This window comes from Microtus pennsylvanicus, chromosome 1 (genome assembly GCF_037038515.1).
Source record: "Microtus pennsylvanicus isolate mMicPen1 chromosome 1, mMicPen1.hap1, whole genome shotgun sequence".
Classification (NCBI taxonomy): domain Eukaryota; kingdom Metazoa; phylum Chordata; class Mammalia; order Rodentia; family Cricetidae; genus Microtus; species Microtus pennsylvanicus.
In genome coordinates this window covers 153,649,481-153,776,935 of record NC_134579.1, presented here as the reverse complement: position 1 = coordinate 153,776,935, position 127,455 = coordinate 153,649,481, and the positions used below count along the sequence as shown (strand labels likewise).

The 127,455-nt window shown below is 37.4% G+C and overlaps 1 protein-coding gene and 1 pseudogene across 1 annotated transcript; both read left to right on the top strand.

The window, feature by feature from the left end:
• The first annotated feature begins 17,312 nt into the window (after positions 1-17,312).
• On the top strand, positions 17,313-52,641 carry LOC142858926 (vomeronasal type-2 receptor 116-like). The gene is made up of 7 exons (XM_075988994.1): positions 17,313-17,509; positions 31,690-31,698; positions 35,754-36,042; positions 36,317-37,129; positions 38,495-38,722; positions 45,203-45,326; positions 51,716-52,641. Exons 1-7 carry the CDS (start codon positions 17,313-17,315, stop codon positions 52,639-52,641), a joined length of 2,586 nt encoding a protein of 861 aa, XP_075845109.1.
• A 9,993-nt stretch (positions 52,642-62,634) lies between these two features.
• On the top strand, positions 62,635-109,707 carry LOC142832611 (vomeronasal type-2 receptor 116-like; annotated as a pseudogene).
• The last annotated feature ends 17,748 nt before the right edge of the window (positions 109,708-127,455 follow it).

The window sequence follows — 127,455 nt, the reverse complement described above, 5'->3', positions numbered from 1 at the left end:
CTTTGGGTTCACCTTTTTATTTAGCTTTTCTAGGATCACGAATTATAGGCTCAATGTTCTTTATTTTTGGCTAGAAACTGGTAATGAGTGAGTACATCCCATGTTCGTCTTTTTAGGTCTAGGTTACCTCACTCAGGATAAAGTGGATGGAGATAATGTTCTTCTTAAAATTGAATTTTGCAAAACACTGAAATGGAACACTGGTGTTCTTTTTTCTTCATTGCAAATATTTTTCCACATAATATCTCCTGATTATGGCTTCTTCTGCCTTTATTCCATTATTCTTCCATACCCCTCCCCAAAACCACATTAGGTTATCTTATCCACTCCTTTCTATCTTTCATTGAAAAACACACAGTTTTCCTTCTGTACTTGTGTCAGCTTCTCTAGCGAGCCAGCAGTCAAGATTCCTTCGGGTGGCTGTTCCAACATCCCAAACCATCCATGTGACCATGAATGGTACAAGTCCCACTACACCCCCAAACCTTCTTATCGCCCAACCACGATCTCAGTGGAACTCTGAAACACAGCCTGCTATTACACAGAGAGGATGGATAGAGGAAATGTGAAGCACAAACTGTGATTGCACAGAGTGGAATAAGAGAGCAGGGCCCAGAGAGAACTCCCTGTCTACCTGAGACACAGAGAGCAATAGTACAGAGCAGAACAGAAAAGTTCCCAAAGACACAGACAGCTACACCAAGGATTGAACAATATACAAAGATACTGCTGGGACCAATACAAGAATTTCTCCAAATAACTAAAAAACAACATAGTAACAACAAAACTCAGTGTTACAGCAAGACTTCATCATGCTAACCCAGAACAAGAGAAGAAAATGATTTCAAATATAACTTTATGAGGATGATAGATAAAAGGCACGAAGCTACCAGAGATAAAAGCTAATGACTTTACCAATAAGATACAGCCAGGTGGTGATATACTTATAAATAGAATGAGTTAAATTAATATGAGTTAGTCAATAAGAAGATAGAGCTAATGGGCCAAGCATTGATTTGATTAATAAAGTTTCTGTTTGATTATTTTGAGTTTAAGCTAACGGGCAGCCTGGAACCAAAAAGTAGCCTCCCTCTTCTCCCAACACTTTTTTCTATTGTATAATTTTAGCTTCTTGGTCAAAAATTAGGTGTTCATAGGTGTGTGGAATAATGTCAGGATCTTTGTTTCAATTCCATTGGTCTACCTGTCCAATTTTATGCAAATACCAAGCAGTTTTTATTACTGTAGCTCTAGAATAAAGCTTGGTTTCAGGGATGGGAATGCCTGCAGAAGTTCCTTTATTATAGAAGACTGTTTTGATTATTATTGGTTTTTGTTTTCTCATATGAAGTTGAATAATGTTCTCCAAGTTCTGTGAATATTTGTGCTAGGATTATGATGGGGATTGCATTGAATTTGTTGAGTGTTTTTGGTAGGATTTCCATTTTTACTATTTTGTCCTTACCTATCCAACTGCATGGGAATTTTTTGCTTATATCTTTGACAAATTTCTTCTTCAAAGAATTAAAGTCCTTGTCATACACATCTTTTACTTGTTTGGTTAGTTTTACCCTAAGATATTTTGTTATTTGTGTTTATTGTAAATGGTGATGTTGTTTTCATTTATTTCTCAGCCATTTTATGATTTGAATATAGAAGGAGTACTAATTTTTTTGAGGTGATTTTGTATCCTGGCACATTCTTTTTTTTTCTTTTTTTTAATTGATAAAAGGAGAATAAAAAAAACAAAAAAATAAACAAATTTCTACCTCCACCCAGGGTCCCATTTCCCTCCCCCTCCTCCCACTCTTCTCCCCCTCCTCCCACCCTTCTCCCCCTTCCCCCACCCCTCTCCCCCTCCCTCTCCAATCCAAAGAGCAGTCAGGGTTCCCTGTCCTGTGGTAAGTCCTAGGTCCTCCCCCCTCCGTCCATATCTAGGAAGGTGAATATCAAAACTGGCTGTGCTCCCACCAAGCCAGCACATTGCATAGGATCAAAACCCCTTGCCATTGTCCTTGGCGTCTCATCAGCCCTCATTGTTCGCCATGTTCAGAGAGTCCAGTTTTATCCCATGCTTTTTCGGTAACAGTCCAGCTGGTCTTGATGAGCTCCCAGTAGATCAGCTCCACTGTCTCAGTGGGTGGGTGCACCCCTCATGGTCCCGAATTCTTTGCTCATGTTCTCCCTCCTTCTGCTCCTCATTGGGACCTTGGGAGCTCAGTCCAGTGCTCCAGTGTGGGTCTCTGTCTCTATCTCCATCCATCACCAGATGAAGGTTCTATGATGATATGCAAGATATTCGTCAGTATTGCTCTAGGATAGGGTCATTTCAGGTTCCCTATCCTCAGCTGCCCAAGAAACTAACTGGGGACCTCGGCTTGGGCACCTGGGAGCCCCTCTAGGGTCAAGTCTCTTGCCCACCCTAAAGTGGCTCCCTTAACTAAGAATTGTGGTTCCATGCTCCCCTATCCAACCTTCCTTTATCACAATCCTCCTGTTTCCCCAAGTACCCCCCTCCTTCCTTTCTAACTTTTCTCTCCCCATCTCCCCTTACCCCCATCCCACACAACCCCCAAGATCCCAATTTTCTCCCCGGCAATTTTGTCTACTTCCCTTAGCCAAGAGGATAACTATATGTTTTTCGTTGGGTTCACCTTCTTACTTAGCTTCTTTAGGCTCATCTATTGTAGACTCCGTGACCCCTATTTATGGCTAGAAAGCAATTATGAGTGAGTACATCCAATGTTCATCTTTTTGGGTCTGGGATACCGCACTCAGGATAGTGTTTTCTATTTCCATCCATTTGCATGCAAAATTCGAGAAGTCATTGTTTTTTACCGCAGCATAGTATTCTAGTGTGTGTATATTCCACACTTTCTTCATCCATTCTTCCATTGAAGGGCACCTAGGTTGTTTCCAGGTTCTGGCTATTACAAATAATACTGCTATGAACATAGTTCAACAAATGCTTTTGTCATATGATAGAGCATCTCTTGGGTATATTCCCAAGAGTGGTATTGCTAGGTCCAGGGGTAGGTTGATCCCAACTTTCCTGGAAAACAAAACACTGACTTCCACAGTGGTTAGACAAGATTGCATTCCCACCAGCAATGGACGAGGGTACCCCTTCCTCCACAGCCTCTCCAGCAAAGGCTATCCTTGGTGTTTCTGACTTTAGCCATTCTGACAGGTGTAAGATGATATCTCAAAGTTGTTTTGATTTGCATTTCCCTGATTGCTAAGGAAGTTGAGCATGACCTTAAGTGTCTTTTGGCCATTTGAACTTCTTCTGTTGAGAACTCTCTGTTCAGTTCAGTGCCCCATTTTTTAATTGGGTTAATTAGCATTTTAAAGTCTAGTTTCTTATGTTCTCTATGTATTTTGGAGATCAGACCTTTGTCAGTTGAGGGGTTGGTGAAGATCTTCTCCCAGTCAGTAGGTTGCCTTTGTGTCTTAGTGACAGTGTCCTTTGCTTTACAGAAGCTTCTCAGTTTAAGTAGGTCCCATTTATTCAATGTTGCCCTTAATGTCTGTGCTTCTGCGGTTATACCTAAGAAGCGATCACCTGTGCCCTACTGTTGTAGGGTATTTCCCACTTTCTCTTCTATCATGTTCAGTGTTTTCGGGCTGATATTGAGGTCTTTAATCCATTTGGACTTGAGTTTTGTGCACGGTGATAGATATGGGTCTATTTTCATTCTTCTACAGGTTGACCTCCAGTTGTGCCAGCACCATTTGTTGAAGATGCTTTCTTTCGTCCATTGTATATTTTTATCGAAAATGAGGTGTTCATATGTTTGTGGGATAAAATCTGGGTCTTCTATACGATTCCATTGGTCGACTTCTCTGTTTTTATGCCAGTACCACCCTGTTTTCATTACTGTAGCTCTGTAATAGAGTTTGAAGTCAGGGACGGTAATGCCTCCAGAAGATCCTTTATTGTACAGGATTGTTTTGGCTATCCTGGGTTTTTTGTTTTTCCATATAAAGTTGATTATTGTCCTCTCCAGATGTGTGAAGAATTTTGATGGGATCTTTATGGGGATTGCATTGAATCTATAAATTGCCTTTGGTAGAATTGCCATTTTTACTATGTTGATCCTCCCAATCCAAGAGCAAGGGAGGTCCATCCATTTTTTTGGTATCCTCTTCAATTCCTTTCTTCAATGCCTTAAAGTTCTTGTCAAATAGATCTTTCACTTCCTTGGTTAGATTTACCCCAAGATATTTTATGCTGTTTGTGGCTATCGTGAATGGAGAAGCTTCTCTGATTTCCCTCTCTGCTTCCATATCCTTTGTGTATAAGAGGGCGAATGATTTTTTGGAGTTGATCTTGTATCCTGCCACATTACTAAAGCTGTTTATCAGCTGTAAAAGTTCTTTGGTGGAGTTTTGGGGGTCGCTTATGTACACTATCATATCATCTGCAAATAACGAAAGGTTAACTTCTTCCTTTCAATTTGAATCCACTTGATCCCATTATGTTGTCTTATTGCTATTGCTAGAACTTCAAGCACTATATTGAAGAGGTATGGAGAGAGTGCACAGCCTTGTCGTGTTCCTGAGTTAAGCTGGATGGCTTTGAGTTTCTCTCCGGTTAATTTGATGTTAGCTGTCGGCTTGCTGTATATAGCTTTTATTATATTTAGGTGTGACCTTTGTATCCCTAATCTCTCCAAGACTTTTAACATAAATGGATGTTGAATTTTGTCAAATTCTTTTTTAGCATCTAATGAAATGATCATATGGTTTGTTTCTTTCAGTTTATTTATATGCTGGATTACATAAATTTATGGCAATATTGGCTATATATGGCCTTAGTCTTCCTATTTCCCCTTCGGGCCCTATGCATTCAACCCATCTTGTGCTTTGTTTTACACGAGATAGGGTTCCAATTCCCAGGAACTGAACATCTACCTCTTGAAGAGGCCAATTCGGATGCCAAGATTCTGGCGTAATGATACTTATATCCGCACCTGTGTCTAATAAGCCTTCAATAAAAGTGCCATTTATACAGACTCTTAGCTTTGGTCTTTGATCATTAATAGAAGTCTGCCAAAATATACGTTTACTCTGTCCAACTGGGTTTTTTGACTCATCCTCCACACGGATTTCATCATTTAGACCAGTATTACTTTTTACAGCAGAAATTGGAGCTTTTAATTTTCTTGGTGAGGCACGTTCTCCACTGTGACTGGGAATGACTGGGCCACTGTTGGCTTGGGGGCCTGCGAGAGGCCCCTCAAGGAGTTTCCCGATGGTATCGGGTTGCCTTGTTTGTCTGTTGTTGACCTGCATTCCTTGGACCAATGTCGGCCTTTACCGCATCTCCTACATATACCTGAAGGCCTAGGCCTCCTACTTTTGTCATTCCCAGAGGAGATAATATTCCTAGAAATTCTGTGCCTGCAATCCCTTTTCAGATGTCCTAATTTACCACAATTAAAACACCTGGCAGTTTGATGTCTCCTCATTGCTGTGGAAATCGCTTCTCCTACCCAAGATTCATCATTATAGCTAAACGTCTCAACATTCATCGTATGCTGAATCCATTCATCATAGGTGCTGATCTAGACTTTAAAGGCCCAATTATCTTTTTGCATTCTATGTTTGCATTCTCAAAAGGTAGAGATTCAAGAAGTATTCGTCTAGCTTCTGGGTCTGTTACCCCTATGTCCAGAGCCTTAATTAATCTTTGCAAAAAGTCAATAAAGGGTTCTCTCTGTCCCTGCCTAATTCTGGTATATGATTCAACCCTTTTTGCTGGATCTTGTATCCTATTCCAAGCATTTAAAGCTGCTTGGTGACATAGACACAGTACTTCATCATCATAAAGAGCTTGGACCTGTGGATCAGCATATTCTCCTGCACCAAGAATTTGATCTTGGGAAACCTCAATACCTTTTGCTCTTCCTTGCTGTTCCATATGTTTGGATTCTTCTCTGAAATAAATTCCAAACATCAAGGAAGGTCCATTATCTAAAACTGCAGACACTAACTGATGGAAATCATGGGGGGTAGCTCTAGCATTAGAAGCCCAAGTCCTTATCATTTCCTTTACGTATGCAGAGTGCAAGCCAAAATTAACAATAGCTTGCTTAATTTCTTTTAGATCATTCATTGCTATTGGCATCCTTCTAGCTTCTCTGACTCCCTTTGAGCCTTTAGAAGTTGATGCTTTGTCAGAATTAAGTATAGGGTATGCCGCTAAAACCTTGGGTAAGCCAGTTCTAATAGCTGGTGTTGGCATTGTATCCTGTCCTTGTGCCTTATTACTCTGTTCACCAGCTCCAATCATTTCTTCAATCATTTCAAGTCTTCTTATTATTGTCTTTATTATTGTCTCTTTTGAATCCTGAATCTCCTGACCTGCATGAGTTTCTAGTAAAGATTGTATGGTTCTTAGGAGTGCCATGATCTTCCTAAATGATAGAATATTCAAAAGAATACTGAAACCTAGTAACCAGTAAATTAAGTTATCCCCATAGTCATATAAACCTTGCATGATATAACCCATTGTATTGGTAACCAGAACAGTAAAATTCAGTTGGGAACGAAAACTGCCATATTACCTATTATCCAGCAGGTGGCGCTGTTGCCAAGTCTCGACGAAAACAGGGTCCTGTTTCAGAGTCTGCCTAGTATTTGTTAAAAACTGGAAAATGTAAGTTGCTCAACAAAGTAAATGTAATTAAATCAATTCCAGAGATGGAACCAGAAACCAGAATCCAGGGGTAGAGAAGAGCAACCTGGAAGCCGCTTATGCCTCCACGTGACAGAGTCACCCTGAGGGGTTGCAGCTTTCAGCAACCTCGTGCTCTGGTTTGTGCCACTTAAGAGCTGTGCTTGCAAGGGAGATTTAAAAACGACTCAGAAAAGAGCAAACCACGCGGGCAGAGACTACGCGGGCCTGTGGAGTTTAATCCACGTGGGGAGGCCAAAGCCACCTCTAAAAGGCACAGGCAGCAGCTGAGGAAGGGAGGGCACCCAGCAAGCCGCGACCAGCAGCCGAGCGGGGAAAGGAGAGGTTCTAAAACCAAATGTTGGGTGCCAATTGAAGACGTAAGTCATAAACAATGCCACACCAGTTTGGAATTATGATTAATAGGGTGGTATTTATTTAAAGGGGAAAAAACTTACAGATCACTGTCAGCCCTCTGCATAACCAGGAAGGAAGTCTAGTCGCCTGCGGTGCAGGAAGTGAAGAGAGAGAGGAGAGGGAAGTGGCCACTTTTTTAAAGGGAGAGAGACCACCCCCCAATGGGCTGGTATCTCAGCGGTGATAGGCTGGAGGAGTGGGAGGACCTCCCGTAACATATGTTGAACCAGCCCTGCATCTCAGGAATGAAGCCTACTTGATCATAACGGAAGATTTTTCGGATGTGTTCTTGGATTCGGTTTGCCAGTATTTTGTTGAGGATTTTTGCGTCAATATTCATGAGTGAGATTGGCCTGTAATTCTTTTTCCTGGTTGAGTCTTTGTGTGGTTTTGGTATCAGAGTAACTGTAGCTTCATAAAAGGAATTTGGTAATGACTCTTCTGTTTCTATATTGTGGAATACATTGAGGAGTATAGGTATTAGGTCATCTTGGAAGTTCTGGTAGAATTTCGCATTGAAAACATCTGGCCCCGGGCTTTTTTTGGTAGGGAGGTTTTTGATAACAGCTTCTAATTCTTCATGACTAACAGGTCTGTTTAGATTGTTCACCTGGTCCTGGTTTAATTTTGGTAAATGGTATTTATCTAAAAAACTGTCCATTTCTTTTACATTTTCCAATTTTGTGGCATACAGGCTTTTGTAATAAGATCTAATGACTCTGAATTTCCTCTGGTTTGTGGCTATGTCCCCCTTTTCATTTCTGATCTTATTAATTTGCAAATTTTCTCTCTGCCGTTTGACTAGTTTGGATAGGGGTTTGTCAATCTTGTTGATTTTCTTCAGGAACCAGCTTTTTGATTCATTGATTCTTTGGATTGTTTTCTGTGTTTCTATTTTGTTGATTTCTGCCCACAGTTTGATTATTTCTAGTCTTCTACTCCTCCTAGGTGAGTCTGCTTCTTTTTTTTCTAGAGTTTTAAGGTGGGCTGTTAAGTCTCCGATATGTGCTTTCTCTGTTTTGTTTAAGTGGGCACTTAGTGCTATGAACTTTCCTCTTAGGACTGCTTTCATAGTGTCCCATAAGTTCGAGTATGTGGTTTCTTTATTTTCATTGAATTCAAGGAAGACTTTAATTTCTTTCTTTATTTCTTCCTTAATCCAGGTATGGTTCAGTAGTTGACTGTTCAGTTTCCATGAGTTTGTAGGCTTTCTGGGGGTAGCATTGTTGTTGAATTCTAACTTTAATCCATGGTGATCTGATAAGACACAGGTGGTTACTAATATTTTTTTGTAACTGTGGATGTCTGCTTTGTTACCAACTATGTGGTCGATTTTTGAGAAGGTTCCATGAGCTGCAGAGAAGAAGGTATATTCTCTCCTATTTGGGTGGAATAATCTATAGATGTCTGTTAAGTCCATTTGCTTCATTACCTCCATTAATTCTCTAATTTCTCTGTTAGGTTTCTGTCTGGTTGACCTGTCCATTGGTGAGAGAGGAGTGTTGAAGTCTCCTACTATTAGTGTGTGCGGTTTAATGGCTGCCTTGAATTTTAGCAATGTTTCTTTTACGTACGTGGGTGCTTTTATATCAGGGGCATAGATATTCAGGATTGAGACTTCTTCCTGATGAATTGTTCCTGTGATGAGTATAAAATGCCCCTCTCCATCTCTTCTGATTGATTTAAGTTTGAAGTCAACTTTCTTAGAGATTAGTATGGCCACACCTGCTTGTTTCTTAGGTCCATTTGCTTGATAGGCCTTTTCCCAGCCCTTTACTCTGAGTAGGTGCCTGTCTTTGTGGTTGAGGTGTGTTTCTTGTAGACAGCAGAATGTTGGATCCTGTTTTTGTATCCAATCTCTTAGCCTGTGCCTTTTTATAGGTGAGTTGAGCCCATTAACATTAAGTGATATTAATGACCAGTGGTTGTTAACTCTGGTCACTTTTTCAGTAGTAGGGTTTGTGTGTTTCCCTTCTTTGAGTTGCGCTGGTGAAGGGTCTCTAGATGTCTGAGTTATTGTGGTCATTGTTGGACTCCTTGGTTAGTGATTTTCCTTCTATTATTTTCTGTAAGGCTGGATTTGTGGCTATGTATTGTTTAAATTTGTTTTTATCCTGGAAAATTTTGTTTTCTCCATTTATAGTGAACAAAAGCTTGGCTGGATATAGTAGTCTGGGCTTGCATCCATGGTCTTTTAGTTTTTGAAGTACATCTATCCAGGACCTTCTGGCTTTCATGGTTTCCATAGAGAAGTCAGGTGTAAGTCTGATAGGTTTACCTTTATGAGTAACTTGGCCTTTTTTTTTTTGTGGCTCTTAATATTCTTTCTTTATTCTGTATATTTTGTGTTTTGATTATTATATGGCAAGGGGATGGGTTTTTTTTTGATCCAGCCTATTTGGTGTTCTGTATGCTTCTTGAACCTTCATAGGTACATCCTTCTTCAGGTTGGGAAAGTTTTCTTCTATAATTTTATTAAGTATATTTTCTGGACCGTTGAGCTGCACTTCTTCTCCTTCTTCTCCAATTATTCTTAGGTTTGGTCTTTTTATTGTGTCCGATATTTCCTGAATGTTTTGTGATGAGAGTTTGTTGGACTTGCTGTTTTCTTTGATCAGTGCGTTTATTTTCTCTATGTTATCCTCAGAATCTGAGATTCTTTCTTCTATCTCTTGTATTCTGCTGGTTATGCTTGTTTCTGTAGTCTCTATTCCTTTACCTAGATTTTCCATGTACAGCCGGCCCTCTGTTTGTGTTTTCTTCTTTGCCTCCATTTCAGTTTTCAAGTCATGAACTGTTTCCATTATCTGCTTGATTGTTTTTCCTTGGTTTCCTAGGGTATCATTCACTGATTTACTCAATTCCTCGAACTTTCTGTTATACTTCTCATCCATATCTATAAGGGCGTTTTTTATATGCTGTTTAAAGGTGTCAATCACTTTCATGATTTCTACTTATTCTTGGTTAAGGTGTTCATGTCCTCCTGTTGTGAGGTCGCTGGCTTCTGATGGTTTCATGCTGTTTTTCAGAATGTTGGATGAATTCTTGCATTGGCATCTCCCCATCTCTTCCTCCCAATACTCTCCTATGGATCTTCTTTTACAGGATCAGGTCTTCTTGCCAACTGATGTATCTTCCCAGTCATGTCACTCCCCAGTGATGTTTCTGCTGGTGTCCAGATCGGATCTCCTTGCTGCTTGTTTAGCTCGCAAACAAAGGGCCCACTCTGCTTGCTGCAGGCAGGCTATGGAGACAAAGGAGCTACAGCCCTCTCCTTTGCCCTCCTCTTCGGGTTCGGTCCCAGCTCCCAAGCAGGCTGAGCTGGGAGGCGCTCTGCCGCCAAAGAGGGGAGGGAGGGAGACAGGAGGTGGGGGTATCTGGATGTAAGCTGGATGGAATATGAAGAGAGAGGAGGTACAGGGCAGTATAGCCCCTGTAGGATGACCAGGAAGTGCAGGCAGGCTGTTCCCGGGTGCCTCAGCACTCACTCACCACAATGATGTTACACTAGGTGCCCAGATTGAAACTCCGTGCTGCTTCCTTAGCCTGCGAACAAAGGGCCCACCCTGCTCGCTGCAGGAAGGCTATGGGGACAAAGGAGCTACCGCCCTCCACTTTGCCCTCCGCTTCAGGATAGGTCCCAGCGCCCAAGCAGGCTGGGCTGGGAGGCGCTCTGCTACCAAAGAAGGGAGGGAGGGAGGGAGGGAGACAGGGGCTGGGGGGATCTGGATGTCTCCTGGCACATTCTTTAACATGTTTACCATCTGTAGGAATTCCGTGGTAGAGATTTTGGAATCACTTATGTATACTACCATATCATTTGCAAATAGTGAGAGTTTGACTTTTTCCTTTCCAATGTGAATCCCTTTAATCTTTTGTTGTCTTATTGCTTTTGCTAGAAATTTGAGTACTATGTTGGATAGATATAGAGAATGGAAAGCCTAGTCTTGTTCCTGATTTTAGTGGAATTGCTTTAAGTTTTCTTCCAGTGGTTTGATTTTAGCTCTTAGATTCCTCTATCTTGTTTTTTAATGTTTATATATATATATTCATTTATCCCTTATCTCTCCAAAACCTTTGTCCTTAAAGGATGTTCAATTTTGTTGAATGCTATTTCAACATCTAATGAGATGATGATTTGGTTTTTATTGTTTTAATTTGTTTATATTTTAGATTGCGCCAAAGATTTTTTTTGTATGTTGAACAATACCTGCATCCTTTGGATGAATCCAACTTGATTATGGGGATGATTTTCTGATGGGCTAATGGATTTGGTTGCAAGTATTTTACTGAGTATTTCTACATCTATGTTCATTAGTAAGCAACTTTCAGAATTCTAGAATTGACAGAGACATCTCACTGCCTGGACGGTCTCCCAAAGTTCTTCTTTACAGTTGGGGCACTCATCTTCAGCCTACAGACCCATAGTATCCAGCAGATTTTTCCATGAAGCAGGAAATTTCAAAGACAGTTCTGCCTATATCAGCAGTTTTTCAGTCAGATTTTTATGTGTCCTGCAGAATGTCTAGCAGACTCTTTCATGAAGTAGGAACCATGAGGGGTTATCTCATTTTAGGCAAGCTCAGCAGTCATTTCGCTGTGGCTTCTGCATGTCCAGTTTGCAGTCAAGGCAAAATCACTTTCTTGCATAAATGACTAACAGATTTTATAAGGAGCCTCTTCAATGCCCATCTTCCTCTTGAAGTAGATTGGTGTTGCCATGAGCAGATGTGTCTCATGCCATGAAAAGTCCTAAGTTATTAAAACATTTAAATGCCATTTTCTAAAGTCCTCTAGAGATTTGAAGAATACTTATATACCTGAAATTTGTCTCTATAGACCTAGAAAATCTAACTAATATGACTACAAGCTTGACTATTATAGATGATTATCTATTAACCTATATTTTTAAATCATACATTACATTTTTAAATGAGCTACACACACTTAATACCTTAATCAAGAGCATAAATATACATAAAACAAAACTGGCCCTAAATTTGTATCAATAAATATAGTATGTACTCACTCATTAGTAAATTCTAGCCATAAATAAAGGATATTGAGCCTATAATTCATGATCCTAAAGAAGCTAAATTGGAAGGTGAACCCAAAGAAAAACATGTAATATACAAGATTGCCAGGCACAAATTGAGAGCTTGGGGGTGGGCGGGTTGGAGTAAGGGGAGATGGGGAGAAAGAAGGGAGAAAATGAGGATGGGGAGAACTTGGGGGAAAGGGATGGTTGGGATGGAGAAAGAGTGGATATGTGATGGAGGAAGGTCATTGGTTAAGTAATAAAGAAACTGCTTGGCCTCATAGGTTAAAACATAGGTAGGAGGAGTAAACAGAACAAAATGCTGGGAAAAGAAGCTGTGTCGAGGAGTCGCCATGATTGCCCCACTCCAGACAGATGCAGGTTAAGATCTTTCCTGCTAAGCTACCTTGTGGGCTACACAGATTATTAGAAATGGGTTATCTCAATATGTAAGCGCTAGCCAATAAGAGGCTGGAACTAATGGGCCAGGCAGTGTTTAAATGAATACAATTTGTGTGTTGTTATTTAGGGGCATAAGCTAGCCATGTGGGCGGCCGGGTGCCAGGAGGCAGCCCCGCCGCTCCTATTACAACAGTTATGGGAGCAGGGACGTATATATCTTAATTAAGAGAGCAATTTTAGGTTGGGAAAGAGACTAGACTCTAGAGGAGTTCCCAGGTGTCCAGGGAGATGTCCCCAACTTGTTTCTTGAGCAGCTGAGGAGAGGGTGCCTGAACTGGCCCTATCCCACAGCCACACTGATAAATATTTTGCGTATCACCATAGAACCTTCATCTGGCAGTGGATGGAGATAGAGACACAGACTTACATTGGAGCACTGGACTGAGCTCCCAAGGTCCAAAAATGAGGAGCAGAAGTAGGGAAAACATGGAAGTCTGGACCACGAGGAGTGCACCCACGCACTGAGATGTTGGGGCTGATCTAATGGGAGCTCACTAATGCCAGGTGAACTGGCACTGATGGAGCATGTGATCAAACCATACTCTCTGAACATGGCGGACAATGAGGGCTGACTGAAAAGCCAAGGACAATGGCACTGGGTTTTGATCCTACTGCCTGTACTGGCTTTGTAAGAACCTAGTCTGTTTGGATGCTCACCATCCGAGACCTGGATGGAGCGGGGAGATCTTGGACTTCCCATAGGGCAGGAAACCCAGACTGCTCTTTGGACTGGAGAGGGAGGGGAAGAGGGAATGGGGTAAAGGGAGGGAAATAGGAGGGGAAGGGGATGGTAATTTGTAATAAAATGACTAATAATTTTTTTAAAATAATTGTATCAAAAAATCAAGATACATACAAACGCAAATTATTCATATATATTTATAGACAGTATTTGAGAATATATAAAAACAAAAACTCAATAAACTAGACATCAAATTATAAAATAATCTACCAAAATGGGGTAGAGATCTAAAGAGAGAATAATCAGCAGAAGATTTGCAAATAGCCAAAGCACAATAAAGGAATTGCTCTGCATCTTCAGCATTCAGGAAAATGCAAAACAAAGTGACTCTGAGATAACATCTTATGCAAGTCAGAATGGCTAAGATCAAAAACACCAAAGACAGCTTATGTTGGAGAGGATTCAGAGTAAGGGGAATACTCCACCATTACCTGTGGGAGTACAATCTAAGAAAAAGACTTTGGAAAACATTGCTGTGGATTGGGAAAATCTGGAAGTCAGTCTTCTTCAAGACCCAAAAATATCACACTTGGAAATATACCCAAAAGATGCATACTCATACCAAAAGAACATTTGCTCAGATGTGTTCATAGCAGCACTATTTGTAATACCCAGAACCTGCAAACAACCTAGGTGCTCCCAAACTGAAGAATAGATTTAAAAATTATGGTATATTTACAAAAGGAGTATTACTGATCCCTAAAAAGAATAAAATCTTGAAATTGCATTCAAATAGATGGAATTAGAAAATAAACATTCTGAATGACTTAACCTAGATCCAGATATATAACCATGGTATATACTCACTCATGAGTGAATATTACATATAAATCAAAGAATAACCAGTCTATAGCCCATGCTCCCAAAGAAGCTAGGTAGCAAGGAGAACCCTAAGAGATATATATGGATCCTCATGGGATTAGAAAACAGACAAGATCTTCTGAAAATCTTGGAAGTATGGAAGAGGGGTTCAAAGGGTGGGGGAAGAGAGAAAGAGAGGGAAGAGGAAATATGTGGGAACAGGTTGCTAAAGAAAGGGAAACAGTAGTGAGGGAGAACAAGAAAAGTGATATCTTCATTGAGGGAGCAAGCAAAGGGCTAGGGAGAAACAGCGCACCAGGGAAATTCTCATGAATTTACAAGAATAAGCCCAGTTAAGGTTCTAAACCATAGTGCCTTCCTCTTTAATCAGATTGGTGACATCCATTATTGTCATCATAGAACATTCATCCAAAACCCAAAAGAAGCAGATACAGAGATCTACAATAAATCACTGGGCCTAGCTTTTGAAGACCAATCCATGAGAGGGAGGAGTGATGATAGAGCAAAGAAGTATGGTCGTGATGTTGATATTAAAATAATAGTAATAATCACACATAAAATGAAACTGGGTATAATGATAAACCTTTACTGATGTAAATTTCATTTGCACTTTTGAATGGTGAATTTCTGAGTTTTGAGTTAGAACAATATTCAATTTTCTGAAAAGGGGGCTGTCTCAAACTTCTTTGCAGGATTTGGGATTTTACTCCTCATACTGCATAACCTTGACCATCTTTAATACAATGCAAGGTGATTATTTTTACTACAAATTGGAATCCGATGTCACAATGATATCCATGGGAGGGTTGATATATTCTGAACTGAAACAGAAGAGGTGATTGGGGTTAGAGGCAGATGGGAGGTCGAGGAGGACTGAAAAAAGAGGAGGGAGATGAAACTGTAGTTGGGACCTGGATGGAGAGGGGAAGACCTTGGACTTCACAAAGGGCAGGGAACACTGACTGCTCTTTAGAATGGAGTTGGAGAGGGAGAGTAGTGGGGAGAGGTGGAGAAATGTGGGAGGGGAGGGAAATGGGAGGCTGGGTGGAGGCAGAAATTTGTTCAATTAAAAAAAATCTAAAAAAATAAATAAATAAACATATAAATATATCAATAAGACCCTTCCAATGAGAGACTCTTCCTGTCATATACTTCTCTGTCACATCTTAACCCCCCAGGACAGGTCATTACAGAATCAGGGCTCATGTCATTTTACATGTCGATCTTTAAATGTATTAAGTTCAAAAGTAGAACAGTAGTCCTGTTTGCCTCATCAAATGCTAAGTAAATCTTACAACCAAGCAGAGAAAGTCTTAATACTTTCTGTTACTTAATGTATTTTAAAATAATAAACCATAGAATAGTACTGGGATGGAGTTTCTATAAATACTGAAACTGGCCACATGTAATTTCCAATTGCTCGAAATTCTTCTGGCTCCAAAAAGTAGGAGTAAGATAAAAAAAAACAGCATTAGCATGATAAAAGAAAATGAATAGACAAGGTGAAGTTCCTGGGCTACATCCATAGTTCAACATTCTGTTGATAGAACAAAACAAGTCATGCTCACAACTTAGATCAAAACATCCTATAGGCAAACTACTCCCTGAGTGTAATCCAATGTTACCTCCTTAAAAGAAATGGAACCTTAGTTGAACACTTTTGTTTGAGGTAGTAACATGTCTATCTCTATTCCTGAAATACAAAGTCTGGGAATTAGTTGACAATAACTTTGAAGAAAGCAGAACTCTTTGACCTAAATCTAGGTGATCCGTTTGTTTAAGATAGAAACACAGTAACCCTGAAGGAATAGAGGTGTGCTCCAACTTTCTGACTTTGGTCAATGTGGAAACAAGCTCATATTTTTGTGCGTTCATGCCCTATTTTTGTTCTGCTTTAACTGCAGTCCATATCCATCCACTGAAAGAGACTCATCAGCTCACACTCATCAATGCACCCTCACAGTGGCAATGCACAGTCTAGAAGGCAAGCAAAAAGACATGAGTTGGAAAATGGTATGAGAAGAATTAATGAGTAACTAACCTGGAATGTTTTCAGATGTTGGTCTTGAGCAAATTTCATCTTTGTCAATATGTAAATTTTAATAAAAGCTTGCTTAAATTCAGCCAAAAAAAGAAAAAAAAATATGCATTGAGCCCATGGTAACTTCGCGTTATTTATTGCTTTTGAAGAATCTCAACAAAACATATTCACAATGACTACAAGAATCTAAAATGAGTAAAACACTGTAGGAAATCACAGATAAGGCAGAAGAATTTGATCAGAGGACTAATTGTTCGATGAGAACTTAGGCTCATGGAGGGAGATCATTTTTGGACATAAAACATTTGCCTTGTCTTCTATTTAATATTTGTGTTTGGCGAAAGAGTGAGAGATATTGTTGAGAGTTTGAAATGTAGGACACATAATAGGAAGGGATCATGTTGAATATTCATAAAAAAATTGTAATGCTATAAATGGAATTGATTCTGTGGTGATTTATATAATGGAAGAACAGCAGGATTCAGAAAAAATAGAATTGAGGCTGATTATTGTTCTCAAGACAATGGGAGCACAGTATTTTGTGAGATAATCTGTTACTGTCAGTCATGTAGTATAAGCCCCACTTGCAAGTTGTGTGAAACTCAATTTCTCTAACTATGGAACTGTTGTTCCATGACAGAGACTTGTGAAAGAATTCCCAGTGTGCAACTAGGAATTTTGACTTTGTGTGTCCTCCATGTGGATCATCTAACAAAGTACACTGACATCATTTCTGAAGGCATTAACATAAAAAGATAATTCTGGCTGTCCTAGAACCAAATATTTCTCAAAATAACATCACCCAAGGAGCCTTAATTTCCACAAAAACAAATGATGTCATAAAACTACCCGAATTATCTCCATATATATTTCTGAACCAAATTGTGATCACATGCATATCAGGTGCACAGCCTCAGGGGAAGAAAGTTTCCAAGATTCTTCCAGAGCTGAGGAATCAACTGGGAAATAAAGGAACCATGAAAACACAAATAGCCTCTCCTTTGGCTGCAGAAATAAAAGCAATTGGGAATATATGGGTGCCCATATAATGTGCAGATCTGAAGAGCACTTCACAACACACACTGACCAGGCTTCAAGGAAGACAAAGATGTTTTCTTTGATTTTACTCTTCTTTATCCTGAACATTCCATTTCTTGTGTCCAGGTTCACTCAACCCAGGTGCTTTTGGAGAATGAGGCAGAATAAAGACAAGGGCGAAGACTTGGAGACAGGTTATATCTTCTTCCTTAAAATAGTGCAGCAACCTGTGGAGAAAGATTATTTCAACAACATTCTGAATATGCAGTAAGTTTCTTTGAATTTTCAATGTAAATGTCAACATAAATATTTCATAGGGGGTCAGAAAATGAGAATCAGAACAATGTTTAAAATCTTTTGTCCTCTTATTTCAATTTTCACACCTAAACACCTAAAAAAATAACCCCGTGTTCTTTGAGACCCATTGCTTTTTTGTTTTTTTTACTTTTAGTTTGTCAAGGTGGTGTAATATTATTTTCCTAGTTACCCTCCTATTTATAAGGCTGGAAACTGTGGGGAAAAAGGGACTGTATAACTTTGTTCATCATGTGTATCTGTGCTTTTGACTGTTTCCAAAACTGAGTAGCCAGTAATATCTTATCGAAAGCAACCCATACTGGGCAATAAATATCATAATAAATGGGTGCAACTAAACTGATGCGGATTAGATACTGTGACGACCATGCAGCTTCAAATGCATGTCCCAAAGCAAGTAATATGTGTGACACCCTTGGATCCAAAGACTTTTTACATAGATATTCAGTAATCTCTCAAATGCTCTGCATGTGGACACACTGTGCCTTCTAAAGCTGCATAAAGAATAAAAACAGGAGACTTGCCCACTGTTACACTCTTATATGATTCTGTTTCTCAATACTTCACTTACGTATAACCATAGGCCTTTGTTTCCACAGTATACTTCTTCACTGTCTCTTTAAACTAGAGAAAGAATATTTGTAGTATAAATGATATATTTGCATTCTTTGTAATAGGAATTGTCACTAATAGCGGTGACTGCGTACTTTCCTAGCACTTGGCTAACTGGCAGCTGCTGCATACGATCCTTGAAAACACTTGAGAATAGTGATCTCCCAGCTCTTTGCTATTCTCTAAGAAGGACATGTCTCTTCTCTATAACTCCAGACTGTTTACTCACTGTCAATTATATCTCATTTACACCTTATTTTACTCTTCAATGATTTTACTAGTTATAGCGTTGTCTTTTACCAGTTTAGGCATATGCACTTTTGATTTTCGGGTATTCTTGATAGCTCTTTTCAAATATAGCACTTTAGGTCACTATGCATAGACGTATTTTTTTTACCAAATTAGTTATTCATTCTGAATTAAACAACTAAAGATTTTATTAAATGATATTTTTAAATGACATTAAGGTGCATGGATGGACATTCTTTTAGTAAAATATACAAAATGAAAAATAGCTCTGTGATTTATAGTGAGGCAAACAGAAATCTCCTATCTTTTCCTATTGAAGGAATGTGAGAAACCAATAAAACATTTTCTCTGCTTCTAAATCTTCATGTTATTTTGTTAGTTTTCTTCCCCTAATGTTGAAGATGACGTTATCTTGGATATTTCTTAACAGATTTGGGTAATCTAGTAGATGACCTAAAATGCACATTACTTACAGACCTATAACAACAATAACACAGTTTAGCTGTGCATTTCCTTACACAATTTATAGAGGGAAAAAAACTACTCTAAGGTACTAGTTCAATTACATTGTATTGAATGCTCTAATTCAAAAGTATCCTTTTTAGCTACTGATGGATTTTTCAGGAGTGCATTGATCTATTTTGTTGTTCAGTGTGCAGAAGTTAGTGTTTCACTTCCATAAGTTCTTATCTCAAATATAGACAAGAAAATGTATGTTGTTCAGATATACTTGGTATTATTATCTTTAATCTCTACATTTGTAAATGGTGTAGGTGCATCATTGCACACTCAAGGCCAGTGGCAACTAAGAAAGATATTAATGAAAACAATGAATTCCATTCCCTTTTTATGGTCTATATGAGTATTTCTCATGTCCATACACACAGATGATCTATTTACCCACTGTATTCAGCTATTTAAATTTATTAAAAATTAAGTATTTAAAGAATTTTTTGCCAATAATCAATAAAGAAGAAAAATACAAGATGGTGATGATAGACATGAGGGAATATGTTAACTATATTGTCCACTAAATATGAAGGAATTATTAGTACAGGAGCCAAAGGTTGCCCCAGAAGACTACTGTGCAGTCACCATCATTCCTTGAATGCCTTTACCCAGTTAAGTTTGTTTTACAAAAATTACCAGAATCTTGGCTAATGCATCACGTGTACATTTAATCTTGCTCAATAATTTCAAACTGAATATATGATCAGGTTCTCTGTTTCATCAAAGCCTGTAACCTTTATTTATCTTCTATGCAAGCACTAAAAACTAGAGAAGGGCAGCCCTTTCTGTGAAAGCTCCAAATGGCTCATCTTATTTATGGGAGATTTACTTTCATGAACTTTTAAAGCTTTTGCAAACTTCCAGCAACTGATGTCATTCCAACCTCACAACACAGGGCATTTGTTGCAATTATTGAGGGATGTTGGGAATACTGTCCAGTATTTTCCAATCCTTCTTTTTACTACAAATATCATATGTAGATCTCTGTGTATAATAAACACAGTTGCCTTTTATAGAACACAAAATGAAAACTGTCAGTTTGCTCTGATCTTGACTGTTTGCATTGGTGATGTCAGCAAGAAACCTGATCTTTTAGCATATATGTAACAAGTATTTCAATTACCAGCAAGGATGGTGTAATAATGTGCCACAATTACACAGTCTCATTCATTTTCTCAGAACAAAATAAAGAAACTTCCCTAATTATGTCTGTAATGACAAGTTCATGTATACTATGGAGTTTAGAGGACCATATTGAACATCTGTCATAATAGGACTAGTCACATACCTCTCTATATCTCAGCAAGTGAGTATTTTTGGATATTTGAAAGAAATCCTTGTCTTTATTTGTACCATCCCAGAGGCTAAGAAAAGTGTGAGGAAGATGAAGGCCACATATGTATGTCAAAATGTGTAGTTAAAGGCTACTATTCAGAGACTTGATGAGGCTTTAGCATTTCCTTGTGAAAAACAGAGATGAGAACAGTTTAAAAAGTGAGGTGGGTTTCTAGATCTCTTGGAAGAACAGTGTTTTTTCGTTCTCGGGAGTGCAAGCTACTTCATGCAGGTCCATTCAGCTTACTTATGCACCTTGCGTGATTCATTCAGCGTATCTATGCACCTGCCTATCCTATCCTAAGTGATCAGGTGGCCAACAAAGATACATCTCTAGCTCAGGCCATGATTTCTTTTGTGCTTCACTTAAACTGAAACTGGGCTGGGCTGCACATCTCAAACAATGAAGACGGTGCTCAATTTCCCTCAAAATTGAGAAAAGACATGGAAAATATACAGTCTGCTATGACTTATGTGTATGATCGCAGTCAACTTTACTTGTCAAGACCTGAAGTATATTATAACCAAATAATGACATCACCCACAATTTATTTTTCATTTATGGTGACACAGACAATACTCACACTGTGTGCTTTAGAATGTGGGAATCACAAGGTACATAAAGAACATGGGTCTCCCCTCACAGTAGGTAGAATGTATCTATAAGAAATAGAAACTTCACACTTGACTCATACCATTGGGATGTGAACTTGTACAAATCTGCCTGTTGAGATTTATGCTTTTTAAATTTTGACCTTACTTTAGACCAATTCCTAAAATTCAGATGAAAACGTGACAAGACTAAGTGGATGAGGTTTAGATGTATCAGTTTCTAGTTTAGACACTGAAAAATTTCTCATTCAATGCCTCATTGGAATGGCTAATGGTACAGACTTTTGACATGGCTTTTAGTAAGAGCACATATGATGTATACAGAGCTATGCATGCTCTGTCCCAAGCAGTGCATGAGATTCTTCAATAAGATGAACAGTCACTGGATGATAGGAAAAAAATCTGATATTACATGCTTGAAGGGAGAGCTTCTTTTATTGGATTATATTTGGTGTCATCAATGCCATAGTGCTTAGAGGATCTCAGATGCTCAAATCTAGTATTTTAAGAAATATTCACCAAATACAAAGATTTCTGAACATGTTTCTGCTGTGGAAATAAATCTAGACTTTGATATAAATTTCTAATACAGACTATGAAGGGGAAGAAACTAATTATCAGTGAAAATCAGTGACTGCTACAAAGCACATGAATATATTCATCCCATCCTAATACTGAAAACATATCAGTCTTTAATTATTAATGCTCTCCCTGTTGATAAGAAGAACCCTCCTTTGTTAATTGTCACATATGTATTAATTACTGAGGGTTATGTTTTCCGTAAGTTTTCCTAAATGATTCTGCCCCCTTTTACACTCTGGGGACCGCAAATATAACTCTGAGAGTAATTACAGAAGAAATTGCATTGTGATTCAATTTAATGGGTGCATGCATATTCATTTATGTGAATGGAGATTTCTCACTTTGTATGCATGTATGTTTGTGTATTTCTTTATATCTGTGTTTATGTTTGTGTTGATATAATATGTGTGTGTGTTTGATGTATGCTTCTCTATAGCTGCATCTCTGTTTTTAGAAATGAGCATATATTTTCCTTATGTCAATTTCTTTCTTTTGAGAGTTTTTTTTATGTATAACTTCCTGTGCTTGTTTGTGAATACATGTCTCTTCGTGTGCCTATGTGTATGTTCTTCATATTTCTTTGTATGTGCTTGCACATATGTATATCTGTGTTGCTGTGTGTGTTGTTATGTCTTTGTTTATGTGCATAAATTTGTCTATGTCATTGTCTCATTGTTTGGTTATTTATATCTGTGTATTTCTCCCTGTGTGTATTTGTCTGAGAATATGCATGCATATGTGTTTATGTCTCTTTTTGCATAATTTCGTTCTGTGTTTCTTTGGATTTTATATGTCTCTATGACCACATATGCCACTGTGCTTATCTGTGTGTCATTGCAGAAATGAGTGACTTTGTATAAATGAGTATGTGGCTGTAATATGCATTTATTTCTCTATGGATGTATCTCTGTGTCACCAGTTTCTCTGTTATGTGTGTGTGTGTGCAGTTCATATCTATGCTGAAGAAGCTCAACCAGTGTAGAAGCAACTGGAATATGGGGTCCGAGGAAAGCCTGCAAACCATGGAAATAGAGAAAAAGTCACTAAAGTAGACATGGAGATGTGTAAAAGAGGAAACTGTTTCAAGATGTGAGGGATTGGGGCTGCCTGTAGGAAGAGCTTGTCTGTTGTCAGCCAGCCAACTATAGTTACATTAGGACTTCCTTTGCCCGTGAACTTTAAGGCCTGTGGCTTTTGGGATCAGCAAATGGGCAATAGCTAGGGACTCTTGTAAGAGACTGAAAAAGGAAGATGACAGACTTATTTTGAGCACTGGCTGCAAGGGAAGAAAAGCCAGCATTGGTGGCAGTCACTAAAGTAGCTGCAGAGCCCAGGGTAACTGGCTAACTCTTGATTTTCAGCCCGGAGTTGAATGCCAGATGATGATTTTATCTACTTATTTTTTATCAATAAAAACTCAGGAGTCAGCTATCACTGTAAGAGCCTGAATGGTCCTAGTAGTAGTGGAGAAGCAACAACTGCCCACTATCTCTTTTTTCCCCATCCAAAAGAGTCAAGTCCCTCTCTAGAGGCCCACTATTACTTCCTGTTAATTTTCGTCAACGAGTAGCTAGGTACAACATCCAAGTCAACACAAACTTTATTATCACCCTTGGGAACATTGAATGTTATATGATAGTTAACAAGGTAATCTAAATATACAATATAAAAATCTTTCACTTACTTTGTAGAGAAACATAGGGATATTTTACATCATTTCTGGTTATCATGAAGGGTGTTGTTTATTTTTTTGTAGTCTCTTGTCATTATTAAATAGAAGAGCTACATTTTTTTTTTACTTTCTATTGTATCCCACCACTTTAGCAATGATTCAGTTGTAGGGATTCTGTGCTAGAATTTTCTGAATCACTTATATATGCTGTCATATATTATGCAAATACCTATATTTAAAATCTTACTTTTCAATTTGTAGACTTTTGATGTTCTTTTACAGTGTTACTGCTCTTACTAAAAGTTCAAATAAACATCTAGAGCATAGACCCCCTTGACTTGGTCCTGATTTTAATAGAAATCTTTTTCACTTTTTTCATTTATAGTTATATTGGGCATAGGAGAGCTGTAAAGAGCTTTATATGTTTGGGTATGTTCTTTGAATTCATACATTCCCAAAGACTATTTTCATGAAAGTCTGTTAGAATTTGTCAAAGGAATTTTAGCATCAAATGTGATTATGATGTCGTATTTTTCTTCAATTTGCTTATATGGTGAATTATATTGACTGATTTTCGTGTGCTGGATCATCCTCCAAACTCTGGGATAAAGCCTGGTTTTTCATAATCTTTGTGATGTATTCTTGGATTCCATTTGCAAGTATTTTATTGAGTATTTTACACTGATATTCAAAAGGGAAAGCATTGGTATTTTTGTTCACATTTGAATTACTTGTATATTGTGTATCAGGTGACTGTTGTCTCATAAAGTGAAGCTGGCAATTTAGCTTCTTTTTTATTTTGTGGAATAACTGGAAGTAACCTGGTGTTTGCTCTTACTGAAATGTCAGGTAATCTTTTGTGGTAAAATTATCTGTCTTTGGGCCTTCTTTAATGGTGAGACTCTTAAAAATGGTTTAAATTTCCTGAGGAATTGCTGGAGTATTTCTATTGCTTCTCTGTTATTCAATGGATTTGACAGTTCTACTGAGAAACAATCCTTTTTTTTTAGATTTTCAGATTTTGTTATTGTAAGTTTTTTAAGTGAGACCTAGTGATTATCTAGATTTCCTTGATGTATATTTTAATTCTCCCGTTTTATTTATGATTTTCTTAATTTAGATAGTCAATCTTTAAGTTAGTTTGGAAACATATTTAGCTTTCTTGTTGGCTTTCTCAAAGAATCAATTCTTAGTTTCATTGTCTTTTATTGTTCTCTTTTATCTAATTTATTCAATACATAATTCAGTTTGTTTATGTCCTGTGTCTAATCCTCTTGCCTGCCCATATTTCTTTTTGTTCTAGAGCATTTAGGTGTTTAAATTGATAGTATATACAATATATTGAGTATACAGTCTCGCCTATTTTTTTGTCAAATGCTAGATGTAAGACATTTTCTTTTATTTAATACTTGGTTTTTTATTTTTTATTGCTTTATAAATAATACCATTCAAAATTTCCACTTCCTCCCCTTCTACAATTTCCCTTTCACCCCCCACTTATCCTCTACCCTCTTCCTCCAGCACTAAGAAAAGGCAGGGTACCCTACCCTATGCGAAGTCCAAGGCCCTCCCCAACTATATCCATGCTTAAAAAGGTATGCATCCAAATATACTAGGATCCCCAAAAGCCAGTACCTGCAATAGACACAAATCCCAGTGCCATTATCATTGGCTTGTCACTCTGCCACAATTGTGAGCCACAAACAGAGTGTCCAGTTTGATTCCATGCTCGTTCAGTCCCAGTCTAGCTCGCTTTGGTGATCTCCCATTAGTTCAGGCACACTGTCTCAGTGGGTGGACCAACCCCTCATAGTCCTGATCTCCTTACTCATATTCTCCCTCCTTCTGCCCTTCAGCTGGACCTTGGGAGCACAGTCCAGTGCTCCGATGTGGGTCTCTGTCTCTGTCTCCATCTGTCTCCAGATGAAGGTTCTATGGTGATATTTAAGATAGTCATCAATCTGAATAAGGAAAGTTCAGGCACCCTCTCCTACACTGCCAGGTTCCTAGCTGGGGACAAACCCGTGTTCACCTGAGAAACCCTCTAAACCCAAGCCTCCTTTCAACCCCAAAATGGCTCCCTTAATTAAGATACCTTCTTCCCAGCTCCCATATTTGTCCTTCCTCTATCTCAACAATCCCACTCCCTCAAGCTGTCCTGAACCCTCCCCTTCTCCCTTCTCTCTCCCCCTCTCCCCTTCCCTCACTCCATCCTCACCACCACTTTCCTAACTTATGCCTAACAAAGTTGTCTACTTCCAATTTCCAGGAGGATATATATGTGTGTGTTTTTTTTTAGATTCACCTAATTACTTAGCTTTTCTAGCATCACGAATTATTGGCTCAATGGCCTTATTATGTCTAGAATCCACTAAAGAGTGAGTACATACCATATTTGCACTTTTGGGCCTGGGTTATCTCACTCAAATTAGTGTTTTCTATTTCCATCCATAGGCATGCAAAATTCAAAATGTCATTTTTTTCTTACCACTGCGTAATACTCTAATGTGTAGATGTGCCAAAATTTCTTTATCCATTCTTTCATTGAGGAACACCTAGGTTGTTTCCAGGTTTTGGCTATTACAAATAGTGCTGCTATGAAAATAGTTGAAAAAAAAATGCTTTTGTAGTATAATTGGGCATCTCTTGGGTATATTCCCAAGAGTGGAATCACTGGATCCTGAGGTAGGCTGACTCTCAATTTTCTGAGAAACTGCCACACTGATTTCCAAAGTGGTTGAACAAGTTCACATTCTCACCAGCAATGGATAAGTGTTCCCCTTATTCCACATCCTCTCTAGCATAGGTTATTATTGGTATTTTTGATCTTAGCCATTCTGAAAAGTGTCAGATCGTATCTCAAGGTTGTTTTGATCTGCATTTCACTAATAGCTAAGGAAGTTGAACATTTCCTTAAGTGTCTTTTGGCTATCTAAAATTCTCCTGTTAAGAATTCTCTGTTGAGTTCAGTACCCCATTTTTTAATTGTGTTCTTTAGAATTTTAATGTCTAGTTTCTTACGTTCTTTATATAGTTTGGAGATCAGACCTTTGTCTGATGTGGTGTTGGTGAAGATCTTCTCCCATAGAGTAGGTTGCCTTTTTGTCTTGATGATTGTGTCCTTTGCTTTACAGAAGCTTCTCAGTTTCATGTGATCCCATTTATTCATGGTTGCTACTGAAGTTATACATAGAAAGTGGTCTCCTGTTTCCATGTATTACAGGTTACTTCCCACTTTTTCTACTATCAGGTTAAGTGTGGTTGGATTTATATTGAGGTCTTTATTCTATTTGGACTTGACTTTTGTGCATGGTGATAGACATGAATCTATTTTCATTCTTCTACAATTTGTTAAAGATGCCTTTTTTCTCCCATTGTATAGTTTTAAATTCTTTGTCAAAAATCAGGTGTTCATAGTTTTGTGGATTAATATCAGGGTCTTCGATTTGATTCCATTTGTCAACATCTCTGTTTTTATGCCAATACCAAGCTGCTTTCTTTACTGTGAGATTATAATAGAGTTTGATGTCAGGGATGTTAAAGCCGCCGGAATTTTCTGTATTATATAGGTTTGTTTTGACTATTTTGGGTTTTTTGTTTTTCCATATGAAGATGATTATTGTTTTTTCAAGGTCTGTGAAGAATTTTGTTGGGATTTTGATGAGAATTGCATTGAATATATATATATATATATATATATATATATATATATATTCAATATATATATTTGGTAGAATTGCCATTTTTATTATGTTGATCCTAGCAATCCAAGACCATTGAAGATTCTTCCATTTTTTGGTAGCCTCTTCAATTTCTTTCTTCAAAGTCTTAAAGTTCTTGTCAAATAGATCTTTCACTTCCTTGGTTATTGTTATCCCAAGATATTTTTACGTTATTTGTGGCTTTTGTGAAAGTCGATGTTTTTTTCTGATTTCCCTCTCTGCTTCTTTATCCTTTGTGTGTAGGACAGCTACTGATTTTTTTTGAGTTGATCTTGTATCCTGCTACATTACTGAAGGTAGGAGTTTTTGGTAGAGTTTTTGTGGTCACTTATGTGCACTATCATACCAGCGGCAAATAACAAAAGTTTGACTTTTTCCTTACCAAGTCGAATCCCCTTGACCTCTTTATGATGACTTACTGCTATTGCTAGAACTTGAACACTAAATGGAAGAGATATAGAGAGAGTGGACAGCCTTTTATTGTTCCTGCTTTTAGTGGAATCGCTTTGAGTTTCTCTCCATTTAATTTAATGTTAATTTAATTTTTAGCTGTTGGCTTGTTGTATATTGCTTTTAATATATTTGTGTATGATTCTTGTATCACTAATCTCTCCAAGACATTTATCCTAAAGGGGTGTTGAATTTGTCAAAAGCTTTTTCAGCTTCTAATGAAATGATCATATAGTTTTTTTCTGTTTATTTATATGATAGATTACATTGATAGATTTTTCATATGTTGAACCAGCCCTGCATCTCTGGGATGAAGCCTACTTGATCGTAATGGATTTTTTTTATGTGTTCTTGAATTCAGTTTGCCAGTATTTTATTGAGAATTTTTGCATCCATGTTCATGAGTGAGATTGGTCTGAAATCCTCTTTCTTGGTTAAATCTTTGTGTGGTTTTGGTATCAGGGAAAATATAGCTTCATAAAAAGTGTTTTGCAATGAAACTTTTGTTTCTATTATGTGGAATACTTTAAGGAGTATAGGTATTAGGTCTTCTTGGAAGTTCTGGAAGAATTCCACATTGAAACCATCTGATACTGATGTTTTTTTGGTTGGGAGGTTTTTGATGACAACTTCTATTTCCTCACAACTTAAAGGTCTATTTATATTGTTAACCTGGTCTTGAGTTAATTTTGGTATAAGATATTTATCTTTAAAAAATATCCATTTCTTTTACAGTTTACAATTTTGTGGCATATACACTTTTGTAGTAAGACCTAATGATTGTCTGAATTTTCTCAGTGTCTGTTATTATGTTCCACTTTTCATTTCTGATCTTGTTAATATGTGCGTTCTCTCTCTACCTTTTGATTAGTTTGGATAGGGGTTTGTCAATCTTGTTCATTTTCTCAAAGAACCAACTCTTTTTTTATTGATACTTTGGATTGTTTTCTGTGTTTCTATTTTGTTGATTTTAGCCCTCAGTTTGATTATTTCTAGTCTTCTACTCCTCCTGGTTGAGTCTGTTTCTTTTTTTTTTCTAGAGCTTTCAGTTTTGCTGTTAAGTCTCTAATGTGAGCTTCTCTGTTATGTTTTTTTTAATGTGGGCACTTAGTGCAATCACCTTTGCTCTTAGCACTACTCTTAAAGTGTCCCATAGGTTTGGCTATGTTGTGTCGTCAATTTTGTTTAATTCATGGAAGACTTTAGTTTCTTTCTTCCTTGACCCAGGGGTGGTTCAGTAGTTGACTGTTCAGTTTCCATGAGTTTGTATGCTTTCTGAGGTAGAATTGTTGATAAATTCTAACTTAACTCCATGTTGATCCAATAAGACACAGGTGGTTACTCCATTTTTCTTTTATTTTTGGCTGCTTGTTTTGTTACCGAGTATGTAAAGAATTTTAGAGAAGGTTCCATGAGATACTGAGAAGAAGGTATATTCTTTTTTTGTTTAGGTGGAATGTTTCATAGATGTCTGTTAAGTCCATTTGCTTCATTACATCTGTTAGTTCGCTTATTTCTCTGTTAAGTTTCTGTCTAGTTGTCTTGTCCATTGGTGAGAGGGGGATGATTAAACCTCCTATTATTAGTGTGTGGGGTTTGGTGTGTGATTTGAGTTCTAGTAATATTTGTTTTACCTATGTGGGTGCTTTTATATTAGGGATATAGATATTCAGGATTGAGACTTGTTCTTGATGAATTGTTCCTGTTATGAGTATAAAAGATCTTTCTCCATCTCTTCTGATTGATTTTAGTTTGAAATCAATTTTGAAAGGTATTAGGCTAGCCACACCAGCTTGTTTCTTAGGTCTGTTTGATTGGAAAATCTTTTCCTCACAATTTACTCTGAGATAGCATCTGTCTTTGGGGTTGAAGTGTGTTTCTTATAAACAGCAGAATGTTGGATCCTGTTTTCATATCCATTTTCCTAGCCTGTGCCTTTTTATAGGTGAATTGAGTCCATTGATATTGAGCGAAAATAATGACAAGTGGTTGTTAACTCTGGTTATTTTCTTTGTGGTAGTGCTTGTGTGTTTCACTTCTTTGTGTTGTGTTGAGGGTGGGTTGTCAGATGTCTGTGATATTGTGGGTATTGTTGGCTTCCTTTTGGTTGAAGTGTTCCTTCTAGTACTTTCTGTAAGGCTGGATTTCTGGATACATATTGTTTAAATCTGTTTTTGTCACAGAATGTCTTATTTTGTCCATCAATGGTGAAAGAAAGCTTTGCTGGGTATAGGAGTCTGGGCTTGCATCCGTGGTCTCCTAGTATCTGCAGAACATCTATCCAAGACTTTCTGGCTTTCATTGTTTCCATTGAGAAGTCAGGTGTAATTCTGGTAGGTTTACCTTTATATGTTACTTGACCTTTTTCTTTTGCAGCTCTAAATATTCTTTCTTTATTCTGAATGTTTCTTGTTTTGATTATTATATGGCAAGGGTATTTTTTTTGATCCAGTCTATTTGGTGTTTAGGGAGCTTCTTGTACCTTCATAAGAATATCCTTTTAGGTTGGGAAATTTTCTTCTATAATTTTCTTGAATATATTTTCTGGGCCTTTGAGCTGTAATTCTTTTCCTTTTCTACCCTTATTATTCTTAGGTTTGGTCTTTCCATAGTGTCCCAGATTTCCTGGATGTTTTGTGTTTAAAAGTTGTTGGATTTTTTGTTTTCTTTAATCAATAAGTCTATTTTCTCTATAGTATCTTCAGTGCCTGAGATTCTTTCTTCTATCTCTTGTGTTAGTTGGTTATACTTGTCTCTGTAGTTCCTGTTCATTTAGCCAGATTTTCCATTTCCAGACATCCTTTAGTTTGTGTTTTCTTTATTACATCCATTTCAGACTTCGAGTCTCGAACTCCTTCCTTTACCTGTTTGATTGCTTTTTCTTGGGTTTCTTGGATATCTTTGAGGGATTTATTAGTATTTTCTAACTTTTTGTTTGTCTTCTTTTCTATTTTTTGAGAGAGTTTTTCACTTCCTGTTTAAGGGTTTCCACCATTTTCATGGGGTTACTTTTAAGGTTGACTTATTTTACTTCTTCTGGGTTAGGATGCTCAAGTCTTCCTGTTGTGTCTGTCTGCTGTGTTCTGGTGGTAGCATGTTGCTTTTTAGGATGTTGGAGGAATTCTTGATTGCTGCCTACACATCTTATCTCTTCCTCTCCAGATTCCCCAGCATGGGAGCAGAGCCTCTTGATGGGTTCCAAGCACCTTACAGACAAAAAGGCAGGCTCTCCATATACCCCCAACATGGTAATAGGTTTTCTTACTGGGTTCCAAGTACCGAGAAGACAAAAAGGAGGGTTCTTTGGATTACCCTCAACATGCGAGCAGGGCCTCTTGCCTGGCTTCAAGGACATCTCTAAATCCCCCCAGCACAGAAGCAGGTTTTCTGACCCTAAATGACATTTTCTTTCACCACTGCTCTCACTTTGTCAATAAGTTTGGTTATATGTAGTATTCATATTTAATTATGTCTAAAAAGTCTTTAATTTCATTATTGTTACCTTGATTCCCTCATCGTTCATTTGAAAGTTGTTTGTTTTCAGTGTGAAAGTTTTCTGTTTTTCTCTTAAAGCTGATATTCAAGTTTAACCTCTGTTTATTTGATAGGGGGCAGAGGGTTATTTTACTTTTCTTGCATCATTTGAGATTTGCTATATGACCAAGTATGTGGTCAATTTTGGGGAAAATTCCATGAGATCCTAAAAAGATGAAATACTAGTTTGTGTTTGTATCCAGCATTCTGGAGATATTTGAGAGGTTCTTTTGTTATAATATCTGTTACTAGGAGTATTTCTTTGCCTTGCTTTGTTCGGATGACCTGTTTTTTGGAGAAAGTAGGATGGTGAAATATCTGAAAGACAGTGTGTCATGTAAGCTTTAGTTATATTTCTTTTACAAATATGAGTCCAGATGCATTAAACTATAGAAATTAAGAAGTAAATGTAATCTTTGGGTTGTATACTATAAAAAAAATGAAGTACCTGTACTATTAGAAGCAGCAAGCCACTTCCCGCTGCCTGGCTCCTGGCCTTCCAGCTAGCTTATATCCCGAAATAACAACACACAAATTGTATTTATTTAAACACTGCCTGGCCCATGAGTTCTAACCTCTTATTGGCTAACTCTCACATAATTTCTTTAACCCTTTCCTAATAATCTGTATTGCCTCTTGACTATGTGTTACCAGCATGAGTCTAACCAGCAGAACAGACATCATCAAGATGGATGCAGTCTAGAGATAGCCTATAGCCAACATGATAATTTAGTAGTGCTATTTTCTTTACAACTAATAAGTTTTACTTCTTTTTTTAATTATAAAGACAATGTGAGTTTGAAAATACATGCAAATATTTTAGCTCTAATAATGGAAACTTTTTGTTAAGATAGGATTCCCACGTCGTAATATGGGAGTCCCCTCTGTATGCTGTGATTACCATTAATGAATAAAAAAACTGCCTTGCCTGTTGATAGGTCCGAACTTAGGTAGGTGAGGAAAACTAAACAAAATGCTGGGAGGAAGAAGGTAGAGTTGGAGAGACACTGTGGCTCCACTGCCGCCAGAAACAGAGGTGCCCAGTACAAACAAGTGTCTTCTCCCAAATCCCATTTTCAGTGCAGGATTTTGAGAGCAAACTAAATACACGAATAGAGAAATGGTATAAGAATGCCACTTCCTAGTTTCTACTTGCTTCTAAGATAATCAACAAAAGACTTCTTTGCAACCACTACTAGGTTGTAAACTGAGCAAAAAAAAATGAATAAAAAGAAAATGAAAGATAAAGCAGAAAAAAATCAGTCAACAGATGTTCTTGATCTGTGAGAATAGAGGGTCATGGAGGGATATATTGCTAGATATTAAATATTCGGTTTGCCTTCTCATTATTCATGATTGTTTAAGAGGAAGAGTGATAGGTCTCATGTAGTGGACGAAAGGAATCACAAAGGTCTGCTGTTCTCTCTGGATTTTGTTGAGTATTTAAAAATCAGCATTTAACAAGAAAATGACCTGTGGTTGTTTGATGAGCTGGATAGTTTTGGAATATTAGAATATAGAAATTTTCAGGATATAGTTTGATTGTTAGTTCTCAAAAGAATGGAAGGACAAGATTTTGGTTAAAATGGCTTTAATGCCTTCAAGGAAGAGGAATGTCATTAAACTACCTGAATTTGTCTCATATGCATTCATCACATGAACTACAGACTTCAGATGCAGTACCTTGAAAAGTGTGTTGAAGATCTCTACATATTCCTTAATATATATATCCATCCACTTCACAGTTTCTATAGCATTATAGCAAGAGATGACTTATTAAATAAAACCCCATTCTATTTCAATTAGTATCATCCTATATGGGCCAAAGAAAATGGTCATAGAATATAATCAACTGATGGAATTCATCAATGTATATGTCCTAAAGCATGTGCTAGCATGTCCTAAAGCCTAACTGGCTGTCAACCTATAGAAGAATGAAAATATATTCGTAGCCATCACCATGCAAGTCCAAATGGATGAAAGACCTCAATATAAATCTGACCATACTAAACCTGATAGAAGAGAAAGTGGGAAGTAGAAACTTTGAAAATCAGGGTGGTGATTTCTCAGAAAACTAGGAAACACACTACCTTAGGACCCAGCAATACCACTCTTGACATTACACACAAGAGATGTCCAATCATACAACAAAAGCTTTTGTTCAACTACGTTCATAGCAGCATTATTTGTAATAGTAAGAACCTGGAGAAAACATAGATGCCCTCAATGGAAGAATGGATAAAGAATGCGTAGTACATCTATACATTAGAGTACTCTTCATTGGTAAAATAAAAAAAAGCAATGAAACTTGAATTTTGCATGAAAATGGATGGAAGTGGAAAACACTATCCTAAGTGAGATAACACAGACCCACAAATATGAATATGGTATGTACTCACTCATAAGTGGATTACAGCCATAAATAAAAAACATTGAGCCTATAGTTCATGATCCTAGAGAAGCTAAATTATAAGGTGAACAAAAGAAAATCATGTGTAGATCAACATGGAAATTGGAAACAGACAAGATTGCCAGGCAAATTGGGAACATGGAGGAGAAGGAGTAGAGGGAAAAGAGTGAGAGAGAGGGAAGAAGGAGAGGTTTGGGGAGAGCTAGTGTTAGTGGGATGGTTGAGATGGAGAAAGGATGTATAAGGGAGGGGAAGGAGATATCTTATTTGAGGGAGCCATTTTGGGGTTGGCAAAAGGCTTGGCTCTGGGGTGGTTTTCAGGAGTCCATGGGGATGACCACAGCTAGGACCCTGGGCAGTGGAGGCGAGGGTGCCTGAACTGGCCTTGTCCCATAGACTGATGAGTATCTTGAATGTCACCATAGAAACTTCATCTGGCAACAGATGGAGACAGAGACAGAGGCCAACATCAGAGCACTGGACTGAGCTCCCAAGGTCCAGTTGAAGAGTAGAAGAAGGGAGAATATAAGCAAGGAAGTCAGGACTATGAGGGCTTCACCCACTGAGACTGTGTACCTGATTTAATGGGAGCTCACAAAGTACAGTTGGACTAGGAATTAATGAGCATGGGATCAAACTGTTTTCTCTGAATGTGGTTGACAGTTGGGCAGACTGGGGTGCCAATGACAATGGCATTGGATTTGTATCTATTGCATGTACTGGCTTTTTAAGATCCTACTCTCTTTGGATGCATACCTTCCTCAGCCTGGATGTAGTGGTGAGGGCCTTGGACTTCCGCCAGGGCAGGGTGCCTTGCCCTCTTTTTGGACTGGAGAGGGTGGAAGGAGAAGGTGAAAGGTAGGAGGAGGGAAGAAAGTGGGAATGTTTTTTGTATTATTTTTAAAGTTAAAAAAATAAAAACAAACAAACAAAAAATGTTGTTAACAAACATAGAAATTTAGTCCACTGGGACACTCTAACTGTTCAATGGATTTATGTTTCTTAATGTTTGGGGAAAGAAATTAGTGTTTTGGCTTCACAAGATCTAGTCTCAGATTCCTGTTGTGATTACTCAATTTTCAATGACACTTTTTCTGTGTGATAATAAAAATATTCAAAGTTTATTTTTAATTTTAAAATGTATAGGTAAATACATAAAGACATCATAGCAGTACAATATCTAAGTGGGAAATAGATTCATTTTACTCTGAGTGAATTATTTAGCATGAAGAGGTATTATAAGAGGACATTGGGTGCCATTCTGTAACATTTGGGGCTTCTTGTTGGGGTTTCTGTCCTGGCAGGTCCCTCACACCCAGTAAGCCCCAAAGAAAATCACACAGAGAGTCTACATTAGATATAAACTGATTGGCCCATTAGCTCAGGCTTCTTGTTAGCTTTTATAACTTATATTAACCCATTATTCTTATCTCTGTTAACCACATGGCTTGGTACCTTTTTCAGTGGGGTAGTCACATCCCGCTTCTTCGGTGATCTGGGCTGGACTGCAGAAATAGCTTCCTTCTTCCTAGAATACTCCTGTTCTCTCCGACCCTCCTCGACTTCCTGTCTGGTTTTCCTGCCTATACTTCCTGCCTGGCTATCTGCCAATCAGTGTTTATTTAGAACATGATTGACAGAATACAGACAATTCTCCCGCACCAAGGAATAATTGATGTTTATCAGTCAGATGATATGAAATGACTAGGAAGAGACAGAAGTTAAAGCTCTTCCCAAAAATATAAACACAAATTGGTATTATTCACTTTCAACATTGTTGTTACCCAATTTTATTACCAAAAATGCCTCATAAACATTTTCCTCACATTTTATACTTAATCATGTTCTGTTTTACAAAGATGTTAACTGGCATATACAAATTTATGTAGGATACTATTGTTGTGTTACTGTAACTGGAAAGGTAGTAAAAGAAGTTTGTTAGTATAAAAAATATATTCGTCAGATATATCCAGTGTGAATATATGACATTCTTTGTAAACATTAAACAGGTGAAGAGTACTTACAAGGTAGTACATGGCCTTAATTTCTGCACCAAGAACCTGGAGCTGGCATGCTGGCGTATCTCTGTACATTTGAGGACAGTCTCATCTGTAGAAATTATGATAAACTTATTGGTTCACATGTCTCTTTAATTTTTCACATTGCTCTGTGATTTAAAAATAAATACATGAATAGGTATATTGATTAGTTAAAACTTTTGCCATTGTCTTTTTCTTTAGAGTAAGCACTCAAAAACCAGAAGTTGAAAACAAACTCATTGAAAGATGCTGATTGCTCATCTTTTTTATAGAAGATGAACTCTGATTAACTTTTAAAGCTTATTACAAGCTTCCAGCTACTTATATTATTCCAATCTCAAAGCATAGGCCATCGTTTCAGCATTGGCAGTGGTTGGGAATACACTACACCTCAGAATAGTACATCTACTGACTACACAGGATCATCTGTAGATCTTTGTACATATTAATAACCATATTTATTTTACAGAACATATAAAAACATCCAGTTTGCACTGGCCTTAGCTTTTGCCACGGATGAAGTCAACAGGAACCCTGATCTTTTGCCAAATTCATCATTTGTATTTGGATGCCCCCAAGGTGATTGTGCATTTGATATTAATTTTTTTACTCACTTGAAATTTTCTGAAGAAATGCATCATTTACCCCCTAATTATATCTGCAATAAACAGACTATGTGTGAAATGGTGCTTACAGGACCAAATTTGGCAATATCTGTGATGATTGGGACCATGTTTAACCTCTTCATACCTCAACAGGTGGGATTTTGTGATGTGTTTGCCACAAATTCTCATTCTCCCGTTATAAGTCCTAGATGCTAAGTAGATTGTGAGGAGGATAGTACCTTCAAATTTGTGTTAAACTGTGTAGTTCATGGTTATTATTCAGGCTTGATGGGGCTTCATTTCCTGTTTTGAAATTGAGATGAGGGAAAAAGTAACATATAAGTTGTTTTTAAGGAACTCTTGACCAAAAGTGTGTTTACAAGTTCTTCTGAGTGTGTGCCACCTCATGCTGCTTCCTGTGTTGTAGTTCCTTCAGATTACCTACGGACCTTTCCATCCCGTCCTGAGCAATCATGAACAGTTTCCCTCTCTGTATCAGATGGCTGCCAAGGACACATCTTTAGCTCTGGCCATGATCTCTTTGATGCTTAACTTCAACTGGAACTGGATTGGCCTGGTCATCTCAGACAATGATCAGGGTACTCAATTTCTCACACAATTAAGAGGAGAGATGGAAAAAATTACAGTCTGCTTCGCCTTTGTGAGTGTGATCCCAGTCAAGATGGATTTGTTCTTGCAAAGAGCTGAAGTGTATTATAACCAAATAGTGACATCATCCACAAATGTAGTTATCATTTATGGTGACCCAGACAGTATCCTAGCTGTGGGCGTTAGAAGATGGGAATCTCTAGGTTTACAGAGAATATGGGTCACCACCTCACAGTGGGATGGTACTACAAGTAAGCATGACTACCCATTTAATTCATTCAATTGGAAAATAACTTTTGCACACAAGCATTCTGAGATTTCTAGCTTTAAAACTTTTGTACAGACAATGAACCCTCTCAAATACACTGATGAATTCCTGGCTAAGCTGGAGTGGATGAGCATGAACTGCAAAGTCTCAACTTCTATGTTTAAGACCCTAAAAAATTGTTTGTCCAATGCCTCATTGCAATTGCTAAAAGCACAGACCTTTGGCATGGCCTTTAGTGAAGAGAATTATGACATATATAATGTAGTGTATAGTGTGGCCCATGCCTTCCATGAAATGATTCTACACCATGTATATAATCAACCAATGGATAATGGAAAAAGATACTTTAATCCATGCTTCAAGGTAGTGTTTCATCTTTTAGATGAAATTTGATATAATCAAATCAAAGTCTTTAAGTGTCTGTCAAATATCCCAATTTACTAAATTAGGGAATATTTCATAAAATAGAAACATTTCTGGAATTTTTTCAGAAGCAATGTAAATCTAGAATCTGGTATAAATCTTATTGCAAAAGCAATGGTGTGGAAGATACAATTTGTAAAGGAAGATTACTGATTTTGTTACAGAGTACCTGACTATAACCACAACTATTCTAAAATTGCAAGCCTAAGTCCTTTCTCCTTAATTCTCTTACTCATGAGAAAATTACTCCTTGTGAATTTATTGTCAAATATGTGATAATCAGCTTCTGAGATCATGTTCCACAAGTGTTCAAAACTGATTCTGCTCACACTGTAGGCTCTAGGGACATTATTTCACATCCTGAGTGAAAGCAATTACACAGTAAACAGTGTCATTTTTCACTTAAGGAAATAGATTTGCATCCATATGTATGCATGCATGGTTCTTCTTGTATACGGTAGTATGATTGTGTGTCTTGTTTAACTCTCTTTGTATCAGTATATATGTATATATATATATATATATTTGTTTCTGTATATCTACATATCTATCTGTATGTGGAACTGAACATAAATTTGTCTTATATCAACGTCTTTTTGCATAGGAGTTTGTTTCTGTAAATATTTTTCTGTGTATTTTTTCAGTGCATGTGTTTATATGTGTTGATCTCACTGTTGTATACTGCTTACACATATGTATATTTTTATTTCTGTGTGCCTGTCTGCTTGCCTCTCAGAATCTTTCTTTGTATTTGAGCAGAAATCTAACTATATCAATATCTCTCTGTGTAGGTGTTTTTGTCTGTAACTGTCCCCATGTGTGTAATGTAAATTATTGTGTGCATGTATTTGTGGGCCTGTTTATGTGTTTTGTAGTTTTCTGTTTTTGTGTGTCTGTTTTTGTACATATATCTCACTGTATTTAGCTTTGTTTTCATGTGTGAGTGTTGGCATTTATGAGTATATCTGTATAAAATGTAAGTAGCTGCATTATGTATGTCTGAATGGAAGTGAACTTCTATCGCTTTCTCTGTCTGTCTCTATCTCTTTCATGCTGTGTGTGTGTGTACATGTGTTTTCATGTTAGTGTTTGGTATTTGCATGTAAGTATGTGTTTCTGTTTGGGAGGTTTTTTTCTGAAAGAACTTAAATTCTAGAAACATTATGATAGTATTAATAGTCCACTGGATTCATGGTTAGTGCACCCCTGGACATCTTCAATATTAATGCCATTAAGATGAAATAAAATGCATTTTATGAATTCAAAGAAGGGCACACACACTATAGAATGGTGTGTCTCTTTCAGCTGCACTTCTTTCTGAGGAAAACACGCTTCACTAATCCACTTGGAGACAGAGTGATTATGAACCAGAAAGACAAACTTCAGGAAGAGTATAGCATTTTTCATATTTGGAATTTCCCATACGGTCTTGGACTAAAGGTGAAAATAGGAGAGTTTAGCTCATATTTTCCATATGGACAACAGCTGCATTTATATGAAGACATGATAGAGCATGCAACAGGAAGTAGACAGGTGGGTCTGATTGAACTGTATTCTTTTGCAATACACAGCAGTAACGTGCACAATGGGATAGATTTGTGCTGTCTTGTAACAAACTACAAATAAATAATCACATTACAGAACATTTTCTCACCTCCTATTTTAGGTTTCTACATTTCTCTTTTTGAGACATTTTATTAATACTTTGAGGAGTTCAGATATGCATACAATGAATTTTTATCATTCCAGAATTTCTTCTTCGTTTTTAATATACAATGTATAATGTATGCATTGTACTCCTATGCTATACTGTGTCCAGTAAGAGAGCCACTTATCTTGGTACTATTCTGATAGCTAGACCGTTATTGTCCTCATTTTTGCAGAACAATGGACACAGGTGTGAAAGATTGAGGTTAAATCTAATGGAAGAGAGAAGTAAACACATACAAATCATTAATTTTTATTAGATAATTTTTATTTAATCTCTTTACCAACAGTTCCTAAATTGCCAACATCTTGAAAAACATATTAACGCAATATATTCATAATCCAATGAATTTTAATTTTATTCATTTTTCTTTCTTTTTGGTTAAAATTGACATGGGTGCTTTGTTTGTGTATATGTCTCTGCAACACTGCTATGTGTGGTGACAATGGATGCAGAGCTGTTAGAGTAATTGCTATCTAGAAGAACATTGCTTGATACTGTAAATATTTTCACATTTCACTCAAACCAAAGACTGTGTGTCTAGTTACCTTATCTGTGTGGGGAGGAAGTATTAGTAATAAAAGAAATTACTTTGGACATTTATAAATGATGAATTACATATGGGTCTAAAGTAAGCTATAAGTGTGAATTCTGCTGTGAATGATTTTCAGTATCATGTGGCTTGAAATTTAAAGGAGTTAATTTCAAGAAACTTGTCGAGCTAATTTTGAAATTAAATTAGATATACCAACAGTATAAAATGTTCAAGAAATATTCTTTCATACAGTGATGTAGGGAGTTACTGTCAGGGGAAAAAAACATACAAACTGAAGTATAGCCACTGACCAACACATCCATTCAGGGAGCAGCAAGAATTTTTCAAGTATGCTCTTTCCAAGCCAAATTGAGCATTGCAAAAATATCCACTGGAGAATACAGAAGATTATAAACCCTGCAACCAGTGCTCATCTCCAATATAGGCAACTTTCATGCAAAAACAAATGAACAAAATATAAGTCTTCAAGCCAACACAACTACAAATATTATAGTCATAGGATAAAAAAGAGTATGTTCAAAGACATACTAGAAAAATTCAAAGAATGTTAATAACAAAATCCGAGGACAGCAAACAGGACACAAATCACTTTTATCAGAAGGCAATGAAACCATAAAATATTGCTTACCGTAAAGAACTGAGTGAGCATGTGACAGATACTTTCAAATGGTATAAAATGATAAAAAATTCAAACTAAAACATGTAAAGGAAACAAAAAAGCAATTGTATAAATATCTCAAAAAATTTCTCAGAAGGGAAAACTTCAAGTTGATAACAGGATGGCTGTGTTCAAAGACAAGCAGACGAATTAGAAAACTGAAACTATGACAGTTATAAGTAAGGACAATTGAAATATATATCAGACAAAGGGGATGAGATTCAATAATCAAAGTTACAAAAACTGGACAGAAGATAAGAAGAAAAAGGACTGATGAAGTCTTAAGCAATATGTTCAATTAAATGTAGTAGTAATTTCCACAAATGCATTGAGATATGTGGCCATCTGGAGACTGGAAGAATTTAAATACTAAACACATAATATTAGAGAGAAAAGCTTCCTATGAAGTATTTTACTTTAAATTTGCATTATCTTGGTAAAAAAATGAAAGTTGAAGGCAGCATGTGAAAAAACCTATTCGTAGAAAGACCCCTTATATACAGAAGGTTCCTTCATGATTTCACTTAAAAGGGCAGAGTACCAGTCATGCAATTAAAGGAGTTAGAGATATATGTGCACAATCTTGTTACTTTACCCAACAAATATATCCTTTATAAACAAAAGAGGCTGTGAGGGCACTTCAAGATTATAATTTTGATGGCATCTGGAATTTATTAGAACCCAAAAATGGAGAGCACACTTGTGAGTTATTTTTGCTTAACTTGAAGCAAGAAGATACACTTGAGACCCAGATCTTTGAGCTAGAAAGACATGCCTTACATTAGGTTGTGGTAATATATGTCTTTAATCCCAGAATTCAGAGGGCAGAGGAAGGTGGATCTTTTGGTTAGAGGGAACCTCTTCTACATAGCAAGTTCTAAGACAACCAGGGATAGAAAGAGAAATTTGACTCTAAAATAAAACCAAAAAAATTAAAGAAAGAGAGAGAGAGAGAAGGTGGAAGGAAGAAAGGAAGGAAGGAAGGAAGGAAGGAAGGAAGGAAGGAAGGAAGGAAGGAAGAAAGGAAGTCATGCCTTTACATCGCATCTTCTAATCTAATTTGGGGAAAAAGCATTAATTTTCTAAATCTTAAATTAGGAAGACAAACTTTAAGCATTTAGTTCATTTGATTTGGAAAATCTTCCTATAATCTGTGCTACACCCTGTGCTGGACGGGCATTTAGACAATTTGATCTTGAAAATTCCCTACAGTATGTGCTACACACTTTGCTGGATACCTCTACAAGAGCAAAGAGAAAGAAACTTGTACTCTGTCTGCTGGCTCTCACCTTGCTAGAAAGTCTATTCCTTCATTGGAATTATAATGAACCAACATGCTTGGGATTCAAGTGTTTACTGAAGATTGAGATATCATGAACTGAGTAAGATCTTTATTCTTAGCCATTTTTTACCTAGCAATTGTTGGATTAGCTAGGCCACAACCAAATAACATCATATTTATAGAGTCAGAGAAACAGAGAGAGAGGCAGGATAATACTTTAAATTTTATTTCTTTAGGAAACCATAACTAATACAGAAATGGATGAATATTCATTGATGCATATAATTTATAGGAATTTATGACCACAATAGAAGACACTTGAAGTACTCCTACAAACTGAAAAATAAGATGAATATGTGGTCCAGCAAGACATTGACAGCATTGAACAAAAGACAGAACAACAACCATTAGAAAAGTATTATATATAGCTATAAAAATTTTAAAAAAATAGAAAATTATTCTCAAAACTAAATATTAATTTTCATATTCTTTTATCATTATACACAAACAAAGATTTTGGTTTGTAAAACCTACATGTATTTGTGCTTCCAAAAACAAGCCCCAGTTACCAACAGAAAAAGATCCTTTCTATAAATATGGAGGAAAGGAATCTTATGGAAATGAGACATAATAAAGAACATCAGACAGTACACATTTTCATGGCTTGAATGGAAAATTCTCAATTAAACATTGAGTACTATAAGTCAACAACAAAATAGGAGGATCTGTCCCTGTGACAGACATGACTTTATTCCAAGATTACAAAGATTGGTCGACATATGCAAATCAGTTAAGTAAATGTAGCCCAGAAATAGTCGCAAGCAGAGGCCTACATGATTATTCAAATATGTGCAGAAATGGCTCTTAATAAAATTTAGCATTCATTGAGAGTTAAAATTTAAACCAAACACAATTCTTTTTGTTTGTTTTTGTTTTATTTGTATTTATTTATTTATTTATTAAAAATTTCCATCTCTTCCCATATTCGCATTTCCCTCCTACTTCCCCAATCCCCCTCCCCCTTCCTATCCAGGGCTAAGAGAAGTCAGTGTGCCCTGCCCTATGGGAAGTCCTCACAATCAAAGAACCCATCTTGACTTAAAAAGAGTTAAAACATTATTTACTCAATGTTTTAGGGTCTGATCATATTAAAAAGTTTTCTATGACAATCATATTGACAACATTGTACTACAGGAAAATAAACTCAAAGAATTTCCAATGAAATCCTAAGTGAGGTCATTTGTATGTGTTGGTGAGTATGCTTAATCAAAACTCTTGGGTGGCAGAGGATGAAAAAACCCCTACTGTTTATGGCCAGTCTGGACTGCTTAGCAAGTCCTAGTGACTAGGGTTGCATAAAAAGACCTTGGCTCAAATAAACAAACAGTGATTGGACAAGGATGAGTATTTTCTCCACTCTTCTTGAAATAGGTCCTTAATACCTTAGCAAAAAAAAAAGAAATAGTAAAAAATAAAGAAAGAAAAGAAGAGAAGAAATAAAAGCACTGATAGCTTACATATTTAATCCCAGTATTCAGAAGGCAGGAGACTGAGATTTCTGTGTGATCTAAGTACACATACTCTAAATAAGGAGTTGAAGTCTACCAATACTACAATTTGAGTCTCTGTTTCAAGAAAACCACAAGAAAAAAAATGGTTTGTATTTAATCATCTTGTGGAGAACATGAAAAAACCAATGTAGAGGAGACACTGTGATGATGACACATAACTCAGTTCTGAACAGTGGATGCAGAGTGAGCACACAACAATAGCAGATGTCTAAAAGAGTGTATAGAAACCAATCAAGAGCTTTTTCTTTATACAAAGTTCCTTTAATTTAAATTTTAAGAAACACTTCAGTGTAAGTTTTACAAAATCAAACTTTTATATTTTATTATATTTTATGTGAATAGATGTGGTTTATATTTTTATTGATTTTTATTTTTCTCTACTTCACTCCCTGCTTTTCCCCTCCCCTTCAATCCTCCCACAAGCATTATTTCTGAATTTACTCAGGAGATTTTGCCGTTTTCTACTTACCATGTAGATTAGATCTATGTATGTTTTTTTTTGTCTGTTCTGTGTTGTCAAATTTACTCAGGATATGTCTCTCTTAGTGTCCTCTTTGTTGTCTAAGTTCTCTGTGATTGTGATTTGCAAGCTGGTTTTCTTTGATTTATGTTTAAAAACCACTTATGTGAGACTACATGTGATAATTGTTTTTCTGTGTCTGGGTTAACTCACTCAAAGTTATGTTTTCAAGCTCCATCCATTTTCCTGCAAAATTCAAGATGTCATCATTTTTTTCTGCTGTGTAATATTACATTCTGTAAATGTACCGTATTTTCCTTATCCATTCTTCAGCTGAGGAGCATTTCGGTGTTCTCCAGGTTCTGGTATTACAAACAATGCTGCTATAAACATGGTTGAGCACATGTCCTTGTGGCACAATTGAGTGTCCTTTGGATATATATCCAAAAGTGATATTACTGGGTTTTGAGAAATGTTGTTTCCTAATTTTCTGAGAAATGAACAAACTGCCATTCCAAGTGTCTGTACCAACTTGCATACCCCCAATCAATGCAAACGTATTCCCTTTACCCCACAACCTTTACAGCATACATGGATCAAGACCTCAACATAAAGCTAGCCACAGCAAAACGTATAGAAGAGAAAGTAGACGTAAATTTAAATGTATTTGCACAGGGGACCACTTCCTAAATATAATCCTAACAGCACAGAAACTGAGAGAAACAATTAAAATGGGAGCTCTTGAAACTGTAAAACTTCGGTAAAGCAAATGACAAGGCCAACAAGACAAAATGACAGCCTACAGAATGGGAAAAGATCTTCACTGATATCACATCATACAGAGTTCTGATCTCCAAAATATACTAGAAATTCATGAAATTTGTCTTCAAAAGAACAGATAATCCAAATCAAACTTTTATTCAGATTCCCCAAATATTTGCAGGCTTTGTAAAGCATTTAAACCTCTGGAAACACCATTTCTACCTGCTACATACATATCAATTATGCCCTTACTCTGCCTATTTAGCTGTTTTTTCTTTATAATATGTCATTCTTTCTAATGATGTTTTTGTAGTTCCTTTGTGTTATCTGACATTTAAAGAGATATTCCACCTATTTCAGACATTCTTTCAGCTTAGCCTTCTGTGATGTTGCTGTGATTAAATACTGACCCAATTCATATGGAGGAGGAGTTTTGATTGGGATCATAAATTACAGCAAAGGGGGAGGAGGCAAAAAAAAAGAAATAACAAGGCAGGCAGGCATATGGAGACAACAATTCATCGTAGATTCTGAAGGAAAATAGCTTAATGGCTTTCTCTGAATTCTCACACAGCCCTGACTAGAAACAGCACCGCCCTAAGTGGGCAGGGCAGTCCTACATCAATTGCCCATTCAAAAAATGATTAAATGATTTGACAGTAGGCTAATTTGATGGAGAGAAATATTTTAGTTATGGTTCCCTCTAACTTATTATGTACGTTATGTCAAGGTGATGAAAATTAAATAGAAAAACCACTTTGTAAGCTCTATAGTATTTGTCCATATCAACTAACCCATTCTTTCTCCTAAATTTCTAGATTTGGGAAGCTACTCAAATTTACATCAGTTTGTGTCCATACATTTGTATGCCTGGTATTATAAAATATATTAAGTTTAATCTGATCACTCCTTTGATGTTTATAAAATTGACTTATCGGTATATCAACATAATAATAAAATATATTCATAGGAGTAGCTAAAATTCTTGACACCAGCTTGTGTCTGATTCTTCACAGATGCCGCCCTCTGTGTGCAGTTCGGATTGTGGTCCTGGATTCAGAAAGTTCTCACAGGAGGGAATGGCAGACTGCTGTTTTGTTTGCAGTCCCTGCAGACAAAATGAAATTTCTAATGAGACAAGTAAGTTTTGTTATTAAGATGAATCCTTCACACCACATAGTTCATCTCCTCTCAGTTATACTGGGATTATCTAATGGTCCAAAAGTCAACTGAAGAAATGAAATATATTACATTCCTATCTTAGTTTTTATAGAACTATGATTATTAACAAGGCCACTTTAAGTAAATTGTCATACCATTGAAGTGGCATTGCAATTGTATTTTAATACATAAAAACTGCCTGCATATCTGAGAGTAAAACAGTCCCATTGGTAAGCCTTACAGACTTCAATGTGATAACATACACCTTTAAACCCAGTAGCCACAATACCATGCACATTTAATCCCAGGAACTACCCTAGGCTGATATGGAATTCGGTTGCTGCATACCTTTAAGCCCAGTGGTACATGCCTTTAGTCCCAGCCCTAGAGAGGAATATGTGACAGATCTCAGACACAGTCTCTTTTTGAGATTCCGAGAGGCAGGATAGCCATTTCAAACTGAGGATAAGTAAGAGTTTGTGGCTCTTTTGCTTTTTAGATCATCAGGTTGAACCCTAGTTGCTGACCCTGAATATTTATTAATCATGCTTCATTTGGTACCCAACCTTTTGTGATACAAATTCAAGAAAATGGTATTTGTTTGAGGCTTTTTATCCACCGGCCAAGCCACAGATGGGATTGGAATTCTAGTTCTAGGAGCTGGAATAAAAACTAGCCACCTGGTTCTGTAGATAAACTAAGGCTCCCAGCTCCCATCTTCCCTGTCTTAGCTTCCATGTAAAGATCCAAAATACACAGAGAATCTGGATACTGTATGCTAATGTGGTGTCTTTGAATTGTTTGACTTCTGGGAAAGAAACAAGGGCTGCTAAAAGATATTTGTTTATTAGTGCTGCTGGATTGATGTAACCTATATATTTTGAAAATGCTTTTACTTCAAAATTTAAATCAAAAGATATGTTGCTTTGGTAAAGAGATTTTACTTTTGTTTCCAAAGGAAGTAAGAGGCTGTGGATTCTGGGTCAAGAAAGATAAGGTTTCATTGGCCAAGGCTCCCTGAAAAATCTCCAGTGAGAATGGATGACCCAGATGATCCAATAATTTAGAGTACGTTTGTTACATTTTCTTCTGAGTTCTGCATTCAGAACAGCTTTAAGACTACTGACTGAAATGATCCAGCCTTAAACAATACTCCAATAAGGACTTGACTATAATTATAAATTTTCTTTGTGTCACCAACACATATCAGCACCCACAATCAGCAGGATATAGCCTAGATAACTATGCACTCATCCCCCCTCATTGAATTATGGATATGTTTTGCTTGAAATGTTCATTACTAGTTGTTATGGCTTATATTCACGAAAAAGGGCTAAGCAAAGAAATTAGATGCAAGATTTATGTTTTGAAAAAAAAGTCATGCTGTGGTGATGCATAATTTTAATCACAGCACTTGGGAGGCAGAAGCAGGTAGACTCTGTGAGTTCAAGGTCAGCCTGGACTGCAGACTGATTTGCAGGACAGGCTCCATAGCTACTGAGAAATGCTGTCTCAAAAGAAAGAAAAAAAAAGAGAGAAAGAAATAAAAATTGAGATAAGGAAACAAGAAATGGAAAGAAAAAGGGATATAAATAGTATAAAATAGAAATGTAGATTATTGAATCTACTCTGAAAAGATAAAAGGAGGATACAGATATGACAAGGTAAAAAAGTAGATTTTTGAATTGACTTCTTCAAAGCAAATGTTAGTTTTAAATATTTCCCATTGGTTTTACTTTTGTATATTGTAAACAAATTTTGTATATTCATAGAAACTTGAGATTAATTTTCTTAAAACAGATTGTACAAATATTTTGAATATTATTCAAGGTGTAGTATCTATACAGCTCATTTAACAATGTAATGCCAATTTCTAGTCCTTGAAACTAGCATATCAACTGTATAGGGAAAATAGAGCAGACCAATCTAGTTCAGAGAAGATAGGGGACACTGAAGAATCTCTTCATAAAGTTTACTTTGTGGAAAAAGTCAAGGATAGGAACTAAATTAAGTATAAGCCTTTGGGCTCAACAAGATAACATATATATAAACTATTTTCTCTGAATTTGTCAAATGCAAATTAACGAAATAATGTGGGTATATTTCTTCCCTGTATATATTATATATAGTCATTATACTTATTGTGTATAGTTTTCTTATATTAATATAGCCTTCTTTTTATTATTTTTTGACAAAAAGGAGAAATGTAGAGGCATTTTAATTGTATTTAATAAATAAAGACTACCTGAAGTTCTGAGAGTAAAGCAGTTTCATTGGTCAGCCTTATAGAGAAGATTTTGGGAAAAAAAAAACTTTAATCCCAGTAGCCACCATAGTTAATATAGAAATTGGGTAGTGCATGCCTTTATCCCAGTGATGCAAGCCTTTAATCCCAGCAATAAAGGGGAATAAAAAATGGGGGGAGACAGCTCTCAGACAAAGTCTCTTTCTGTGATTCCAGGAGACAGGATAGCCATTTCAGTCGGAGGTTGAGTTAAAAGGCAGTGGCTGGCTGTTTTGATTTTTAGATCTTCAGGTTGAACCCCAATTTCTGACCCTGAGTTGTTCTTAAAAGTGCTTCATACCATGACATACCTCTTTGATTCATTGAAAGTCTATACTAGGTGGCCTTTTCTCAAAGAAACAGTTTTCACAATAACACAACAGTGTGACCAAGTTCTACATAAGGTTTTTATTAGTGATTAATATCTTCTGTAACTACACATAGATTGTATTCCAGTCATGAATCTTCACTAATATTTACTTTCTTTCAATTTTCATATCTCTATATTTCACTATATTTTTATAGCCACCATATATTTGCAAAATCGATGCTGAATAGAAGTCAGAGTAATTAAATTCTATTTTGTATATCTTGGGAGCCAAATTCAAATATACTATAAGATGAATAAAGAGGTGAAATCATTACTTGTAAATTTTTCAACTACTGTTCTTTATTGAACAAAAGACTTCAAGCACTAACCAAAGATCCTTTTTTCAAAGATCAATGTGATTGGCAATCTTTGGAAGTTAATAAGTTTGAGCACATGATGTAGAAAATGTGGAGTCTTATAATCGCCATTTTTACATAAAGCACACAGATAGTAATATCAAGGAGTAGAGGATTAAAATCATTTTCTGTGAAAGCAACTAGCCACAATTACCCAAATGGTGCTATCTCCTACACAGCTCCTATTAGTTAAATGGTTGTTTAGAGTTGCTTACATAAAATGGCAAATAGTTTTCTCCCGTATTGCCTGACGTTCTAGAAAATTAAGGTTTATAAAGAATATTTATGAGTGGTAAGATGACTCACAAGATAAATCTTTTGCCACTAAATCTGATAGTGATCTCAGCCCTGGCCCCATGTGGTACGAAGTGGTTGCCAACTCATTGAGATTGTGCTCAGATCTCTTTGGACCTGCACATAGATCATACTCCAAATTAATCAAACTGCAATGAAATTGCCTTATAAATAAAAATATATAAGAATGAAGGGTATTTACAACAAAAGTTAAACAAAAATAATTTATTAACTCTTTAAATATGTGTATATATGTGAGATGGTTGGTTATGCATACACAATTGCAGGTGCATGTGAGAGGCATCCAATGCCCCTGTAGTTAGAATTACAAACAATTGTGAGACAGATAACATGGATGCTGTGAATTAAACTCAGGTATTGTGCAAGGATAGTATATTCTCTTGATAACTGGAATAAATTTCCAGCACTTAAACAAATTAAATAATTACATGTGTCCATAAATTCATCTTTCTAAATAAAATATGCTTAAAACCTGGGACACCTCATTACTCTTTGCAATTATCCAATAGATAAAAACAATTTGAATCATATTTCCTTAATTATCCAGGTAGGAAATTACATCTTATGAATACAGTACTATTCTTCAAAGGAAACCTTTTGTACATGCCTTAATAACCTCTCTTCATAATCATGGTGTTATATCAATATCTAATTGATACCAGACTACATTTACACAATCTTGGTCTTGAATAAAATGTAATAAGGCATTAAGGTATTTGTTCCCAAAAGTGATAGAATAAATATGGAGGGCTTTTTAATGCTCAGTATGCACAGAGGTATCTACCTTTAGATTAGCATCTCTACTGCCTGATGAGGACATACGTGAACACATTATTTTCTTTAAATATATTTTCCTTTGAAAATTAAAAATTACATTTATAAACCTTTCTTCTCTTTTGCTCACTTTCCTATATTCCCCATGTAAATTAATAACTCTGATATTCAAGCTCTATTGTTATTTTACATGTATACAAACATGTAGATATACAAACACGTATAACTTACTGATTCTAAAGGGACTTTTGCCAACCTGAGAATATAAAGCATTACTCTAGAAAGTCTTTTTCTTCTTCCCATTCCCTTCGCTTTGGTTACAATATTATATTAGAGTAATAGTGAACAGTGATAGTAATTGGCCATTTCGGAGATGTTGCCTTCTTGGAATAGGTGTCGTCATTTGGTGGAAACTTGTCATAGAAGAGGGAGATTTTGAGGTTTCATATGCTTAGGCCATTACCAGTTAGACCATTTACTTCCTTTTGCCTATGGATCAAAGATATAGAATACTCAGCTCCTCTTCAAGCATCATGTCTGCCTTCATACCAACATGTCCCAGGATGATAATAATGGATTTGGCCTCCAAACTTCATGACACCCAAGTAAATGCTTTTCTTTGTAAAAGTAACTATGGTCTTATTTTCTCTTCACATCCTCAGAAACACTAACATGACTAGTATATTCCTAAAATAGGCCACAAGCTCTCTCTATCAAGGTCCAGCTATCAGAGTATTGAACTCCAACTAGCAAAAAGTGTTTTTTTTGTTATTTTTATATTTATTTTTGTTATTTATTTTCTTTTTTATATATTTTTTCCATTTAAAAATTTCCACTTCCCCCTCCTCCCATTTCCTTCCCACTCCTCTAATCTACATCCTCCATCCCCCTCCACCTTAACAGAGGGCAAGGTACCCTTTGTTGTGGTAAGTCCAAGGCCTTTCCATCTTCATCCAAGCCTAGGAAGCTGTGCATCCAAATAGACTATGGTAAGAAAAGGGCAGTACAAGTTTCAACTACTTGTTTCTATAGCAAAAAGTGTTTTATGGCAGTCCTAATTGACCTATCCAATCAAAAATAAATTATTTGTCCTATCAGGGGTTCCCCTTCTACCTTTATAAATTGTTATTTCCCGCCCGCCATGGCTGACTCCTCTAACCAGAGGCAGAACAATGTTCTCCTTTACCAAAACGCATTCTCTCCTCTCTTATTGAATACTCTTATCCATTCTCTGTCTCTTGTCTTTGACTCTCACTCCCTATCCATTGTCCTCTTGGAAAAACCAATCTCTTTTTAGTTGAGAACTTGATCTTAGCCTGTTGTATGCAGACTCCATGGGTCTCTACAGATTCTGTTTCATGTTTCTTCTATGTCAGTGTGTTTTGGCTGGTGAATTCATACTAGATAATATATCACATAACTTGTAGCAATAGAAGACACATCTATTTCAGGGAAAGCATTAATAAAACAGACAGAAAGGAATCAGACATCTGGGTAACCATGACATCTGAAATATTAAAATACACTCTGTGCGATACTATGATTAATTATTTAATCTCTAAACTCCTAGTTTCTCTGAATTCATTATAGCATTCAGAAAGTACTGAAAATATCTGTATTTTCTGATAACATAAAAAATGGTATCATCAACACAAAGAGTTAAATAGACAACATATTGTTTTATTTAATTCTTCATAATAATAATGAGTGAGTATTCTGAAATGAAAGTATTGCTATGCAACAGTGTCTCTCAACTATATCAGTAAAGAAGGCAGATATCACAATGTTTATTTATTTGTTTATTTTGTTGTTCTTGTTGTTGTCTGTTTTTGTTTTTTTTAATTCATTTATTTATTAAGTATTTCTGCCTCCTCCCTGCCACCGCTTCCCATTTTCCTCCCCCTCCCCCGATCAAGTCACCTTACCTCATCTTCTTGAAGAGCAATCAGCTTTCCCTGACCTGTGCGAAGCCCCACACTGAGACAATGGGGATGTTTTATTGGGAACTCACCAAGGCCAGCTGTCCTGGGTCTGAAAAAGCATGGAATAAATTTGGACTAGCTGAACATAGCGGACAATGAGGAAGAATGGGAACTCAAGAACAATCGTAGTGGGTTTTTTATCCTAGTGCACGTACTGGCTTTGGGGGAGCCTAGGCAGTTTGGATGCTCACCTCACAATGTTTATTTAACACACTTAATTTAAATAGTCTCTCAGTAAATGGCAGAAGTTGTGCATTGTACTAAGCATGCTTTTCTGTCTCCAGCAGATGTGGAAAAATGTGTGAGGTGTCCAGAGGATGAGTATGCTAACAGAGAGCAGAATCGGTGTATTAAAAAAGCTGTGGTCTTTCTGAACTATATAGACACCTTAGGGATGGTTCTGACCTTAATGGCCTTGTTCTTCTCTGCATTCACAACTGTGGTTCTTGGGATATTTGTGAAACATCACAACACTCCCATTGTCAAGGCCAATAACCAGAATCTCAGCTACATCTTGCTGATTTCACTCATCTTTTGTTTTCTCTGTCCCTTGCTTTTCATTGGGCATCCCAACACAGCTACCTGTGTTCTGCAACAAATCACATTTGGAATTGTATTCACTGTGGCTGTTTCCACTGTGTTGGCCAAAACTGTGACTGTGCTGCTTGCTTTCAAAGTCACAGACCCTGGAACAAGGATGAGGTATTTTCTGGTTTCTGGTGTTCCCAACTACATCATTGCCATCTGTACGCTCATCCAAATTATTCTCTGTACAATCTGGCTGCAATTTTCTCCTCCTTTTATTGACAAAGATGTGCATTCTGAGCACGGCCAAATCATCATTGTGTGCAACAAGGGCTCAGTTACTGCATTCTACTGTGTCCTGGGATACCATGGCTCCCTTGCATTAGCGAGCTTCATTGTGGCTTTCTTGGCCAGGAATCTCCCTGACACATTCAATGAAGCCAAGTTGCTGACCTTCAGCATGCTGTTGTTTTGCAGTGTCTGGATAACATTCCTTCCTGTCTACCACAGCACCAAGGGCAAGATAATGGTGGCTGTGGAGGTCTTGTCCATCTTGGCTTCCAGTGCAGGCCTACTGGGATGCATTTTTATCCCCAAGTGTTACATAATTTTGTTAAGACCAGAGAGAAATTCTCTTCAAAAGTTAAGGGAGAAACATCTTCCTGAACACACATTTCATAAAATGTAACTGACAATTACTGTATTGGTACAGAACCGCCTAATAAAATACAATGTAAACTGTATAAATGGCTACTGATTATCATCATTTCTTCTAATGAGGAGGCACAGCAGTGTCATTTACACTACTTTTCTGTACACTGTGATCCATTATCATCCGCACAGCCACTTTCTTTATAAGATCCATTTCTTGAACATTAGCACATAGTCCCCTCTGTTTTCCTTTCTTTCACAATTTCAGAGTAAGATTTGAAATAAACTCAAGTAACTTTATTGATATCTGAGTGGATGAGGGACTTTGAATGCAAATGAAACCAGGGAAATCTTATAGTAGAGAGAAATACAGCTTTCAGATGGTAAAACAATTTTGCCCACTCTTATGGAAATAAAAGAGAATCTTTTGGCATCCTGAGAGTAAGAAGAGTAGAATTTAGGAGAGGGAGAGAAAAATATTTCATAAATAAATATAAAAGATATTAAGAAAGTTGGAAAGTTGTCTCAGCATTTAAAGTCATGTATGTTTTTTTTCCTTATTATTTGTGGTTTTTTGAGACAGGGTTTTTTTTTTTTTGTAGCTTTGGAGCCAGTCCTGGAACTAGCTCCTGTGGCCCCGGCTGGCCTCGATCTCATAGAGATCTGAATGCCTCTTTTTTCGAAGTGCAGGGATTAAAGGCATTCGCCCCCACTGCTGGCATCATGTATGTTTTTTCCAAGGAGATGAGTTCACTTCCCATTCCCCAGAACTTGTAGTTTACACTTTCCAATAATAATAGCTCCAATGAAAGCATTGCTCTCTCTTGCTCCCAGAACACCTCCATACAGATGTGCACATAATAACATACTCAAAAAGCACACATATACCTAATTGAAATTAAATTAATTTTTTAATTTTATGAGTTTTTTATTTACAGATAAGAAAATACCAATAAAAATTAACATGAGAATTTAAGTATGATGCAATTTAACAATACATGCTCATATTGTACATTATATAGTATAGAACAATGTATAAAATATCCACACAATTATTTTCTTTTGATTACATTATGTTAATAGAGAATTTTATAATGTATATTTCTCATTTCTTGTTTTGAATGAAAAAATATAAAACTTAATATTGTATATCTTTGATTAAATATACTGAATTCATTGCTGTACTATCTTCCTTTTTGAAACACAGAAGAAAATATGAAAAATATATATTTATCTAGATATACTTAAACAAATGGATAGATATCTTTCAGTGGTTAGCTTTAGACTTTGACAAACTTAATTCATGAAACTGAAATACTTTAATAGAGGTTCTGTGAAGATATAAAGTTAGTGTGGTGACCATATGCTTTTGTCTATTACATGAGGTTGTTTTCTCATTTGTCAGTCTTATTGTGATCTTTGAGCATAGAGACACAGACCACAGACTCTCCTATAATGTGCTTTGTTAGCTCTACAAAATAAAACACCTTCCTCATTGAGAGTACAGATTGTATTAAAAGATAATGTTCTTTGTATGTGTGTGTCTCTCATTTATTTATTTATTATTAAAAATTTCTGTCTACTCCCTGACTCCCATTTCCCTCCTCCTCCCCCCACACCTCTACCCCTCCCTCTCAGTAAGAACTACACTCAGGGTTCCCTGTCCTGTAGTAAGTCCAAGGTCCCCACCCTCCAACCAGGTCTAGGGAGGTGAGCATCCAAACAGGCTAGGCTCCCACAAAGCCAGTTCACGCAATAGGATCAAAACCCAGTACCATTGTCCGTGGCTTCTGAGTCAGCACTCATTGTCTGCCATGTTCAGAGAGTCCGTTTTCATCCCACGCTTTTCAGTCCCAGTCAAGCTGGCCTTGGTGAGCTCCCAATAGATCAGCCCCACTGTCTCAAAGGGTGGGTACACCTTCTGTACTTGTTTCAGCTTCTCTAGCGAGCCAGCAGTCAAGATTCCTGCAGGTAGGCTGTTCCAACACCCCAAACCATCCATCGGACCATGAATGCTACAAGTCCCACTACACCCCCAAACCTTCTTATCACCCAACCACGATCTCAGTGGAACTCTGAAACACAGCCTGCTATTACACAGAGAGGATGGATAGAGGAAATGTGAAGCACAAACTGTGATTGCACAGAGTGGAATAAGAGAGCAGGGCCCAGAGAGAACTCACTGTCTACCTGAGACACAGAGAGCAATAGTACAGAGCAGAACAGAAACGTTCCCCAAGACACAGACAGCTACACCAAGGATTGAACAATATACAAAGATACTGCTGGGACCAATACAAGAATTTCTCCAAATACCTAAAAAAAACATAGTAACAACAAAACTCAGTATTACAGCAAGACTTCATCATGCTAACCCAGAACAAGAGAAGAAAATGATTTCAAATATAACTTTATGAGGATGATAGATAAAAGGCACGGAGCTACCAGAGATAAAAGCTAGTGACTTTACCAATAAGATACAGCCAGGTGGTGATATACTTATAAATAGAATGAGTTAAATTAATATGAGTTAGTCAATAAGAAGATAGAGCTAATGGGCCAGGCATTGATTTGATTAATAAAGTTTATGTGTGATTACTTTGAGTTTAAGCTAACCGGGCATCCTGGAACCAATAAGTAGCCTCCTTCTTCTTCTAACACTTTTTTCCATTGTATAATTTTAGCTTCTTGGTCAAAAATTTGGTGTTCATAGGTGTGTGGAATAATGTCAGGATCTTTGTTTCAATTCCATTGGTCTACCTGTCCGATTTTATGCCAATACCAAGCAGTTTTTATTACTGTAGCTCTAGAATAAAGCTTGATGTCAGGGATGGGAATGCCTGCAGAAGTTCTTTATTATAGAAGACTGTTTTGGTTATTAATGGGTTTTGTTTTCTCATATGAAGTTGAATATTGTTCTCCAAGTTCTGTGATTTGTGCTAGGATTTTATTGGGGATTGCATTGAATTTATTGAGTGTTTTTGGTAGGATTGCCATTTTTACTATAGTGTCCTTACATATCCAAGTATTGGGAATTTTTTTGCTTATATCTTTGACGAATTTCTTCTTCAAAGAATTAAAGTCCTTGTCATACACTTCTTTCATTTGTTTGGTTAATTTTACACGAAGGTATTTTTTGTTATTTGTGGGTATTGTAAATGGTGATGTTGTTTTCATTTATTTTTCAGCCGATTTATTATTTGAATATCGAAGGGGTACTAATTTTTTTTGAGGTGATTTTGTATCCTGGCACATTCTTTAAGGTGTTTACCATTTGTAGGAATTCCGTGGTAGAGATTTTGGCATCACTTATGATACTACCATATCATTTGCAAAGAGTGAGAGTTTGACTTTTTCCTTTCCAATGAGAATCCCTTTATTCATTTGTTGTCTTATTGCTCTTGCTAGCAATTTGAGTACTATGTTGGATAGATATAGAAAATGGAAAGCCTACTCTTGTTCCTGATTTTAGTGGAATTGCTTTAAGTTTTCTTCCAGTGGTTTGATTTTAGCTCTTGGATTCCTCTATCTTGTTTTTTAATGTTTATATATGTTCATTTATCCCTTATCTCTCCAAAAGCTTTATCCTTAATGGATGTTCAATTTTGTTGAATGCTATTTCAACATCTAATGAGATGATGATTTGGTTTTTATTGTTTAGCTTTTTTATATTGTAGATTATGCCAAAGACTATTTTTTGTATGTTGAACAATACCTGCATCCCTTTGATGAATCCAACTTGATTATGGGGATCATTTTCTGATGGGCTAATGGATTTGGTGTGCAAGTATTTTACTGAGTATTTTTACATCTATGTTCATTGGTAAGCAACTTTCAAAATTCTAGAATTGACAGAGACCTCTCACTGCCTGGACAGTCTCCCAAAGTTCTTCTTTACATTTAGGGCACTCATCTTCAGCCTACAGGCCCATAATATCCAGCAGATTTTTCCATGAAGCAGGAAATTTCAAAGACAGTTCTACCTATATCAGCAGTTTTTCAGTCATATTTTTATGTGTCCTGCAGAATGTCTAGCAGACTCTTTCATGAAGCAGGAACCATGAGGGATTATCTCATTTTAGGCAAGCTCAGCAGTCATTTCTCTGTGGGTTCTGCATGTCCAGTTTGCAGTCAAGGCAAAATCAAATTCTTGCATAAATGACTAACAGACTTTATAAGGAGCCTCTTCAATGCCCATCTTCCTCTTGAAGTAGATTGGTGTTGCCATGAGCAGATGTGTCTCATGCCATGAAAAGTCCTAAGTTATTAAAACATTTAAATGCCATATTCTAAAGTCCACTAGAGATTTGAAGAATACTTATCTAACTGAAATTTGTCTCTATAGACCTAGAAAATCTAACTAACATGACTACAAGCTTGACTATTATAGATGATTATCTATTAACCTATATTTTTAAATCATAAATTACATTTTTAGGTGAACTACGCATGCCTAATACTTTAATCAAGAGCATAAATATACATATAACAAAATTGGCCTTAAATTTGTATCAATAAATATAGTATGTACTCACTCATTAGTGAATTTAGCCATAAATAAAGGTTATTGAGCCTATAATTCATGATCCTAAAGAAGCTAAATTGGAAGGTGAACCCCAAGAAAAAACATGTAGTAGACAAGATTGCCAGGCAAAAATTGAGAGCTTGGGGGTGGGCCGGTTGGATTAAGGGGAGATGGGGAGAGAGAAGGGAGAAAATGAGGATGGGGAGAACTTGGGGGAAAGGGATGGTTGAGATGGAGAAAGAGTGGATATGTGATGAGGAAGGTCATTGGTAAAGTAATAAAGAAACTGCTTGGACTAATAGGTTAAAACATATGTGGGAGGAGTAAACAGAACAAAATGCTGGGAGAAAGAAGCTGAGTCGAGGAGAAGCCATGATTCTCCCACTCCAGACAGATGCAGGTTAAGATCTTTCTTGGTAAGCCACCTCATGGGCTACACAGATTATTAGAAATGGGTTATCTCAATATGTAAGCGCTAGCCAATAATAGCCTGGAACTAATGGGCCAGGCAGTGTTTAAATGAATACAATTTGTGTGTTGTTATTTAGGGGCATAAGCTAGCCATGTGGGCGGCCGGGTGCCAGGAATGCACCCCACCGCTCCTATTACAACAGATATGGGAACAGTGAAGTATATATCGTAATTAAGGGAGGCATTTTAGGGTGGGAAAGAGACTAGACTCTAGATGGGTTCCCAGGTGTCCAGGGAGATGTCCCCAACTTTTTTCTTGAACAGCTCAGGAGAGGGTGCCTGAACAGCCCCTATCCCACAGCCACACTGATAAATATTTTGCATATCACCATAGAACCTTCATCTGGCAGTGGATGGAGATAGAGTCACAGACTTACATTGGAGCACTGGACTGAGCTCCCAAGGTCCAAAAATGAGGAGCAGAAGGAGGGAAACCATGGAATGTGGACCACGAGGAGTGCACCCACCTACTGAGATGTTGGGGCTGATCTAATGGGAGCTCACTGATGCCAGCTGAACTGGCACTGATGGAGCATGTGATCAAACCATACTCTCTGAACATGGCGGACAATGAGGACTGACTGATAAGCCAAGGACAATGGCACTGGGCTTTGATCCTAATGCCTGTACTGGATTGGTGAGAACCTAGTCTTTTTGGATGCTCACCTTCCTAGACCTGGATGGAGCGGGGAGACCTTGGACTTCTCACAGGGCAGGGAACCCTGACTGCTATTTGGACTTGAGAGGGAGGGGAAGAAGGGATGGGGAGAAAGGGAGGGAAATGGGAGGAGGAGAAGGGGATGGTAATTTGTAATAATAATAATAATAATAATTTTTTAAATAATTGTATCAAAAAATCAAGATAAATACAAACGCAAATTATTCATATACATTTATAGACAATATTTGAGAATATGGGCATAGTTTTCTCCATATAGCTCCTGCTGATTGGGTGTGCTGTTAATTAGGTCTTCCATGGTATATCCTGTGTATTATGTTTTCTCAGTCACCAGTTAGGCAAAGTAATTTTGATGGTGACTTTTCAGGGGTTGTGCTGTATGAAGCCCTCTTTGTCTGTAAGAAATCCACAGGTTCTTATCCTATGTGGAAACAAAAGAAGAACCTCTTTCCAAAGCATCATATTCTTATAAACTCAAGATATCTTTACTTTGGTTTTGCTTAGCACCCTGTACAATAAAATATCTATTTGTGTTTAGCTCCTTTACAGTCAAAAATTTTAAAGAAAACATATTAATATATATAATCTAGGCTTTCTCTGTATAGTCACATTTTACATGGTTTATTTTTATTCTATTAATTCTTAATATTTATTTTATTATATTTACTCCTTTATTCTATGATTGTCTTACTCTATCTCTTTAAAGACCTCATGTTTTTTTAAAAAAAATCCTTCTTTTTGTAACTCTCTGTACTCTTTTTCTTCTTTTTAACAAGCCTATGTACATTTATCAAACCCTATTACACATTTAGAGCTCTTTTATGTCTGATTTTGTCTCTTGTGTATCTGTAAATCTTTACTAGCAAGGAGTGCTTCTTAAAATGATAAAGCCTTCTGAAAAACTTAAGAGGTGACATTGCTAGGGTAAATATAGTACTGCTTGCTTGCCTCACCCAGTACGGCATGGCAGAACTGCACTCCTCCTCTGAGAGCCACGTGCAATGCCCAATCTCTAGGTACACAGCCTACAGTGAGACATATCCATGAACTTATGGGCACAGGAGACCACTTCCTAAATATAACCTCAGTAGCATAGACATTGAGAGCAACAATTAATAAATAGGACTGCCTGAAACTATCGGCAAGGCACAATCACTAAGACAAAATGGTAGTGTATTGAATGGGAAAATATCTTTACCAGATCCATATTGGAGAGGATTGATCTCCAAAATATATTTTAAAAAAACTCAATAAACTAGACATCAATTATAAAATAATCTACTAAAAAGTGGTAGAGATCTAAAGAGAGAATAATCAGCGGAAGATTTGCAAATAGCCAAAGCACATAAAGGAATTGCTCAGCATCTTCAGCCATCAAAAAAATGCAAAACAAAGTGACTCTGAGATAACATCTTATGCAATTCAGAATGGCTAAAATGAAAAACACCAAAGACAGCTTATGTTGGAGATGATTCAGAGTAAGGGGAATACTCCACCATAACCTGTGGAATACAATATAGGATAAAGACTTTGGAAAACATTGTTGTGGTTTGGGAAAATCTGGGAGTCAGTCTTCCTCAAGACCCAGCAATATCACACTTGGAAATATACCCAAAAGATGCATACTCATACCAAAAGAACATTTGCTCGGATGTGTTCATAGCAGCACTATTTGTAATACCCAGAACCTGCAAACAACCTAGGTGCTCCCAAAATGAAGAATAGATTTAAAAAATATGGTATATTTACAAAAGGAGTATTACTGATCCCTAAAAAGAATAAAATCTTGAAATTGCATTCAAATAGATGGAATTAGAAAATAAACATTCTGAATGACTTAACCTAATCCAGATAGATAACCATGGTATATACTCACTCTTGAGTGAATATTACATGTAAATCAAAGAATATTCCCAGAGAAGCTAGTTAGCAAGGAGAACCCTAAGAGATATACATGGATCCTCATGGGATTAGAAAAAGACAAGATCTTCTGAAAATCTTGGAAATATGGAAAAAGGGTTCAAAGGGTGGGGTTAAGGCAGATGGGAGGTCGAGGAGGACTAAGAAAAGAGGAGGGAGATGAAACTGTAGTTGGGACCTGAATGGAGAGGGGAGGACCTTGGACTTCACACTGGGCTGGGACCCTGACTGCTCTTTGGAATGGAGAGGGAGAAGGAGAGAAGTGGAGGGAGGGGGAGAAATGTGGGAGGGGAGGGAAATGGGAGGCTGAGAGGAGGCAGAAATTTGTTCAATTAAAAAAATCTAAAAAAAAAATAAATAAATAAACATATAAATATATAAATAAGACCCTTCCAATGAGAGATTCTTCCTGTCATATACTTCTCTGTCACCTCTTTGCCCCCAGAACAGCTCATTACAGAATCAGAGGTCATGTCCTTTTATATGTTGATCTTAAATGTATTAATTTCAAAAGGAGAACACTAGTCCTGTTTGCCTCATCAAATGCTAAGTAAATCTTACAACCAAGCAGAGAAAGTCTTAATATTTTCTCTTACTTAAAGTATTTTAAAAGTAATAAAACATAGAATAGTACTGGACTGGAGTTTCTATAAATACTGAAATTGCCCACATATAATTTCCAATTGCTTGAAATACTGCTGGCCCCAAAAAGTAGGAGTAAGATTAAAAAAAAACCTGTATTAGCATGATACAAGAAAATGAATAGACAAGGTGAAGTTTGTCGGTTACATCCATAGTTCAACATTCTGTTGATAGAACAAAACAAGTCATGCTCACACATTAGATCAAAACATCCTATAGGCAAACTACTCCCTGAGTGTAATCCAATGTTACCTCCTAAAAAGAAATGGAACCTTAGTTGAACCCTTACACTTTGTTTGAGGTAGAAACATGTCTATCTCTATTCCTGAAATACAAAGTCTGGCTTTGTATTGTCTGGTTGACAATAACCTTGAAGAAAGCAGAACTCTTTGACCTAAATCTAGGTGATCCGTTTGTTTAAGATAGAAACACAGTAACCCTGAAGGAATAGAGGTGTGCTCCAACTTTCTGACTTTTGGTCAATGTGGAAACAAGCTCATATTTTTGTGACTTCATGCCCTATTTTTGTTCTGCTTTAACTGAAGTCCATATCCATCAACTGAAAGGGACTCATCAGCTCACACTCATCAATGCACCCTCACAATGGCAATGCACAGTCTATAAGGCAAGCAAAAAGACATGAGTTGGAAAATGGTATAAGAAGAATTCATGAGTAACTAACCTGGAATGTTTTCAGATGTTGGTCTTAAGCAAATTTCATCTTTGTCAATATGTAAATGTTAATAAAAACTTGCTTAAATTCAGCCAAAAAAGAAAAAAAATTATGCAGTGAGCCCATGGTAACTTCACGGTATTTATTGCTTTGGAAGATTCTCAACAAAACATATTCACAATGACTACAAGAATCTAAAATGAGTAAAACACTATAGGAAATCACAGATAATGCAGAAGAATTTGATCAGAGGACTAATAGTTCTATGAGAACTTAGGCTCATGGAGGGAGATCCTTTTTATAAAAGACATAAAACATTTGCCTTGTCTTCTATTTAATATTTGTGTTTGGCAAAAGAGTGAGAGATATTATTGAGAGTTTGAAATGTAGGACACATAATATGAAGGGATCTTGTTGAATATTCATAAAAAAATTGTAATGATATAAATGGAATTGATTCTGTGGTGATTTATATAATGGTAGAACAGCAGGATTCAGAAAAAATAGAATTGAGGCTGATTATTGTTCTCAAGACAATGGGAGCACAGTATTTGGTGAGATAATCTGTTACTGTCAGTCATGTAGTATAAACCCCACGTGCAAGTTGTGTGAAACTCAATTTCTCTAACTATGGAACTGTTGTTCCTTGACAGAGACTTGTGAAAGAATTCCCAGTGTGCAACTAGGAATTTTGACTTTGTGTGTCCTCATGTGGATCATCTAACAAAGTACACTGACATCATTTCTGAAGGCATTAACATAAAAAGATAATTCTGGCTGTCCTAGAACCAAATTTTTCTCAAAATAACATCACCCAAGGAGCCATAATTTCCACAAAAACAAATGATGTCACAAAACTACCCAAATTATCCCCATGCAGATTTCTGAAGCAAATTGTGATCACGTTCATATATGGTGCACAGCCTCAGGGGAAGAAAGTGTCCAAGATTCTTCCAGAGCTGAGGAATCAACTGGGAAATAAAGGAACCAAGAATACACAAATAGTCTCTCCTTTGGCTGCATAAATAAAAGCAATGGGGAATATATGGGTGCCCATATAATGTGCTGATCTGAAGAGTACTTCACAACACACACTGACCAGGCTTCAAGGAGGACAAAGATGTTTCCTTTGATTTTCCTCTTCTTTAACCTGAACATTCCATTTCTTGTGTCCAGGTTCACTCAACCCAGGTGCTTTTGGAGAACGAGGCAGATAAGGAAAAGAGCGAAGACTTGATGAAAGTTTATATCTTCTACCTTAATATAGTGCAGCAGCCTGTGGAGAATGATTATTTCAACAACATTCTGAATATGCAGTAAGTTTCTTTGAATTTTCAATGTAAATGTCAACATAAATATTTCATAGGGGGTCAGAAAATGAGAACAATGTTTAAAATCTTTTGTCCTGTTATTTCAATTTTCATACCTAAACACCTAAAAAAATAACCCCATGTTCTTTGAGGCCCATTGCTTTTTTGTTTTTTTACTTTTAGTTTGTCTAGGTGGTGTAATATTATTTTCCCAGTTACTCTCCTATTTATAAGGCTGGAAACTGTGGGGGAAAAGGGACTGTATAACTTTGTTCATCAAGTGTATCTGTCCTTTTGACTGTTTCCACAACTGAGTAGCCAGTAATATCTTATCGAAAGAAACCCATACTGGTCAATAAATATCATAATAAATGGGTGCAACTAAACTGATGTGGATTAGATACTGTGACGACCACGCAGCTTCAAATGCATGTCCCAAAGCAAGTAATATGTGTGACACCCTTGGATCCAAAGACTTTTTACATAGATATTCAGTAATCTCTCAAATGCTCTGCATGTGGACACACTGTGCCTTCTAATGCCGCATAAAGAATAAAAACAGGAGACTTGCCCACTGTTAAATTCTTATATGATTGTGTTTCTCCATTCTTCACTTACGTATAACCATAGGCCTTTGTTGCCACAGTACACTTCTTCACTGTCTCTTTAAACAAAGAAAGAATATTTGTAGTATAAATGATATATTTGCATTCTTTGAATAGGAATTGTCACTAATAGCGGAGACTGCGTACTTTCCTAGCACTTGGCTAAATGGCAGGTGCAGCATACGATCCTTGAAAACACTTGAGAATAGTGATCTCCCAGCTCTTTGCTATTCTCTAAGAAGGACATGTCTCTTCTCTATAACTCCAGACTGTTTACTCACTGTCAATTGTATCTCATTTACACCTTATTTTACTCTTCAATGATTTTACTAGTTATAGCTTTGTCTTTTACGAATTTAGGCACATGCAATTTTGATTTTCGTGTATTCTTGATAGCTCTTTTCAAATATAGCACTTTAGGTCACTATGCATTGACGTATTTTTTTTACCAAATTAGTTATTCATTCTAAATTAAACAGCTAAATATTTTATTAAATGATATTTTTAAATGACATTAAGGTGCATGGATGGACATTCTTTTAGTAAAATATACAAAATGAAAAATAGCTCTGTGATTTAGAGTGAGGCAAACAGAAATCTCCTATCTTTTCCTATTGAAGGAATGTGAGAAAGCAATAAAACATTTTCTCTGCTTCTAAATCTTCATGATATTTTGTTAGTTTTCTTTCACTCATGTTGAAGATGGCTTTATCTTGGATATTTCTTAACAGATTTGGGTTAATTAGCCTTTTAAAGTCTAGTTTCTTGAGTTCTCTATATATTTTGGAGATCAGACCTTTGTCGGTTGCGGGGTTGGTGAAGATCTTCTCCCAGTCAGTAGGTTGCCTTTGTGCTTAGTGACAGTTTCCTTTGCTTTACAGAAGCTTCTCAGTTTTAGTAGGTCCCACTTATTCAATGTTGCCATTAATGTCTGTGCTGCTGGGGTTATACGTAGGGAGTGGTCTCCTGTGCCCATTTGTTGTAGGGTATTTCCCACTTTTTCTTCTATCAGGTTCAGTGTGTTCGGGCTGATATTGAGGTCTTTAATCCATTTTCACTTGAGTTTTGTGCACGGTGATAGATATGGGTCTATTTTCGTTCTTCTACAGGTTGACATCCAGTTGTGCCAGCACCATTTGTTGAAGATGCTTTCTTTCTTCCATTGTATACTTTTAGCTCCTTTATAAAAAATGAGTGTTCATAGGTTGTGGGTTAAAATCCGGGTCGTCTATACGATTCCATTGGTCGACTTTTCTGTTTTTATGCCAGTACCACACTGTTTTCATTACTGTAGCTCTGTAATAGAGTTTGAAATCAGGGATGGTAATGCTTCCAGAAGATCCTTTTTGTATAGGATTGTTTTTGCTATCCTGGGTTTTTTGTTTTGCCAAATAAAGTTGATTATTGTCCTCTCCAGATCCGTGAAGAATTTTGACGGGATCTTGATGGGGATTGCCTAGTAGATGACCTAAAATGCACATTACTTATAGACCTATAACAACAATAACACAGTTTAGCAGTGCATTTTCTTACACAATTTATAGAGGAAATAAAAACTACTTCAAGGTACAAGTTCAATTACATTATATCGAATGCTCTAATTCAAAAGTATCCTTTAAAGCTAGTGATGGATTTTTCAGGAGTGCATTGACCTATTTTGTTGTTCAGTGTGCAGAAGTTAGAGTTTCACTTCCATAAGTTCTTATCTCAAATGTAGACAAGAAAATGTATGTTGTTCAGATATACCTGGTATTATTATCCTTAATCTCTGCATTTGTAAATGGTGTAGGTGCATCATTGCACACTCGAGGCCAGTGGCAGGTAAGACAGATATTAATGAAAACAATGAATTCCATTCCCTTTTTATGGTCTATATGAGTATTTCTCATGTCCATACACACAGATGATCTATTTACCCTCTGTATTCTGCTATTTAAATTTATTAAAAATTAAGTATTTAAAGAATTTTTTGCCAATAATCAATAAAGAAGAAAAATACAAGATGGTGATGATAGACGTGAGGGAATATGTTAACTATATTGTCCACTAAATATGAAGGAATTATTAGTACAGGAGCCAAAGGTTGCCCCAGAAGACTACTGTGCAGTCACCATCATTCCTTGAATGCCTTTACCCAGTTCAGTTTGTTTTACAAAAATTACCAGAATCTTGGCTAATGCATCACGTGTACATTTAATCTTGCTCAATAATTTCAAACTAAATATATAATCAGGTTTTCTGTTTCATCAAAGCCTGTAACCTTTATTTATCTTCTATGCAAGCACTAAAAACCAGAGAAGGGCAGCCCTTTCTGTGAAAGCTCCAAATGGCTCAGCTTATTTATGGGAGATTTACTTTCACGAACTTTTAAAGCTTTTGCAAACTTCCAGCAACTGATGTCATTCCAACCTCACAACACAGGGCATTTGTTGCAATTATTGAGGGATGTTGGGAATACTGTCCAGTATTTTCAAATCCTTCTTTTTACTACAAATATCATATGTAGATCTCTATCTATAATAAACACTGTTGCCTTTTATAGAACACAAAATGAAAACTGTCAGTTTGCTCTGATCTTGACTGTTTGCATTGGTGATGTCAGCAAGAAACCTGATCTTTTAGCAAATATGTCACAAGTATTTCAATTACCAGCAAGGATGGTGTAATAATGTGCCACAATTACACAGTCTCATTCATTTTCTCAGAACAAAATAAAGAAACTTCCCTAATTATGTCTGTAATGACAAGTTCATGTATACTATGGAGTTTAGAGGACCATATTGAACATCTGTCATAATAGGACTAGTCACATACCTCTCTATATCTCAGCAAGTGAGTATTTTTGGATATTTGAAAGAAATCCTTGTCTTTATTTGTACCATCCCAGAGGCTAAGAAAAGTGTGAGGAAGATGAAGGCCACATATGTATGTCAAAATGTGTAGTTAAAGGCTACTATTCAGAGACTTGATGAGGCTTTTGCATTTCCTTGTGAAAAACAGAGATGAGAAAAGTTTAAAAAGAGAGGTGGCTTTCTAGAACTCTTGGCAGAATGGTGTTTTTACGTTCTCGGGAGTGCAAGTTACTTCCTGCAGGTCCCTGTGTCCATTCAGCTTACTTATGCACCTTGTGTGATTCATTCAACTTATCTATGCATCTGCCTATCCTGTCCTAAGTGATCAGCTGGCCAACAAAGATACATCTCTAGCTCAGGCCATGATTTCTTTTGTGCTTCACTTAAACTGAAACTGGGCTGGGCTGCACATCTCAAACAATGAAGACGGTGCTCAATTTCTCTCAAAATTGCGAAAAGACATGGAAAATATACAGTCTGCTATGACTTGTGAATATGATCGCAGTCAACTTTACTTGTCAAGACCTGAAGTATATTATAACCAAATAATGACATCACCCACAATTTATTTTTCATTTATGGTGACACAGACAATACTCACACTGTGTGCTTTAGAATGTGTGAATCACTAGGTACATAAAGAATATGGGTCACCCCCTCACAGTAGGCTGAATCAATCTATAAGAAATAAAAACTTCACACTTGACTCATACCATTAGGATGTGAACATTTACAAATCTGCCTGTTGAGATTTATGCTTTTTAAATTTTGACCTTACTTTGGACCAATTCCTAAAATTCAGATGAAAACATGACAAGACTAGGTGGATGAGGTTTAGATGTATCAGCTTCTAGTGTAGACACGGAAAAATTTCTCATTCAATGCCTCATTGGAATGGCTAATGGTACAGACTTTTGACGTGGCCTTTAGTAAGAGCACATATGATGTACACAGTGCTGTGCATGCTGTGTCCCTAGCAGTGCATGAGATTGTTCAATAAGATGAACAGTCACTGGATGATTGGAAAAAAATCTGATATTACATGCTTGAAGGGAGAGCTTCTTTTATTGGATTATATTTGGTGTCATCAATGCCATAGTGCTTAGAGGATCTCAGATGCTCAAATCTAGTATTTTAAGAAATATTCACCAAATACAAAGGTTTCTGAACATGTTTCTGCTGTGGAAATAAATCTAGACTTTGATATAAATTTCTAATACAGACTATGAAGGGGAAGAAACTAATTATCAATGAAAATCAGTGACTGCTACAAAGCACATGAATATCATCATCCCATCCTAATACTGAAAACATATCAGTCTTTAGTTATTAATGCTCTCCATGTTGATAAGATGAACCCTCCTTTGTCAATTGTCATATATGTGTTAATTACTGAGGGTTATGTTTTCCGTAAGTTTTCTTAACTGATTCTGCCCCCCTTTTACACTATGGGGACCTCAAATATAACTCTGAGAGTAATTACAGAAGAAATTGTGATGTGATTCAATTCAATGGGTGCATGCATATTCATTTATGTGAATGGAGATTTCTCACTTTGTATGCATGTATGTTTGTGTATTTCTTTATATCTGTGTTTATGTTTGTGTTGATATAATATGTGTGTGTGTGTTTGATATATGCTTCTCTATAGCTGCATCTCTGTTTTTAGAAATGAGCATATATTTTCCTTATGTCAATTTCTTTGTTTTGGGAGTTTTTTATGAATAACTTCCTGTGTTTGTTTGTAAATACATGTCTCTTCATGTGCCTATGTGTATGTTCTTCATATTTCTTTGTATGTGCTTGCACATATGTATATCTGTGTTGCTGTGTGTGTTGTTATGTCTTTGTTTATTTGCATAAATTTGTCTATATCATTGTCTCATTGTTTGGTTATTTATATCTGTGTATTTGTCTGAGAATATGTATGTATATGTGTTTATGTCTCTTTTTGCATAATTTCCTTCTGTGTTTCTTTGGGTTTTATACGTCTCTATGACTACATATGCCACTGTGCTTATCTGTGTGTCATTGCAGAAATGAGTGACTTTGTATAAATGAGTATGTGGTTGTAATATACATTTATTTCTCTATGGATGTGAGTATCTCTGTGTGTAGCAGTTTCTCTGTTATGTGTGTGTGTGTGTGCAGTTCATATCTATGCTCTAGCAGCTCAGCCGAAGTAGAAGTAACTGGAATAGGGGTTCCGGGGAAAGCCTGCAAACCATGGAAATAGAGAAAAAGCCACTAAAGTAGACATGGAAATGTGCAAAAGAGGAAACTGTTTCAAAATGTGAGGGAATTCGGCTGCCTGTAGGAAGAGCTTGTCTGTTATCAGCCAGCAACTATAGTTAGATTAGGACTTCCTTTGCCCATGAACTGTAAGGCCTGTGCGTTTGGGATCAGGGAATGGGCAAATAGCTAGGGACTCTTGAAAGAGACTGAAAAAGAAAGATAACAGACTTATTTTGAGGACTGGCTGCAAGGAAAGAAAAGCCAGCATTGATGGCAGTCACTAAAGTAGCTGCAGAGCCCAGGGTAACTGGCTAACTCTTGATTTTCAGCCCGGAGTTGAATGCCAGATGATGGTTTTATCTACTTATTTTTTTATCAATAAAAACTCAGGAGTCAGCTATCAGTGTAGGAGCCTGAATGGTCCGAGTAGTAGTGGAGAAGCAACAAGTGCCCACCTATCTCTTTTTTCCCCATCCAAAAAGAGTCAAGTCCCTCTCTCGAGGCCCACTATTACTTCCTGTTAATTTTCGTAAATGAGTAGCTAGGTACAACATCCAAGTCAACACAAACTTTATTATCACCCTTGGGAACATTGAATGTTATATGATAGTTAACAAGGTAATCTAAATATACAATATAAAAATCTTTCACTTACTTTGTAGAGAATCATGGAGATATTTTACATCATTTCTTGTTATCATAAAGGGTGTTGTTTAATTTTTTTGTAGTCTCATTGTCATTATTAAATAGAAGAGCTACATATTTTTTTTACTTTCTATTGTATCCCACCACTTTAGGAATGATTCAGTTGTACAAATTCTGTGCTAGAATTTTCTGAATGAATTATATATGCTGCCATATATTATGCAAATACCTATATTTAAAATCTTACTTTTCAATTTGTAGACTTTTGATGTTCTTTTACAGTTTTACTGCTCTTACTAAAAGTTCAAATAGACATCTAGAGCATAGACAAACTTGACTTGGTCCTGATTTTAATAGAAATCTTTTTCAGTTTTTTTCATTTATAGTTATATTTGTCATAGGAGAGCTGTAAATAGCTTTATATGTTTGGGTATGTTCTCTGAATTCATACATTCCCAAAGATTATTTTCATGAAAGTCTGTTAGAATTTGTCAAAGGAATTTTAGCATCAAATGGGATTATGGTGTTGTATTTTTCTTCAATTTGCTTATATGGTGAATTATATTGACTGATTTTCATAACCATTCTCCAAACTCTGGGATAAAGCCTGGTTTTTCGCAATCTTTGTGATGTATTCTTGGATTCCATTTGCAAGTATTTTATTGAGTATTTTACACTGATATTCAAAATGGAAATCATTGGAATTTTTGTTCACATTTGAATTACTTGTATATTGTGTATCAGATGACTGTGGTCTCATAAAGTGAAGCTGGAAATTTAGCTTCTTTTTTTATTTTGTGGAATAACTTGAAGAAACCTGATGTTTGCTCTTGCTGAAATGTCAGGTAATCTGTGGTAAAATTATCTTTCTTTGGGCATAATTTAGTCCTGAGTCTATTAATAATGGTTTATCTTTCTGAGAAATTGCTGGAATATTTCTATTGCTTCTCTGTTCTTGAATGAATCTGATAGTTCTACAGAGAAACTATCCTTTTTTTTTTAGATTTTCCAATTTTGTTATTGTAAGTTTTTTTAAGTGAGAACTAGTGATTATCTAGATTTCCTTGATGTATATTTTTATTTCTCCCCTTTTATTTATGATTTTGTTAATTTAGATAGTCAATCTTAAAGTTAGTTTGAAAACATATTAAGCTTTCTTGTTGGTTTTCTCAAAGAATCAATTCTTAGTTTCATTGTCTTTTATTGTTCTCTTTTATCTAATTTATTCAATACATAAGTCAGCTTAATTTTGTCCTGTGTCTATTCCTCTTGCATGCCAATATTTCTTTTTGTCCTAGAGCATTTAGGTGTTTAAATTGATAGTATATATGATATATTGAGTATACAGTCTCGCCTATTTTTTTGTCAAATGCTAGATGAAAGACATTTTCTTTTATTTAATACTTGGGTTTTTTTATTGCTTTATAAATAATACCATTCAATATTTCCACTTCCCCCCTTCTACAATTTCCCTTTCACCCCCCACTTATCCTCTACCCTCCTCCTCCAGCACTAAGAAAAGGCAGTGTACCCTACCCTATGCGAAGTCCAAGGCCCTCCCCAACTATATCCATGCTTAAAAAGGTATGCATCCGCCGGGCGATGGTGGCGCACGCCTTTAATCCCAGCACTCGGGAGGCAGAGGTAGGCGGATCTCTGTGAGTTCGAGACCAGCCTGGTCTACAGAGCTAGTTCCAGGACAGGCTCCAAAGCCACAGAGAAACCCTGTCTCGAAAAACCAAAAAAAAAAAAAAAAAAAAAAAAACAAAAAAAAAAAAAAAGGTATGCATCCAAATATACTAGGATCCCAAAAAGGCAGTACCTGCAATAGACACAAATCCCAGTGCCATTATCATTGGCTTGTCACTCTGCCACAATTGTGAGCCACAAACAGAGTGTCCAGTTTGATTCCATGCTCGTTCAGTCCCAGTCTAGCTGGCTTTGGTGATCTCCCATTAGTTCAGGCACACTGTCCCAGTGGGTGGACCAACCCCTCACAGTCCTGATCTCCTTACTCATATTCTCCCTCCTTCTGCCCTTCAGCTGGACCTTGGGAGCACAGTCCAGTGCTCCGATGTGGGTCTCTGTCTCTGTCTCCATCTGTCTCCAGACGAAGGTTCTATGGTTACATTCAAGATAGTCATCAGTCTGAATAAGGAAAGTTCAGGCACCCTCTCCTCCACTGCCAGGTTCCTAGCTGGGGACAACCTCGTTTTCACCTGAGAAACCCTCTAAACCCAAGCATCCTTTCAACCCCAAAATGGCTCCTTTAATTAAGAAACTTCTTCCCAGCTCCCATATTTGTCCTTCCTCCATCTCAACAATCCCACTCCCCCAAGCTCTCGCGAAAACTCTCCTTCTCCCTTCTCTCCCCCTCTCCCCTTCCCTCACTCTATCCTCACCCCCACGCTACTAACTTTTGCCTGACAATATTGTCTACTTCCAATTTCCAGGAGGATATATATATATATATATGTTTTTCGTTAGATTCACCTTATTACTTAGCTTTTCTAGGATAACGAATTATTGGCTCAATGGCCTTTGTTTATGTCTAGAATCCACTAATGAGTGAGTACATACCATATTTGCATTTTGGGGCCTGGATTATCTCACTCAGGATAGCGTTTACTATTTCCATACATTTGCATGCAAAATTCAAGATGTCGTTGTTTTTTTTTTTTTCACCACTGAGTAATACTCTAATGTGTAGATGTGCCAAAATTTCTTTATCCATTCTTCCATTGAGGAATACCTAGGTTGTTTTCAGGTTCTGGCTGTTACAAATAGTGCTGCTATGTACAAAGTTGAAAAAATGCTTTTGTAGTATAATTGGGCATCTCTTGGGTATATTCCCAAGAGTGGAATCACTGGATCCTGAGGTAGGCTGACTATCAATTTTCAGAGAAACTGTCACACTGATTTCCAAAGTGGTTGAACAAGTTCACATTCTCACCAGCAATGGATAAGTGTTCCCCTTATTCCCCATCCTCTCTAGCATAGGTTATTATTGGTGTTTTTGATCTTAGCCATTCTAAAGGTGTCAGATGGTATCTCAAGGTTGTTTTGATTTGCATTTCACTGATAGCTAAGGAAGTTGAACATTTCCTTAAGTGTCTTTTGGCCATCTAAAATTCTTCTGTTAAGAATTCTCTGTTCAGTTCAGTACCCCATTTTTTAATTGTGTTCTTTAGAATTTTAATGTTAGTTTCTTAAGTTCTTTATATATTTTGGAGATCAGACCTTTGCCTGATGTGGCGTTGGTGAAGATCTTCTCCCATTCCGTAGGTTGCCTTTTTGTCTTGATGACTGTGTCCTTTGCTTAACAGACTCTTCTCAGTTTCATGGGATCCCATTTATTCATGATCGCTACTGAAGTTATACATTAAAAGTGGTCTCCTGTGTCCATGTATTACAGGATACTTCCCTCTTTATTATTATCAGGTTAATTGTGGTTGGAATTATATTGAGGTCTTTAATCCATTTGGACTTGATTTTTGTGCATGGTGATAGATATGAATCTATTTTCATTCTTCTACAATTTGTTAAAGATGCTTTTTTTCTCCCATTGTATAGTATTAAATTCTTTGTCAAAAATCAGGTGTTCATAGTTTTTTGAATTAATATTAGGTTCTTCGATTTGATTCCATTTGTCAACATCTCTGTTTTTATGCCAATACCAAACTGCTTTCTTTACTGTAAGTCTAAAATAGTGTTTGATGTCAGGGATGTTAAAGCCGCCGTAATTTTCTTTATTATATAGGATTGTTTTGGCTATTTGGGGTTTTTTTGTTTTTCCATATGAAGTTAATTATTGTTTTTTCAAGGTCTGTGAAGAATTTTGTTGGGATTTTGGGTTAATTTTTTTTTTTTTGCTTTTTTTGACACAGGGTTTCTCTGAGGTTTTGGAGCCTGTCCTGTAACTAGCTCTTGTAGACCTGGCTGGCCTCGAACTCACAGAGATCCACCTGCCTCTGCCTCCCAAGTGCTGGGATTAAAGGCGTGTGCCACCACCGCCCGGCTTTGTTGGGATTTTGATGGGAATTGCATTGAATATATATATATATATATATATATATATATATATATATATATATATATTGCTTTTGGTAGAATTGACATTTTTATTATGTTGATCCTAACAATCCAAGAACATGGAAGATTCTTCCATTTTCTGGTAGCCTCTTCAATTTCTTTCTTCAAAGTCTTAACGTTCTTGTCAAATAGATCTTTCACTTCCTTGGTTATTGTTATCCCTAGATACTTTATGTTATTTGTGGCTATCGTGAAAGTCAATGTTTTTTTCTGATTCCATTCTCTGCTTCTTTATCCTTTGTGTGTAGGAGGGCTACTGATTTTTTTTGAATTGATCTTGTATCCTGACACATTACTGAAGGTATTTATCAGCTGTAGGAGTTCTTTGGTAGAGTTTTTGTGGTCACTTATGTGCACTATCATACAACCTGCAAATAACAAAACTTTGATTTTTCGTTACCAAGTCAAGTCCCATTGACCTCTTTATGATGTCTTACTACTATTGCTAGAACTTGAACACTAAATGGAAGAGATATAGAGAGAGTGGACAGCCTTTTATTGTTCCTGCTTTTAGTGGAATCGCTTTGAGTTTCTCTCCATTTAATATTATGTTAATTTAAGTTTTAGCTGTTGGCTTGCCTGTATATTGCTTTTGATATATTTATGTATGATTCTTGTATCACTAATCTCTCCAAGATATTTATCCTAAAGGGGTGTTGAATTTGTCAAAAGCTTTTTCAGCATCTAATGAAATGATCATATGCTTTTTTTCTGTTTATTTATATGATGGATTACATTGATAGATTTTCATATGTTGAACTAGCCTTGCGTCTCTGGGATAAAGTCTACTTGATCATGATGGATATTTTTATGTGTTCTTGGATTCGGTTTGCCAGTATTTTATTGAGAATGTTTGCATCCATGTTCATGAGTGAGATTGGTCTGAAATTCTCTTTTTTGGTTAAATCTTTGTGTAGTTTTGGTATCAGGGTAACTATAGCTTCATAAAAAGAGTTTGGCAATGACACTTTTGTTTATATTATGTGGAATACTTTAAGGAGTATAGGTATTATGTCTTCTTGGAAGTTCTGCTAGAATACCACATTGAAACCATCTGGTCCTGGTCTCTTTTTGGTTGGGAGGTTTTTCATGACAACTTTTATTTCCTCACAACTTAAAGGTCTATTTATATTGTTAACCTGGTTTTGAGTTAATTTTGGTATTAGGTATTTATCTTTAAAAAATATCCATTTCTTTTACATTTTACAATTTTGTGGCATACAGACATTGGTAGTAAGACCTAATGATTGTCTGAATTTGCTCAGTGTCTGTTGTTATGTTCCACTTTTCATTTCTGATATTGTTAATTTGTGCTTTCTCTCTCTGCCTTTTGATTAGTTTGGATAGGGGTTTGTCAATCTTGTTGATTTTCTCAAAGAACCAACTCTTTGTTTTATTGATACTTTGGATTGTTTTCTGTGTTTCTATTTTGTTGATTTTAGCCCTCAGTTTGATTATTTCTAGTCTTCTATGCCTCCTGGTTGAGTCTGCTTCTTTTATTTAGAGCTTTTAGTTGTGCTGTTAAGTCTCTAATGTGAGCTTCTCTGTTTTGTTTTGTTTTTTTTAATGTGGGCACTTAGTGCTATCAACTTTGCTCTTAGCACTATTTTTACAGTGTCCCATTGGTTTGGCTATGTTGTGTCTTCATTTTTGTTTAATTCAAGGAAGACTTTAGTTTCTTTCTTCCTTGACCCAGGTGTGGTTCAGTAGTTGACTGTTCGGTTTCCATGAGTTTGTAGGCTTTCTGATGTGGAATTGTTTATAAATTCTAACTTAACTGCATGGTGATCCAATAAGACACAGGTGGTTTTCCATGTTTTTTTTTTTTTTTATTTTTGGCTGTTTGTTTTGTTACAAAGTATGTGAAGAATTTTAGCGAAGGTTCCATGAGATACTGAAAAGAAGGTATATTCTTTTTTGTTTAGGTGGAATGTTTCATAGATGTCTGTTAAGTCCATTTGCTTCATTACATCTGTTAGTTCTCTTATTTCTCTGTTAAGTTTCTGTCTGGTTGTCTTGTCCATTGGTGACGGGGGGGGGGGGATGTTTTAACCTCCTATTACTAGTGTGTGCGGTTTGATGTGTGATTTGTGTTCAGGTAATATTTGTTTTACGTATGTGGATGCTTTTATATTAGGGACATAGATATTCAGGATTGAGACTTCTTCTTGATGAATTGTTCCTGTTATGAGTATAAAAGATCTTTCTCCATCTCTTCGGATTGATTTTAGTTTGAAATCAATTTTGAAAGGTATTAGGCTAGCCACAGACCAGCTTGTTCCTTAGGTCTGTTTGATTGGAAAATCTTTTCCTCACACTTTACTCTGAGATAGCATCTGTCTTTGGGGTTGAAGTGTGTTTCTTATAAACAGCAGAATGTTGGATCCTGTTTTCATATCCATTTTCCTAGCCTGTGCCTTTTTATAGGTGAATTGAGTCCATTGATATTGAGCGAAAATAATGACAAGTGGTTGTTAACTCTGGTTATTTTCTTTGTGGTAGTGCTTGTGTGTTTCACTTCTTTGAGTTGTGTTGATGGTGTGTTGTCAGATGTCTGTGATATTGTGGGTATGTTGGCTTCCTTTTGGATGAAGTGTTTCTTCTAGTACTTTCTGTAAGGCTGGATTTCTGGATACGCATTGTTTAAATCTGTTTTTGTCATAGAATATCTTATTTTGTCCATCGATGGTGAAAGAAAGCTTTGCTGGTATAGGAGTCTGAGCTTGCATCATGGTTTCTTTGTGTCTGCAGCACATCTATCCAAGATTTCTGGCTTTCATTGTTTCCATTGAGAAGTCAGGTGTATTTCTGGTAGGTTTACCTTTATATGTTATTTGACCTTATTCTTTTGCAGCTCTAAATATTCTTTCTTTATTCTGAATGTATCTTGTTTTGATTATTATATGGCAAGGTGATTTTTTTTAATCCAGTCTATTTGGTGTTCTGGGAGCTTCTTGTAGCTTCATAGGAATATCCATTTTAAGGTTGGGAAAATTTTTTTCTATACTTTTGTTGAATATATTTTTTGTGCGTTGAGATGTAATTCTTCTCCTTCTTCTACCCTTATTCTTAGGTTTGGTCTTTCCATAGTGTCCCAGATTTCCTGGATGTTTTGTGTTTAGAAGTTGTTGGATTTGTTGTTTTCTTTGATCAATAAGTCTATTTTCTCTATAGTATCTTCAGTGCCTGAGATTCTTTCTTCTATTTCTTGTGTTCTGTTGGTTATACTTGTCTCTGTAGTTCTGTTCATTTACCCAGATTTTCCATATCCAGACATCCCTCAGTCTGTGTTTTCTTTATTACCTCCATTTCAGTCTTCAAATCTTGAACTGTTTCCTTTACTTGTTTGATTGCTTTTTCTTGGTTTTATTGGGTATCTTTGAGGGATTTATTAATATTTTCTAAATTTTTGTTTGTCTTCTTTTCTATTTTTTGAGAGAGTTTTTCACTTCCTATTTAAGGGTCTCCATCATTTTCTTGGGGTTACTTTTAAAGTTGACTTCTTTCATTTCTTCTGGGTTAGGATGTTCAAGTCTTCCTGTTGTGTCTGTCCACTGTGTTCTGGTGGTAACATGTTACTTTTTAAGATGTTAGAGGAATTATTGATTGATGCCTACACATCTTATCTCTTCCTCATCAGATTCCTTCCATGGGAGCAGGGCCTCTTAAAGGGCTCCAAGCACCTTAAAGACAAAAAGGCAGGCTCTTCATATCCCCCCACCCCGCAACATGGTAGCAGGTTTTCTTACTGGGTTCCCAGGACCTAGAAGAAAAAAAGGAGGGTTCTTTGGATTACACTCAACATGGGAGCAGGGACTCTTGCCTGGCTCCAAGGACCTCTCCAGATCCAAGTAGCACAGAGGCAGGTTTTTCTTTCCCTAAATGACATTTTCTTTCACCACTGCTATCACTTTGTCAATATGTTTGGGTATATGTAGTATTCATGTTTTATTATATCTAAAAAGTCTTTAATTTCATTATTGTTAACTTGATTCTGTCATCATTCATTTGAAAGTTGTTTGTTTTCAGTGTGAAAGTTTTCTGTTTTTCCTTAAAGCTGATATTCAAGTTTAATCTCTGTTTATTTGATAGGGGGCAGAGGGTTATTTTACTTTTCTGCATCATTTGAGATTTGCTTTATGACCAAGTATGTGGTCAGTTTTGGGGAAAATTCCATGAGATCCTGAAAAGATGAAATACTAGTTTGTGTTTGTATCCAGCATTCTGGAGATATTTGAGAGGTTCTTTTGTTATAATAACTGTTACTAGGAGTATTTCTTTGCCTTGCTTTGTTCGGATGACCTGTTTTTTGGAGAAAGTGGGATGGTGAAATATCTGAAAGACAGTGTGTCATGTAAGTTTAGTTATATTACTTTAACAAATGCGAGTCCGGATGCATTAAACTATAGACATTAAGAAATAATGTAATCTTTGGGTTGTATACTATAATAAAAATGAAGTACCTGTAGTAATAGAAGCAGCGAGCCACTTCCTGCTGCCTGGCTCCTGGCCTTCCAGCTAGCTTATATCCCGAAATAACAACACACAAATTGTATTCATTTAAACACTGCCTGGCCCATTAGGAAATTTCAAAGACAGTTCAGTCACTTTATTTGTATCCTGCAGAATGTCTCACAGATCCATTCATGAATCAGGAACCCCGAAATATCATTTCACCTTTAGGCTAGTTCAGCAGTCCTCTATCTGCAGGTTCTTTGTGTGCAGTTTATGCAACAATTCAAGCAAGAGCAGTTTCTTGCCCAAAAGCTGGCAAACTCCATAAGGAGCCTCTTTGATGCTATCTTCCTCTTAAAGAAGCTTGATGCTGTCAGGAGCAGACATGTCAAATTGTCGTGAAAAGCCCTAAGTTATTAAAACTTTAAATGCCTGTAGTCTTTGAAAAATATGAAGAATGCCTATCTAACTGAAATATATCTCTATATATCTAAGAAATCTAACTAACATGACTACAAGCTTGACTATTATCAGTGATTATCCATTAACAACCTATATTTCCTAATTATACATTACATTTTTAAATGAACTACACAATCACAATACCTTAATCAAGATCAGAAATACATATAACAAAATTGACCTTAAATTAGATTCAGCAAACCAAGCTTCACATCAATGCAAATTATTCATATCTATATCATATCCCCCTTTAAATGTAAAAGAACATTTATAAACAATATTTGGGAATATGGACGTAGTTATTTCTCTCCAAACTGTTTCATACTCTATGGAGGCGCTGTTCATCAGGTCTAACATGGTGTATCCTGTTTGCTAGGTTTATCTCAGTCAGCAGTTGAGTGAAGTAGTTTTTGAAGGTATTCACAGCAACCTTTCAGGAGGGCATGGTCTATCATAACATACTATTCTAGAAACAATCCATAGGGTCTCATCCTCTGTAAAAATAAAAGAACCTCTTTTCCAAAGCATCATATCCTTAGATCCCAATTCTGAAGTCATGATAACTATAGAACATATATGCTAGATCAGCTTAGTAGCTCACAAAATATAATGTCTCTCTGTTTTTAGCTTCTTCCCAGTCAAAAAAATTAAAGAAAATACAATATACAGAATCTAAGCTCTCTGTGAATTTTCCATTCATGAGAGGAAAGTAGCAACATTTATATTGCCTTCAACCTCATTGAAAATCAGGAAAGATTCGGCATGTCTGAACTGGCAGCTTCATAGCAGCAGCTCTCTTTCATTGCCTTCTTTCTCCCAACATTCTGTTCTGTCTACTCCACCCACCTAAGGGCTGGCCTATCAAAAGGCCAAGGCAACTTCTTTATTTAACCAATGAACGTAACACATAGACAGAAGACCCTCCTAAACCAAGTACCTTTTATCATCTTCTATTAATTTGATGTTTGAAGTATATTTCATTAGATGTGAAAAAGGCTTCACTGTCTTGTTTCCTAGGTCATTTTCATGAAAACATTTTTCATTCATTAACTCCTCTGAGGCATGACTCTCTTTGTGTTGGAGGTATTTTTATTATTTCCAGAAGGATGAACTCCTTCCACATTTATTCTTTTGGCCTGTGACTTTTTGTTTTGGAGATGATACCACTTAAATATCAATGACAAGTCATTGTTAAATTTCTATTTTTGTTATTTGTTGTTGTTGATGGCTATGATGGTGGTTTGTGTGGATGTTTCCTGTTCTTGTTTTCCTAGGAAGAGGATCTTTATTTCTTGTTTTTATGTGCATGTAATTAACCACTCATGTTTGAGTTTTCCTTGTGGTACCTTCTTTAGTGCTCTATATGTGGGTAGATATTGTTCAAATTTGCATTTATGGTGGATATCTTCTCCCAGTCTCTGAGGATTGAATGTTTTGAAGGATATCGTTGTATGGAATGAAATCTGTATTCTCTTGGAATCTACAGGTCAACTGAAAACATTATTGTGCCTTTTATACTCATATAAAATTCCAGTGAAATTCAGATAAGTCTACATTTATATGTTACTTGAACTTTTTACCGTGGGTTATATAATATTCTTTCTTTTTTCTGTTTATTTAACATTTTAATTACTATTTTGTGAGGGCATATATTTTCTGTTCAGATATATTAATCATTTTGTAAATTTTTGTGCCTTTTGAGGGTTCTCCTTTTTTGGGTTATGAAAAATTTCTTCTGTAGTATGTAAAAGATATTTTCTGTGAACTTGTGTTGGGTTTATTCTCATTTTTCTATTTCTATTATTCTTATATGTAATCTTTTCAAAGAGTTTCAGTGTTTTTGGATGCTTCATCTCAAGGACTTTTTAGATTTAATATTTCCTTTGATAATTGTTTCTATATTTTCATCTATTGTATTCTGTTTGTGATCCATGTTTCTGTAGTTCCTATTGCTTACATACACTTTCCTTTTGCACAATTCCTTCAGATTTTGTTTTTTTTTTTTTTAATTTTTTTATTGATAAAAGGAGGATAAAGAAAAGAAAAAAAAACAAATTTCCACCTCCTCCCACCAGCCTCCCATTTCCCTCCCCCTCCTCCCACTCTTCTCCCCCTCCTCCCACCCCTCTCCCCTTCCCCCCACTCCTCTCCCCCTCCCTTTCCAGTCCAAAGAGCTGTCAGGGTTCCCTGCCCTGTGGTACGTCCTAGGTCCTCCCCCCTCCATCCATATCTAGGAAGGTGAACATCCAGACTGGCTAGGCTCCCACCAAGCCAGCACATTGCATAGGATCAAAACCGCGTGCCATTGTCCTTGGCGTCTCATCAGCCCTCATTGTTCGCCATGTTCCGAGAGTCCAGTTTTATCCCATGCTTTTTCTGGTAACAGTCCAGCTGGCCTTGGTGAGCTCGCAGTAGATCATCTCCACTGTCTCAGTGGGTGGGTGCACTCCTCGTGGTCCCGACATCTTTGCTCATGTTCTCACTCCTTCTGCTCCTCATTGGGACCTTGGGAGCTCAGTCCAGTGCTCCAGTGTGGGTCTCTGTCTCTATCTCCATCCATCGCCAGATGCAAGTTCTAGGATGGTATGCAATATATTCGTCAGTATTGCTCTAGGGTAGGGTCATTTCAGGTTCCCTATCCTCAGCTGCCCAGGGAACTAACTGGGGACCTCAGCTTGGGCACCTGGGAGCCCCTCTAGAGTCAAGTCTCCTGCCCACCCTAAAGTGGGTCCCTTAACTAAGAATTGTGGTTCCGTGCTCCCCTATCCAACCTTCCTTTATCCCGATCCTCCTGTTTCCCCAAGTCCACCCTCCTTCCCTTCTACCTTTTCTCTCCCCATCTCCCCTAACCCCCATCCCACCCCACCCCCAAGATCCCACTTTTCCCCCCGGCAATTTTGTCTACTTCCCTTATCCAAGAGGATAACTATATGTTTTTCCTTGGGTTCACCTTCTTACTTAGCTTCTTTAGATTCGCCTATTGTAGACTCCGTGAACCCTATTTATGGCTAGAAACCAATTATGAGTGAGTACATCCCATGTTCGTCTTTTTGGGCCTGGGATACCTCACTCAGGATAGTGTTTTCTATTTCCATCCATTTGCATGCAAAATTCGAGAAGTCATTGTTTTTTACCGCAACGTAGTACTCTAGTGTGTATATATTCCATACTTTCTTCATCCATTCTTCCATTGAAGGGCATCTAGGTTGTTTCCAGGTTCTGGCTATTACAAATAATACTGCTATGAACATAGTTGAACAAATGCTTTTGACATGTGATAGAGCATCTCTTGGGTAAATTCCCAAGAGTGGTATTGCTGGGTCCAGGGGTAGGTTGATCCCGAATTTCCGGAGAAACCGAAACACTGACTTCCACAGTGGTTGCACAAGATTGCATTCCCACCAGCAATGGATGAGGGTACCCCTTCCTCCACAGCCTCTCCAGCAAAGGCTATCCTTGGTGTTTTTGACTTTAGCCAATCTTACAGGTGTAAGATGATATCTCAAAGTTGTTTTGATTTGCATTTCCCTGATCGCTAAGGAGGTTGAGCATGCCCTTAAGTGTCTTTTGGTCATTTGAACTTCTTCTGTTGAGAATTCTCTGTTCAGCTCAGCGCCCCATTTTTTAATTGGGTTAATTAGCATTTTAAAGTCTAGTTTCTTGAGTTCTCTATATATTTTGGAGATCAGACCTTTGTCTGTTGCGGGGTTGGTGAAGATCTTCTCCCAGTCAGTAGGTTGCCTTTGTGTCTTAGTGACAGTGTCCTTTGCTTTACAGAAGCTTCTCAGTTTTAGTAGGTCCCATTTATTCAATGTTGCCCTTAATGTCTGTGCTTCTGGGGTTATACCTAAGAAGCGATCGCCTGTGCCCATCTGTTGTAGGGTATTGCCCACTTTCTCTTCTATCAGGTTCAGTGTTTTCGGGCTGATATTGAGGTCTTTAATCCATTTGGACTTGAGTTTTGTGCACGGTGATAGATATGGGTCTATTTTCATTCTTCTACAGGTTGACATCCAGTTGTGCCAGCACCATTTGTTGAAGATGCTTTCTTTCTTCCAATGTAAACTTTTAGCTCCTTTATCGAAAATGAGGTGTTCATAGGTTTGTGGGATAAAGTCCGGGTCTTCTATACGATTCCATTGGTCGACTTCTCTGTTTTTATGCCAGTACCACCCTGTTTTCATTACTGTAGCTCTGTAATAGAGTTTGAAGTCAGGGATGGTAATGCCTCCAGAAGATCCTTTATTGTATAGGATTGTTTTGGCTATCCTGGGTTTTTTGTTTTTCCATATAAAGTTGATTATTGTCCTCTCCAGATCTGTGAAGAATTTTGATGGGATCTTGATGGGGATTGCATTGAATCTATAAATTGCCTTTGGTAGAATTGCCATTTTTACTATGTTGATCCTCCCAATCCAAGAGCAAGGGATGTCCATCCATTTTTTGGTATCCTCTTCAATTTCTTTCTTCAATGCCTTAAAGTTCTTGTCAAATAGATCTTTCACTTCCTTGGTTAGATTTACCCCAAGATATTTTATGCTGTTTGTGGCTATCGTGAATGGAGAAGCTTCTCTGATTTCCCTCTCTGCTTCCATATCCTTTGAGTATAGGAGGGCGACTGATTTTTTGGAGTTGATCTTGTATCCTGCCACATTACTAAAGCTGTTTATCAGCTGTAAAAGTTCTTTGGCGGAATTTTGGGGGTCGCTTATGTACACTATCATATCATCTGCGAATAACGAAAGTTTAACTTCTTCATTTCCAATTCGAATCCCCTTGATCCCATTATGCTGTCTTATTGCTATTGCTAGAACTTCCAGCACTATATTGAAGAGGTATGGCGAAAGTGGGCAGCCTTGTCGCGTTCCTGAGTTAAGCGGGATGGCTTTGAGTTTCTCTCCATTTAATTTGATGTTAGCTGTCGGCTTGCTGTATATAGCTTTTATTATATTTAGGTATGACCCTTGTATCCCTAATCTCTCCAAGACTTTTAACATAAATGGATGTTGAATTTTGTCAAATGCTTTTTCAGCATCTAATGAAATGATCATATGGTTTTTTTCTTTCAGTTTATTTATATGATGGATTACATTGATAGATTTTCGTATGTTGAACCAGCCCTGCATCTCAGGAATGAAGCCTACTTGATCATAATGGATAATTTTTCGGATGTGTTCTTGGATTCGGTTTGCCAGTATTTTGTTGAGGATTTTTGCGTCGATATTCATGAGTGAGATCGGCCTGTAATTCTCTTTCCTGGTTGAGTCTTTGTGTGGTTTTGGTATCAGAGTAACTGTAGCTTCATAAAAGGAATTTGGTAATGACCCTTCTGTTTCTATATTGTGGAATACATTGAGGAGTATAGGTATTAGGTCTTCTTGGAAGTTCTGGTAGAATTCCGCATTGAAACCATCTGGCCCTGGGCTTTTTTTGGTAGGGAGGTTTTTGATAACAGCTTCTAGTTCTTCGCGACTGACAGGTCTGTTTAGCTTGTTCACCTGGTCCTGATTTAATTTTGGTAAATCGTATTTATCTAAGAAAGTGTCCATTTCTTTTACATTTTCCAGTTTAGTGGCATACAAGCTTTTGTAGTAAGATCTAATGACTCTCTGAATTTCCTCTGTGTTTGTGGTTATGTCCCCCTTTTCATTTCTGATCTTATTAATTTGCAAATTTTCTCTCTGCCGTTTGATTAGTTTGGATAGGGGTTTGTCAATCTTGTTGATTTTTTCCAGGAACCAGCTTCTTGATTCATTGATTCTTTGGATTGTTTTTTGTGTTTCTATTTTGTTGATTTCAGCCCTCAGTTTGATTATTTCCAGTCTTCTACTCCTCCTAGGTGAGTCTGCTTCTTTTTTTTCTAGAGCTTTCAGGTGGGCTGTTAAGTCTCCAATATGTGCTTTCTCTGTTTTCTTTAAGTGGGCACTTAGTGCTATGAACTTTCCTCTCAGGACTGCTTTCATAGTGTCCCATAAGTTCGAGTATGTTGTTTCTTTATTTTCATTGAATTCAAGGAAGTCTTTAATTTCTTTCTTTATTTCCTCCTTAATCCAGGTATGGTTCAGTAGTTGACTGTTCAGTTTCCATGAGTTTGTAGGCTTTCTGGGGGTAGCATTGTTGTTGAATTCTAACTTTAATCCATGGTGGTCTGATAAGACACAGGTGGTTAGTAATATTTTTTTGTAGCTGTGTAAGTTAGCTTTGTTACCAAGTATGTGGTCAATTTTCGAGAAGGTTCCATGAGCTGCAGAGAAAAAGGTATATTCTTTCCTATTTGGGTGGAATATTCTATAGATGTCTGTTAAGTCCATTTGCTTCATTACCTCCATTAATTCTCTAATTTCTCTGTTAGGTTTCTGTCTGATTGACCTGTCCATTGGTGAAAGAGGAGTGTTGAAGTCTCCTACTATTAATGTGTGTGGTTTGATGGCTGCCTTGAATTTTAGCAATGTTTCTTTTACATACGTGGGTGCTTTTATATTAGGGGCATAGATATTCAGGATTGAGATTTCTTCCTGATGAATTTTTCCTGTTATGAGTATAAAATGTCCCTCTCCATCTCTTTTGATTGATTTAAGTTTGAAGTCAACTTTGTTAGAAATTAGTATGGCCACACCTGCTTGTTTCTTAGGTCCATTTGCTTGATAAGCCTTTTCCCAGCCCTTTACTCTGAGTAGGTGCCTGTCTTTGTGGTTGAGGTGTGTTTCTTGTAGACAGCAGAATGTTGGATCCTGTTTTCGTATCCAGTCTCTTAGCCTGTGCCTTTTTATAGGTGAGTTGAGTCCATTGACATTAAGTGATATTAATGACCAGTGGTTGTTAACTCCGGTCACTTTTGAAGTAGTAGGGTTTGTGTGTTTCCCTTCTTTGAGTTGCGCTGGTGAAGGGTCTCTAGATGTCTGAGTTATTGAGGTCTTTGTTGGACTCCTTGGTTAGTGATTTTCCTTCTATTATTTTCTGTAAGGCTGGATTTGTGGCTACGTATTGCTTAAATTTGTTTTTATCCTGGAAAATTTTGTTTTCTCCATTTATGGTGAACGAAAGCTTGGCTGGATATAGTAGTCTGGGCTTGCATCCATGGTCTCTTAGTTTTTGCAGTACATCTATCCAGGACCTTCTGGCTTTCATGGTTTCCATAGAGAAGTCAGGTGTAAGTCTGATAGGTTTACCTTTATAAGTAAGTTGGCCTTTTTCCTTTGCGGCTCTTAATATTCTTTCTTTATTCTGTATATTTTGTGTTTTGATTATTATATGGCGAGGGGATGTTTTTTTTTGATCCAGCCTATTTGGGGTTCTGTATGCCTCTTGAACCTTCATAGGTACATCCTTCTTCAGGTTGGGAAAGTTTTCTTCTATAATTTTGTTAAGTATATTTTCTGGACCGTTGAGCTGCACTTCTTCTCCTTCTTCTACTCCAATTATTCTTAGGTTTGGTCTTTTTATTGTGTCCCATATTTCCTGAATGTTTTGTGATGAGAGTTTGTTGGACTTGCTGTTTTCTTTGATCAGTGCGTTTATTTTCTCTATGTTATCCTCAGACTCTGAGATTCTTTCTTCTATCTCTTGTATTCTGCTGGTTATGCTTGTTTCTGTAGTCTCTATTCGTTTACCTAGATTTTCCATGTCCAGCCGGCCCTCTGTTTGTGTTTTCTTCTTTGCCTCCATTTCATTTTTCAAATCATGAACTGTTTCCATTATCTGCTTGATTGTTTTTCCTTGCTTTCCTAGGGTATCATTCACTGAATTACTCAATTCCTCGAACTTTCTGTTATACTTCTCATCCATTTCTATAAGGGCGTTTTTTATATGCTGTTTAAGGGTGTCAATCACTGTCATGAGGTCAGTTTTTTCTCCTTCTTCATGATTAAGGTGTTCATGTCCTCCTGTTGTGAGGTCGCTGGCTTCTGGTGGTTTCGTGTTGTTCTTCAGATTGTTGGGTGAATTCTTGCATTGGCGTCTCCCCATCTCTTCCTTCCAATATTCTCCTATGGATCTTCTTTTACAGGATCAGGTCTTCTTGCCAACTGATGTACCTTCCAAGTGATGTCACTCCCCCGTGATGTTTCTCCTGGATTCCAGTTCCGATCTCCTTGCTGCTTGGTTAGCTTCCAAACAAAGGCCCACCCTGCTTGCTGCAGGCAGGTTATGGAGACAAAGGAGCTACCACCTTCCCCTTTGCACTCACCTTCGGGTTCAGTCCCAGCGCCCAGGCAGGCTGAACAGGGAGGCACTCTGCTCCAAGAAGGGAGGGATGGAGGGAGACAGGGGGTAGGGGGATCTGGATGTAAGCTGGATGGGATAGGAAGAGAGAGGAGGTACCGGGCAGTGTAGCCCTGTAGGTTGATCAGGAAGTGTAGGCGGGCTGTTCCCGGGTGCCGCAGCACTCACTCACCACAATGATGTCTCACTAGGTGCCCTGATGAAACTCCGTGCTGCTTGGTTTGCTCGCAGACAAAGGGCCCACCCTGCTTGCTGCAGGCGGGCTATGGGGACAAAGAAGCCCCCGAGCTCCCCTTTACCCTACGCTTGGGGTTAGGACCCAGCGCCCAAGCAGGCAGAGCAGGGAGGCTCTCTGCCACCAGGGAAGGGAGGGGGAAGAGAAACAGAGGGTGGGGGGATCTGGATGTAAGCTGGATGGGATAGGAAGAGAGAGGAGGTACCGGGCAGTGTAGCCCTGTAGGTTGATCAGGAAGTGTAGGCGGGCTGTTCCCGGGTGCCGCAGCACTCACTCACCACAATGATGTCTCACTAGGTGCCCTGATGAAACTCCGTGCTGCTTGGTTCGCTCGCAGACAAAGGGCCCACCCTGCTTGCTGCAGGCGGGCTATGGGGACAAAGAAGCCCCCGAGCTCCCCTTTACCCTACGCTTGGGGTTAGGACCCAGCGCCCAAGCAGCCAGAGCAGGGAGGCTCTCTGCCACCAGGGAAGGGAGGGGGAAGAGAAACAGAGGGTGGGGGGATCTGGATGTAAGCTGGATGGGATAGGAAGAGAGAGAAGGTACTGGGCAGTGTAGCCCTGTAGGTTGATCAGGAAGTGTAGGCGGGCTGTTCCCGGGTGCCGCAGCACTCACTCACCACAATGATGTCTCACTAGGTGCCCTGATGAAACTCCGTGCTGCTTGGTTTGCTCGCAGACAAAGGGCCCACCCTGCTTGCTGCAGGCGGGCTATGGGGACAAAGAAGCCCCCGAGCTCCCCTTTACCCTACGCTTGGGGTTAGGACCCAGCGCCCAAGCAGGCAGAGCAGGGAGGCTCTCTGCCACCAGGGAAGGGAGGGGGAAGAGAAACAGAGGGTGGGGGGATCTGGATGTAAGATGAATGGGCCAGATTTTGTTTTATTTCATGTACCAGCTGCCTATTTTATGTCTTAAACATTTTTATTCATTTCTTTCACTGATTATGTTTTCTTTGCTTTCCTTAAGGAATATATTTCATTTACTACATTTTTTAGTTTCCTCTTTTCTCAATTTCCTTCATGTATTTATTCATTTCCTCTTTAAGGTCCTCACTCATATTCATGAAGTTGGTTTAAAGACTTTTATTATGCTTCAGTTGTGCTGGAACTGTGAGGTTTTGTAGTAGTAAGATAACTGACATTGGTAGTGACATATTGCTTCAGGTGTTGCTGATAGTATAGTAGCACTGGTTTCTAGGGTCTGACTTTGTGGTGAATATAGACCAATGTGCTTATTTACAAGTTCATCTTTTGATACAGTACCCAGTACCCCTCGGGGAAGAGAAGCAGTCATTATAAATCTTCCAAGAAGGGGAAGCCAGCAGTTATATAATTTTAGTACAGAATAGAATTATGCTTTCAAAGATGATTCAACACAAATGCATCTCAAGTTATTCCATAGAACAGAAACAAAATAAATATTGCATAAATATTTTTATGATCTATAGATTCCCTAATAACTATATTTCCCTGATATGATAACCATACCACAGATGAGCAATAAAAGGGGGGAATGATAGATCAATTTCCTTTGTGGGTATCAATGAAGAAATACTCAGTAAAATAATTGTAAACATAACCTAAAATCTCATCAAAATGATCATCACAGACATGCAGGGATGGATCAATATATAAAAATCAACTAATGTTTCAATGACATAAGCAAAAAGAAAAAGAAAGAACATGTGATCATCTCATTAGATAACAAAATTGAACAGCACTTCATTGTAAAAGTACTGAAGATAATAAGTATGTAAAGAACAGACATCATCAAATGGATGCAGTCTAGAGATAGCCTATGGCCAACACAAAAATTTAGTCATGCGATTTTCTTTACAACTAATACGTTTTACTTCTTGTTATAATTATTAAAGATAATGTGAGTGTGAAAATACATGCAAATATATTAGCTCTAATAATGGAAAATTTGTTAAGAGAGAATTCCCACATCGTAATATGGGAGTCCCCTCTGTATGCTGTGATTACTATTAATGAATAAAAAAAACTGCCTTGCCTGTTGATAGGTCAGAACTTAGGTAGGGGAGGAAAACTAAACAAAATGCTGGGAGGAAGAAGGTAGAGTTGGAGGGACACCATGGAGCTACTGCCGCCAGAAACAGAGGTGCCCAGTACAAACAAGTGTCTTCTCCCAAATCCCATTTTCAGTGCAGGATTTTGAGAGCAAACTAAATACACGAATAGAGAAATGGTATAAGAATGCCACTTCCTAGTTTCCCTTTGCTTCTAAGATAATCGACAAAAGATTTCTTTGCAGCCACTACTAGATTGTAAAGTGAGCAAATAAAAAATGAATAAAAAGAAAATGAAAGATAAAGCAGAAACAAATTAGTCAACAGATTTAATTGATCTGTGAGAATAGAGGGTCATGGAGGGATATAATTGCTAGATATTAAATATTCAGTTTGCCTTCTCATTATTCATGATTGTTTAAGAAGAAGAGTGATAGGTCTTATGTAGTGGATGAAATGAATCACAAGTCTGCTGTTCTCTCTGGATTTTGTTGAATATTTAAAAATCAGCATTTAAAATGTAAATTAACTGTGGTTCTATGATTTGCTGGATAGTTTTGGAATATTAGAATATAGAAATTTTCAGGATATAGTTTGATTATTAGTTCTCAAAACAATGGAAGGACTAGATTTTGGTTAAAATGTCTTTAATGCCTTCAAGGAAGAGGAATGTATTAAACTACCTGAATTTGTCTCATATGCATTCATCACATGGACTACAGACTTCAGATGCAGTACCTTTGAATGGAGTGTTGAAGATCTCAGTGTTTGAGGAAATGCTTTCAAAAAAAGGGAATCAGGAATGCGCAAGTTTCTATGTATGGAGAAAATGAGCATTTTGAAAAAAATTTGAATATACAGTATAATGCTTTGTATGAAATGTCACCATAAATATTATTTGAGAAATAGGCAATGAAAATCAGAAAAATGGTATGAATTTTCTGTCCTGTTTTTACAGCCAGCACACCAATAAACAAATCCAAATTCTTTTAGAGAATTAATGATATTTTTCTACTTTTATTTTGTCCATAAATTGTTCTGTTTTAAACACAGTCATCCTCTAATTTTTGAGACTGGGTGCTGACTAAAAGAAGAACTCTCTACATTGTTCCATAATATATATCCATCTGCCGGGTGGTGGTGGCGCACGCCTTTAATCTCAGCACTCGGAGGCAGAGGCAAGAGGATCTCTGTGAGTTTAAGACCAGCCTGGTCTACAGAGCTAGTTCCAGGACAGGCCCCAAAGCCACAGAGAAACCCTGTCTCAAAAAACCAATATATATATATATATATATATATATATATATATATCCATCCCCTGTACAGTTTATATAGCATTGTAGCTAGAGATGACTTATTAAATAAAACCCCATTCTATTTCAATTAGTATCATCCTATATGGGCCAAAGTAAATGGTCATAGCATATAATCAACTGATGGAATTCATCAATGTGTATGTCCTAAAGCATGTGCTAAAGCCTAACTGGCTGGCAACCTGTAGAAAAATGAAAATATGTTCATAGCCATCACCATGCAAGTCCATATGGATGAAAGATTTCGATATGAATCTGACCATACTAAACCTGATAGAAGAGAAATTGGGAAGTAGCCACTTTGGAAATCACTGTGGTGATTTCTCAGAAAACTAGGAAACACCCTACCTCAGGACCCAGCAAGACCATTCTTGGCAATACACCCAAGAGATGCCCAATCATACAACAAAAGCTTTTGTTCAACTATGTTCATAGCAGCATTATTTGTAATATGCCAGAACCTGGGGAAACCCTAGATGCCCTTAATGGAAGAATGGATAAAGAATGTGTAGCACATCTATACATTAGAGTACTCCTCATTGGTTAAAAAAAAAAGCAATGAAACTTGAATTTTACATGAAAATGGATGGAAGTGGAAAGCACTATCCTGAGTGAGATAACACAGACCCACAAATATGAATATGATATGTACTCACTCATAAGTGGATTATAGCCATTAATAAAAAACATTGAGCCTATAGTTCATGATCCTAGAGGAGCTAAATTATAAGGTGAACCAAAAGAAAATCATGTATAGATCAACATGGAAATTGGAAACAGACAAGATTACCAGGCAAATTTGGAACATGGAGGAGGAGGAGGAGGGGTAGAGGGAAAAGAAAAGAGTGAGAGAGAGGGGAGAAGGAGAGGTTTTGGGAGAGCTAGTGTTGGTGGGATGGCTGAGAAGGAGAAAGGATTGATATGGGATGGGAAGGAGATATCTTATTTGAGGGAGCCATTTTGGGGTTGTCAAGAGGCTTAGCTCTGAAGGAGTTTTCAGGAGTCCATGGGGATGACCTCAGCTAGAACCCTGGGCAGTGGAGGAGAGGGTGCCTGAACTGGGCTTGTCCCATAGTCAGACTGATGAGTATCTTGAATATCACCATAGAAACTTTGTCTAGCAGAAGATGGAGACAGAGACAGAGCACTGGACTAAGCTCCCAAGGTCCAGTTGTAGAGTAGAAGAATGGAGAATATAAGCAAGGAAGTCAGGACTATGAGGGCTTCACCCACTGAGACTGTGTACCTGATTTAATGGGAGCTCACAAAGTACAGTTAGACTAGTTATTAATGAGCATGGAATCAAACTGTTTTCTCTGAATGTGGTTGACAGTTGGAGAGACTGGGGTGCCAATGACAATGGCATTGGATTTTTATCTATTGCATGTACTGGCTTTTTAAGATCCTACTCTATATAAATGTATACCTTGCTCAGCCTAGATATAGTGGGGAAGGCCTTGGACTTCCCATAGGGCAAGGTGCCTTGCCCTCTTTTTGGACTGGAGAGGGTGGGAGGAGAAGGTGGGAAGTAGGAGGAGGGAAGAAAGTGGGAATTTTTTTGTATTATTTTTAAAGTTAAAAAATAAAAAGAAACAAACAAAAAATGTTGTTAACAAATATAGAAATTTAGTCCACTGGGACACTCTAACTGTTCAATGGATTTATATCTTAATGATTGGGGAAAGATTAGTGTTTTGGCTTCACAAGATCTAGTCTCAGATTCCTGTTGTGGTTACTCAATTTTCAATGACACTTTTTCTGTGTGATAATAAAAATATTCAAAGTTTATTTTAACTTTAAAATGTTTAGGTAAATACATAAAGACATCATAGCAGTACAATATCTAAGTGGGAAATAGATTCATTTTACTCTGAGTGAATTATTTAGAATGAAGAGGTATTATAAGGGGACATTGGGTACCATTCTGTAACATGAGGGGCTTCTTGTTGGGGTTTCTGTCCTGCCAGGTCCCCACAGCCAGTAAGCCCCAAAGAAAATCACACAGAGAGTCTACATTAGATATAAACTGATTGGCCCTTTAGCTCAGGCTTCTTGTTAGCTTTTATAACTTATAGTAACCCATTATTCTTATCTATGTTAGCCACAGGGCTTGGTACCTTTTTCGTTGGGGTAAGTCACATCCCACTTCTTCGGTGATCTGGGCTGGACTGCAGAAATAGCTTCCTTCTTCCTAGAATACTCCTGTTATCTCTGATCCTCTTCTACTTTCTGTCTGCTTTTCCTGCCTATACTTCCTGCCTGGCTATCTGCCAATCAGTGTTTATTTAGAACATGATTGACAGAATACAGACAATTCTCCCGCACCAAGGAATAATTGATGTTTATCAGTCAGATAATATGAAATGACTAGGAAGAGAAAGAAGTTAAAGCTCTTCCCAAAACTATAAACACAAATTGGTATTATTCACTTCCAACATAGTTGTTACCCAATTTTATTACCAAAATTGCCTCATAAACATTTTCCTCACATTTTATACTTTATCATGTTCTGTTTTACAAAAATGTTAACTGGCATATACAAATTTATGTAGGATACTATTGTTGTGTAACTGTAACTGGAAAGGTAGTAAAAGAAGTTTGTTAGTATAAAAAATATATTCGTCAGATATATCCAGTGTGAATATATGACATTCTTTGTAAACATAAAACAGGTGAAGAGTACTTAGAAGGTAGTACATGGCCTTAATCTCCTCATCAAGAACCTGGGGCTGGCATGCTGGCGTATCTCTGTGCATTTGAGGACAGTCTCATCTGTAGAAATTATGATAAACTTATTGGTTCACATGTCTCTTTAATTTTTTACATTGGTCTATGATTTAAAAATAAATACATGAATAAGTATATTGATTGGTTAAAACCTTTGCCATTGTCTTTTTCTTTAGAGTAAGCACTCAAAAACCAGAAGTTGAAAACAAACTCTTTGAAAGATGCTGATGGCACATCTTTTTTGTAGAACATGACCTCTGATTAAAATTAAAGCTTATTACAAGCTTCCAGCTACTTATATTATTCCAATCTCAAAGCATAGGCCATTGTTTCAGCATTGGCAGTGGTTGGAAATACTGTACAACTCAGAATAGTACATCTACTGACTACACAGGATCATCTGTAGATCTTTGTACATATTAATAACCATATTTATTTTACAGAACATCTAAAAACATCCAGTTTGCACTGGCCTTAGTTTTTGCCATGGATGAAGTCAACAGGAACCCTGATCTTTTACCAAATTCATCATTTGAATTTGAATGCCCAGAAGGTGATTGTGCATTTGGGATTAAATTTTATAGTGACTTAAAATTTTCTGAAGAAGTTCATTATTTACCCCTAATTATATCTGCTATAAACAGACTATGTGTGAAATGGTGCTTACAGGACCAAATTTGGAAATATCTGTTGTGGTTGGGATCATGTTTAACCTCTTCAGACCTCAACAGGTGAGATTTTGTGATGTGAGTTTGCCACAAATTCTCATTCTCCCGTTATAAGTCCTAGATGCTAAGTAGATTGTGAGGAGGATAGTATCTTCAAATTTGTGTTAAACTGTGTAGTTCATGGTTATTATTCAGGCTTGATGGGCCTTCATTTCTTTTTTTGAAATTGAGATGAGGGAAAAAGTAACATATAAGTGGTTTTTAAGGAACTCTTGACCAAAAGTGTGTTTACAAGTTCTTCTGAGTGTGTGCCACCTCATGCTGCTCCCTGTGTTGTAGTTCCTTCAGATTACCTACGGACCTTTCCATCCCATCCTGAGCAATCGTGAACAGTTTCCCTCTCTGTATCAGATGGCTGACAAGGACACATCTTTAGCTCTGGCCATGACCTCTTTGATGCTTTACTTCAACTGGAACTGGATTGGCCTGGCCATCTCAGACAATGATCAGGGTACTCAATTTCTCACACAATTAAGAGGAGAGATGGAAAAAATTACGGTCTGCTTTGCCTTTGTGAGTGTGATCCCAGTCAAGATGGATTTGTTCTTGCAAAGAGCTGAAGTGTATTATAACCAAATAGTGATATCATCCACAAATGTAGTTATCATTTATGGTGACCCAGACAGTATTCTAGCTGTGGGCGTTAGAAGATGGGAATCTCTAGGTTTACAGAGAATATGGGTCACCACCTCACAGTGGGATGGTACTACAAGTAAGCATGGCTACCCACTTAATTCATTCAATTGGAAAATAACTTTTGCACACAAGCATTCTGAGATTTCTAGCTTTAAAACATTTGTACAGACACTGAACCCTCTCAAATACACTGATGAATTCCTGGCTAAGCTGGAGTGGATGAGCATGAACTGCAAAGTCTCAACTTCTATGTTTAAGACCCTAAAAAATTGTTTCTCCAATGCCTCATTGCAATTGCTAAAAGCACAGACATTTGACATGGCCTTTAGTGAAGAGACTTATGACATATATAATGTAGTGTATACTGTGGCCCATGCCTTCCATGAAATGCTTCTTCAGCATGTATATAATCAACCAATGAATAATGGAAAAAGATACTATAATCACTGCTTCAAGGTAGTGTTTCATCTTTTAGATGAAATTTGATATAATCAATATGAAAGTCTTTAAGTGTCTGTCAAATATCCCAATTTACTAAATTAGAGAATATTTCATAAAATAGAAACATTTCTGGAATTTTTTCAGAAGCAATGTAAATCTAGAATCTGGTATAAATCTTAATGCAAAAGCAATATTGTGGAAGATACAATTTGTAAAGGAAGATCACTGATTTTGTTACAGAGTACCTGACTATAAACACAACTATTCTAAAATTACAAGCCTAAGTCCTTTCTCCTTAATTCTCTTATTCATGAGAAAATTAATCCTTGTGAATTTATTGTCAAATATGTGATAATCAGCTTATAAGATCATGTTCCACAAGTGTTCAAAACTGATTCTGCTCACACTGTAGGCTCTAGGGACATTATTTCACATCCTGAGTGAAAGCAATTACACAGTAAACAGTGTCATTTTTCGCTTAAGGAAATAGATTTACATCCATATGTGTGAATGCATGGTTCTTCTTGTATACGGTTGTATGATTGTGTGTCTTGTTTAACTCTGTTTGTATCAGTATATATGTATATATATTTGTTTCTGTATATCTACATATCTATCTGTATGTGGAACTGAACATGAATTTGTCTTGTGTCAACGTCTTTTTGCATAGGAGTTTGTTTCTGTAAATATTTTTCTGTGTATTTTTTCAGTGCATGTGTTTATATGTTTTGATCTCACTGTTGTATACTGCTTGCACATATGTATATTATTATTTCTGTGTGCCTGTCTGTCTGCTTGCCTCTCAGAATCTTTCTTTGTATTTAAGCATAAATCTAACTACATCAATATCTCTCTGTGTAGGTGTTTTTGTCTGTAACTGTCCCCATGTGTGTAATGTAAATTAATGTGTGCATGTATTTGTGGGCCTGTTTATGTGTTTTGTATTTTTCTGTTTTTGTGTGTCTGTTTTTGTACATATATCTCACTGTATTTAGCTTTGTTTTCATGTGTGAGTGTTGGCATTTATGAGTATATCTGTATAAAATGTAAGTAGCTGCATTATGTATGTCTGAATGGAAGTGAACTTCTGTCGCTTTCTCTGTCTGTCTCTATCTCTTTCATGCTGTGTGTGTGTGTATGTGTGTGTGTGTGTGTGTGTGTACATGTGTTTTCATGTAGTGTTTGGTATTTGCATGTAAGTCTGTGTTTCTGTTTGGGAGTTTTTTTTCTGAAAGAACTTAAATTCTAGAAACATTATGATAGTATTAATAGTCCACTGGATTCATGGTTAATGCACCCCTGGACATCTTCAATAATACTGCCATTAAGATGAAATAAAATGCATTTTATGAATTCAAGGAAGGGCACACACACTATAGAATGGTGTGTCTCTTTCAGCTGCACTCCTTTCTGAGGAAAACACGCTTCTCTAATCCACTTGGAGACAGAGTGATTATGAACCAGAAAGACAAACTTCAGGAAGAGTATAGCATTTTTCATATTTGGAATTTCCCATACGGTCTTGGACTAAAGGTGAAAATAGGAGAGTTTAGCTCATATTTTCCATATGGACAACAGCTGCATTTATATGAAGACATGATAGAGCATGCAACAGGAAGTAGACAGGTGGGTCTGATTGAACTGTATTCTTTTGCAATACACAGCAGTAACGTGCACAATGGGATAGATTTGTGCTGTCTTGTAACAAACTACAAATAAATAATCACATTACAGAACATTTTCTCACCTCCTATTTTAGGTTTCTACATTTCTCTTTTTGAGACATTTTATTAATACTTTGAGGAGTTCAGATATGCATACAATGAATTTTTATCATTCCAGAATTTCTTCTTTGTTTTTAATATACAATGTATAATGTATACATTGCACTCCTATGCTATACTGTGTCCAGAAAGAGAGCCACTTATCTTGGTACTATTCTGATAGCTAGACTGTTATTGTCCTCCTTTTTGCAGAACAATGGACACAGATGTGAAAGATTGAGGATAACTCTAATGGAAGAGAGAAGTAAACACATACAAATCATTAATTTTTATTAGATAATTTTTATTGAATCTCTTTACCAACAGTTCCTAAATTGCCAACATCTTGAAAAACATATTAACAGAATATATTCATAATCCTATGAATTTTAATTTTATTCATTTTTCTTTCTTTTTGGTTAAAATTGACATGGGTGCTTTGTTTGTGTATATGTCTCTGCAACACTGCTATGTGTGGTGACAATGGATGCAGAGCTGTTAGAGTAATTGCTATCTAGAAGAACATTGCTTGATCCTGTAAATATTTTCACATTTCACTCAAACCAAAGACTGTGTGTCTAGTTACCTTATCTGTGTGGGGAGGAAGTATTGGTAATAAAAAAATTACTTTTGGACATTTCTAAATGATGAATTACATTATGGATCTAAAGTAAGCTATAAGTGTGAATTCTGCTGTGAATGGTTTTCAGTATTATGTGGCTTGAAATTTAAAGGAGTTAATTTCAGGAAACTTATCGAGCTAATTTTGAAATTAAATTAGATATACCAACAGTATAAAATGTTCAAAGTAATATTCTTTCTTACAGTGATGAGGGGAGTCACTATCAGGGGAAAAAAACATACAAACTGAAGTATAGCCACTGACCAACACATCCATTCAGGGAGCAGCAAGAATTTTTCAAGTATGCTCTTTCCAAGCCAAATTGAGCATTGCAAAAATATCCACTGGAGAATACAGAAGATTATAAACCCTGCCACCAGTGCTCATCTCCCATATAGGCAAATTTCATGCAAAAACAAATGAACAAAATATGAGTCTTCAAGCCAACACAACTACAAATATTATAGTCATAGGATAAAAAAGAGTATGTTCAAAGACATACTAGAAAAATTCAAAGAATGTTAATAACAAAATTCGAGGACAGCAAACAGGACACAAATCACTTTTAGCAGAAGGCAATGAAACCGTAAAATCTTGCTTACCGTAAAGAACTGAGTGAGCATGTGACAGATACTTTCAAATGGTATAAAATGATAAAAAAAATATTCAAACAAAATATGTAAAGGAAACAAAAAAGCAATTGTATAAATATCTCAAAAAATTTCTCATAAGGGAAAACTTCAAGTTGATTACAGGATGGCAATGCTCAAAGACAAGCAGAAGAATTAGAAAAATGAAACTATGACAGTTATAAGTAAGGACAATTGAAATTTATACAGACAAAAACAAGGGGATGTGATTCAATAATCAAAGTTACAAAAACTGGACAGAGGAGAAGAAGAAAAAGAACTGATGAAGGCTCAAGCAATATGTTCAATAAAATGTAGTAGTAATTTCCACAAATGCATTGAGATATGTGGCCATCTGGAGACAGGAAGAATTTAAATACTAAACACATAATATTAGAGAGAAAAACTTCCTATGAAGTATTTTACTTTAAATTTGTATTATATTGGTAAAAAAATGAAGTTGAAGGCAGCATGTGAGAAAACCTATTCGTAGAAAGACCCCTTATAAACAGAAGGTTCCTTCATGATTTCACTTAAAAGGGCAGAGTACCAGTGATGCAATTAAAGGAGTTAGAGATATATGTGCACAATCTTGTTACTATACCCAACAAATACATCCTTTGTAAACAAAAGAGGCTGTGAGGGCACTTCAAGATTATAATTTTGATGGCATCTGGAATTTATTAGAACTCAAAAATGGAGAGCACACTTGTGAGTTATTTTTGCTTAACTTGAAGCAAGAAGATACACTTGAGACCCAGATCTTTGAGCTATAAAGACATGCCTTACATCAGGTTGTGGTAATATATGTCTTTAATCCCAAAATTCAGAGGGCAGAGGAAGGTGGATCTCTTGGTTAGAGGGAACCTCTTCTACATAGCAAGTTCTAAGACAACCAGGGATAGAAAGAGAAATTTGACTCTAAAATAAAACCAAAAATTAAAGAAAGCGAGAGAGAGAAGGTGGAAGAAAAGAAGGAAGGAAGGAAGGAAGGAAGGAAGGAAGGAAGTCATGCTTTTACATCGCATCTTTTAATCTAATTTGGGGAAAAAGCATTATTTATCTAAATCTTAAATTAGGAAGACAAACTTTAAGCATTTAGTTCATTTGATTTGGAAAATCTTCCTATAATCTGTGCTACACCCTGTGCTGGACGGGCATTTAGACAATTTGATCTTGAAAATCCCCTACAGTATGTGCTACACACTTTGCTGGAGAACTATACAAGAGCAAAGAGAAAGAAACTTGTACTCTGTCTGCTGGCTCTCACCTTGCTAGAAAGTCTATTCCTCCATTGGAATTATAATGAACCAACATGCTTGGGATTCAAGTGTTTACTGAAGATTGAGATATCATGAACTGAGTAACATCTTTATTCTTAGCCAATTTTTACCTAGCAATTGTTGGATTAGCTAGACCACAAACTAAATGACATCATATATATAAAGAGAGTCAAAGAAACAGAGAGAGAGGCAGGATAATACTTGAAATTTTATTTCTTTAGGAAACCATAACTAATACTGAAATGGATGAATATTCATTGATGCATATAATTTATAGGAATTTATGACAAGAGAAGACACTTGAAGTACTCCTACAAACTGAAAAATAAGATGAATATGTGGTCCAGCAAGACATTGACAGCATTGAACACAAGACAGAACAATCATTAGAAAAGTATTATATATACCTATAAAAATTTAACAAAAATTAGAAAATTATTCTCAAAACTAAATATTAATTTTCATATTCTCCTATCATTATACACAAACAAAGATTTTGGTTTGTAAAACCTACATATATTTGTGCTTCCAAAAACAAACCTCAGTTACCAACATAAAAAGATTCTTTCTATAAATATGGAGGAAAGGAATCTTATGGAAATGAGACATAATAAAGAACATCAGACACTACACATTTTCATGTCTTGAATGGAAAATTCTCAACTAAACATTGAGTACTATAAGTCAACAACACAACAGAAGGATCTGTCCCTGTGACAGACATGACTTTATTACAAGATTACAAGGATTGGTCGACATATGCAAATCAGTTAAGTAAATGTAGCCCAGAAATAGTCGCAAGCAGAGGCCTACATGATTATTCAAATATGTGCAGAAATGGCTCTTAATAAAAATATAGTATTCATTGAGAGTTAAAATTTAAATCAAACACAATTCTTTTTGTTTGTTTTTGTTTTATTTTTAATTATTTATTTATTAAAAATTTCCACCTCTTCCCATCGTCGCATTTCCCTCCTACTCCCCCCAATCCCCCACCCCTTCCTCTACAGTGCTAAGAGAAGTCAGTGTGCCCTGCCCTATGGGAAGTCCTCACAATCAAAGAAACCCATCTTGACTTAAAAAGAGTTAAAACATTATTTACTCAATGTTTTAGAGTCTGATCATATTAAAAAGTTTTCTATGACAATCATATTGACAACACTGTGCTACAGGAAAATAAACTCAAAGAATTTCCAATGAAATCCTAAGTGAGGTCATTTGTATGTGTTGGTGATTATGCTTAATCAAAACTCTTGGGTGGCAGAGAATGAAAAAACCCCTACTGTTTATGGCCAGTCTGGTCTGCTTAGCATGTCCTAGTGACTAGGGTTGCATAAACAGACTCTGGCTCAAATAAACAAACAGAGATTGGACAAGGATGAGTATTTTCTCCACTATTCTTGAAAATAGTCCTTAATACCTTAGCAAAAAAAAGAAATAATAAAGATTAAAGAAAGAAAAGAAGAGAAGAAATAAAAGCACTGATAGCTTACAGATTTAATCCCAGTATTCAGAAGGCAGGAGATGGAGATTTCTGTGTGATCTAAGTAAACATACTCTATATGAGGAGTTTAGGTCTACCAATACTACAATTTGAGACTGTTTCAAGAAAACCACAAGAAAAAATGGTTTGGATTTAATCATCTTGTGGAGAACATGAAAAAACCAATGTAGAGGAGACACTGTGATGATGACACATAACTCAGTTCTGAACAGTGGATGCAGAGTGCGCACACAACAATAGCAGATGTCTAAAAGAGTGTATAGAAACCAATCAAGAGCTTTTTCTTTATGCAAAGTTCCTTTATTTTAAATTGTAAGAAACACTTCAGTGTAAGTTTTACAAAATCAAACTTGTATATTTTATTATATTTTATGTGAATAGATGTGGTTTTTATTTTTATTGATTTTTATTTTTCTCTACTTCACTCCCTGCTTTTCCCCTCCCCTTCAGTCCTCCCCCAAGCATTATTTCTGAATTTACTCAGGAGAGTTTGTCTTTTTCTACTTACCATGTAGATTAGATCTATGTATGTTTTTTTTAGTGTCTTCTGTGTTGTCCAAATTTACTCAGGATATGTCTCTCTTAGTGTCCTCTTTGTTGTCTAAGTTCTCTAGGATTGTGATTTGCAAGCTGGTTTTCTTTGATTTATGTTTAAAAACCACTCATGTGAGAGTAAATGTGATAATTGTTTTTCTGTGTCTGGGTTACCTCACTCACAATTATGTTTTCTAGCTCCATCCATTTTCCTGCAAAATTTAAGATGTCATCCTTTTTTTCTGCTGTTTAGTATTACATTGTGTAAATGTACCATATTTTCCTTATCCATTCTTCAGCTGAGGGGCATTTCGGTGTTCTCCAGGTTCTGGTATTACAAACAATGCTGCTATGAACATGGTTGAGCACATGTCCTTGTGGCACAGTTGAGTATCCTTTAGATATATATCCAAAGTGATATTTCTGGGTTTTGAGAAATGTTGTTTCCTAATTCTCTGAGAAATCACCACACTGTCATCCAAAGTGTCTGTACCAACTTGCATTCCCCCAAGCAATGCAGATGTGTTCCCTATACCCCACAACCTTTACAGCATACATGGATCAAAGACCTCAACATAAAGCTAGCCACAGCGAAACTTATAGAAGAGAAAGTAGACTTAAATTTGAATGCACTGGCACAGGGGACCACTTCCTAAATATAACCCTAACAGCACAGAAACTGAGAGAAACAATTAATAAATGGGAGCTCTTGAAACTGTAAAACTTTGGTAAAGCAAATGACAAGGCCAACAAGACAAAATCACAGCCTACAGAATGGGAAAAGATCTTCACTAATCCCACATCATACAGAGTTCTGATCTCCAAAATATACTAAAAACTCATGAAATTTGTCTTCAAAAGAACAAATAATCCAAATCAAACTTTTATTCACATTCCCCAAATATTTGCAGGCTTTGTAAAGCATTTAAACCTCTGGAAACACCATTTCTACCAGCTACATACATATCAATTATGCCCTTACTCTGCCTATTTAGCTGTTTTTTCTTTATAATATGTCATTCTTTCTAATGATGTTTTTGTAGTTCCTGTGTGTTATCTGACATTTAAAGAGATATTCCACCTATTTCAGATGTACATTCATCTTAGCCTTCTGTGATGTTGCTGTGATTAAATACTGACCAAATTCATATGGAGGAGGAGTTTTGATTGGGATCATAAATTACAGCAAAGAAATAACAAGGCAGGCAGGCATATGGAGACTACAATTCATCGTAGATTCTGAAGGAACATAGCTTACCGGCTTTCTCTGAATTCTCACACAGCCCTGACTAGGAACAGCACTGCCCAAAGTGGGCAGGGAAGTCCTACATCAATTACCCATTCATAAAATGATTGAAATATTTGACCGAAGGCTAATTCGATGGAGAGAAATATTTAGTTATGGTTCCCTCTAACTTATTATGTGCTTTATGTCAAGGTGAAGAAAATTAAATAGAAAAACCACTTTGTAAGCTCTATAGTATTTGTCCATATCATATAACCCATTCTTTCTCCTAAATTTCTAGGTTTGGGAAGCTACTCAAATTTACATCAGTTTGTGTACATACATTTGTACGCCTGTTATTATAAAATATATTAAGTTTAATCTGATCACTCCTTTAATGTTTATAAAATTGACTTATTGGTATATCAACATAAAAATAAAATATAGTTATAGGAGTAGGTAAAACTCCTGACACCAGCATGTATCTGATTTTTCACAGATGCCGCCCTCTGTGTGCAGTGCTGATTGTGGTCCTGGATTCAGAAAGTTCTCACAGGAGGGAATGGCAGCCTGCTGTTTTGATTGCAGCCCCTGCCAACAAAATGAAGTTTCTAATGAGACAAGTAAGTTTTGCTATTGAGATAAATCCTTCACACCACATAGATCATCTCCTCTCAGTTATACTGGGATGATCTAATGGTCCAAAAGTCAACTGAAGAAATGAAATATATTACTTTCCTAACTTAGTTTTTATAGGACTATGATTATTAACAAGGTCACTTTAAGTAAATTGTCATACCATTGAAGTGGCATTTCAATTGTGTTTTAATACATAAAAACTGCCTGCATATCTGAGAGTAAAACAGTCCCACTGGTCAGCCTTACAAACTTCAGTACGATAACATACACCTTTAAACCCAGTAGCCACAATGCCATGCACATTTAATCCCAGGAACAACCCTACGCTGATATGGAATTCGGTTGGTGCATACCTTTAATCCCAGTGGTACATGCCTTTAGTCCCAGCCCTAGAGAGGAATATGTGACAGATCTCAGACATAGTCTCTTTTTGAGATTCTGAGAGGCAGGATAGCCATTTCAAACTGAGGATAAGCAAGAGTTTGTGGTTCTTTTGCTTTTTAGATCATCAGGTTGAACCCTAGTTGCAGACCCTGAATATTTGTTAATCATGCTTCATTTGGTACCCAACATTTAGTGATACAAATTCAAGAAAATGACATTTGCTTGAGGATTTTCATCCACCGGCCCAAGCCACAGATGGGATTGGAATTCTAGTTCTGGGAGCTGGAATGAAAACAAGCCACCTGATTTCAGAGATAAACTAAAGCTCCCAGCTCCCATCTTCCCTGTCTTAGCTTCCATGTAAAGATCCAAAATACACAGAGAATCTGGATACTCTATGCTAATGTGGTGTCTTTGAATTGTTTGACTTCTGGGAAAGAAACAACAGCTGCTAAAAGATATTTGTTTATTAGTGCTGCTGGATTGATCTAACCTATATATTTTGAAAATGCCCTTACTTCAAAATTTAAATCAAAAGATGTGTTGCTTTGGTAAAGAGATTTTACTTTTGTTTCCAAAGGAAGTAAGAGGTTGTGGATTCATTCTGGGTTCAGAAAGATAAGGTTTCATTGGCGAAGACTCCGTGAAAATATCCAGTCAGAATGGATGACCCAGAAGATCCAACAATTCAGAGTACATTTGTTGCAGTTTCTTCTGAGTTCTGCATTCAGAACAGCTTTAAGACTACTGACTGAAATGATCCAGCCTCAAACAATACTCCAATAAGGACTTGACTATAATTATAAATTTTCTTTGTGTCACCAAAATATTATCAGCACCCACAATCAGCAGGATATAGCCTAGATAACTATGCACAAATCCCCCCTCAATGAATTATCAATATGTTTTGTTTGAAATGTTCATTACAAGTTGTAATGGCTGATATTCAGGAAAACAAGCTAAGCAAAGAAATTAGATGCAAGATTCTTGTTTTGAAAAAAAGTCATGCTGTGGTGATGCATACTTTTAATCACAGCACTTGGGAGGCAGAAGCAGGTAGACTCTGTGAGTTCAAGGTCAGCCTGGACTGCAGACTGAGTTGCAGGACAGGCTCCATAGCTACTGAGAAATTCTGTCTCAAAAGAAAGAAAGGAAAGAAAAAAAGGAAGAAAGAAAGAAAGAAAGAAAGAAAGAAAGAAAGAAAGAAAGAAAGAAAGAAAGAAAGAAGGAGAGAAAGAAAGAAGGAAAGAAAGGAGAGAAAGAAAGAAGGAGAAAAGAAATAAGAAAGTGAGATGAGGAAATAAGAAATGGAAAAAAAAGGATATAAATAGTATAAAATAGAAATATAGATTATTGAATCTACTCTGAAAAGAAAAAAGGAGGATACAGATATGACAAGGTAAAAAAGTAGTTTTGAATTGACTTTTTAAAAGCAAATGTTAGTTTTAAATATTTAACATTGGTTTTACTTTTGTATATTGTAAACAAATTTTGTATATTCATAAAAACTTGAGATTAATTTTCTTAAAACAGATTGTACAAATATTTTGAATACTATTCAAGGTATAGTATCTAAACAGCTCATTTAACAATGTAATTTAAATTTCTAGTCCTTGAAAACTAGCATATCAACTGTGTAGGAAAATAGAGCAGACCAACCTAGTTCAGAGAAGATAAGGGACACTGAAGAATCTCTTCATAAAGTTTACTTTGTGAAAAAAAGTCAAGGATAGGAACTAAATTAAGTATAAGCCTTTGGGCTCAACAAGATAACATATATATAAACTATTTTCTCTGAATTTGTCAAATGCAAATTAACGAAATAATGTGGGTATATTTCTTCCCTGTATATATTATATATAGTCATTATACTTATTGTGTATAGTTTTCTTATATTAATATAGCCTTCTTTTTATTATTTTTTGACAAAAAGGAGAAATGTAGAGGCATTTTAATTGTATTTAATAAATAAAGACTACCTGAAGTTCTGAGAGTAAGGCAATTTCATTGGTCAGCCTTATAGAGAAGATTTGGGAAAAAACTTTAATCCCAGTAGCCACCATAGTTAATATAGAAATTGGGCAGTGCATGCCTTTATCCCAGTGATGCATGCCTTTAATCCCAGCAAAAAAAGGGGAATAAAAAATGGGGGGAGACAGCTCTCAGACAAAGTCTCTTTCTGTGATTCCAGGAGCCAGGATAGCCATTTCAGATGGAGGTTGAGTTAAAAGGCAGTGGCTGGCTATTTTGATATTTAGATCTTCAGGTTGAACCCCAATTTCTGACCCTGAGTTGTTCTTAAAAGTGCTTCATAACATGACATACCTCTTTGATTCATTGAAAGTCTATATTAGGTGGCCTTTTCTCAAAGAAACAGTTTTCACAGTAACACAACAGTGTGACCAAGTTCTACATAAGGTTTCTATTAGTGATTAATATTTTCTGCAACGACATATAGATTTTATTCCAGTCATGAATCTTCACTAATATTTACTTTCTTTCAATTTTCATATCTCTATATTTGACTATATTTTTTATAGCCACCACATATTTGCAAAATCAATGCTGAAGAGACATCAGAGTAATTAAACTCTATTTTGTATATCTTGGGAACCAAATTCAAGTACACTATAAGAGGAATGAAGAGGTGAAATCACTACTTGTAAATTTTTCAACTACTGTTCTTTATTAAACAGAAGCCCTCAAGCAATAACCAAAGATCCTTTTTTCAAAGATCAATGTGATTGGCAATCTAGGGAAGTGTAATAAGTTTGAGCACATGATGTAGAAAATATGGAGTCTTATAATCGCCATTTTTACATAAAGCACACAGATAGTAATGTCAAGGAGTAGAGGATTAAAATCATTTTCTGTGAAAGCAACTAGCCACAATTACCCAAATGGTGCTATCTCCTACACAGCTCCTGTTAGTTAAATGGTTGTTTAGAGTTGCTTACATAAAATGGCAAATAGTTTTCTCCCCTATTGCCTGACGTTCTAGAAAATTAAGGTTTATAAAGAATATTTATGAGTGGTAAGATGACTCACAAGATAAATCTTTTGCCACTAAATCTGATGGTGATCTCATCCCTGGACCCATGTGGTATGATGTGGTTGACAACTCATTAAGATTGTCTTGGCACCTGAACATAGAGCATACCCCAAATTAATTAAATAAACTGCAATGAAATGGTCTTAAATATCAAAATATATAAGAATACAGTGTATTTACAACAAAATTACAAGAAAAGTTAAACAAAAATAATTTATTAACTCTTGAAATATGTGTATATATGTGAGATGGGTGGTTATGCATACACAATTGCAGGTGCATGTGAGAGGCATCCAATGCCCCTGTAGTTAGAATTAAACAATTGTGAGACAGATAACATGGATGCTGTGACTCAGGTATTGTGCAAGAATAGTATATTCTCTTGATAACTGGAATAAATTTCCAGCACTTAAATTAAATAATTACGTGTGTCCATAAATTCATCTTTCTAAATAAAAAGTGCTTAAAACCTGGAAGCACATCATCACTCTTTGCAATTATCCAATAGATAAAAACAATTGAAATCACATTTCCTTAATTTTCCAGGTAGAAAATTGCACCATATGAATACAGTGCTATTCTTCAAAGGAAACCTTCTGTACTATCACTCATGTCTGAATAACCTCTCTTGGTGTTATATCAATATCTACTTTACACCAGACTACACTTACAGGTCTTGGTCTCAAATAAAATGTTATTAGGCATTATTTGTTCCCAAATGTGATAGAATAAATATGGAGGACATTTTAATGTTAAGTATGCACAGAGGTATCTACCTTTAGAATAGCATCCCTACTGCCTGTGAGGACACAGTGAACGTACTGTTTTGTTTAAATATATTTTCTTTTGAAAATAAAAGAATTATATTATAAACCTTTCTTCTCTCATACTCACTTTCCTATATGCCCCATGTAAATTAATAACTCTGATATTTAAGCTCTATTATTATTTTTACATGTACACACACATGTAGATATACAAACACATATACTTACTGATTTGAAGGGATTTTTGCCAACCTGAAAATAGAAAGCATGACTCTAGAAAGTCTTTCCCTTCTCCCCATTCCCTTTGCCTTGGTTAGAACATTATATTAGAGTAATAGTGAACAATGATAATAATTGGCCATTTCAGAGATGTTGCTTTCTTGGAGTAGGTGTGGTCTTATTGGAAGAAACGTGTCATAGAAGAGGGAGATTTTGAGATTTCATGTGCTTAGGCAATTCCCAATGACAACGTTTACTTCCTATTACCTATGGATCAAAGAGATAGAATACTCAGCCTCTTCTCAAGCACCATGTATGCCAACATGTCCCAGGATGATAAATAAGCATCCAAACTTTAGGACACCCAAGTAAATGCTTTTCTTTATAAGAGTAACTATGGTTCTGGTTTTTCTTCACACCAACAGAAACACTAACATAGCTAGTAATTCCTAAAATAGGCAACCAAGCCCTAATACCTTATATGGTCATGTATTCCACCCAAGGCTCACTATCAATGTCCAGCTATCAAAACATTGAAATCCAACTAGCAAAAAGTGGTTTTGGTTAATTTTTAAATATTTATTTATTTATATTATTTCTGTTTTTTTATTTTTCCATTCAAATATTTCCACTTTTCCCCTCCCATTCCCCTTTCACTCCCCTACTTGCCTTCCTCCCTCCCCCTCCAGCCTTAACAGAGGGCAGGGTACCCTGTCCTGTGGGAAGTCCAAGGCCCTCCTTCCCCCCATCCAGGCCTAAGAAGCTGTGCATCCAAATAGACTAGGGACCCAAAAAGCCAGTACAAGTTTCTACTACTTGTTTCTACACCAAAAAGTGTTTTGTGGCTGTCCTAATTAAGCTGTCCAATCAAAACCAAATTATTTGTCCTATCAGGGGGTTCCCCTTCTACCTTTATAAACTGCTATTTTTCTGCAGGCCATAGCTGTCTCCTCTAACCAGAGACAGTGTTATCTTCTCCTTTACCAAACCCACTTCTCTCCTCTCTTATTGAATATTCCTATCCATTCTCTATCTCCTGTCTTTCATTCTCATTCCCTACTCATTGTCCTCTTGGACAAATTAATCTCCTTTTAGTTGAGAAGTTGATCTTAGCCTGTTGTATGAAGACTCCAAAGGTCTCTACAGATTCTGCTTTCTGTTTCTTCTATGTCAATGTGTTTGGGCTGGTGAATTCATACTAAAACAATGTATCACATAACTTGTTCCAATAGAAGATACATCTATTTCAGGAAAAGCATTCATAAAACAGACAGAAAGAAATCAGGCATCTCTGTAACCATGATATAGGAGATATTAAAATAAACTCTGTGTAATACTTTGATTATTTATTTAATCTCTAAACTTTTAGTTTCAGTCAATTCATTTTAGCATTCAGAAAGTACTGAAAATATGTATATTTTCTGATAATATAAAAAAATTGTATCATCAACACAAATACTTAAATGGACAACATATTGTTTTATTTAATTGCCCATAGTGATAATGAATTAGTATTATGAAATGAAAGTATTGCTATGCAGCAGTGTCTCTCAACTACATCATCAGCAAAGAATGCAAATATGGCAATGTTTATTCAACATACTTAATTGAAATAATCTGTCAATAAATTGCAGAAGTTGTACTAATTATGTTTTCTGTCTCCATCAGATGTGGATAAATGTGTGAAGTGTCCAGAAGACCAGTATGCCAACAGAGAGCAGAACCAGTGTTTTCAAAAAGCTGTGATATTTCTGAACTACAAAGATACCTTAGGGATGGTTCTGACCTTAATGGCCTTGTTCTTCTCTGCATTCACAACTGTGGTTCTTGGGATATTTGTGAAGCATCACAACACTCCCATTGTGAAGGCCAATAACCAGAATCTCAGCTACATCTTGCTAATTTCACTCATCTTTTGTTTTCTCTGTCCCTTGCTTTTCATTGGGCATCCCAACTCAGCTACCTGCATTCTGCAACAAATCACATTTGGAGTTGTATTCACTGTGGCTGTTTCCACTGTATTGGCCAAAACAATGACTGTGCTACTTGCTTTTAAAGTCACAGCCCCTGGAACAAGGATGAGGTATTTTCTGGTTTCTGGTATGCCCAACTACATCATTGTCATCTGTACATTCATCCAAATAATTCTCTGTTCAATCTGGCTGAAATTTTCTCCTCCATTTATTGAAAATGATGTGCATTCTGAGCATGGCCAAATCCTCATTGTATGCAACAAGGGCTCAGTTACTGCATTCTATTGTGTCCTGGGATATCATGGCTCCCTTGCATTAGGGAGCTTCATTGTTGCATTCTTGGCCAGGAATCTCCCTGACACATTCAATGAAGCCAAGTTGCTGACCTTCAGCATGCTGTTGTTTTGCAGTGTCTGGATAACATTCCTCCCTGTCTACCACAGCACCAAGGGCAAGATAATGGTGGCTGTGGAGGTCTTGTCCATCTTGGCTTCCAGTGCAGGCCTACTGGGATGCATTTTTATCCCCAAGTGTTACATAATTTTGTTAAGACCAGAGAGAAATTCTCTTCAAAAGTTAAGGAATAAAATATCTTCCTTAACACACATTTCATAAATTTATCTGACAACTACAGTATTGGTACAGAATCACCTAATACAATACAGTGCAAACCATATGAATGGCTAATGGTTCTCATCATTTCTTCTAATGAGGAAGCACAGCAATGACATATATATTACTTTTCTGTACACTGTGATGTATTATCATCCACAAAGCCACATACTTTATAAGATCATGTTCTTGAACATTAGCTCATAGGAGACATTTTCCTTTCTTTCACAATTGCACAGTAAGATTTGACATAAACTCTATGTAATTCTATTGATATCTGAGTAAAGATTAGACTTTGAATGCAAATGCAAACAGAGATAAGTCTTTTAGTAGGATGAAATAATGCTTTCAGATTGTAAAACAAATTTGCCATCCTTTATGGAAAGAAAAGGGAATCCTACTGCATCCTGGGAGCAACAAGAGTAGAATTTAGAAGAGAGAGAGAGAAAAATGTTTTGATAAATAGATATAAAGGATATTGAGAAAGATGGAAAGGTGTCTCAGCATTTAAAGTCATGTGTGTTTTTTTCCGAGGAGATGGGTTTACTATCCATTCCCCACAACTTGCACTTCACACCTTCCTATAACAATAGCTACAATGGGTAGCGGCGGCCAGACGCACAGAGGCGTGGCGGCGGCCAGACGCACAGAGGCCTAGCGGCGGCCAAACGCACAGAGGCTTAGCGGCGGCCAGACGCACAGAGGCTTAGCGGCGGCCAGACACGGCATAGCGGTGTAGCGACACCGCATTCAGGAAGAGGCTTTGGGAGACCAGCGCGGCAGCAGACACAAGCGGCAGGGCCAGACGTGCAATAAGGAGAGCAGATCGCCCTACTACAATCAACTCAAAGAGGTAGGCCTTTGGTTGGCCAGGTCACTGGCAAACGGGGAGCCTGGTCCTGTCCTGAAGACCCTTTGGAGGGGTGAGAAGGTTCTTGGCCTGTGGCAGGAACCAGGAAACAGAGCGAGGGCATTTTGTAAGCGGAGCACTGGGCCAGCAGGGAAACCTGATCTGGTTTTTTAAAGACCCATTAGATAGGATTAATAGGAGGAGATGGGCAGACGCCAAGGCAAGAACTCACACAATAATCTGAAAAACAACATGAAAACACCAGAACCCAAGGATCTTACAACAGAAGTATTTGAGCAATCTAACACAGAAGAAGTGTAAAAAATTGACATTATGAACGCAATAGAGTCCCTTAAACAACAAGTAAAAAATGCCCTTATAGAAATGGATGAGAAGTATAACAAAAAGTTTGAAGAAATGAGTAAATATGTACATGATACCCTGGGAAACCAAGATAAAACGATCAAACAGGTAATGGAAACAGTTCAAGAATTGAAAACTGAAATGAAGGCAAGGAAGAAAATACAAACTGAGGACCAGCCGGATATGGAAAATCTAGGTCAACGAGCAGAGTCTACAGAAACAAGCATAATCAATAGAATACAAGAGATAGAAGAAAGAATCTCAGATGCTGAGGACACCATAGAGAAAATAAACGAACAGATCAAAGAAAACAGCAAAGCCAACAAATTCTCAACACAAAACATTCAGGAAATATGGGACACAATAAAAAAGCCAAACTTAAGAATAATAGGAATAGAAGATGGAGAAGAGTCACAGCTCAAAGGCCCAGAAAATATATTCAACAAAATTATGGAAGAAAACTTTCCCAACTTAAAGAAAGATATTCATTTAAATATTCAAGAAGCATACAGAACACCAAACAGACTGGATCAAAGAAAAACATCTCCTCGCCATATATAATCAAAACACAAAATATACAGGTTAAAGAAAGAATATTAAGAGCTGCAAACGAAAAAGGGCAAGTAACTTATAAAGGTAAACCGATCAGACTTACACCTGACTTCTCTATGGAAACTATGAAAGCCAGAAGGTCCTGGATAGATGTACTGCAGAAGCTAAGAGACCATGGATGCAAACCCAAACTACTATACCCAGCCAAGCTATCATTCATTATCAATGGAGAAAACAAGACATTCCAGGACAAGAATAAATTTAAACAATACGTAGCCACAAATCCAGCCCTACAGAGTAATAGAAGGAAAATCGCAACCCAAGGAATCCAACACTGCCAACACTGCCTACAATAACCCAGGCATCTAGTGACCATTCACCAGCACATCTCAAAGAAGGGAGACACACAATCTCTACGACCAAAAGCAATAAGAATAACCGGAGTAAACAACCACTGGTCATTAATATCAGTTAATATTAATGGGCTCAATTTACCCATAAAAAGGCACAAGCGAAAAGATTGGATACGAAAACAGGATCCAACATTCTGCTGTTTGCAAGAAACACATCTCAACCACAAAGACAGGCACCTACTCAGAGGAAAGGGTTGGGAAAAGGTGTTTCAAGCAAATGGTCCTAAGAAAAAAGCAGGTGTGGCCATATTAATTTCTAACAAAACTGACTTCAAACTAAAATCAATCAGAAGAGACCGAGATGGTCACTTTATACTCATAACAGGAACAATTCATCAGGATGATGTCTCAATTCTGAATATCTACGCCCCCAATATAAAAGCACCTACTTATGTAAAAGAAATATTACTAGAACTCAAAGCAGACATCAAACCACACACACTCTCTCTCCAAGGGACAGGTCAATCAGACAGAAACCTAATAGAGAATTAAGAGAATTATTGGAGGGTAATGAAGCAAATGGACTTAACAGACATCTATAGAACATTCCACCCAAATAGGAAAGAATATACCTTCTTCTCTGCAGCTCATGGAACCTTCTCAAAAATTGACCACATACTTGGAAACAAAGGAAACCTCCACAGATACAAAAAAATATCAGTGTCCACCTGTGTCCTATCTGATCACCACGGATTAAAGTTAGAAGGCAACAACAATGCTACCCACAGAAAGCCGACAAACTCATGGAAACTGAACAGTCAACTACTGAACCACACCTGGGTCAAGGAAGAAATTAAGAAAGAAATTAAAGTCTTCCTTGAATTTAATGAAAATAAAGAGACAACATACTCAAACCTATGGGACACAATGAAAGCAGTGCTAAGAGGAAAGTTCATAGCACTAAGTGCCCACTTAAAGAAAACGGAGAATGCATACATTGGGGACTTAACAACACACCTGAAAGCTCTAGGAAAAAAAAGGAGCAGACGTGCCCAGGAGAAGTAGAAGACTGGAAATAATAAAACTGAGGGCCAAAATCAACAAAATAGAAACACAGAAAACAGTCCAAAGAATCAATGAAACAAAAAGCTGGTTCTTGGAGAAAGTCAATAAGATCGACAAACCCCTATCCAAACTAATTAAACGACAGAGAGAGAACATACAAATAAATAAGATCAGAAATGAAAAGGGGGACATAACCACAGACACAGAGGAAATTCAGAGAATCATTAGATCTTACTACAAAAGCCTGTATAACACAAAATTGGAAAATATAAAAGAAATGGACACTTTTTTAGATAAATACCATATACCAAAGTTAAACCAGGACCAGGTGAACAATCTAAACAGACCTGTTAGTCACGAAGAATTAGAAGAGGTTATCAAAAACCTCCCTACCAAAAAAAGCCCAGGACCAGATGGTTTCAATGCGGAATTCTACCAGAACTTCCAAGAAGAGCTAATTCCTATACTCCTTAATGTATTCCACAATATAGAAACAGAAGGGTCATTACCAAACTCCTTCTATGAAGCTACAGTTACTTTGATACCAAAACCACACAAAGACTCAACCAGGAAAGAGAATTACAGGCCAATCTCACTCATGAATATTGACACAAAAATCCTCAACAAAATACTGGCAAACCGAATCCAAGAATACATTAGAAAAATTATGCATGATGATCAAGTAGGCTTCATCCCAGAGATGCAGGGCTAGTTCAACATACGAAAATCTATCAATGTAATCCACCATATAAATAAACTGAAAGAAAAAAATCATATGATCATTTCATTAGATGCTGAAAAAGCATTCGACAAAATTCAACACCCCTTTATGATAAAGGTCTTGGAGAGAATAGGGATACAAGGATCCTACCTAAATATAATAAAAGCTATTTACACCAAGCCAACAGCTAACATTAAATTGAACGGAGAAAAACTCAAAGCCATCCCACTAAAATCAGGAACACAACAAGGATGTCCACTCTCTCCATACCTCTTCAATATAGTACTTGAAGTTCTAGCAATAGCAATAAGACAACATAAGGAGATCAAGGGGATTTGTATTGGAAAGGAAGAAGTTAAGCTTTCGTTATTTGCAGATGATATGATAGTTTACATAAGTGACCCCAAAAATTCTACCAAAGAACTCCTACAGCTGATAAACACCTTTAGTAATGTGGCAGGATACAAGATCAACTCCAAAAAATCAGTTGCCTTCCTTTACACTAAGGATAAGGAAGCAGAGAGGGAAATCAGAGAAGCATCACCTTTCACGATAGCCACAAATAGCATAAAATATCTAGGGGTAACCCTGACCAAGGAAGTGAAAGACCTATTCGACAAGAACTATAAGTCTTTGAAGAAAGAAATTGAAGAAGACACCAGAAAATGGAAGGACCTCCCTTGCTCTTGGATTGGGAGGATCAACATAGTAAAAATGGCAATTCTACCAAAAGCAATCTATAGATTCAATGCAATCCCCATCAAAATCCCATCAAAATTCTTCACAGATCTGGAGAATACAATAATCAACTTTATATGGAGGAACAAAAAACCCAGAATAGCCAGAACAATCTTATACAATAAAGGATTGTCTGGAGGCATTACCATGCCTGACTTCAAACTCTATTATAGAGCTACAGTATTGAAAACAGCCTGGTATTGGCATAAAAACAGAGAAGTCGACCAATGGAATCGAATAGAAGACCCTGACTTTAACCCACAAACCTTTGAGCACCTGATTTTCGATAAAGGAGCTAAAAGTATACAATGGAAACAAGACAGCATTTTCAACAAATTGTGCTGGCAAAACTGGATGTCAATCTGTAAAAGAATGAAAATAGATCCATATCTATCACCATGCACAAAACTCAAGTCCAAATGGATTAAAGACCTCAATATCAGTCCGAACACACTGAACCTGATAGAAGAGGAAGTGGGAAGTACTCTACAACACATGGGCACAGGAGACCACTTCCTACGTATAACCCCAGCAGCACAGACACTAAGGGCATCATTGAATAAATGGGGCCTCCTGAGGCTGAGAAGCTTCTGTAAAGCAAAGGACACTGTCACTAAGACAAAAAGGCTACCCACTGACTGGGAGAAGATTTTCACCAACCCCACAACAGACAAAGGTTTGATCTCCAAAATATATAAAGAAATCAAGAAACTAGACCGTAAAAGGCTAATCAATCCAATTATAAAATGGGGCACTGAGCTGAACACACAATTCTCAACAGAAGAACTTCAAATGGCCAAAAGACACTTAAGGTCATGCTCAACTTCCCTAGCGATCAGGGAAATGCAAATCAAGACAACTTTAAGATACCATCTTATACCTGTCAGAATGGCTAAAATAAAAAACACCAATGATAGCCTTTGCTGGAGAGGTTGTGGAGAAAGGGGGACACTCACCCATTGCTGGTGGGAATGCAAACTTGTGCAACCACTCTGGAAAGCAGTGTGGCGGTTTTTCAGGAAATTCGGGATCAACCTACCCCTGGATCCAGCAATACCACTCTTGGGAATATACCCAAGAGAGGCCCTATCATACAACAAAAGTATATGCTCAACTATGTTCATAGCAGCATTGTTTGTAATAGCCAGAACCTGGAAACAACCTAGATGCCCTTCAACGGAAGAATGGATGAAGAAAGTATGGAATATATACATATTAGAGTATTACTCAGCAGTAAAAAACAAGGACTTCTTGAATTTTGCATACAAATGGATGGAAATAGAAAACACTATCCTGAGTGAGGTAAGCCAGACCCAAAAAGAGGAACATGGGATGTACTCACTCATATTTGGTTTCTAGCCATAAATAAAGGACATTGGGCTTATAATGCAGGTTCCTAGAGAAGCTAAATAAGAAGGTGAACCCAAAGACAAACACATAGGCATCCTCATGAATATTAACCTTCATCAGGCGATGAAAGGAGACAGAGACAGAGGAGCACGGGACAGAAATCTCAAGGTCCAAATCAGGAGCAGAAGGAGACGGAGCACGAGCAAGGAACTCAGGACCGCGAGGGGTGCACCCACACACTGAGACAGTGGGATGTTCTATCAGGAACTCACCAAGGCCAGCTGGCCTGGGTCTGAAAAAGCATGGGATAAATCCGGACTAGCTGAACATAGAGGACAATGAGGAATACTGAGAACTCAGGAACAATTGCAGTGAGTTTTTGATCCTACTGCACGTACTGGCTTTGGGGGAGCCTAGGCAGTTTGGATGCTCACCTTAGGAGACCTGGATAGAGGTGGGCGGTCCTTGGGCTTCCCACAGGTCAGGGAACCCTGACTGCTCTTTGAGCAGATGAGGGAGGGTGACTTGATCGGGGGAGGGGGAGGGAAATGGGAGGCGGTTGCGGGGAGGAGGCAGAAATCCTTAATAAATAAATAAATAAATAAATTTAAAAAAAAAGAAAACACTATCCTGAGTGAGGTAAGCCAGACCCAAAAAGAGGAACATGGGATGTACTCACTCATATTTGGTTTCTAGCCATAAATAAAGGACATTGGGCTTATAATGCAGGTTCCTAGAGAAGCTAAGTAAGAAGGTGAACCCAAAGACAAACACATAGGCATCCTCATGAATATTAACCTTCATCAGGCGATGAAAGGAGACAGAGACAGAGGAGCACGGGACAGAAATCTCAAGGTCCAAATCAGGAGCAGAAGGAGACTGAGCACGAGCAAGGAACTCAGGATCGCGAGGGGCGCACCCACACACTGAGACAATGGGGATGTTCTATCGGGAACTCACCAAGGCCAGCTGGCCTGGGTCTGAAAAAGCATGGGATAAATCCGGACTAGCTGAACATAGAGGACAATGAGGAATACTGAGAACTCAAGAACAATCGTAGTGGGTTTTTGATCCTACTGCACGTACTGGCTTTGGGGGGCCTAGGCAGTTTGGATGCTCACCTTAGGAGACCTGGATAGAGGTGGGTGGTCCTTGGGCTTCCCACAGGTCAGGGAACCCTGATTGCTCTTCGAGCAGATGAGGGAGGGGGACTTGATCGGGGGGGGGGGGGTAAATGGGAGGCGGTTGCGGGGAGGAGGCAGAAATCCTTAATAAATAAATAAATTAAAAAAAATAAAAAATAAACAAAAAAAACAATAGCTACAATGAATTAGTTCCCTCTTCTGGCTTCCAAGAGCACCTACATTCAGATATGCATGTAATAACATACTCAAAAGACACACATACACCAAATTGAAAAGATGGCATTGAGTTTATTTTCTGTTGGCCATCTACTATTGGGCATGTAGCCTACCCTTAAAAGTAGTTGGTTTCTCCAGGAAGACTCCTTTGGAGGAAATTAAATTTTCATTAGCAGCTGGTTATAAAATAGAGATTGCTTTTGGGTTAAGGATGAAATATATGTCCACTTCTTTCAGCAATAGTACCCTGAACTACATATTTTTTTATTTTTTTAAACAATCTTTTTTATTTTACACACCAATACCAATTGCCTCTCCCTCCCTTCCTCCTGCTCCCCAAACCTTCCTTTCATCACACCCCAATCCATTCCTCAGAGAAGGTAAGGTCTACCATGGGGAGTCAGAAAAGTCTTTCATAACACTTGAGGCAAGATCGAGGACCCCCATATCTAGGCTGAGCAAGGTATACCTCCATAGGGAATGGTACCTTCATTCAGTAATTGATAGGAAACAGATGTAGAGATCCACAGCTAAGCTCTGGGCCAAGATCATGGAGTCTAGTCATAGATAGGGAGGAGTGATTAATATGAGCAAAGGAGTCAAGACCATGATGGAAAAACCCACAGGAGCAGCTGACCTGAGCTAGTAGAAGTTCGACTCTGGACTGACAGCTGGGAAACATCAATAGGAAGGAACTAGGTCCCCTGAATGTGGGTAACAATTGTATGGCTCGTGCTTATAGGGCCACTGGCAGTGGCACCAGTATTGATCCCTAGTGCATGAACTAGCTTCTTGGAGTACTGCATGGGTTTATGTCAACGTGACACAAGATATTCATCTGAGAGGAAGGAACCCCAATGAAGAAAATGCCTCCAAGCCAGCAATGGGGTCACACATCTTTAATCCCAGCTTTCAGGAGGCATGGGCAGGCAAATCTCTGTGAATCCATGGCCAGCCTGGTCTACAGACATAGTTCCAGGATAGCAAAGGATGCATAAATAAACCATATTTCAACCCCCTCAGAAAGAAAATGCCTCAATAAGATCTAGCTATAAGGCATTTTCTTAATTAGTGATGGATTGGGAGGGCCCAGTCCATTGTCAGAGGTTCCGTTCCTACGCTGGTGGTCCTAAGTTCTATAAGAAAGCAGGCTGAGCAATCCACTACGCAACACCTCTTCATGGCCTCTGCCTCAGCTCCTACCTCCTACCTATTTGAGTTCCTGTCCTGACTTCCTTCAAGGATGGACTAAAATGTGGAAGTGTGAGCAAGATAAACCCTTTCTTCCCCAACTTGGTCTTAGGTCTTGGTGATTTATTGCAGCAACAGAAACTCTAACTAAGACAAGTTGGTGCAATGAGTGGAGTATTGCTGGAACAGACCTGACATTGTTTTTGTTGTAGGATGATTGTAGAGGGACTTTGGAACTTTGTACAAGAAAAGCCTTTGAGTGTTTAACACTTGATGAGCTGTTCTGTAGGAGCTCAGATTATGAGAATGTTGAGGGCGATGCAGAGAATTGAAGTTTGGCTTGTGAAGTTTCAGAGTGAAGTTTGAAGACTCTATTTGGGCCATTTGTTATTTTGACTTAAGATTCTGTGATTCTGATTAACTGGGACTGAATAATCAGCCATGATTAACAAGATACCAGAACTACTATAGTGAGTCAAACCTTTGTTTTACTGGGATAATCAATGCTTGTCAGCTGGAGCTGAGAAAGTAGAGTTGATTAAGAAGAACCCAGCATTGCTGAGGTGAAATCTTCTGAGAAGTGTTTCCTGAGAGCACAGAGAAGCTGTGCTCTGGAGGCAAACAAGATTGTACCTCATGCTGACACTCAAACTTGGTAAGAGTGAGAACCCTAAGAGAAACATACATGGATCTAATCTACATGAGAAGTAGAAAAAGACAAGATCTCCTGAGTAAATTGGGAGCATAGGGACCTTGGAGGAGGATTGAAGAGGAGGGGAGAGGCAAGGAGAGGAGCAGAGAAAAATGTAGAGCTCAATAAAAAATGATATGGGGTCAATTGTGCTGGATCATTTTCTAACAACTTGACACAAGCTAAAATCATCTGAGAGGAGGGACATCAATGAAAAGAATGTCTTGAGCTCTTGTGACCATAGGGCCAGCCATTCCACCTTCCCCAGGTATTTCTGGGCCAGGGAGAGGGGAAAGAGGGAAGCTCTCCCCTGTCCATGCCACCTGCCACCAAACATATAGAAACTAGGGTGAGCAGGCTCTGCACCTTGCCAGAACAGCACAATAGAGTCAACCTCGTTAGCACAGGTGTGCGTAAGTCATCCACAAAGCTGTGAGCATGGGGAGCACTCCCCACTTCTCCTGTCTTGTGGTGGCATGGGCAGGGAATGATGACCTTCTGCCCACCAATCAATGTCTGAAGCTTGTGGGAGAGCTGGTCTTATGGTCATATGAGTTGGAAATTTATCCCTGACTCCCACCAGCTGCAACACTAAGGAGTGCAGGCCATGTACCTCCCCACCACAACACAATCGAGCCAACCCTATTAGTTCAGACATGGGTGAGCCCGTCACATTTGAAACAGAATTGGTGGCCAGGAGCTGAGAACTGCCACCACTGCTTTCAGCAGAGTCCTCACTGGCTAGAATGATGGGAGTGGGGTCAACTATAATAAATAAGTTTGCCAGGATCTTCTGCTGATTCTTTCTAGAGTCCTGGGTACAGAGAAGCCTCCACCTCAGTGGCTGCAAGTGTTTTCCTAGAAAGAAGGTCTTTCCCAGTCCTGGTGTGAGTTGGAGAAATATGCACCAATTTAGCAAAAGGTGTTGTGAAGAAGGGACAAGGTAAAAGCTGCTTCCATGTTTAGAGTAAAGCAGAGAAGTGAGTACAGAGTCAGTGCAGGTAGTTCCATCTGGGCGTTTGACACTGGCCACCATGATTTAAAGAACGGCTCCAGATGTTGACTACAAATTGGTTGTTCTGGCTGACATTTGGTGTTGGGTTATAAAATGAGGTCCGGTATTTGCAACAACTTAATATGTAGCTGATTATTCAGTGACCTGGCATAGTATATTCTTTATGAAAAGTTACACCAGATTGGAAAGAATTGGATTTCTTCAGTATATAGAAAAGTATGAAAGCAAAGCAGAAGGCCATATCTGGATTCAGGGTACAGTGAGACTAGCACTCAGCATATCCTTTCACCAGATGGAGTTCTGTAGCTATGGTCCAACAGCCAGCAAGAATCAACATGTCACCAGATGGAGTTCTGTAGCTATGGTCCAACAGCCAGCAAGAATCAACATGTCACCAGATGGAGTTCTGTAGCTATGGTCCAACAGCCAACAAGAATCAACATGTCACCAGATGGAGTTCTGTAGCTATGGTCCAACAGCCAGCAAGAATCAACATGTCACCAGCTGGAGTTCTGTAGCTATGGTCCAACAGCCAGCAAGAATCAACATGTCACCAGATGGAGTTCTGTAGCTATGGTCCAACAGCCAGCAAGAATCAACATGTCACCAGCTGGAGTTCTGTAGCTATGGTCCAACAGCCAACAAGAATCAACATGTCACCAGGTGGAGTTCTGTAGCTATGGTCCAACAGCCAGCAAGAATCAACATGTCACCAGATGGAGTTCTGTAGCTATGGTCCAACAGCCAACAAGAATCAACATGTCACCAGCTGGAGTTCTGTAGCTATGGTCCAACAGCCAACAAGAATCAACATGTCACCAGGTAGAGTTCTGTAGCTATGGTCCAACAGCCAACAAGAATCAACATGTCACCAGCTGGAGTTCTGTAGCTATGGTCCAACAGCCAGCAAGAATCAACATGTCACCAGATGGAGTTCTGTAGCTATGGTCCAACAGCCAGCAAGAATCAACATGTCACCAGATGGAGTTCTGTAGCTATGGTCCAACAGCCAGCAAGAATCAACATGTCACCAGATGGAGTTCTGTAGCTATGGTCCAACAGCCAACAAGAATCAACATGTCACCAGATGGAGTTCTGTAGCTATGGTCCAACAGCCAACAAGAATCAACATGTCACCAGGTGGAGTTCTGTAGCTATGGTCCAACAGCCAACAAGAATCAACATGTCACCAGATGGAGTTCTGTAGCTATGGTCCAACAGCCAGCAAGAATCAACATGTCACCAGGTGGAGTTCTGTAGCTATGGTCCAACAGCCAACAAGAATCAACATGTCACCAGCTGGAGTTCTGTAGCTATGGTCCAACAGCCAACAAGAATCAACATGTCACCAGCTGGAGTTCTGTAGCTATGGTCCAACAGCCAACAAGAATCAACATGTCACCAGGTGGAGTTCTGTAGCTATGGTCCAACAGCCAGCAAGAATCAACATGTCACCAGATGGAGTTCTGTAGCTATGGTCCAACAGCCAGCAAGAATCAACATGTCACCAGATGGAGTTCTGTAGCTATGGTCCAACAGCCAACAAGAATCAACATGTCACCAGGTGGTGGTAGCACACACATTTAATCCCAGAACTCTGGAGGCAGAGACAGACACATTTCTGAGTTTGAGGCCAGACTGGTCTACAAAGCTGCTTCCAGGATATCCTGGGCTACATACACAGAGAATCCCTGTTTAAAAAAAAAAAGAAAAAGAAAAAAATTAAAAATAGACATTCTTATAAATTGAATGTAAATATTTGTAACAGGAAGCATGAAATCATGGACAAGAGCAATCGAGGGAACAAAACGCACCTGAGTTAAAATGACTTTTATCCTAGAGCCTTGCTCACAGTTACCCAAGACATTGTTCACCCATGCTTTTGACTGTGTTGAAACATCTTCCCCGTTTTTTTCCTTTTGGGAAGGAATTGCTGGATTTGGATTAATTGTCGATTCTCCATACAATAGGAGCACCGGCCTTATATGAGCACTCTGTATCTTTGACATATGACATACTGTTCATTTTCGTTGGGTTGCCACTGTTCTGTTTCTGAGACTGTCTCTCCTTGAACTGGACTTGGATATAGAATTCCCAGTGTTTCTTTATGAGCCTTGTCTACATGTGTCCTTCCACAGCCTTCACTTCAAGCTGCATTGTTGATCTTCTGACACAGTCCACTGACCTCATATCTAGTGATATTCCCCAAACAGTTTGGTGTCACTAAAAATTTGTCCAACATAACTTCCTATCAGGGGACTTAATGCCTGAGTGAGTTACATCATGGTATCTGAGCATGAGGCGTTCTCCAATTTATCTTCCACCTTGTATTTATAGCTAGCATTGAGGACCACAGATGTACAACACCAGGGAAGTGTATCCCATGTTCCTCCAAGGGTGTAGAACCACCTGGAAAGAAAGGAATCATTGCTGCAAGTGTGTTATCTATAGTGGACAACTGTCATAAAAGCAGGCTTGTATATGTTGGTGCCTATTGGATGTTTTTCTGTATAGCACATCACAAGCCACACTGCTCAGGCTTAGAATTTTCCAGGAATTGCAAATATGTCGATTTTTACTTTCTTTTGCTGGCTCCTATATACACCCCATTCTCATGGGCCATTTCACTCAGCCCAGGTGTTTTTGGAAAATGTAGCAGAATGTGAAAACAAAAGAAAAACCTCTTTTCCAAAGCATCATATCCTTAGACCCAAATTCTGAAGTCATGATACCTTTAAAACATATATGCCGGTTTAGCTTAGCAGACTACACAACGAAATATCTCTCTATAATTAGCTCCTTCACGGTCAAAAAATTTAAAGAAAACACAATAAACATAATCCAGAATCTCTGTGAATTTTCCATTTTTATGTGGCTTATTTTTCTTCATTTTTTAATCTATGGCTACCCATACTCTGTCTCTTTATAGACTTTACCTTTTTTTTTTAAAGCATTAGCTTTGTTTTATGACTTTCTATACTCTTTTTCTTCTCTATCCCAAGCCTGCGTAATGTGTAATAACACTGTGACCCATTTAGAGGTCTTTTATGTCTGAATCTGTCCTATTGCATCGTCTTTAATTCTGTACTGTCTTGAAGAGCATTTAAAATGTTAAGCAGCTTGGTTGCAGCTGCTCTGGATGTTGGCTCCACCTCTCTCCAATTTCAAAATAGTGCTAGTTCTGGGGCCGCCAGGTAGGAGCCACTCAGCAATTTAACTCTGAGAATGAGTGTGTAGCACATAAACTCTTTTTATCTGAGTTATAGACAAATCTGCCACACAGAGCACTGCAAAGCCTGGAACCATCTCTTTGTGTGGCGGCGTTGTGCACCCCTAGTAAACCTGATCCCGCTGCCTGCCCAGGCAGGGAGCACTGAATAACAGGCATGATCTCAGAGTACTTTCTTCCCGATCCCGAGCGGGAACACATACATCCGGGCCCACAAATGCTCCATAGCTGGAGTTTGCACCAGTAGCAAGGCCCAGGAAGCCTTGTTTTAAAATGGCGTGGCTTTTTTTCTGCTGCTATTGCTGAGTCGGGAAATCTCTCTGCGGCACGCCCCAGCAAACAGCAAAAATCTGTGTGAAACGCTCTCTCTCTCTCTCATTTTTAAGCCCTTTCAGATATCTCACCCACTGTATGGCCATTGTTGGGTAGTTATGTAACATTAGCAAACAGATGTCATTGATGGAGCTGAAGTGATGTCTTTGTGGTTTAAGACCCATTATGACTTTCTTTCAGAGAACCTGAGTTTGGATCACACCATCCATGTGGAGTGACTCACAATATTTCTAAATGCTAATAATGACTTTTTATAAACCAGTAGCTACTGCTTGATCTTCTCTAGTTCACATTTTCAAATTTAAAATACTTGTATTATTTATGCTAATAACAAAAAACTCATAGAAAACATTATCCACAATGATGAAGTAGGCTTCATCCCAGAAATACAGGGATGACTATATGAAATTCAGGATTGAATATATAAAAATCTGTCAATGTAATCTATCATATAAACAAACTGAAATAAAAAAACTCACATGACCATCTCAACAAATGCCAAAATAGCCTTTGACAAAAAACCAACATGCATTCACGGTAAAAGCATTGAAGAGATTATGGATACAAAAGACTACCTAAATATAATAAAGGTCATTTTATAGCAAGGCTATAACCAACAACAAATGATATGAAGAGAACCTCAAAGCAATTTCACTAAAACAAAATACAAGACAAGGCTGTCCATTCTTCATATATTTATTGAATATTATACTTGAAGTTTTAGAGCTAGAGCAATAAGACAACTGATGTAGAACAAGGGGATAAAAATTGGAAAGGAAGAATTCAAAGTATCATTATTTTTACATGATATGAAAGCATACATAAGCAACACTAAAAATTCTACTAAGGAATTCCTACAGCTGATAAACACCTTTAGTAAAGTGATTAGAAACAACAATAACTCAAAATCTCAGTAGGCCTCTAATATATATAATGACAAATGGACTGAGAAAGAAATAAGAGGGAAAATGCCTTTCAAAATAGCCATAAACAATATAAAATACTTTGGGGTAACTCTAACCAAGCAAGTGAAAGGCTTATATGATCAACTTCCTTAGCGATTAGGGAAATGCAAATCAAGACAACTTTAAGATACCATCTTACACCTGTCAGTATGGCTAAAATAAAAAACACCAATGATAGCCTTTGCTGGAGAGGTTGTGGAGAAAGGGGTATACTCACCGATTGCTGGTAGGAATGCAAACTTGTGCAACCACTTTGGAAAGCAGTGTGGCGGTTTCTCAGGAAATTCAGGATCAACCTACCCCTGGATCCAGCAATACCACTCTTGGGAATATACCCAAGAGAGGCCCTATCATACAACAAAAGTATATGCTCAACTATGTTCATAGCAGCATTGTTTGTAATAGCCAGAACCTGGAAACAACCTAGATGCCCTTCAACAGAAGAATGGATGAAGAAAGTATGGAAGATATACATATTAAAGTATTACTCAGCAGTAAAAAAACAAGGACTTCTTGAATTTTGCATACAAATGGATGGAATTAGAAAACACTATTCTGAGTGAGGTAAGCCAGACCCAAAAAGAGGAACATGGGATGTACTCACTCATATTTGGTTTCTAGCCATAAATAAAGGACATTGAGCTTGTAATTCATGTTCCTAGAGAAGCTAAATAAGAAGGTGAATCCAAAGACAAACACATAGGCATCCTCCTGAATATTAACATTCATCAGGCGATGAAAGGAGACAAAGACAGAGACCCACATTGGAGCACCAGACAGAAATCTCAAGGTCCAAATCAGGAACAGAAGGAGAGGGAGCACGAGCAAGGAACTCAGGACCGCGAGGGGTGCACCCACACACTGAGAAAATGGGGATGTTCTATCGGGAACTCACCAAGGCCAGCTGGCCTGGGTCTGAAAAAGCATGGGATAAAACCTGACTCGCTGAACATAGAGGACAATGAGGAATACTGAGAACTCAAGAACAATCGCAGTGAGTTTCTGATCCTACTGCACATACTGGCTTTGGGGGGCCTAGGCAGTTTGGATGCTCACCTTACTAGACCTGGATAGAGGTGGGCGGTCCTTGGGCTTCCCACAGGTCAGGGAACCCTGATTGCTCTTCGAGCTGATGAGGGAGGGGGACTTGATAGGGGGAGGGGGAGGAAAATGGGAGGCGGTGGCAGGGAGGAGGCAGAAATCCTCAATAAATAAATAAATTTAAAAAAAAATTCAAGTCTTTGAAGAAAGAAATTGAAGAAGATATCAAAAGATAGAAAGCTCTCCCATGCCCATAAATCAGTAGATTAACAGAGAAAAATGGCCATCTAGAAAAGCAATCTACAGATTCAGTGCAGTCCTCATCAGGATTACAACACAATTCTTTACAGATCTTAAAATGATAATTCTCTGCTTCATACAAAAAAACAAAAAGCCCAGAATGGCCAAAACAATCTTGAGCTATAAAAGAAGCCTGAAACTAAAACGATAAAAGATCTGGAGGTATCACCACCTTTGATCTCAATATGTACTGCACAGCTGTAACAACAGAAGCTCCGCGGTATTGGCATAAAAATTGAATTGAAGACCCAGACAAAAAATTCATACTCCTGTAGATGCCTGATATTTTATAAACAAGCCAGAAATACACACTGGAAAACAGAAAGTATCTTTAACAGATGGTGCTGGTCTAACTAAATGTTTGCATATTGAAGAATACAAATAGATTCCTATTTTCCCCATGCACAAAACTCAAGGTCAAGTGGATTATTATGATAGTGTTCTTAAGCAACCTCCAAAACTCCACCAAAGAACTTTTACAGCTGATAAACAGCTTTAGTAATGTGGCAGGATACAAGATCAACTCCAAAAAATCAGTCGCCCACTTATACACAAAGGATATGGAAGCAGAGAGGGAAATCAGAGAAGCTTCACCATTCATGATAGCCACAAACAGCATAAAATATCTTGGGGTAAATCTAACCAAGAAAGTGAAAGATCTATTTGACAAGAACTTTAAGGCATTGAAGAAAGAAATTGAAGAGGATACCAAAAATGGATGGACCTTCCTTGCTCTTGGATTGGGAGGATCAACATAGTAAAAATGGCAATTCTACCAAAGGCAATTTATAGATTCAATGCAATCCCCATCAAGATCCCATCAAAATTCTTCACAGATCTGGAGAGGACAATAATCAACTTTATATGGAAAAACAAAAAACCCAGGATAGCCAAAATAATCCTATACAATAAAGGATCTTCTGGAGGCATTACCATCCCTGACTTCAAACTCTATTACAGAGCTACAGTAATGAAAACAGTGTGGTACTGGCATAAAAACAGAGAAGTCGACCAACGGAATCGTATAGAAGACCCGGATTTTAACCCACAAACCTATGAACACCTCATTTTTGATAAAGGAGCTAAAAGTATACAATGGAAGAAAGAAAGCATCTTCAACAAATGGTGCTGGCACAACTGAATGTCAACCTGTAGAAGAATGAAAATAGACCCATATCTATCACCGTGCACAAAACTCAAGTCCAAATGGATTAAAGACCTCAATATCAGCCCGAACACACTGAAAATGATAGAAGAGAAAGTGGGAAATACCCTACAACAGATGGGCACAGGAGATTGCTTCCTATGTATAACCCCAGAAGCACAGACATTAAGGGCAACATTAAATAAATGGGACCTACTAAAACTGAGAAGCTTCTGTAAAGCAAAGGACACTGTCACTAAGACACAAAGGCAACCTACTGACTGGGAGAAGATCTTCACCAACCCCGCAACAGACAAAGGTCTGATCTCCAAAATATATAGAGAACTCAAGAAACTAGACTTTAAAATGCTAATTAACCCAATTAAAAACTGGGGCACTGAACTGAACAGAGAATTCTCAACAGAAGAACTTCAAATGGCCAAAAGACACTTAAGGTCGTGCTCAACTTCCTTAGCAATCAGGGAAATG

What these genes read in the sequence shown, in the direction of transcription:
- LOC142858926 (XM_075988994.1), top strand. Translation starts at nt 17,313, where the DNA reads ATGTTTTCTTTGATTTTACTCTTCTTTATCCTGAACATTCCATTTCTT. An exon ending in ACCTCTTCATACCTCAACAG is followed by an intron (nt 36,043 to 36,316) that starts GTGGGATTTTGT and finishes CCTGTGTTGTAG; the next exon opens with TTCCTTCAGATTACCTACGG. An exon ending in ACTTTAATCCATGCTTCAAG is followed by an intron (nt 37,130 to 38,494) that starts GTAGTGTTTCAT and finishes TGTCTCTTTCAG; the next exon opens with CTGCACTTCTTTCTGAGGAA.